This window comes from Amblyomma maculatum, chromosome 1 (assembly GCF_055883805.1).
Source record: "Amblyomma maculatum isolate TAMU_Amacu chromosome 1, ASM5588380v1, whole genome shotgun sequence".
Classification (NCBI taxonomy): domain Eukaryota; kingdom Metazoa; phylum Arthropoda; class Arachnida; order Ixodida; family Ixodidae; genus Amblyomma; species Amblyomma maculatum.
The window spans coordinates 188,517,329-188,661,507 of NC_139344.1; the positions used below are offsets into that span (position 1 = coordinate 188,517,329).

At 44.8% G+C, this 144,179-nt stretch overlaps 4 protein-coding genes and 1 long non-coding RNA gene across 8 annotated transcripts; 3 read left to right on the forward strand and 2 right to left on the reverse strand.

Annotated features, from left to right (window-relative positions):
- Positions 1 to 8,347: 8,347 nt before the first annotated feature.
- On the forward strand, positions 8,348 to 13,365 carry LOC146205178 (uncharacterized). Its single transcript, XM_084589860.1, has 2 exons — positions 8,348 to 8,925; positions 9,496 to 13,365. Exons 1-2 carry the CDS (start codon positions 8,805 to 8,807, stop codon positions 9,702 to 9,704), a joined length of 330 nt encoding a protein of 109 aa, XP_084445986.1. The 5' UTR covers positions 8,348 to 8,804; the 3' UTR covers positions 9,705 to 13,365.
- An 11,623-nt stretch (positions 13,366 to 24,988) lies between these two features.
- LOC146205179 (uncharacterized) lies at positions 24,989 to 25,403 on the reverse strand. Its single transcript, XR_014707993.1, has 2 exons — positions 25,190 to 25,403; positions 24,989 to 25,108 (listed from the first exon to the last, which is right to left on the reverse strand). It is a non-coding gene; the product is annotated as an uncharacterized LOC146205179 (long non-coding RNA).
- Positions 25,404 to 36,778: 11,375 nt separating this feature from the next.
- Positions 36,779 to 77,071, reverse strand: LOC146205180 (queuosine 5'-phosphate N-glycosylase/hydrolase-like). 4 transcript variants are annotated; one of them, XM_084589864.1, is made up of 8 exons: positions 76,644 to 77,071; positions 65,006 to 65,233; positions 63,571 to 63,720; positions 57,179 to 57,302; positions 52,166 to 52,351; positions 50,225 to 50,292; positions 48,648 to 48,727; positions 37,535 to 37,674 (listed from the first exon to the last, which is right to left on the reverse strand). In XM_084589864.1, the coding sequence occupies exons 1-8, from the start codon at positions 76,740 to 76,742 to the stop codon at positions 37,671 to 37,673; spliced, it is 939 nt and encodes a 312-aa protein (XP_084445990.1). In that variant the 5' UTR covers positions 76,743 to 77,071; the 3' UTR covers positions 37,535 to 37,670. The 4 variants fall into 4 exon arrangements, with proteins under 4 accessions (XP_084445989.1, XP_084445990.1, XP_084445991.1 ...); XM_084589863.1 differs by lacking the exon at positions 48,648 to 48,727 and having other exon boundaries at positions 36,779 to 37,674; positions 76,644 to 77,067; XM_084589865.1 differs by lacking the exon at positions 37,535 to 37,674 and having other exon boundaries at positions 48,660 to 48,796; positions 76,644 to 77,069.
- A 78-nt stretch (positions 77,072 to 77,149) lies between these two features.
- On the forward strand, positions 77,150 to 82,441 carry LOC146205181 (uncharacterized). Its single transcript, XM_084589869.1, has 2 exons — positions 77,150 to 78,373; positions 78,949 to 82,441. The coding sequence occupies exons 1-2, from the start codon at positions 78,253 to 78,255 to the stop codon at positions 79,155 to 79,157; spliced, it is 330 nt and encodes a 109-aa protein (XP_084445995.1). The 5' UTR covers positions 77,150 to 78,252; the 3' UTR covers positions 79,158 to 82,441.
- A 2,715-nt stretch (positions 82,442 to 85,156) lies between these two features.
- LOC146205182 (uncharacterized) lies at positions 85,157 to 88,037 on the forward strand. Its single transcript, XM_084589868.1, has one exon. It carries the CDS (start codon positions 85,468 to 85,470, stop codon positions 86,275 to 86,277), a length of 810 nt encoding a protein of 269 aa, XP_084445994.1. The 5' UTR covers positions 85,157 to 85,467; the 3' UTR covers positions 86,278 to 88,037.
- The last annotated feature ends 56,142 nt before the right edge of the window (positions 88,038 to 144,179 follow it).

Sequence of the window (144,179 nt, forward strand, 5' to 3'; positions counted from 1 at the left end):
AGGTTTGAAGAACTTTATAAACTTATTTATCTCTAATAACAAATCAAGTTCAGCTTGGCCAAAACTGCGCCGCATTTCAAGAGTTTGATATCTTTGATTGTCTTATGCGAAAGCGTTTGACTGCGTAGATAACAGCAGATTGTGGCAAGCTCTGCAAGAGTCTTACTGATTGGTTTCCGATTGAGAAAGGAGTGCGGCAAGGCTGCATACTGTCGCCCTGCCTATTTAACCTATATGCAGAGTGCATCATGAGGAAGGCCGGTCTGGACGAGTCTTCAGCTGGAGTGAAGATTGCTGGAAAACGTTTCAACAACCTTAGATATGCGGATGATACCACTTTAATGGCAGAAAGTGAAGTGGAACTCAAGAGACTTCTGATGCGCGTACAAGAAGAGAGTGAGAAGTTTGGGCTTAAACTGAACATTAAAAAGACAAAGATCATGGCGTCTTGCCCTATCAAGTCCTGGAGCATCAATGGACAAGAAGTGGAAGCTGTGACCGATTTTCTGTTCTTGGGCTCCAAGATTACCTCGGAAGGAGACTGCAGCCATGAAATTAGGAGACGCCTGCTTCTGGGAAAGAGAGCAATGGTTAGCCTTGACCGCCTAGAGCAGAGACATTAGTCTGCCAACCAAGATCCGTATAACCCGTGCTATGGTCTTTCCAGTTGTGATGTATGGATGCGAGAGTTGGACTGTGAAAAAGGCTGACCGCCGAAGAATTGACGCGTTTGAATTGTGGTGCTGGCGAAGACTCTTAAGAGTTCCATGGACTGCCAGAAGATCAAATCAGTCGATATTGTCGACCATAAACCCTGACTGCTCATTGGAGGGTCAAATTCTAAAGTTAAAGCTCAGCTACTTTGGTCATCTGATGAGAAGAGAGGAGTCGCTGGAGAAAGATTTGATGTTGGGAAAGGTTGAGGGTCGCCGGAGAAGGGGTAGGCAGCAAACACGTTGGTTAGATGGCATCCTCGAGGCAGTGCAGATGAAGTTATGTGATGTTAGGAAGACAGTGAGAGACCGGAAAGCGTGGCGTGACATGGTCCATAGGGTCACGAAGAGTCGGACACGTCTGAACGACTGAACTGAACTGATCTGGAAAGTAGCGAAACTCTCCTCCCTTTGGCTGCTTTCCTCCTCAATTCTCCTCTGATTTCACTCTTCCACCGGCGGGAGCGCTGCGCACGGCACGCTGAACCTGCCTGCGCTCGAGGGGCGCCGCGGAAGGGTCAATGGTAGTGAATGGCGGGGGCTTGTTGTGCTGCTTTTTAAAGCGTTAATTTAAATCTGCTTTGCACAGGTAAATATATAATCAATTTGAAAATGCTATGTCTGGTTTTAGCGGCACATATTGCTCGCAACAACAAAGAAGGAAGAAGAAGACACGCACAAAACGGCAAAAAATGTTTGCACTCAGCATCGCGCTCGGGTACTCTGAAGCATCAAGAACGGGAAATAAACTGAGCAGGCAATTATGGTGTCATCTGTGTTGGGTGACAGATAGATGACCCTGAATGAGGGTCAATGCCCCCTTCAGAAATCTTCAGCATCTTTGCGCGTGAGCGGCAAACCGGCGAATTCTGACATCGATCGCTTCTGGCTAACCTATAAGCAAAAGCGTCGATTGTTTTATGCCTTCATTTTCAAATCGCATCTGTAAGAAAACGATGAAGCAATGTTCCTACGGCTGCTAATCAGAGGCAGTGTAGGTGCAAAAAGTGGCTTATTTCTTCGCAAAATTAATTGATCAGCAAAGTGACTCAGGCAAAATAGCGTCTTATTTTATTGGCACAATAGTGGTTTGCTTTAAAGGTCGTAAGATGTGGCGCATACTAAAAAACACAGTTCCAAATACAAAAGAAATGTAGCGATAAACACTGTTGCACATTGGAACGTAGCATCTTTGATTCTACTGACACAGCGCTGGTCGCTTTGAAAAGGGTCGTAAGACATGGCGCAGGCACAGTAATTCAAAGAACACATTTCCAAATAAAAATAAATGCACAGAAAATCACTGTTAGACAATTGGAAGATGCTGAGAACCATTAACAAAATGAAAAGATATGAAAACAAAGCGCAAGCAAATAACTTTCGTACGAACATTTTTCACACACGCTGCAATCCAATTTTAATTTCGATGATAATAAACTTCTGATATGCACGAGAATATCTTCAAAAGATGCAAGCAGTTACCAGAAATTTTGAAGTATTTACAGATTCATTCAGGCGACAGACAAAATAATAATTGTATACAGATTTTCAAACCACAACTTTTACAAATGTTTCAAATTAATAAAAAATGAAATTACGAATGCATACTGTCACCGAATCTGAGCTGCAGCGACCCGCATGCCTAAGTTTTTGCTACCGCATTTACTGCTAGTCACTGGAGATAATTTGGAGGCTTCATCTCGGACAAGGATCTGGATCCCTACTTTCGCGAAAACACTCACAATCTCTTTTACAACATCGTGGCAGGCTGGGAAGCAAGATACCAATGAAATGCTATCCCTTATCCGGGCCTGCAGTTGTGCAGTGCTGATTGAAGTTTTGAGGAGAGCCTCTCTGTTACTGCGGAAAAAGTTATCAACAATTTTTACAGTTTTGATGACGCTGGTGATGGGTTCGTCAGTGACATGTGAGACTGAAAAATTCAACTCAATTAACCTTGCAGTTGCCGTTTTGGTAATCAGCGAAGCGCGGCAGTCGTTCTGTTCGACTGTTCTACGTTCTGTTTCTGTTCTACTTGAACACTGAAACGCGCAGCAGCGCGGCATCGCGCGCACGAAACTGCACGCGCGCAAGCCACAGGAGCGGCACGAGGCAGTTTAATGGCGGCAGTGAGAAAATAAAAAACAAGCAAAACAAGATTTTGCGTGCGCTGATGACGTATGGTGACGTGTTGGCAACGTGTGAATGAGAGCCAATGGCCCCTTCAGAAATCTTCTGCATCTTTGCGCGTGAGCGGCAAACCGGCGAATTGTAACATCGATCGCTTCTGGCTAACCTATAAGCAAAAGCGTCGATTGTTGTATGCTTTCATTTTCAAATCACATCTGTAAGAAAACGATGAAGCAGTGTTCCTACAGCTGCTAATCAGAGGCAGTGTAGTTGAAAAAAGTGGCTTTTATTTCTTCGCAAAATCAATTGATCAGCAAAGTGACTCAGGCAAAATAGGGTCTTATTTTATTGTCACAATACTGGTTTGCTTTAAAGGTCGTAAGATGTGGCGCATACAAAATACACAGTTCCAAATACAGAAGAAATGTAGCGATAAACACTGTTGCACATTGGAACCAAGTAGCATCTTTGATTTTACTGACACAGCACTGGTCGTTTTGAAAAGGGTCCTAAGACTGGCGCAGGCACATTAATTGAAAACACACATTTTCAAATAAAAATAAATGCACAGAAAAACACTGTTAGACAATTGGAAGATGCTGAGAAACCTTAACGAAATGAAAAGATATGAAAACGAAGTGCAAGCAAATAACTTTCGTACGAACATTTTTCACACACGCTGCAATCCAATTTTAATTTCGATGATAATAAACTTCTGATATGCACGAGAATATCTTCAAAAGATGCAAGCAGTTACCAGAAATTTTGAAGTATTTACAGATTCATTCAGGCGACAGGCAAAATATTAATTGTATGCAGATTTTCAAACCACAACTTTCACAAAAATGGTTCAAAATAATAAAACATGAAATTACGAACGCATACTGTCACCGAATCTGAGCTGCAGCGACCCGCATGCCTACGCTTTTGCTACCGCATTTACTACTAGTCACTGGAGATATTTTGGAGGCTTCATCTCGGACAAAAATCTGGATCCGTACTTTCACGAAAACACTCACAATCTCTTTTATAACATCGTGGCAGGCTGGGAAGCAAGATACCAATGAAATGCTATCTTTTATCAGGGCCTGCAGTTGTGCAGTGCTGATTGAATTTTTGAGGAGACCCTCTCTGTTACTGCGGAAAAAGTTCTCAGCAATTTTTACAGTTTCGATTACGGCTGGCGATGGGTTCGTCAGTGACATGTGAGACTGTGAAAAGTTCTTCAACTCAATTAACCTTGCCGGTGCCGTGTTGGTAATCAGCGAAGCGCGGCAGTCGTTCTGTTCTACTATTCTATGTTCTGTTTCTGTTCTACTTGAACACTGAAACGCGCAGCAGCACGGCATCGCGTGCACGAAACTGCACGCGCTCAAGCCACAGGAACGGTACGACGAGGCAGTTTAATGGCGGCAGCGAGAAAATAAAAAACAAGCAAAACAAGATTTTGCGCGCGCTGATGACGTATGGTGACGTGTATGTTACGTCAGGGGGGCCGGCAGCCAACGACAAACCAGAAAACCCGCCCTCACTCTCTCTTTGCAGAGGGGAGCGTAGAGGAGCGAGGAGGAAAGTGCCGGGAGAGGGAAACGGCGGCAAAGATCTTACAATTTCGCTACTTTCCAGAGATAGAGGGGTTTGACAAAGCGCAAGTTACAAACAGCCACGGAAACGGGAGAAGAACGAGAAGTACGGCTTGCCAAGCGACGTGCACAGTATGCAGCTAGACGGCAGCGTTCGACAACCGATGCCGAGGTGAAGGATGAAGCTCCGAGTACTTCTACTCGGTTCGAGCGGCGAAATGCTACCAAACGGAAAATGCGTGCTGAAGAAACTCCTGAACAGCGGGAACAGCGCCTTGTAAAGGAGCGTGCTTACCGGAAGAAGCAAAGTGAGAAACGAAAGGAGCAGCGCGCAGAACAAATGCTAGTATGCTTCGCATCCTAGGCTTAACCATAAGCTAAGCCAGACCCATTTTTTTGGTTCGAAGTATGTACCATTATATTTCTGCCCATTTTCTAGGTTCTAATTCGACGCGGGGTCGCATGAATGATTCCTTAATTGATATGCAGCTCTGCGGTTTACGACAAACGCGAGTAATACAATATTTCCTTAAAGCACTCCTGTGAGCAGTGCGTAAAAAGCATCCGAAGGAGTGCAAGATGACTATGTGAGCCTTCACAGCTGCCAACATGTGCAAAGTTTCAGGTACTGTCGCGCTGAAAAAAAAAAAAAAAGAAAACGACCACAGTCACGTTCGCGAACTCCGCTGTTTGAATTGTTTCTCCCCGTTCTTTTTTCTGGTTGATAGCAAAAACACGCTAATGTCCTGATTTATTGCATTACGGACAATTGTAGAAGGCTTTTGCTGCAACCCAAATGTAAACATTATGCAAGAAATTTAAACAGCGGAACCCGTAGGCACGCCTTTGCTCACATTTCATTTTATTGCCATTACACGTGCGTGTCGTGCATTACAGGACAATTTGAAGGTAGCATGCTATAGGGCGATTCCATGTAAGTTCAAACAAAGGATGGTCGGCCGACCTTATAAAATGATTTTAAAATTTGATATATTGTTGCCCAATGACTAGAAAGACGATATATGCAATTGGTTTTGCTGCCAAATTTTTGTTTTTCGGGGCATAGGAAGTTAATAATAACGAAGGAGTGGAGTGCCGCGCTTATGTTCTCTTTTGTTTTTGACAACTTTGGTTATTCATTACATCGATTACAGAAATTATAATAAAGTTAGGTAGCTGAAAATGGTCTCACTAAAAATATGCATGCTTTTGTTTGCATTCAGATAATTTTTTTTTTTTTGGGGGGGGGGGGGGGAAGTGTAGATTTTTTTATATACATGAACAATAAAGGAGAGGTTGGTGCCACATAGCGGTTTCGGCTACTCCTTTCCACCAAATTTATAAGAAACACCTAGTTTGTTTTTATGAAATTTCTTAATATATAATAATTGGTTTTCACAGGAAAGGAAAGGCGTAGTATCTGTCACAAATTTTCTCTGGACACCTGACCCGCGCCTTTAAGGAATTGGGAGGAGTGTGGGAGTGAAAGCGGAAAGAGAGAAAAAGGTGCCGCAGTGGAGGGCTAAGGAGTAATTTCGACCACCCGGGAGCACTGTAACCCGGGTATCTTTACGTTCACTGACACCGCACAGCACACGGACGCCCTTCTTTTCGCCTCCATCGAAAAGCAGCCGCCGGCGGTCGTTATCGAAACAGGGTGCTCCGGCACAGTAGTCGGGCACCACCGCGGGCACCGCGGCGGGGCGAAATCGGCACAGGAAATGAAAATTTGCCTATTTTGCAGGCCTTTGTCTCAAAAAATGTTTTTGATAGAGCGGCAATGCTTCCACACTATGTTCTCAGCATATTTATCTATCAAACTGCGAAAGCAGCTATTTATATAACGTTTCAATATACAGACGTACGATCGCGCTAATTTTAAGAAAACAGCTAACAATGAAAATTTCTGAAGACAAATAATTTTTCTTATATTTCTTAAACTTTGTCCACCTATTCTCCTTTGCTTCAGCTTTCAAGTTCATTGAAAATATATAGCACAATTTTGTTGCGCTAGTAATTACAGCCACTCCGATAACGCCCTTTCGCAAGTCTCAGCACACGATGCAGGATTCAAGATTCTACGACATTTGTGAATCGCACACTGTTTTTCAACTGTGGCATAATATTGAATTTTGTCATTTATGTCTTGGCGTTGCAAATTAGCTGACAGACACCGTAGTAAATGATTCGGAAATTTGTACGCGTGGTGTTCCTGATGCGCTTGTGGCATCGGGCAGCACAGAGATGTTTTTCGAGTCTTATACCTTCACCAAAACACGGATTTCGCAAAAATACGATAAAGCTCAATGAGCAAGCAACGTATTCCAAATATTATTAGTGAAATGTAGAATTTGTGAAGGTCATGGAGAAGTGTCTCATTAAAACAGAATGTTTCTTGGCTGCAAACGTTTATTTTAATCATTCGACGGCGCACATTACCTTCATTCCTGTGCACAGTTTCTTTGTTTCTTTCATGCAGTCCTATGCATGCCTGCATGAAGTGTGAACCACAGATCGAACGCGCGGCAAAAGCCCCAATCTGACCGTGTGGATGCCGTCGTCTGAGATAGACACGCGCATCCGGTTACAGATAGCTTTGCTTTTTTTGTGTTCGATAGTACACTTTGCCACTGGAGCGCCACGTTCATTCTGATACCATCTGGCGCAGCGCAGTTTCTCGTGTGGCAATGGTTGTCGCGCCCGCGAGTTTGAAGCGGGCGCTCAAACCTCTCCGACAGCGCTTTGATCTTGCTTCCTTCACCGCCATGTAATCAGCGTGTGGTTGCGATGCAAACAAGAGGCGGATAGAATAGCGAATCTTCATTTCACATGCGCTGAACAGCTACCCAAGAGGCATTGCACCGGCGGCATTATGTCATGGAGCTTCTCTTTAATTGGCCAGGCGTGGCAACAATCCGGTAGAAGCGCGCCCGGTGCGTGCTCCGGAGCGGCGAGCGCAGCGTGTCGTCTGCTCGAGCAGACGACGCGTCTCTGTTTGCTCGGAAATAGAGTTATTTGTTTAGTCAGCGTTACGAAAGGTTATATCTGCTCAGAAGTTGGGGTGTAAATATCGCAAAATAAATATCTAAGGGTTGGGGCCTTTTAATGCTGATTTAAGTGCGAAATTATCAGCGCGCGCGCCAGTGCTTCATAGGCACGCCAGCAGAACCAGCGTAGAGGATGGCCCCAGAACACGTGCTGCCCCTAGCGGCTGCCCTCTCTTCCGGTCACACAAACCCGGTGCTGGGGCCCGATCCTCGATATTCGCCTTCCCCTGGCGGCGCCATATTGTCTTTCTGATTGGCTCTGAAAAGAGTCACGTGCTTCAAACTTGTGGCGCGAAACCATCAGTTGAGGCAAGCACTTTTAGCGGTTACGTCAAAATGACGTAGCCGTGAAAATTGATTTCAACCGGAGCTATCCTTGTTGCCTGGATGACAAATACGAATGATTTTGGAGTGGAAGCAAAGTTACTGATGGTGGTTTGGAGAACACTTACGCTCGATTAACCAATGTGATGAAAATAATGGCATACTGGGAAGGAGCGGATGCTCAAATTTGATTGGCTGGAGCTATGTCACGTGAAACACGTGATACGCAGCCATATTTAGATTACGTCAAATTGACGCGTCATGACGTAACTGATGTGCCGCCATTACCGAAAATGCTGACGTTTGGCCGCCATAATTTCGCCGAGTGGCGAGGTGCCCGAATTATGCTAATGAGACTATGGCGACAGGCAAGCTGATTTATGCAGCCGTTAGCCTAACGTAGTTTCTTAGCTTGTTATTAAAAGTAAAAGGATAACTTTATATACACCTTGCATGGCTTTTAAACGCAATGGAAAGGCAAATTATGAGCGCGTATGAAATAAAGGACGCTTGAGACAATCTGTAATAAGGGCAGAAGCTTGCGGCCGCGTGACGGCGCTAACTGCTTTCTTATTTCAAACCCTTTCTTCCCATGGTAAGAAATCATTGGTCTGTGCGGTTATGATAACCCAGCAATGGCGGCGGCCATGGAGGGAGGCATGAAGGGAGGTACGCTTTCATTATAGTGAACTAGAATATATATTCTAGTTCACTATAGCTTACATGGAGGAAAGAAAGAACTTGTACGCTTATGAGTGGTCTTCGTGCCGTTCGTCGTCTGCAAGTAGTGATCGAGGATTTGCTGCAGCACAGCAATGCTGTCAAATTGTCTTGAAAGATAGCTCGTCAGTACAGTCAGATCAGTCATCTGACGAGGAGTGTAGTGTGGCGGCTTTGCAAGCTCCGAGGCGAGAATTGTCCTGCGCTCGGAATGTTGAACTGTTGAGCTACTGGTGCTTCGGGTGTGATCGCCAGTGGTGAACGCCTCTGATGTTGGATGGCACGAAATGTATTCGTTCGACCGAGCGACAAGCTCCCGGAATGTGTCGGGCTTCTCGATGGGTGTCGACCAGCAAGGCAACGCAATCAATCTGCTGGAAATGGTGCAGCACGTCGAGCATCACAGAGGTAAGTGCAATAAGAAAACCTGTAAAGGTGACTGTTCATACAGCGTCATTCGCATTCAAGTTTTACGCAGGCGGGAAATGACTGAAGATTAAAGGAATACTCACAGGACGCATGCGGCGAATCCGATATTTTTAATCAGCACTTTGCGTTGCTTTTAGCTGCATATTTCTACGACGCATTATAATTTTCTTCAACTTCTCTACACTGCACGAACTTAAAAAAAAAAAAAAAAAAAAAAAACTGAGTGTGCTTGTAGTTGTCAAGATTTCTTGGTTAATGGTTTCGACGACCGAGAAAGGAAAAACAAGTGAAATCGCCTGATATAAGTCGTTCCTTTAATTGCAAAAAAAGAAAGAAAAAGTTAGCCACAATACAATTTCCGCCACCAAGCCGTCTTTACCTGTTACGGAAATGGTTCACTTAGGTTTAGGTTTTGCACTGACCATTTCTTGCATTCATAGATTACACTTTACCGCAGCCTAGCTTGTAGCTTTGATGATTTTGAATGTTCCTGTGCCATGCGTGTTTGATATTTTATTTGCATATAATTTAGGCACTAAACATTTGCAGGTGATCGTGTGGACCTTGTGCAGCCGTTGCAGCACTTCCAATCCGAGTCATCATGTGGTCGAGAAGTCCTGGGGCCATATTCAACATCATTAACCTCTCTGCTAGGCTTGTATAATCTGGGAGGCCACGCCTTGTCCCTGGACGGCCACATCAGATGTGAAGTGCTATGCAGATGGACAGCTCTTTTTGAAGATCGTTACAGCTTGTAGTGTGTGCAGATCACATGACATTGACGCCACCTGCAAATGGTAATCGCAGCAGGAACATCAACAAGTACAAGGAAGAGGACGTGCAACATTTATATTAACTCGGACAGGAACAACTTGATCACCTGCACTTGAGATTTTCACTCGCTGTCATGATTTTGATATATGCCACAAGTGATCAATGTGCACATTCTTACTGCTTCATGTTCGATAGCATACTGCTGAAAAGCCGTCCAAGTCTTAATTTTTTCTGTGGTTTTGAGATATAACCATCTCTTTGGTGTACATTTTGTTGATAGCATGTGCAAGAACCAAGTTCAGCTTTGGGGTGGCGCAGTGGTTACGGCGCTCGACTATTGTTCCCAAAGACGCGGGATCGAATCCCGGCCTCGGCGGCAGCTTTTCGATGGAGGTGAAAAGCAAGGCGCCCATGTGCTGTGCGATGTTAGTGCACATTAGTGCGATGTTAGAACCCCAGGTGGTCGAAATTTCCGGAGCCCTCCACTACGACGTCTCTCATAGTCTGAGTCGCTTTGGGACGTTAAACCCCACAAACCAAACCAAACCTTTCCTTGGTGCTATAATTTTTTGTCTACCATCTGCAGACATACTGAGTGTATTCTACAAGTGCTGTGGCCCTTGCTGAGAGCTGTCATTCTTTGTTGTATACTTTGCTTTTTTGTGTTCTGCTTAAACTCAGTGTGCATTTTATTAAGTGCTTCATGTCAATGAAACACAGGAAGGTACAAAAACGTTCTCCTTCTACCTCCAGAAGTGCCATTCTGAGTAGGACATGCGGGCAGCAACAGTTCACAATTCACTTTGGTGTTTGTGGCAAGCAGGCAGCCTGCGATGTACTACTTCAGTGAGAATATTTGACATACGTGCACCCTGGTGGATGTGTCTGCAGTCGTTTACCATAGCAGAGTCCATTTCGTTACACCTATCTTGTGTGCTACTAGGGTGAAATGTGAGGTGCCCACTGTGTTTTTCCACAAACTGCAGAGTGAAGCGAGCTGTGCTTCTTTGTATTTGGTTGCCTTTATGCTTGTTTTCTATTGCTTCCTTCATATGCTGAATGTAGATGAACAGCAATCAACTAGTTTTCCCAAGGATAATTTGTGCATCTATTTGGTGGTCATTGTCTTTCATTGTTGTATGCACGGAAAATGAGGCCCCCGCCAACTTGTCAACCCATTTTGGCAATTTTAGATTCCACTTTTGCAAAATTTGCCAGTTTCATTTTGCACTGCAATTACTGATGCTTTGTAGTGATGTTAATCAAGATCCCAGATAACCTGTTTAACCTCTGCATCATTTGTGTGGCTCGGCGATCAATGAACATTTTTGTATTCTTCAGTTTTTTCACAAAGGCAACTATTGACTTCTCTGTTTTGTAACTAGGTGATATTGATGTGCATGTGCACCCACTGGCAAAAGTTCTTGAAGGTGGCTTCGCAGGGGAAAGAATGCATTCATTTGTGTACGGGATAAATTGCTTGACATTTCATGTTTCACTATATAACTCATAGTCACAGTAATGATGCACAAGCGCAGGAGTGAAATAAAAACTTTTTGATAAGATTGTCCTTCATAAATTTTTGACTGCAGCTCTACAAAATGCTTTGCTCCTTTTGTGCATTGCTACATATCTTGTTCCATAAAATACCTCCCTCCATGATAGCGTTGTGTGTAGTCCTTCCATACCTCTATTATGAGGCTGCTATCTGGGCCATTTGCTTCTTGACACATTCTTGCTGCTGCCACATGCCCTCCGGCACTCACATATGTTAAAAGAGGGTTGGTAAAGCTCACATATTCATGCTCTAAGCCACTGGAGACTGGCTTCATCACTTGAGATGTTTATCGAATGATTGCAGCTGTGTATAACTGCTTCATTACTTTTTTTCTGTTAGTTGCTTTTGTAGCCTTCATTGTTCTTTGTGAGCTTTAAATTGAGAATTTTAAGGAAGGGGCACAAATTTTATGCCAATCACTTTCATTTCATTTATGTAGAAGCACTTTCAAGGAAACTTGTGTTTCATCATCACTTTTCAACATTTTGTACCATTGTGCTAGTACTGAGTTGTATAACTTTTTGCTCTCATAAGTGACAGCTGCGCTAGTTTCACTTACACCTATCCTATTGTCGCATGTGTTTTCTATGTTATCTAGTATCCCTATGCTTTCCTATTATATCAGCTTCAGCAATCCTCTCTGCATTTAACCCTCAGAATGTGTTGCATATTTTGCACGTCTGCTATGTGTACAGCCTAAATTGAACACCACAATATATTCTTAAGATTGCATTCAAAAGATAACTTCCTGAAGGTACAATCCTATTGAACACAGTAGACGTCATACTATCCATAAGTGAGCCATTCTTTTTCATGATGTATTGAAGAATTTGTGAACAAAGCGATTTCATTTTATCTTGACCACATTCATCTGTTGTTTCTGTGGTACAGCCTCTGCCACAGCTGCATCTATAACTCGGCTGTTGACACTGTGGTCAAATGTCTTGCGAGCCAGCAGAGCCTAATGTAGCGTAGATGTTCAGCTATTGGCTTCTTGCTTTTTTTTTTTTTGATGCAGCAACGTTAAAGCCTTTCTTCTGCACAAAACGCGACGTTGTGAGTGGAAAATCTTGGGCACATTTCAGACAGGTGACATGGCCGAGTACTCAGTGTGATGTCTCTGGCTTCACCTTTGAGATGAATGTGTGAGGTGATAAACCTTGCAGGATCTTTGGGTAATAAGACAGGCAACCCTTAGGCCATGGAAACGCATCCGTACAGCTTGGTTAGAGTGGGCTTTATAGGTATCTAGACAAGTGGTCTTCCACATAATTGGATAACTTACAGGTATATGCTACTGATATGTATCATAGAATAAATACTAGATGTTAGCAGTAGCAAAGTCGATTCACACGAATGAGAGTCTGCAGACAGGAGCCATAAAAGCTGTTGTGTCATAGCGGTAAATGCTGAGCTTGCGTGTCCCCACAATTGTTTTTAGAGCATGAAGTTTTCAAGTGCTGTGCTGGTTTGCCTGATAGCCGTCACATTGAGTGACTTGCTGAAATAATGCTTAAGGCTTGTCTTCCTGAGACAAACATTTCTCCTTTTTGGTAGACTGCATAAAGGGAACATTCTAGGTGTGGCAGGCATTTATGCACAGATAAAATCATTCTTACACACACTATAACTACCTTTGCCCTGTCCATAACAGAATCAGGGAATACTTGCTCTGTCCCAGGTGCCGACTACCATTTAAATGACGAGTTCCATAATCTTTGATACTGGTAATACTGCGGAACGCATAGCATCCCTTGACTGTAGTTGCAGCCTAGTGGTTTGAGCATTTGGGGACCAATCCTCAGTGGTGTTGGGTACTCATTGGTAAAACAGTGGGTGCTTGCTTTGCTGGTGCTGGGGTTATCTTGGGCCAAACACTTGGAGAATGGGTTTTTGACCCTATCTTGTGTTCCCTTGCTTTGTATAACTAATTTCTCTTCTTTGGTCTCCAAGGCCGTGCCACCTTTCAGATATGGCGATGAGCTGTACAACAATACTGTAATTACTTGAATGTGTGACAGCCTTTCATTTTAGGCTGTGTATTGTAGAGTGTGCAGTGCTGTAAATAAATTTTGTATTGTTTTGTATATTGTAATTTTCAGTTTTCTTATAAGCAAGGCTTCATGTCAGGTGCATGTAAAAAAAAATGCCAAAAAGTACCGAAAGCAAATGATACACCAATTGTTAGTCAACGACGAGCTGTTTAAAGCTACAGGGAATGTGTTACGTGAGTAGCAGGTCTCTTAAAGTGTGCATGTTTTGCCAAAATAAAGGACAGAAGCTATACTGCAACCTGTTGGAAGAACCATGCATACAAGACGCACTAGCTGCAAATCATACGCTCATTTAAATCACGTTTAGTTTTCCAATGATATGCAATCAGAATGTCGAAAAAGTAAATTTCATGCTTTATTCCCATATTTATGCCCGTATTCAGGTGAGGTTCATTTGAGCATGTTTTTGAGTCAGAGTGTAGAGAGTGGATGTTAGACAGTTGCGCGTTGGACATTATGCATTGCTGGAAGAGCACACAGGGGATGGCACAGCCAATACAAATCATACAGTATTATCACCTGGCATTAATGAACCTTTGCCAAAAAATCCAGAACACCACCCTGATGTGCTGCAGGCCACATTGCTGCAGGCCTTGCAATTCATGCCTCTTTTTGTCGAATATTGTTCCTGTGCATGCTTCTGTTTTTCTTTTTTGTTGCTGTTACTTTTTACTTACGGTGTCTTTAAAGTCACGCTTGCTTTCCCCTTTGGCTCCCTTGCTTCACTCAGAGACAGGTTCGGGCTTTGTGTATATAGCATGTGCACTGGTTAATGTGTGCATGAATGCTACATTCAATTGACAATTGCTTCAAGAAAATGGTTTCCGTACTGCATCTAGCTCATTGTAATTAGGCATCATATATCATATTCACTCTTCATGTCTGTTCCTTCACTTCCTGATCGTCAAATAGTATATGTGAAGGCATATCTCTAGCCGACCTCATCACCCTTCTCTCCTCTGAGGAATCATGCTGCACTGAAAGAAAGTGCCGGATGCTATTGCAAGTGCAAAACTGGTAAACAGTAGCAAAGGAACTAGGCTGTACCTGACAAATTTTGTTTCTCTTGTGACATTGTGGTGTGATGTGCACCTGCATCAGACGAGCAGTGTTGCTACTTTTATAAAATGTTTTTATGCAACATACTCAGAAACCAAGCAGAATAATACCGACAGCTTTTTTTTTTTTATTATTATTATTTTAACGAGGCATCTGCCACAACAGAGTGACACACTCTGCATGCGGTGAAATGTGCATACAGCGTGCTGTGTCTAATTCAGGGCACATTAAATGCCATCAGCGTGAAAGCTAACCTGTTGCTGCCAGTGGGCATCTGGATACACTTTTCATTGCATTTTCATTGCTGCCAGAAAATCTTATCTGCTTATTTTTGCGGCTGCGTGAAAACGTCCCCGCCGCGATGGCTCAGTAATGATTATAGACGCTCGGCTCTCTGACCCGCAATATGTGCGTAGCCCAGCTACGACGATCGCATTTCGATGGAATTAACACGCTAAAGGTGGTCCGATGTCAGCGCATGCTAAGATCGCCAGATATATGGCCTAGTCGAGCTCTCCACTATGCGTGTTTTCACTACGCCGCTCCAGTCGGGCCGATATCCGCACGCTACGCCACAAAAGCCGACACGTATACCCGGCCGTAGCAGACTTGCTAACATGATGGAAACGGTGGGCTGCCGCAGGCAGTTTCCAACGACAGTGATACCCTGAGAAGGCCAGCGTTGTCGTCGGATAGGTGCGTCTCTTCTCTAGAGGCAACTGCAGCCCGAAAATCTGTTGGGCGCTTCCAATTCTCAGTATTCGTAAACAAATTCTTTAATCCTGATACTCGCCGATTTCTCTGCGCGACTAAGTCCATAAATGAAACACGGACAGCTAGCAACATGCAGGCATCTCAAGTGAGGCATCGCTCACACTTGACGACCGGCTGTTTGTGGGGTTTGCGTCGAGTACCGCCGTTCGCTCAGCCTAGCTGCTGGTGGACGTCCGACAGCGTGTGTACTATGATGCACTGTGGTCGCAACTACCGTTACTATAATAGTACAGTACAGCCGCAATGTATACGTAAGTATCTCACTATCTCCTCAGCCTTGCCCTGCCGCGCGACGCGTGTATGCAGCGTAAACACTGTTTGCACCGACCCTTCAGCTTCTTGGCATCGCAGCGTTGGCATTTTTGTAATCGGCGCCAAGTAGCAGACGACGGCGTTATTTTTTGTAACTTTTTTCCTTGTTTTTTAAATTTCGTCATCAATTTCTGTTTATACGCGTTTTAGCGCCGCCCCAATATTTACGTCACGTGTACGTCACAACATGGCCGAAAAGGCGAATATCGAGGATCGGGACAAGCGTTTAGGGGTAGATCGGCTGGAAACGCTGATTGGTCCAATCATATATGACGTCACAAACTACGTCATGGGTCACGTGATATTTTATGATGTCATGTCCGGATGTAGGGCGCACGTGTTTTCCCTAGACTGTCCCTGGATTCCCCATGCTTTTCAGATCCGGGCTCGGCAGCATGGCCGACGGTGACACGGTGTCGGCGGCGCGCCGCAAGCAAACGGCAGCTGCTTAGTCGATGGCCGTCGGCGGAGAGGCACGAGGCCTAGCTTGCATGCAGTGCGGACACTGTGGAAACGGCAGCGACGTCAAATAACATATGCACGCTTCGAGCCGCGAAGAGGTTTCCGAACCAGCTTGTCGCACCACACGAATTGCCGGGGAAATCACAGTTTAACTGCTTTTCCTTTATCTAGATCTGTGTGAGACCTTTCGGCGACAAAAACAATCGAGGTTCGCCAACGCAGTGTGACCTGTTCGTAGGCTGGCCGGGCGAATTTTCCAGTGACAACTGCACACCATGTTTGCGGTGATTCCGCTCTTCTGCACATTTCGTATATTTGCAACACGTTTCCTTGCAAAATAGCTTTCTCGGTGCGATGTCTTTCAGGCGCGCAGGCTGTCGGCAACGGTCGTCCGTCCCGTTGCCACGCGTCCCGATATAAATCGGTCTTTTTCTAAGCGAAATAGTTTATTATGAATTGTTTTAACCAGAAATGCGCTCGGTGACCGCTCTTATTGGCTAAAAAGGGCCTAATTTCCTCACTCCAAACTAATGCGCCGGCGAATGCAAATGATGCGGGCCGGCAACACCGCGGCGCCGGCGCTATTATAAGCACATCCTAGCTGCAATAACTAGCTAGTCGATGACTGTAGGGGGCAAAAAAAAAGAAAAAGCTTTGAGGACAAAGGGAATAGAGATGCGTACTAGGTCATTCGACTCTATAAATTTTTTAGGTCAGAATTGTGGTGCTGGGAGTGATATGTTGATTAGGAAAAAAAAAAAAACTAAATAAGCTGTAGTATTAAAGGATGACCTCTCACTGTTTTGGTTACCCTGTTGTTAAAAACAATTAGGCGCCTAATGAATACCCTATTTTCATTTGGGCTATGATTATTATAAAACTATGTAAGTCATTTCACATTGATCAGGGCTTGTTTTAGATTAAGTTTAATAAAGGAAATCCCCATCTTGCACTTGGAGCATAATGCCTTCATACCTCAAATAAAGTTGATGGAGCATATCATAAAGTCGCAATTATTACAACCGGATTTCAGATCATTCAGCCTCAGGATTTCAGGCCAACAAGAAGAAATGTTGTACTACATTGTTACTAAGGAGGTCATGTTATATATGGGTAACTATAGGAGCATTATAAGATGTGTTTTTTTAAGTAGTACAGAACTGTGCGTAGCCTTTAGAAAACATGAAAATATTGCAGCGTATATATCACATGAAGAGTAATGGCATTGTATGTTTTCTAAGTGTCAGCATATGTTTGCTGTCAAATTGAGATCCATGTGATGCATGCATCTTTTAATGACTTAGTGCTTGTTCTAATGCAACGCATGGACCATTTCAGCTTGTCATGCCTTCGCATGTCTAATATGTAATAAGCAGCATCTTAGGTCTTCTGCATTTCTTTCACAGCAACAAGTTTTGCATCCGTCATATGTGTCAATTGTGATTTTTAACTGGACCTGTAGCCTGAAACAGACTGCTGACTGCCATCACAAATTTGTTTGTTATATATTCAAACGCTGCATTTATTTTTGTTCATAAAAACATTGAAATGCTTTAATAACTTTCATTGCCTTGAGTAAATGTTTGTCATTCGTTACATTGATTGCTTGCAGTCCAGAAATTCTTTACATTCTTATTTGGCTATACCTTACACTTATAAACACATTTAAAGTTATATATGTGCTACACTATTTTTCCTTCCATTTAGTATCTCTTTCACACAACCTCAGAGTTTAAAGACAATTATTTATCAAACAGCACTTGTGAATATATCTAAGTGGGCACTTTTTTAATTGCACAATGATGACATAATGCAATGAAGAATAAGTTAATGTGGTCCACCACTTCAGTTTGCAAAAAACTTATGAAAGAGAAAGGTAGCATGCACTATAGCCAATTTTTAACAAAATTTTCTGGGCATATGCCACCTTTTATGCATCTAATATGTCAACAGCAAAAAAAAAAAAAAAAAACCCTTTCTTATACATTACTAAGGTGCAAAGATGAGTAAAACAAGTATTTGCTGAATTTCGGGCTGTCCAGACATTGTGGGATTGCTTTTCAGGATATAAAAAGGCATTTTTTTAGCATAAAGGAGGGGTTAGAAACCTTGCGGGCCCTATAGGGGTGTGAGGACTGCACTGGGTGCAGTGCTCAGGAAAGTGTGGCTGGGAATGGGAGGGGGGGGGGGGAGAGGGTGGTAATGCAAAGAGTGCAGTTAGAGAAATATATGCAAGGCAATTCACATGCTGCAATACTGTGGGCCTTAAGTTCTTTTCCTCAAGAGAATGCTTTCTCTCTTTTGTTGCTGTAAGAGAAGGTTATTGTTAAAATGAGAGATACACGTCAGTCCATCATGAAATCAAACCTGACGACCCCCACTATCACTCCGCTGCTGAAGACCACTTTGAGACTAAATGTATTCTGTTAGCAAGGCATCACTGCTCATTGGTACCTTTTTTATTTGCAAGGAGGCTACGGTAGTCCGTGCCATTGCTTTTTTATGTTGCTTGCACCTATAGCATGCAGTACCTGAAGTAGTAAATGCTGCACAATTTCATTTGCAGACAAAGCACCTATACCTTGACAAAGTAGTGGCAAAGATGGATGATTTAAAGCTCTTTCTCAAAGATGATGTGTGGCCACAGTGTGCAAGGCTATTGAGCAGAAATTCATAAAATCAAATGAGCTCAGAATATCAGTAGACAGGCACCAGAAGTTCAAAAAGAGTATGGTAGGAGAATGTGTCTGAGGTTCAGGGTTTTCATTGCAGGAAGAAAATAAAAGGGGCGATGCTTGACTGCACTGGTAGATTTTATGCCGAGCTCTGCATTAAATCAAAAGCGATTTTAGAAGCCGCAGAACATATCTGGTCCTGAAGTGAAGAGATTTCTTTATTCTACTGAGGGACCTCTCAAGCCTTAAAGTATGTATTCCGAAGCTTACATCCTTCTACAACAAGCTGTCTGATAGAACACATTTCATCAAAATGCCTTGGCTGAGGAGACACCTCAAATTAAAGTGGCAAGCATTGGACTCGAAGAGGCCAACGGTTGGGCAGCATTGGAGTTCCCCAGATTGAGATTTTCTAGAGCCTCTCCCAGCCTGCAACTATTCCTAATATATGAGTGTCTGTTGTATCCTGTGAGAGGAGGAGGTTGTGTCCTGTGAGGAAGAGGACCTATGATGGGTCAGTGGACGCTTTCAGATCTGGCATTATCATCTCTCGTAGGTGAGCTGGCAAAAAACATTGATTTTGACAAATCGAGTAGCAGCTTTGAAGCCTTAAAGACCGGAAAATGAAAATGTTGGCATGTCGGTTTTTTTTTTTTTTTGCTTTATGCTCTTTAGATCAATACCAGCTTTCAAAACAAGATTTATAATATCTGAAATTAGTTGCTCAAAGCAAGATGACTTCAGTGTTTCCCACTTTTTGTACACAAGCGATTTCTATAATTGATCGAGGGGTATGCTTATTTCATTTGTGCGGCAGGATTAATTATGCACTTGTCCCTCTGCAAAATTTGTCTTTTACAGCGCAGTTGTTGAAGGCCTCAATTATGACTGCTTGTTTGTTTTTGTAACTTCAGTTCTCTTCTGTGTGTTCGAGTTGTCCTTTCACTATTAGCATGCTTACTTCTCAAATGACATTTCTACGCCCATATTTGCATGTGAACGCTCAGTCTAACATTCTAGCTGGTTCGTATTTACTTTATTCTTTGTCACTGTGGCCGATGTAATTGCAGTTGTCTTGTGCATGTTCAAAGCTTTCAACAGTCCTTATGGAGAGTTTGTGGAAGCATAAAAAATATGAACTACAATACAGCACATTGGCCAGTTCTCAAGGCTTTTGCTGGCACTGCGCTATGCCTGATGTAAACGAAATTGTTCACAATGGCACCGTGTTATAATCCTGGTCGCATCTGCCAGTTTGCCACTTTTTAGTTACTGTACGTGTTACCAAGTATTTCTACATGCCCAAAGTTTGCAATTCTTGTGGTTTTTATATGCCCTTTTATTTGAGTGGTCCCAATCTAGAAATTCATCTGTCAAAAACCTCTACTTAATTCTTCACAAATGCACCTTTCTTAAGAAAAGAAAAAATATGACATATGCCCCTCGTAATATAGCTATTATCAGTTGTGGGGTATGCTTGTTGCGTTGAAGTCTTAAGAAATGAAGGAAAAAAAATGCCTCGGCTTGCACAATGTTGTGCGATACAAAAAACGAACTTCCCCAATCGAAGAAAGCCTTGACGACAAAGTAGTTGATGGTATTGCGCTCAGGTGTGTTCATGAAGAAGGGGGGGGGGGGGGGGGCGGTTGCCCCGCATTATTGCACCGTATGTCGCAGACCTACGCCATTGGGGGTTAGAAATGGAGTGCTTTCATGGGATACAGAGGAACGAATACAACCGGTCATGGAGACTGCAAACATGCGCCTTATCTGCACTTGTGCCCTCGTTTTTGTGTTCTTTCGGAGTTGTAAACCATCAACAGGTAGCAAGGCTCGCATGCAACGGGTACCTTATACGCATGAATGTTGATCCCAGTTGAATTCCAGTTAGGGATCCATTGTTATCCAACTGGTATGAACTGGAAGTTTGTTCCTTAAACCATTTACATCAGTTAGGATTTTTGCCTGGGTTGTTTCAAAGTAATGTAGAAATGTTGTTAGTGTTGTTCAAGTTACTGCCTATGAAGCAACACAATTTTACAAAAAAAACAATGGTTGTGAGCCACCTCATGCATTTATTTTTCCGTTTTGAAAATGTTTCAAGCTACAATACTTGCCATGTCACTTTGCGTAAAAGAAGCTCTAGCTTTTTACAGGAATGGTTTTAGAGTGTGCTAAAGAAAGAAAGTGTAAAGAAAGATGGAATAGTGACATGTGGCCTGTTTTATGCATAATGTTTGTGTGCCGCACATGAAGTGAAAAGATATCTCTGTTGGTTAACGGCTTTGCACGCAGTGGATTAGTCATGCAGTGTTGCATGACAGACCACTGAAGGCCCAATACATCCTACAAAAGACTAAAAACGAGGAAACATGACAATGAAGTTGAAGGCCCATGATCTGCCAGGAAACAATGGGGTGGCTCTGAGAAGGACTTTTATATTGGCAGTAGTAAGGATGGCAGTCCTCTGCTTTGTGGCTCTTCACTTCGCAGTGACAACACTGGTGTATACTGCACTAACACCTACTGTAGTTTTGCCCATGCTGTCAGTTATTCTGAGAGCTGCGGCGGTGAGCATCAGCCAGTGCTCTAAGTTTCAAGTGTTCATTTGTAAAAGATGTGTTCTAGATCCTGCTAAAGAGTCTTGTATTATCCAATTGAGTTTCCAGAATTTACACTTTCTCTAGAAGCCCTCATTCCATTTAGGCATCTTTTCATTCTTTCCAATTAGAATTTTTAGTCCTAATTGAATTTCCATAATCAAATGTCTTCCAGTTTCCAGATGACCTCCCAGCTGGAATAAGTACTTAGTCCCAACTGCATAGTTTTAACTCTCTATAAAGAAGCCATTTATTTTTATTATGGGCTGCTAAGTTATGGTCATCTTACGGATTAGAATTGATATTCCTAATGAACATCCAAACTGAATGGACAATTGTTATGCATGGTGAAACTGGAATTCAAACTACATTTCAATGATGCATTGTGTGTGCGCTGGCTAAGATGTTAAAGGAAGCTGGTGCATTTTGCTCCCTAGTAAAAATACACCCAAACATATTAGATTTCAATAGGCTTTGCAGTTAAAAATTTTGCAACTAATTTCAATGTCCAATCTGGAGTCAATGATTTCAATTCGAGCATATTAGATAGTCTCGAGAGCTAAATTAAATGTTTCAGAGAGCAACTCATGCACTTAGGTCCTGGACCCATTTACAAAGGAGTAGCTGCAGAGTAGGATAAAAAAATTTACACATTATTTAAAAAAAAGTGCAAGAATTAGACCCTATGTCTAGAAGATCTATTAATGCGAAAGTATTACTTCGCTATGTTTATTTATTGTAAGTACCTACAGCGCCCATGAGGCATTATTGTAGGGGGGATACAACTACATACAATAACACATGCAAAGAAGATATAAGGAAACTTGTTAGCAAGGTAACACAACACACTGATAGAACACTAAATGAATTCTCAAGTAGTATAAGTGATAACATAAAATACATTAACACAGCGCTGGCAAACGCACAGATTTCACAGATTTCTGTCCGCAGACCACGTCCGCAGAACGTGTCTGCAAAATCATGTCCGCAGCAGTTGTGAGTAATTGAGAAGTGGTGGAGGTTAATGAGTGGTGTCAATCGACGGAGGGTGATGTAATGTTGCAGTAGCATCCGTTCTTTTGCATTGCTCCAATGCAGATTCTGCAGTGCTCTTTAACTTTGCAACATTTCTGATTTTACAACCCTAAAAAGTGTATTCATAGCTGTTTTCACAATTTCAGCAATACCTGTTTAAGTTCATTCAGTGAGACCATTAGATTGTGTTTTATTGATTGCAGGTTGCACCAAGTGTGAAAGTGCGGGAGAAACCAGAGGTTGGAGTTTTGAGTTAAAAACGGAGTGGCTCTAAATTGCAGCAGTGCCATCGAGCAAAGAAAGCTTTTATTGTCCCGCCAAGAAAAATAGGAAACATGCAACAAGTGGCATTCATAGTTAAAAATAATTATACTGTATTCTGCACGGAGGTGTCATGTCGTAAACCGGCAGTCAATATCTGTTATGTAAGAAACACACATTTAATTTACTGAGAATTATCATTTTATTGATATATGCTCTTGTGGTGCTTGCCCACATAAAACTGCAATACCTTATCTGTGGGGACTTGCATAATTAAAGGCAAGGACAGTACCACATCAAGGTAAAGCTCACTCATTGAAGAAATCTTTTTTTTTTTTTTGCAGTGTTGTTTATATGAATTTCCTATCTCAAATGAAAAAAAATCACACAAGACTTATGCGAGTTTCTACAAGGTCAATATTTTTATTATAGATCGGTAGCCATCTCTTACATCATTTTCTTATTTCATACTCAAAATAAAATAGTTTTTCTGTGTTTATTTCTTCATGAAATTGGACCAGGCAAACGATTTTTCAAGTAAATAATTTCAATGTAAAACAGTCTCATTGAGATCAAAGCCAGTAATAAACACACTATTATCAGCATACATGATGAGCTGAGCACTGTTGTCAATATGAATTATGTCATTTATGTACAAATTCAGCAAAAGTGTGCCTAATACTCTTCATTGAGGTACTAAACAAAATATATAAAGGATGATTTGTTACTGTTCATCTGATTCCTTGAATGGGACTTGATTCAATTATTTTCAATACCTTTGCGAGTGCTGGTAATTAAAAAAAATATCTCTACGAACGTGTGCTCCATGCTCTAGCAGATTTCATAGAGTTCCCCGATAGAATATTGAGCTTTTATATTAGCATTGCATGACATGTTAATTGGATGTGAAGCATGTTTGATGTTCACAAATGCATGCCATTTCCATAATTTCGACTCCCTTAATTGTACGAAATGTTGGCACAGAGCTGAACTGTTGCCATTGAATTGGACTCCAAATTGTTGACTGGGGGCCAATATCCAGTTGGAAATGGTCATTTCCGATTTTGATTTGGCCTCAACTGTTTTGTTAAACTTGGAACAAAGCCATACTGCCGCGGTGCAATCCATCGCTGCGTACGTGGTTCGGCTAGAGCAGCTCTTTAGACACAGTGACAGACACAGAGACCATTTTTATTTAAGAAACAGCCAACAAAAGTGAACTGAAAACATGGCAATTGCTCACCCCATACATGGTTACTATACAAAGGCACACTGCACTTGAACCTTGTCTAGGACGCCTAGCGCGTAGGATGCTTTCGTGAAAAAAAAAAAAAAAAAAAAAAAAAAACGGCGTTGTACATGGCATCGAATCCAGGTGCGTACACTTCTGCCTTTTCCCGTGCTCTCGAGTTAAGTGATCCTTGGATGGCGACTATAACCTTCGAAATGTGATGCATTTATAAAAAAAAAAACACACAGCGGCACAAAGCCGCGGTGTATATTGTAGCCTATCGCGAGGCCTAGTTTGTCGTCTCTGCAGCACTGGAGAGAACGACGCTGGCCAAGTGCTAGCTGCAGCAGCTGTGGAATGCACGAGGTAAGTGAGAATTAAGCAGTACAGTACTTTATGAAGCAATATTCAAGACGATTATGCAGTTGTTATATAAAATGTCGATACTTCCATTAACATCGCTGAACAAAGCCGCAGAATACTCTAGCTGTTAAGCCTGTTGTGTGGGCTTAGTTAGCGTTCGTCGCGGCAGTAGAGTGACGCTTGCCACGTGTTCTGCAGCTGCTGCACGAAGACTCGGAAGAATGCGTGAGGGAAGCAGGTAATAAGCACTGTAGCACTTTATTAAATCAAATTTGACACGATTAAGCATGCGTGTATTTACGTATAGCCTGGTAAAGAGGCCTAGCGCGCAAGTTATTTTGGTGGCCGCGACGATTGATACGAAGCCACGTGCAACGTAGAGAGGGAAGAGGAGTACGGGAGGTGCAGGTCTGCGGTCTGCCAAGAAACATTGGGGCGGCCCTGAAAAGGGCCGTTTGGATGCGCAGCGACGTGACGGCGTGGCGAACACAACGCCCTGCACTCGTCCGTGGCCCTTTGCCGTGCACCGTCAACAGCGGTGCACTACGTCGTACACAGTGCCATGGTTATATGCTGCCCTGGATGCTGTCGCGATGCTTCTACTGTAGACATTTACGAGGGTTGCGGCGATGATCTTGGAGAGCTGATCGATGCCGCGATCCCTGACATGGGCTGCTGCGTACAAAGAAAATCCTCGGTCTCTTCGCAGCATACAGGAAACGGTGCTGTAAAAGAGTAGAAAAAGTTGCATTATGAACATAGCGATTTGATGAATGCGCAACATATTACAAAACCTTCGACAAAGAAATCTGCGTTGTTGTACCTCAATCAGGGTTGAGAATGCTCACGGCAGACGTGCGCCTCAGCATAGCAGTCAGGCAGCGCTATAGTTGTCGACGGCGGATGTTTTCGTGGAGGTCTCCATAGCCGTGGCCGATTTTTTTTTTTTTTTTTTTTTTGAACACGAGGAGCGTCCATGCCACGAGCTGCTGCTGCACGAGGTCCTGGAAGCACGTGGGGAGAGGCAAGCGACACAGTACTTATAAATAAGCAAAATGAGAGAATTCTGCGCAATTTATACTTACCTTGACGGTGCTTGCGATCTCCCGCAGGTCGTCGCCATTATCAACGTCATTCCGCCCAACGTACAGCACGGATCGGCGTGCCGAAAGCGCGTTGACGTAAACGCGCAGGCCCGCCATCGTCGAGCACCTCGGTGACCGAACGCGCCGGTGTCATGCAGCAGCGAGATCCACGAACCGAATGCCGGAATCGCGCGCGTTGCCAGAGCGGGGGCTCCTAGCGATTCCCTAGAGCGTCTAGGGACGAAAAAAAACAAGCAAACCCAGTTTTTGACTACGTCACGTCCGGTTAAGCATTCAGCCCGACGCAAAAAACGTCACGCCAGGCCGCGGCGTGTCCACCAATCAGCGTTTCCAGCCGATCTACCCCTAAACGCTTCTGGATCGGGCCCCTGTTTATCGAACGTGCTAGCCACGGCCGGTCTCGAGGGAGAGAGCGCTTCTCTTCTCTTACGGCCTCTCCAATGGGGTCTGTTTCCACCGCCCGCCGCGCCTCGGTGGGGTCGCCACCGCCCCACTGCTGCTCCTCCGCTAGAGCCGTTCACGCGCAAGGGAAACGCGCGCTCGCTTTTAGCTTCGCCAGCGTCAATTGCAACCGGCAAGTCCTGACATTTCGCCCCTTATGGTTTATACAAAGTCCGTCATCAACATCGAAAATTTATCGTGTACGAGGAATAAAATACAGTCAACAATCCGCTCACGCGCGCGCTCCTTCGTCAGTGCGGCCGTGCACGGTCGAATGAAGCTTCGGGTACACTTCAACATTTTTACTCCTAAGTTTTGCACAAAAATAAATTTACCAGGCTATGCAATCTGCCTTTGAATGTTTTAAGCAGGTGCAGCGCGACCTGACGTGAGTGCATGGTGAACTGTTGGGTGGAGATTCTGTCAACCGCTACCGTCTTCGTTTAGATCAGAAGAGGCGCCGGCAAAAATTCATGGCGCGTCTCAGATTCACAGTAAAGAACAAAAATGTACTCAGTAAAAATTTCACTTGTCTAGTGGGGTGGGTTGTTCTAGCTTCGTTCAAAACATATCAGTCGGTTGAAAGACCGAAGATGTATATGTAGTCTCGCGACTACTTTTTATCAAGGAAATGGGCATAAACAGTTAAGCAGAATCAAAAAGAGCGGCAAACAATAAAAAAATTGTCCTTCAAAGTTAGATATTGCACTATATATTCATCAATTCATCAAAATGCGACCTGCGTCTAGAAAATTCAGGCTCAAAATCTTCCTGCACGGCTTGTGCACATAAGGAGTTGGCCTCTCGGTCTTCTCTGTCACTTTCCTGGCATAATTAATTGGGAAGAAGAATTCTGAGAAATTTTTCAAATATCAAAGAAGCGGACCTAATAACATAGCTGTTGTCAATTCCTTTCGGGCAACTCAGTGTTGAGTTCTGAAATGCTGACTGAATCAGGATCTTAAGTACTTCGAGAACATTTGTGTGTAGTAAATAGGTGCACGGCAGCTTTTTCGAAAAAAAAAAAAAAGCTTGTCCAATAGGGCAACAAGCTCCGGTTTCGGATAATGCAGTCCACTAGAACATTGTCCTCGTAGAAGAGTGTACTACATGGGGCTGCTTCTTTCGCTAGTTTCAAGAAGAATAGCGCAAGCGTCACACCCGAAGTTGATTAACTAAACGATATATCCAGCGACGTAAGGTGAACCGGAATATGTGATGGTGGGAAATGGGATGGTAGGAGATGCTATCACTTCCTTCAGTGCCTTGATTTTGCTCTCAGATGAAACGTCCGTCTTGACAATATATAGTCATGTGCCGCTAGCTGTAACGGCCCTCGCATCTAGCATATGTCATTCCCTTCCGCACATTAACCTTACTTTCCAGAAGAGAGCCTCAATGGGTCGCTATATAAGGCTTGAAATGAGTCTTCAGTGAGAGTGTCCTTTAACGCTTTAGAAGTTTCTTGCATACTTTCGATATAGCAGGTGAACTCATTTATAAGTCACTGCATCGAGTATCACCTTCATCATTTATTGGCCTTTTTTTACCACTTCGAGCACAAGTGGTGTCATGAACATCAAACCAGTTTTTGTTTTCATAATAAGCATAATATCATGTAAAAATTTCATTAAAACAATGTTTATTTGCAAAATTAAAATAATGTTTATAATACCACACATTGACTAATATATGAATTGTAATAACATTTAAAACTCAACCCCACAACGTTTACGTTGACTGTTATACTAATACTTTATATCATGCAAGCATTTTGCAATTTACATTACATTTTTATGAAATTATTTTCATCTTCGCTGCTACATGAATGGTTTCGCATCTAGCGCTGAAAGACGGTTTTGCTGTTGCAGACGAGTTGCTGTCATGTTAGCCTTGAAGAAGCTTCGATGTGATCACTGCTCATTCAGTCTTCTTTTTGTTCCTATTCTTGTACAGGCTTTGGGAAAATTCGGATTAAAATGGACAAAAGTAGCTACCGTGCCGCAATGTATGCCATGCTTGTCGAACGTTTGCTGAACGACAATGTTTTTTATATCCGTTCACGTGTGGTACGTTGACGACATGCCGCTGCAGCATCTACCTTCTGTGCACTTTAATTTCGGTGCTGCACTCACCACGAAACTCGCGAGCGACAGCGCGAAACCAGGCAAAAGCCACCCGCCGCCGCTGAAGCAGACGCGGAGCGAACAGTGAGCAGGTCGCGCCCCTTGCGGTGACGGAGAGCGTAACTCAAGGAGAAAAGTTCCCATTGTTCCCGCGGCGATTGAGAAGGGCCATATGGAAGGGCGTAAGAAAGAGCGCGCGTTGACGTCATTGGTCGCGTCATTGGTCACGTGAAAAGCGGAGGCTCCACCCCTAGACCGATTTGGTGTGAATGTAGCGTCACCCCGTGCTTTCTTCCGCCGTTATCATTTCTACCAAGACTGCTTCTATGCTTCCAGTGCTAACATCGTGCTCTAAGGTTGCTATGTTTCTCTTGACCTGCGTGGCCACCCTGCATTTTTCTCCCAGATTGCTGCAAGAACTTTGGCATCCGGTCAATTTGACTTGATTACCTAGGTGCTGCTGCAGTAGTGCCCTTTTGCGTCGGTACCCCCGGCAATTCCATTGCCATATGGTAGCGTTCTCTTTCTTATTTCGGTTCTTGTCCATTGTTGGAGTATATCGGGTCTTGAATATTTGGGAGCGGGGTTTTAAAAAATTCCTATGCAAAATCTACTACCCCATTCGAGCTGAAATTACGTTCACAAAGTAGCAAAATATGGTCTATGTTATCTGATAAGTGATTCAACATCGGTACTTGCCTAGATTTTCCGGAATCGACGGAATATTGCTCTCGGCGGCGTGCACAAATTTCGCAGAAGCGAGTCGTGAAGCTGCGGTGACATGGTGCGCCATCTGTCGAGCGGCGAGGTAACCGCCATCTCCGGCAAGGCCATTGGTGCCGTTGGCGCGCTTGCTTCGAAGGTGCAGATCGTCTGCTCGTTTAAAGTAATGCCACAAGGAAGAGTCACCGCTTCTTTTACTAAAAACAGTAGTGGAAATGCTACATCAGCAGCATTAGAAACAAAAAATAAATATTAACTCGTCGCTTGCTCTTCCGCTACGATTCCGGTGCCGTCTGCTTTTGACTGTTGGTCTGTTCTGACGACTCTTGCTCTGTTCTGATCCCGAGTAAAGATCGAAATTTTTTGTGTGTTCGCCCTATAATGCATTGTGTGCTGCAGTGATATGCGTTCATTTTCAGCGATAGAAAAGGCGGCAGCTGTGTCATGGCTTGTTGAATCCGGGTCAGTTCACTGCGTGCGCACGAAATTCAAGGTAAAATTTCGCCGTCGTCCTCCTTGTGAAAGGTCACTGCTAAGATGGAAGAAAATGTTCGAAGAAAGAGGCTGTCTTAAAAAGAAAGAAAGAAGCGATAAAGGGGGAACACATCGCAGTATTGCTGATGCCCTTGAGGGTGCATTTTCGTCGGACCCTCAGATGTCCTGTACGCGAGCTGCGCTGTTGTTCGGAGTGAGCCCGTCAACGGTAAGTCGCGCGATGAAACGCAAGGGCTTCTATCCGTACAAGATGCAAACTCTACAAGCGCTCTCAGAAGACGACAGAGACCGTCGGCTTCAATTCTGCCACTCGGAACAACGAAGGATAACTCAAGACCGGGGACATCTGAACTTTTTATTATTCACTGATGAATCCATTTTTCACCTGGATGGAAAAATCAACAAACAGAACACTCGGTTTTGGGCAAAAGACAATCCTCGTTTTTATTCCACAAACGACAAGACCCCACATATCATGGTTTGGTGTGGATTGTGGCGCGAGGGGCTCGTTGGGCCTTTTTATTTTGAGGACAACGTGACTGCCGAATCATATTTGAAAATGCTGCAGCAGAAGATTCTGCCAGAGTTGGAAGCAACACATATGCAGAAGGAGATCTGCATATTTCAGCAGGACGGAGCTCCTGCTCATTACGCCAGAAGTGTCCGCAACTGGCTGGATGCAACATTTCCAAACATGTGGATGGGTCGAGGCTCGTCCAACATGCCATGGCCGCCCCGTTCACCTGATCTAACTCCATGCGATTTTTTTTTATGGGGCTATCTAAAAAGCCGCGTGTACCGCCGAGGCCGACTTCACAGTTGTTCAGAGCTGAAGCAGCAAATTGAGGCTGCTTGTGCAGACATCACGGAGCGCATGAGGGCATCTGTCTTCAAAGAATATGAAGAAAGATTGCAAAGATGTATTGACGCCGCCGGAGGACATTTTGAGGTATAAATCACAGCAAGCACTTCGACGTGAACGCCTGAGTACTGTTCGATGTAAGTGCATGTTACAGTCTCGGGTGTTTTCACTACGATCTCTTTCATATCCCATGAGCAGCTTGCGGACGTTGAACCACAGAAAATGATCAACCAGATTGGACCAGATATTGACGGCACCGGAATCGTAGCGGAAGAGCAAGCGACGAGTTAATATTTATTTTTGTTTCTAATGCTGCTGATGTAGCATTTCCACTACTGTTTTTAGTAAGAGAAGCGGTGACTCTTCCTTGTGGTATTACTTTAAACGAGCAGACGATCTGCACCTTCGAAGCAAGCGCGCCAACGGCACCAATGGCCTTGCCGGAGATGGCGGTTACCTCGCCGCTCGACAGATGGCGCACCATGTCACCGCAGCTTCACGACTCGCTTCTGCGAAATTTGTGCACGCCGCCGAGAGCAATATTCCGTCGATTCCAGAAAATCTAGGCAAGTACCGATGTTGAATCACTTATCAGATAACATAGACCATATTTTGCTACTTTGTGAACGTAATTTCAGCTCGAATGGGGTAGTAGATTTTGCATAGGAATTTTTTAAAACCCAGCCCCCAAATATTCAAAACCCTGTACTATTTGTTCTAGTTTCGTCATCCTATCAGCGATGCTGCTTAGCGCCACAAGGATTTGGTCTATCGATCCCTTTATGTCGCCCAAGGCGTTAAACCTGTTATTAATTTCTTGCACTTGTGCATCTATTCGTCCCTCTAGCACGGGAAACTCGAGGCTTTATTTCGAGTATTTTGTCAATGGCAGGTATTTGTTAGCGCTGTGAAAGCTAGGAAATTTTGCAAAGTAGGCTATTTGCTCTAGTTCAGGAGCACCTTCTCGCTTGGGCAAGTAAGACTATGTGCTACAGCTGTTTTCGCATGATGACTGTGTAGAAGCGCGCGGTCATTCCAAGACTTCAAAATGTTTGCAAAGTGTTGTTTGGCTTCCGTCAGTACATCGTGATATGATGTTATAAGTACTGAACAATTTTTCCGTCAGGCATTTCTGCTACATGCAAGTTTCTAGAAGGCCAATGCTTATACCAATTATCTGTCGATGTTTGGTCTCTCTGTCTGAATATAGTCAGCGTGAGCAGATTTATACATTGTTATGTAATAAATTGTTGATATAACTCCCAATAACAAAACATGTTTTCACCAGCGGAGCGATCAGCATGAGCATGCAGAAATTGCGGCGAAATACTAAGCAATTTGTTAAAATAAAATTTCCTGTTTGCGTAGACCTACTACATAGTGCAGTGGTGTTTATTTTTGTCCTGTTTAAAAAGAGGCAGTTACATACGGTTACAGAGATAAAAATTAACAGCATTTTTCTATACTCCGAGTCATGTGAAAATATTCACTTCAGGACAACACAAGCATATTGCCCAGTTATTTTTCATCTTTTATTGAAAGCTGACAGCTGAGATAAATGGCATAAAACCAAATTGTTGCTATGCAACAAGGCAGTTTCATAATGACCAGGTGCTGTTAAACATGCATGTGAAAATAAATGAATATATACATCTATATAGGTTACTTGTGATATGCAATATCATAGCAAGGTTGCATATGTAGGTATTGTGTGTGTGTGTGTGTGTGTAAAACCTTTATTGGGAGGAAGCTTGAGGTAGCCGGAGCAACCTCACGCAAACACTAGGTGGGCTCCTCATTACAGGAGCCCATTGGCGACCGCTGCGGCTAGGGCTCGGTGAACCAGGGCCATCTGGCTTGCCAGATCGGAGCAGCCGAGCAGGGCTGCCTCCCAGTCCTCCCGGGTGGGGTTGGGTTTGGGGGTGAGGTTCGGGGTTGACTGACATGCCCACACCATATGGAAGATGTCCGAAGACTTCTCCGCACAGTGCGGACACTTTCCTGTACAGGCAGGATCAAAGTGTTTTAAAACTGCCGGGCACAGCAGCGTTTTGGTGTAAAGGCGGAGGAGTGTGCGTTCCTCCACCTTTGTAAGACCCTTACAAGGCTTAGGATAAATTGCATGGCCGAATTGAAATAATTCAATAATTTCTCGAAAAGTGAGAGCCGGATTGGGTTTGAGATCCGTATCATAAGGGTCTGAAGGCGTTGCCCGGAGAGTGAGCGCGCGGGCGGCGGCGTCGGCCGTTTCATTGCCTTCGAGGCCCATGTGAGCTGGAGCCCATACAATCGTTCGAGATGCGGGGGCCCCGAGGTAGTCACTGTTTTGAAGGATGCGGTGCGCAAAGAGAGGAATGTACCCCTGTTTAATATTTCTGCAGGCCCCTCTCGAGTCGGTGTGGCCTTCAGAAGGAAAACAAGGTGCTGGTGGCCATTGGCGCTCAAGAAGTGCAAAATTCTTCAAACTAGGCAGAGATTGGCCTAGCTAGCTGCTTCAACGTCCGTAAGGGTCAGAAGTATGGAGTTGTAGTAAATCCTGAAACCAACTTGCATCAAGCTTCTGTGTGTGATGAAAAAGCCGAAGCAAGATTTCTTTGCACCATGCATTTTCTTACAACTTGCTATACTCTCCCACAGGTCTATTGAAGCTCATTTCTGTAGGCTGTACATACTAGACATTTTGTCACAGTTAACTATTCCTCACTCGCAGCCCTGCTTTGAGGTCATTAACTACATGGTGTAAAACATGTGCTGCAAAAGTTTTGCTAGAGAAAGGTAATATTAGATGTTATTACTCAGATTACGAGAGAAGCTTCCCATTTACATCCAATGAACTTCCCTCTTTCATGGTTGTATAATAAAGACTAGTTGCTTTCACAGCTGCTATTTTATTTTTTGCCCTTGTGCCTGACCGTTTCTCTTGGTGCCCATAGCAAAGCTGTGCTGCAAGTGTCGAGATCTTGCTTTCACTTGAAGTTTCCATTATGAAGACCCACAAGACAAGTTCACTTTATGCCTGGCTTTTCGTACTTGACTCCTTTGCCTTGAACACATTGCATGTAGTGCAGAAGTTACATTCCCACATTCAGCATGTATGCATTAACAGCCTATGTGCCTTCTTGAAACATCTGTATGTACACAATCTAGTTTTTCTGTTCAACCAGACCCAGAGCACAAAGTAAACAACAGCAAAATAGTAATAGGCTCCCCAGCTTTGGAAGCAACAATGGTTTCAAGAGATGCCATTAAAACAAAGCTTTTGATTTAGTACTTCTGTTTTTTGGCCGACATAATGCAGCAATCAGCATTGGGAAGTCAAGCATAAAAATTTAAAACATGGAGAGCTTCCATAGTTGTGTGTGAATGGCGTAAAATGTCCCACATAGTATGCTTAGTTAATTTTGTTTGAGTGGGGTTTTCTCGCATGCACTGCAGTCTCGGCAAGTGGATATGTCTCTCTGCCAGAACAGCTATGTCACTAGCCCATCCAGGCCCTCAACATGCATTAGTAGAGGTTTTTGGCCGTTTAGTCTTGGCTGCATACATGTTGGGGTATAATGCATGCATACAGAATGAATACAGCAGTGCTAAAAATGCAACTTATACGTCATGCAGTTGCATTTTCGTAATGCAACTCGTAAAATTCAAATGCTTGAGAAAGACTATTTATTTCATGATTCTCCTAACGTTTTCATTGAATGACAGTATAATGTTAACCATGATACAGTTCTCTAGCATTCCACCTCCTAAAGTTTTTAGAAAAAAAGAAAACTAGCACATACATGTAAACAAAATCAGGCTGTCAAGAGCGTGTAGCTTAACATAGCGAAGATTGTGCACCCTTTTAAGGTTTCGAAGCACTGGTAAGTAAATCTAGCTCTTCTGAGGACTAGCACAACACGCTGTTAGAATCACATGTCACAATTTTAGCTAAGCAACTAAAACACTGTGTACCACCCATGCTTGCAGGCAGCAACAGTATACTGCAAGGCAAGGAACCTCTAGCTGCTCTGACTCTCTGAAGCAGTGCAGCGTTATATAACACGAGATTTCAATTTTTTAAAGGCTGCAGAAAAGTGCGGAAAGTCCTCCTGTGATTTGCATGCTTTAACCTCTGCCGTCGCAGCTACAACTCGCGCGGCAATCTGCTCATACGTAATGCTAAACTGCGGCTGCTGGCAGTCTATTTATCAGACTTTTGCTAGCACAACACCTCTACAAAATGTTTGTTTTAGTACATTTTAGAGATATATGTAGCATATATGTAGCGACTGCATGAAAACAGCAATGACATACGAACTTTGGCTGAATTAATGATGCATGCTAAACTTCACTGCGAACACACAATACCATGCTGAAATATGGTTGCACTTCCAACAACTTTTCAGCCTTTTTCTTCAAATGCGAAATGTTAAACACGGTCATAATATGTGCGCAGATCATTATGACCTTTTATAAGACTTCATTCGCGCTTATAAAACACGAGAGCCGAAGTTTCAAGCACAACATAGCAGACGTGAGTCTCACCGATCGACCCGGAAGTCTGAATACCCAGCATACTTTGCAGCTCGTTCAGATTGGACACCACAGAGTTTTGAACCGCTTCCCCTGACTTCCTTTTTGTACAGCCTTTATCAAAAGTGTAGAGCCCAGGGATCTACCTTTGAGCTATGTAGTGGCACTGATTTAGCGTTAGTGGAGGTTCTTCCCATTGGAGAGGGTAGGACAAAAATACCTTCTTACCACCAAGAGTTACGGAACACTGGAGATGCGTTAGAAGCCGCACGAAGCAGCTTAGAAGCGGGCCCCCTAGGCTCTACACTTTTGACAAAGACTATACACGTGGCTTTTGCATAAGCATGGCCCGTATGGCCACCTTTATGTATGAGCACACTACTTGAACCTCTATAAGCCTCAATCACAACTCACGAAGCTCTTCTATCGCTCGTTTCCTCATGCCAAATTCGCATCCAGGATGGTCTGGTACTGCACCTCTTGCATGAACAATCACTTTATGCATGTGTTTATGTATAGCCTCTTCAGGCGGTGCGTCCGCATATGTGGATGCGACCCGAATTTTCGTTACATCTTTGCACGGAGGGTGAATTTCAGCCTTTGAACTTGGAGCCCATAACATTTGGACCCGCCCTGTCAAGTATGTGATGCCATCCCTTGCAGCTACAGCAAAATGTGGAAACTGTAAGATGGATGTCGCAACAATTTACAATGAGACAAGTGAGTAACTCTTATTTTCGCATGCCTCTTTTTAAACAGATGCCTAATAATGCTATTTACTGTAGTGAATGTGTCAATAAGAGAATGCAGAAGTTGAATGCCAGATTTCATTATCTTATACATAGAAAAGGTGCTTTAGCGGACTTTCAGAGTTTAGCACCCACAAATGTGGACACGGTGTCTTAATGCCGAAATTGTCAAAGTGGCGCATTCAGTCCACGGCACTTCGTTATTTTGTGCAAAAACGGTACGTAATACGCTGATTGCATGCAGGTGTCCCAATCTTAAAATGTCAAGGTATTCTCAGAGGAAAACATTTATTCTTGCCTAATGATTAGTTAGAAAATGTAGAAAATGTTGCAATGTTTTCATTCATGTAGCAGCTTTGAGGCACCATGTCCACATATGCGGGCGCGAATAAAATATTTTGAAATATAAGCATTTTTGCACAATCTTTTATATTTGAATTTTGCTTGGCCTTGTGCATTGTGCAAAAAAATTTTTCTTTCAAAAAATTTTATTGCCATCTGACTGAAATAGACAAGAATGTACCACTTTTGGAAAAGTTTGACAAAAGTTCGTAGGTCAACACGTCTATAATCGCAGTGCAGTTGAAAGCATATTTTGGTGAAATTATGGTTAACCATTCTTTTTCCAGACGACCTTGCGAGTGATATCAGAATTGCTCCTCAACGTCTTTTTTTGCAAACAGTTAGTGGCAGGAACCACTGCACAGTCATACAGCCAACATTAGCCAAAGAATTCATCCAACGGTAGTACCACCCTGTGCTCTTCAAAAATGAAAAAAAGAAGCAAGCTGTTTTCAGTTGATTGTTCTGACTTGATCAAAGTCTAATACTCCAACCAGGCCCTGCACATTCAACACATTCACTCAATTTTAGCACACCGAACAGTGTTTTGAATAAAGAAAAAATGCCAAATATTACCACTAGTTTTAAGAAAACATCTTAGACCAATTTTCTTCCAAAAATGAGTATGAATGCTCAATAGTCATTAAACATAAGGTTATCTAAAGCGCTCTGAAACCCATTAAACATAGGGTTATCTACAGTGCTCTGCAAGAACTGTTCTTAAATATTCTCCCGCCTCAATCGGAGGCACCTTTGCGGTGAAACCGTGCAGAAAGCTTATGCGGTGTTGACCCTTTTGTTGTGTAGTAAGTCTTACAGTGGTGCTTACTTGGTTTGGCCGTGCATGATGAGAAACCAGAGTCTTCTGTGACGAGACTGAAGGAGCGGAAGACACAAACGCCAATTTTCTGGCGAAGGGCAATGGTGGAGCCATCTAGCATCATTACAAAAGCATGCCACGCTTGCTAGGTGCTTTAGAACCATGGAGCTTTCCTCTAGCGATGCCAGATGGTGCCACAGGTGCCTTTTCTCAGAATCTCAGCGTTGGAATCTTTTGCTCCTCAATCTCGCCACGGACGATCCTCATTTTTCATCATGCGCGGCAAAACCAGGCAAACACCATGGTCAACCTTATTACGCAACAAAAGGGTCAACAACGCACAAGCTTTGTGAGCAATTTCAGTGCAAGTGAGCCCCCAGTTGATGAGGGAGAATTTTTCAAAATGGTTCCGATAAATTTGCAGAACAATGCATGTTCACCGAAGGCTGGAAATCAATGAAGATGTGAAATGATCTAGAAACTTCATAACAGGTATATCATATAGAAGTAAAAAATTTTATTACCAAGTGACAGAAAATGTGTTAACAACATTCAGCAGCTCTGTATTTAGGTATCGCTGCAGAAACAGGCAACAATTTTCATAAGAAGCATGCTTTTGTGCTTTGCACAGTTATGTTCAGGATACATTGCACTCGACCCATCTAGACTGCAAGGCACTTATAACCAATTCAGTTTCCTTGGAATTAAGACAATTACATATGCATAATTGAAAGATTATTTGCAAAAACATAGTCATTTCAAATCTGAAATACATGCAAGGATGGAATTTTGGCCTCTTCGCCACCATGAATATGTGCAGCACAAAGTTAGCTTCAAGGAACTTCACAAGAACACCTTGTCCTAAATATTTTAAAGAGAAAATTTCAATGTACATGTAAATATGGTGAAGCTGCCAAATATTTCATGGTGCTCAAATGAGGTTTATATTAATTTGCATAATAGAGAGGAAATGACTATGTGAAACTGGCCTACATGACCATCATTATGCCCTCATAGTGATGAAATTATATAATGGCAAGAAATAATTTGAGCTTCTCTGCATGCCTCCAGAATAAACAGGACATGGGGAACTCACCAGTACTATGTTACTAGTATAGCTGTAGAGCAAACAAATATTCAACTAAATTTAACTAAATGTTGTACGATACCAAAAGAGACACTACAAGAAGTATGGTTGGCACATCAATGTTGCACATAGTTGATCTGCACCCTCTCATTCAGTAGTAAATGCAGCGAACGCGGTGGAAAGGGACATGCTTGTCAACATCATCTGAATGTCGTCTGCGGTAGTCCCAAAGGCAATAGTCTACTAGCACAGAATTGATTTCCCCAGAAGACAGCTTTCGTTCCTTCAGCTTTTCTCGGATCAGCTGCAAAAAACAACAATCACAGAGAATTGATTTCCAAACTTAATATACAAGCTATCAAAGGCACAATAAATTCTATACCTCTACAATGACAACGAATGCCCTTCCAGTGCAGTTATTGCAACAAAAGCAAGATCAAGGAGGCCTCTGAAAAGCTATGGCATGGCTGTCATTGCCCAATGTTGTAGTGGTGGTACATCCGTCATAACCGAAAAACCCATAACATCATTCCTGAGCATGGACGTGACTCAGGTGTGCGATCTGTTTAATGAGCATGATGGCCAATAGGAAGTGAGGTCTCTATAAGAGGTCACAGGTAGGTGTTTCATTCATTCCTATGCACAAGAAGAGAGCAAAAAGCTAAATAATTTTTCTGAAAAAAGGATACAGTTTTGATGCATGTACGACTTAGAAAGCACATGCAAATTGAAATTCGGCATAAGAAACACGAACAGCAATGAACTTTTGCAACAGTCAGATATTTAATAAAACCAGAATTCTAACCAGTGACAATCACCAAGTGAACTTGCTGTTGCCACCACTGAGTTGTTCTATAGAGTACCTTATGAATATAAAACAGCCCTAATAAATGGTTTTCACGTTTGATACACTGCCATCACCACTTCGAGACAATATGGCCCATCATCATAATGTTCATTAGAGTTCTCTCACTGCCCCTTTTTGCAGGCAGTGAAGTAACACATGATGAAAATGCTTTATCTGTTTACACACTAACACCTTCAAAATAATCCTCTGCATAGCAATAAAATGCTCCCAGCATTCTTGCCACTGCTGAAATGTGTAAGTGAAGGCTTCTTTTTGAAGCCCATTAAGCATTTTCTGCAATTTGTGCTAAATTACCGTAGTGGTGTTAAAGTGGCCACCTTTGAGCTGAATCTTCATTTTTGGGAAGAGGATAAGGTCTGCTGGAGCTAAACCTAGAGGTGGCACCACCGATGCTTTGATAGTGTGGGTTGGCAGCCAGCGGCGCTTGCAGAAACGCACACGGCATAGGTCTGCTTCCAAGTTTACGGCGGGTTTGTCTGCGAAGGAAACGTGCCTTCTGCAATTCATTAGTGATTTACTGTTTAGAGTGTTCCAATATTTTAAAAATATAAAGAATTTGGCCCATGCTCGGAAAAGGAGTGCAGATTTTAGAAAAACAAGGCACGCAACCAGGTCCTTTAGATTTACTGGCATCGGTTTGCACACTTTTTGCTTTGTATCGCACTCATGGGCCTGGTATTTTTGTCATCATCATCATCAACCCAACTATATCCACTGCAGGGCGAAGGCCTCTCCCATAATTAACCCGGTCCTGTGCTAGCTACATCCACTTAACCAACTTCTTAACCTCATCCACCCACCTAACTTTCTGCCGCCTCCTGCTGTGTGCTGCCCTTTCCTTCTCTTGGAATCCAGTTTGTTACCAAAGCGACCATCTGTTATCCCCTCTTCACACTACATGTCCTACCCATGCCCATTTCTTCTTCTTGATTTCCACTAGAATGTAAGCAACTTGAGTTATTTCTCTGACCCACTCTGCACACTTTCTATTTCCTATCTTTTGTTGTGTGCCACTTGCCTAATGGCAGCTTCGTGTTTCTTATCACCTTTTCAACAGTGTGCACATGTCTTATACGAGTGTCAGACAGGCATATTTAGTGTCAAGCCCACGCAGATTCAAGATTCGTGCTCTGACCTCCAGTACTTTTGAATGAATTGCGACACAGCCTGGTTCATTATACCTTACTTGACTCTAGGATTAAGCTGGTCAACTGGAGCACTGACAGCTTCCTGCCCAGCAGGTTGCAGTTGACATAGTGCACATCAACTCTGGCTAAGCAACCAGGCATAACAGTGAGTTTACACCGACACTCTACACGAAATCTCGCCGCACACGAAAACTGACTGTTACGTGTACAGCGCTGAGTGGATTGAGTTTGCCGAGCTTACAACGAGGCAAATGATTCTTGCGGCCAATGTCAGAGAATCTGATAGAGTAGTAGTGCGCTAATGACTAATTTTCTGAAACCGAGGAATATAAGAGATTTCTGATGCTTGAAATATTGGTAAATTAGTAGTATAATGATTTTTTATTTTACAAAGCCAATAAATTTCCCTGTGTGAGAGAAGTTTTACATACTTGACAAAACTTGGGACTACCAGAGGTTAATTTTCAATAACGTTAAAGTGCAAACTATGAATCAGTCGCTGCGAAGACATCGTAAAAAACTGTGCATGACGCTGTCATGTTATGGCAAGGAATTTTGACAGTCTGAAGATTTCTTTATCACTATAATTATTGAGCAGATACTCAATCTTACGCGAAGCAAAATATTAGGGTTAAAACAGGTGCCGGATATAAAACTCTCCCGAAGGAAATGGAGTTCAACTTATCATGCGACTATAAAGATGTATTTATTTCTGAACTAATAGTTAAGCCTGTATGAAGCCATTTTACATCCCTTGTCAGAAGCATCGACTTTGCTCGGTAGACAGCATTAACACTTGGACAAAAAGGGATTATAATGGGCTACCAGATAAGTACATTGATCTAGGTGTATTATGTAATTAGTGCAACAATTATGTGCTAGAAAGATATGTTTTTGAAATGTTCGAGCGTTTCATAAAGCAAAATTTGCTCACTGCCCTGTTATGGATGTGTAAAAGCCTTCATTAGCAAAAAAAAAAAAGCATATGGGGTGTAACGTGCTGAAGCGGCATCGGCTATGATGGATGATGTATTGGCGGGCTTCGGTGTCATTGCCCACTTAGGGTTGTTTAATGTGCAGTCAAATCCCATATCAAAGGAGCGCCTTGCGAAAAGGCCACAACTGAACCCCCCCCCCCCTCCCGTTCTCGAACTCAGCAGCTGAGCGACCTACCATTGAAGCACCGCGATGAAGGTTTAAAAAAAAAAAAAAAGGGCAGAGTGGCTTATTCAAACTGCATTCTGCTATACAGCAGTCTGCGGTCACATGCTTCAGTAGCTGTGGTATTCCAAACAGAAATGGGAATGTATATGATTTCTGAGCGCTTGCATTATTTTGTATTGACGGCAGTGACCTGTTTTGGTTTGACATGGTGCCTAATGACAGCATCAGCTCATTCTGCACGTAAAAGGATCTCAAGCGCCGAAGACCAACTGATGATGCCCTTATCCAGTATGACATAATCGATACAGACAAGTATTTTTCTTTAATGGGGCATGGGATGATAACCTGTTCACATTTCTTTTGTAAGAGGCAGACAGGTAAGCAAAAGAGCACCGGAACCAGGAAACAAACAAAAAACCCACTTGTACATGCTACACGCACACAAGTAATCACTGCTTGCTGGCACACTATGTGAACACGCATCCACACTGCGTAGGGTTCACCGCTACACCGCAAGGTGGCGACTCTGCTCGATCTCCAGGCCAATAGCAACAGTTGCACAGCTCCCGGTGCACATAGGATGATGCCTTTTGACAAACTAAATGACAAAGGTAATCCAGCTTCTAGTGACTGTGCGTGCTAAGGTGCCTCGATGCGCCCTCCGCTCTCCGCTTAGGGCGAGGACAACCGCGTCGTCTGCTAGGGCGATCACCATTTTCTTGCATCCGTTGGTTTCAAGGCGCGCGTTTGCTGCGTGTCGCGCCTAGATAGAGGAGGCCCCCTACCAGTGGTAGCTTGAATTGAACTTTGCCTTTGATGATCATTCCTTTCATAGTTTAGATGAAAAGAGTAAAAATTCGGTGATGTATTCACTATTTCAAGACGATTAGCGAAAGTGTAGCGGTTATCTTTGTTTTGCGATATGTGATCACGGCGGCCAACTGTTCGCCGTCGTTGTCATACCAGCGCCGTCAACTTTCTATCATAGCGATTATGTGTGGATATAGCGGAAAGTGGAGTACGCGAAACGAACAGCTGCATATTCAAGCGCGAATGCATAGCATGCTTACGTTTATTTACACTATTATGCAATGATGGCAAACTGTGTCACGTATACACTATGAAGTCAAAACAAAGACTCAAGCGCACGCAAGAACAAATATTTATTATCTTGATGCACAAATAGGCTGCATTCTGTCTCTAGGTGGCTTTCGCTTCTTTGGAGCAACTGGAAGCAGAAAGATATACAAACCAATGATTAAATTGAGCTCAAAGCAAAGGGTTAAAACAGGTATAATGAAAATATGGAAAATCAAGGCAAAGAACAGAGCGAAAATACGGCATGACCAATGTCTCAGCAATATTTTTTTTCCCCACAAAATAATCTAAGCGTAGAGGCCAAAAGGTGCACATGAATACTTAATTTGTTCCCCGCTCCCTTTATAAACTACAATGTCGTCTTGGTTAATTTCATTTGTATTAATTAAAGAAGGCGGCCGATTCTGCCTTTCAAGTGGTAATGGGTTAAGTGAGTGTTTGAGATGAATGTTGTTGTGTTAGCCGATCGACAGTAGAATTGAATGAGGAGAATGCTTCTGATAAGAGCATGACAAGCAGAATTGATATATACACACGTACACATAACCTGTTAAAGGCAAAATAAGTGACTTATGCCGGGCCTGAGGCTCAAATGCCACAGAAATGTTTTCGGGCGACCCCCACATTTTTGGTAACGAATGTATGCAATTAGGCAGTGAATCAAATGGGAAATACCTTCCCCTGAATGGGAAATCCGTTGGTACAGCATTTTGCTTCAGTTTATTTCATCAGTCTGCCTTATTTTGTTCAAAACAGGATTCATCAAAGTGAGCCTGTACGAAAAAATTTTGTTGCTATTATAAGTGCATTATTCCCTGAAAAATAAGATTAAATTACGATAAATCAAGAAACTCACACAAACGCACACTGACATGCATATGGGCTGAACTCTGCACACACGCACGAAATAAAGATGTACTTCACATTTATTTATTCTTTTCATTTCTATGTGCTACTTCCGTGACATAGGATAGGCGATAAAAAATGTCTCGAATAGCATAGTTTTTGCGAAGAACAAAAGTACAAAATATCTCAATGCGACTCAACGTAGAGAAACAAAGCCTAATGCATCGCATGCCATTCTGCGCTCCACGGGTCACAATTTTTCATGCTGCCAGATGCGCCTTTCAAAATTAAGCGGGCTGTGAGGCTTTTGGTGAAGTAGGCGCGATAACTCCTGTTTCAGCTTCGTGGCTGAGAAAGATCGTAATATTTTTACCAGCCTCATCCTTAATTTGTAATGCTAAGTGTATTAATGAAGGTGTAAATGCATTGAACGATCCATATCGCTCTCGAGCTCTAAGAGATTACGTCCGTTAACAGCGATTAAATATCAAAAGGCTGCAAAAGCATGATATGGCGCCTCCGACAGGTACATAAAATGGTATGTCTGGTAATCAGAAACAGTCGCATAGACAAGCTATACATAAGCCCGAAAATGAATTTAGCACTGCAGAGAAGTGGAGTACTTACGCTGTACATGCAAGAGTAGTTCGTCGGCTGCCAGTTGTCCTGCTTCACTTTCACAGTCCATAGAAGAGGTCGTTTTTGGGCTCGCAAAAGAAAGCATTCTCTGGTAATTTTTAGCACTGATAGTGCACTGGGGAATGCACCACCCAGCAATTCTGCAGAGACTATGTGAAGAATACCGCTTTCCGTGTCTAGCTTGGGCATCCGGGGGACGGCTGGAGCGGAATCTAAGAAAATGGCGGTGACGCCTCCCGATAACCGGTTTTGGCGGCGACGACCCCTTCTAAGAGTGGCGCCACCCTCAGCGGAGAGCAGGCGCGCATCGAGGCACCCTAGTGCGTGCTAAAGTCCCTTGATAATTTGAAAGTAGCGACACTCTCCTCCGCGCCGCGCTTTCCTCCTCGATTCTCCTAGCACGGCGGCGGCGAGCGCTGCGCACGACACGCTTTTTCTCCTTGACGCCCGCCGGCCGGCCGCAGCAGTGAGTGAAGCGCGAGCTTTTGGGCCAGGTCTGCGCTCCAGGAGTGCACACAGTTTTTAAAAAATTGCGAAAAAAGCATTGAAAATGCCGAAAGTAAAGTTCATGAATTGATTGGTTTCTTCTTAGAACTGTTTGAATGGGGAATACTGATAAACAAAGCTTCCCGGCGAGTTCTGTGCTACAGACACTTTTTAATTCTTATGATAAGGTTTTACATTGTGCACTTAATCTAGTACTGCCTCTGACTTTGTGTTTTTTTTTTTTAGAGCGTGAAATCTGTCACCGCGGTAAAACTTCGGAAAACGATCCAGGCTGGTGCTTTGAACTTCAAGATCAGAGAAGGTCAAAGCAGGACTTAGTCTACATCGCTACTGTCAAGCTATCTCTCTAAGCATAGTATATGCCACGTGATCAACCATGAGATTGGGTTATTGGTTAATTGTACATGTATTTTGATCAATTACTGGGCCAAATTAATTGATATTTAGTTAATTGCAATTAAAATCTAAATTTTAGCTGCAACATCGAACCGTATACCATTGGAAAGCTTAGGCCAAGTGTTATGGCACTGTGCTAGTTAGCGATCCACGATAACCTGCGTTAATTAGTTAATTTTGTATAAAACCAAATTTTGAGCTGTTCCTTGCTGCTTCGAGGCAAGGAACAGGTTTGTCACGGCAGTCTTGATATGATGCTGATGGAGGAATTAAATAATTTTATGAGTACGCGGCCCCTCACTGACTTCGCGTGTGGTTAAAAGACAGCAGGGTACACTGGGAGAAGTGGTGGGCCCTATTGCCGACACACTGAAGTTCTGAGGCAAGCATGCTGTGATCTCATGCGCTATGTAAAAGAGCTTGATTTCATTGAACGCAACAATCAAATAAAAAAATTACAAGGTGCACATAGGTCTTCAACGTGCGAAAATGAGAAAGCATATAACTGCCAATTCATTAACTACAGTACAACCTCGTTAATTCGAAGTCATCGGGACCGCAAGAAATCTTCGAATTAAGCGGGTTTTCGAATTAACCGAACACACCAAGAAATAAGACTTAGGCAAAAAAATTCGTTGCAGGAACGTGTTACCTTTATTCGGCATATTTTGAATTACTACTGAAAGTAATCAGAGATGCTGGTTTGCCGCGTCTGGTAGTTTGCGGCTCCTAAGGTCATGCTCTCGAGTTGGTCAAATAGACGAAACATCTCTGAACTTCCACCGCGGCACTCAACAAAACTGCGGATAACGTTCAGTGATCCGATAACTTCACCAAGAGCAGGTGCTCGGGGAGGCTCATCGGTGTCGTCGTCGCTATCGTCGCTGTCATCGCGCATGTTCGTACCAGCAGTGATCTCACTCTCCAAGTCAGAGTAGCCAGTCTGCTCTTCACTCTCAATGTTGATATACTCGGCGAAGCCGACTGCGTTGGACTCATCCTCTGCGCAGAGCGCATTGATGCGGTCGCAATACTCTGCTCCTTCTTCGTCAAGAGTAGTAGTACATGGGTGGTCTGCATCGGCATCAACAGTGCTTTCACTGGAAAAACCAGCGTGTTCAAAACACCGCCTGATCAATGTGGGCTCCACTTGTTTCCAAGCGTACACCATGAGGCATATGGCTCCGAGGAGGTCGATGGAGTACTCCTTGCCATTGTCGTAGCAAAGGAGCATGCGCTTGAGCAGGTGGTACCGATAAATCTTCCTAGTGTGGTGAATGACGCCTTGGTCCATCGGCTGTGAGATCGAAGTGGTGTTCGGAGGTAAAAATACCATCCTGATGGCCTGGAGATGTGGGATGCCGCCATGTGCCGGGCAGTTGTCGACGACAAATAAGACATTCCTGCCCGTGGCCGCGAACTTGCGGTCAAGTTGCCGCACATACTCTTCAAATATTGCACCTGTCATCCAGGCTACTGCAGAATAGGTCTTGCCGTAAGCCTCTAGTATTTTTGACTTGTTGCTCAATATTGTGGACAACGTCGAGAGGGGCACGCCATGCCTTTTGGCTAACTCGGTCTTCGAACAAGCGCTCTTGCCTGCTTTCTGGATCAAGCAGAACTTCTGCTGCAGCGTTAAAGTCTTGTACTTTGGCATTTCTGCACTGCTACGGTCACAAAGCTAGCACTTCTGCACAGTCCCGCCCAAAAAAACGGCACAGTAGCCGACCCCTAACCACAGCGCACAACACAAAGAAATGGCGCAGGCGAGACCGGCGCGGCGGTGGTGATGGCGTACTTGCAGCGTCGGAGGCACGGGGGAAGAGTGGGCGAAGCACACCAAGGGATGGAGTGGGGGCGAGGTCACGTGATAAAAACCGGTATGCCCGCCGTGTTGCAGTGAAGCACGTCTTCTCCTCTGCAGGCGCGTGTTTCGGCGGTGCGCGAGGCGCACTGTGGACCGATTTTTGTGCAGAGAGTGCTCCGGCTGGGGCGCTTCGCCTATAAATCATCACCATTACTATGTGGCTTTGCCTCGCGGCTCCGTAGGGCCGTCGTTTCGCCGGGTTTGCGGCGAAACATGGATCAGGCATTGCCGCACAGCAGTCCAAATTTACATCGGAAAATACGGGACCGCAGAAAACCTTCGAATTATCCGGGATTTCGAATTAACCGAGTTCGAATTATCGAGGTTGTACTGTATCGCTATCCTATCACTATATCTACTAATGCCAGAGACCTATCGTAACTGTCACTATCCGCAACGAACACTATCACCTCACTATCCGGGCCTATTACTATCATTTACTATTATTATCCGTAACAGTCACCATCATTACCTATCACTATTCATAACCATCACTATTTAATCTGATGCCGTCCCATGACCCATTGATATACTTCAATTTTCATTGACTTACGTTGTCAGTCATATCTCTATTATCTCATAATATCTGACGAGACAACTATACATTGACTTTTAATTCTTACACTTTCTTGTTTTCTCATAAATGGAGGTGGGAAAAGAGCAAGCCACAGAAATAACTGACTACTATCAGCGCGAGGTTCATGTCTCTGTCGAGGAATTCCTTTACTTCAGGACAGGTCGGTGAGAGAAAATTGATGGAACTGCGTTTGGCCTGTTTTTTTTTTTCGAGTTCGTGTATTATTGGCGGCTCAAACTGGTCTTCAGTGAAATGTAGCTAGAACATAGAGCGATGAGTTAATCACTCAGGCTAGGTGAAAAAAAAATCTTCTTGCATACAAATGAAATGAGTAATATGTTGCAGTGTTAAGAATTGTTGCTCGCAAAATGTTCCCCTATTTTTACATCATAACTATAATTATTATTGATTGTTTAAGTTTCGTAAATACAGAAAATTGATGCAATGATTCCGGCTGATTTGACATCGATGGGATACCTTTTCTCGCAATAAATGAATACGCAGAATCGCAGTTTTAGAGCTCCAGCTTTCAAAGCGAAGGTAACCTGCCAACGCCTAGTAGTCATGGTCAAAGTGAAGCGTGTGTGATCATATGAACACCTCCTGCACGTTGGCCGTATCCCTGATAAAACGAATGCATATGTTTTAACCCACGCGTGCGTCGAAGCATGGCAAGACACATTCAAGAATTGAAAAAAAACAAAAACAAAAAATGCCGTACGACATAACTAGTGCAGATTACCCGCAATACCTCGGGTTTACTTGCCAGGGCCAGCATTCATTGCTCCCGAGTAACCGACGCACACTACAAGTACAAGCTGGAAAGGCTAGCTCCTCTACAAGCCCGAATTTTGATTTTTAGTGAAGGAGGCCAGGGATCCTAGCATAATCGCGACAAATGCAATCGAGAGACTGTAATTTTCTAGTCATCTCTGACAGCAAAAAGCAGATTATAGCGCCCTATTTCTGACTGTACAGAAGTCGAAGCGTGTTAAATGATGGAGCCTCGCAGAATATGCAGCATGCTGCAGAGGACAACCTTATTTTTATACAATGAACATGCTGCCGCCACAAAAATATTGAGGAGCAAGCAGGAATAAAAAACGCAGCGTCAGGTGACGCGTTATTACGGGGAGTGAGAAAGGCACCCGATGTCGCAAACAACTCTGTTCTTTCTAGGAATAAACGTCTTTCGACTAATCTTGTGAATCCATTGACTCGTGCGCAAGCCGTCACGCTTGCCTTGCGATATCATGAATACCGCATAACCATCTTCAGGCCGCTTGCTGCAGTTGTACGCGCAACAGCACAGCATTGAGCTTGCACGCTGCAATAAAACCACAGCGCGCAATATTCGCTCGCCGAGACTAGGAGAAAAATGGCGCGAAGGAAAAAGAAAACACAAGGAAAACGCCGGACGCGCGTTGGTTTCCAAGGGCAATGGCAGGGAGACCAATCGTCGCTCAGGAAATCGGGCGGAGAGCCGGCCTTCAGCGAAGGGGCGCGCAAGGGGCGAGGTGGAGGAGAGGAGGTAGCGCGGCGGCGGCAAAGTTCAATCGTTGGCGTAACTTTCAAAGTATCAAGGGGCTTTAGTGCGTGCAGCCCTATGCTGCCCTCTGTTGGTGTGTTACAAAACTTCACCTCAAAATGCTTTGATGCTACCTCGAATCAGGGGTGCTCACAACACACTATCACTTAGGTTACAAAGAAAAACAGGAAAGCAACATAAATTGAGCAGCAGCAGAAATAAGAATCAAGGAGAACACAAGTAATCTGCATTCAAATAAATGTTTGCAATGCTTTCCTCAGATTCACGTCACTTGACAACACAGCCTACACCAGCAGCAGTGTACTCCACCCATGAGCACAGTATCTCTGTGTGTCATCATAGAAGAATGAGGAAACCTTTTGAAGGCAACACTGGCAGAGCCAGAAGCGTAATGGCCTTGGTTGTCCAGTAAGTGAGGCAAAACAGAAACTGACCTTCCTCTTTAATGGCACGCAGAAAATAGGACACCAATGGTGGAGTTATGTCATTGGTGGGGATGAATTATCGAAAAGCGATGTGCTCATAATAAAGGAAACATTTCAAGCTTTCATCTTAACGTAACACTTTTCCATTCCACCATTTACTAAAAAATGTTATAGACCAGGAGACGAAACTTACTGAACACCTCTCCACACCTCATACAGGGTCTTCATAATACGAGTGCTTCTCCATGGCCGTATGGTGCATGTGCAAATTTTCTGTCAATATATAACCTGAAGCCATCACCAATGGTATTTCGGGCTCTAATGATGCTACAGTAATGGCATCTGAAATGCATCATTTCATCTACAAGATTCTCCAAGTGGTACTGTTAAAATCTTCAATGCACAGTCCCCCTACCCACACACAATTCAACTAAAAAGTTCAGCCTTCAAATATAGACTGAACGCAAACTGGCAAACAATGCTGCCGACACAAAAACTTACAAGACGCTTAACTATCCTCAACAGTTGAAGCGAAAGCACTGCCGCATGGAAAGTATGCACTGCTGCTAAGTAATGGCCTTATTTGTTCACTAATTAGCAGTGTTAATTATTATTTATCAATCGTAAGATTAAGAGTACAGTTAAGTAGTAGAGATAAGTAGTAGTACTACTTAGAGGGACTGCTTAGTAATGCTGATTAGTGGTCTTAACTTTATCAATGTATGGCAGCTGTCCACTCTACAGTAGGTATGAGATGGTCATATAAGACCTCTAAACTATTGCACTAAACAAACACTTTTCACTCCTCAGCGGTGTATAAGTAGCGTGCTCCGGTTTGTGAACAAAAGGATAGCAGTTCGATTCTGCTTGACACTTTCTTTTTCCTCAGAGTGAAAGTGCTTTTCTAAAGGCACTTCATAATGCTGTTTGGCAGCAGTTGCAACCCCATGGATGATGACAAAACCTCGCAGAACCCCTTGCCTGAGCACCTGCGAACTCAGCCATGTCACTTAAGACACCTCGTCGACCAATCAACGCTCGCCACAATTGCCAGCTGCCAGAGCACCTGCCAACATGGCCACGAAATCCCCAAATTGGCAGAGAGGCTGGTGATGTTACAAGGTCATGCGACTTAGACCAACCAACCACAAATTTTTGGGATAGACACAGGATGCTTTTCAATAAATCAGGAATAGTTCTGGCAGATGCAGTATGCTATTGTGTTTTTCTTGGAATGTGGACTCTAATACATATCACATTAACAACATCAAATGGTTAGAAGCAGTGCATGATCGTTGCCGAGATGCACAAGTAGCCACAATCGCCACTATACATGCACTATTTGGTGTTTACAACTGCCCAGTCCTGCACCATTTTGCCATTTTTTTTGCTTTCTCTACTTCCCTCAACCCTGTAAGTGCCTTCCCTATCTCAAAAACCCACACTGCCTTCTCGCTACATTCACAGTAACTTTCTCTTTGCACTTGTACTATACCACACGCTTTACTCAAAGTTCATTGAAAAGCTGGCTTCTTGTGGCAGCTTTTGAGACTGGCGTGGGTCACTTTAGCTACACTAAAAGCTCATGAAAAAACAAATCACATTCACGGTTCTGAATACAACACAAAGTTAATTTTGAACAATTTGTCTCCCGCAAAATCTCGTGAATTTCTCGTTTTCAGTCTGCGAAAATTAAAATTTTCCACTGCACAAAGTTCGAGGCTTTATCAATAAAAGCTAAAAGGATAAAAGGAAAAAAATACAGCTTACCTCACAAGCATGAATTGTTGCCCCACGGATCTCTATTTCTTCTGTGCTTCCATTTTGCAAAATATTTCCTGCAGGAAATTACGTCATACACTATTATGCTTCCTTATCTAATAGCAATGTCTAGCCTACCACCTTTTGAAGGGGAACAATAAGTCTGGCCATACTGCAACAAGGGTGCTCCAAGGTTGCAAATATGTTAAGAACGAAACTTGGGCAAGTGAGAAAATATGTGAAAGCGGATGATATACTATGACACCCCTCAAAAATTCGCCTTACTGCACTCAATGAAAACAATTCATTGCTGGCAATGACTAGTTCTCAACTTTGTTTCGCATGTTGACTAGCTGACCTGTGTGAAGCTGTCATGCACAACTTCAAAAGCATAAACCAAGCAAAGGCTCTTAAGGTTGTTTTCACGAACCTTGAATGGTCTTCTGCTCTTGTCATTCCATTTCACTTACCATTTGCTCTTAAATGATAAATGCCTGCGCAATTGGCAGGCAAAGCAGTTTAGTTTTTGCGCACTTTTCTGATTTGCTGATCATTCAGATGGTTACATTTAATGCAATGACGTAACAGTGCCCACGCTGCATGTGGGTGTAGATAAGGTAAGACCACTTCATTAGTGATTTTGTTTTCAGCATTAACAACACTTTCATTTTTTCATAAAAAAAAAAAATGCTGGTAAAGTTGCAAAGTTACCAAAGGGTGATCTATCAGCCAAGTTATATTGTTGCATACAACATTATTTCACATTAGTGTCCTTTCGAGATGCCTTAAAACAAACATTTTCTTGTTTCTTTTCCACTTTCATCAAAGAGTGCAAAGAAATGTTAAGAATCTCCAATGGTATCAAGGACGATACAAATTAATCAAACAGAGTGTGTGTGTTACAGCACAATATGTCTTTATGTATAAACCCATTACTGAGCTTTAGCATTTATGTAGGCACTGCACTTTTTCCTCTCACTATTATTGAACACGAAATTAAGATTGCTGTTAAAATAGACAGACCTGCAGTAGTGAAATCAAAGCGCAAAGGTACATTAAATGTTTTCTTAGTCAACTCTACTCAATTAGCATTTCTGAATTTCAGCCTTTAATCTCTGTACATTTCATGCATAAAAATTTCAATTGTACTCCCAAGTTTTTCACCATTTTCACAGCCATCAAAACAAGCAGACCTTCTCTGATTGAGGCACTTTTTATGGAAGAAGCCTTCACACCTTTATAAATCATACTAGAACTGTGAAGTAACTGAGGGACAAACAGATACAAGAGGACTCACTCTGGTGCTCAAATATAGGGTACTGTTGTGTCAATAATGAGGGAGGCTTCAACTCTTGTGATGAGTTTGGGATACTGCTGCTCATTTACATGGGCTCCCCAGCAAGAACTTGAACTTTCAGAACTAGTGTGTATCTAGAGATCTCAAGATTAAATTTTATGTATGCTTTTAACCCATTCACTGCACTGTGGGTCATTGATGGGCCATGTCACATGTCAAATAAAGCCGTGGGAGGGCTCAGCAAGTTTTAGAGCATCTGCCAAAAGCACACATGCAAAGTCACTACTGCCACTTGTTGGCAGCGCGAAGAAGCTGCTTTCACCAGTGGCTCCCTGATGGGTCATGCTGCACTAAAAAAAAATTTAAGGATTGCTCACCAATGAGCCTCAATGTACAGAGGTTAGGACTCCAAAAATTGCTGCAGCAGTAAATACGTTAGCACACTGTTATCAAACTTTGACCCTTCACTCTTGTAAATATTCATCGTAGGAACTTCAGTTCATGTACCAATAGTGAGGGTGACTGCCCTTTCGTCACAGGAAATGGGTTCAAGGCTCAAGCAAAATGGTAAAATACAATACGTGCAAGCTATGCTTCAAGCACATTCTCAATAGTACTTTATTGAAAGGGGTCTAAGTAATCATTAAATTCACCTTTAGCGAGCAAGGTCATCAGACGTGGAGAGTAACATAAAGCTCCAAAGTAGGCAAGCACTTGAGGCACACGGTAGTCTGCAAATGCTGTAATCGTGTCTATGTCCTTGAATTCACCCAAGCCTTGGCCATTAAAGCAGCTCCAGAGATCAGCAACAAGAATCTGAGCCCGTTTGTAGAATGACACTGTATAATTTGAAAAAGAAAAAAATATATATATGCACGCTTCATCAGCAAATACATAAAGTTAAAAAAAGTTACAAGGCCACTTGAGAAATACAAAAAAAAATAAATGAAATAAACATAGCACTGCATCAACTGTAGCAAAACATATATATAAATAAAATGGCATGTCTATTAAACATAAAACACCCTCCAAGGACAGCAAATGCTCAAGATGTCAACAAACCATTTCTTGAAAATTCAGTAATGTTTAAATGGTTTTACAATACAAGTATAACAATGCATAATGGTCATGTTGTCCCCTTTTAACACATCTTTCGTGCAGTTACCTTCATTATGCAGTTTTAGATTTAATGACTGACTGAAGTTCTGCTACTTCACTACAGCAAACAAACAAGAGAGGTAATATTCTATGAATATGCACTTTTATGGTGCAGTCTGAAGCCTCTTTATGCAGAAATCAAGGTCACATATTCAGCTTGTATTCTCATTATAATGGTCCAAAGCTGTAAAAAGGCTATGAGAGATGTCATAGCATAGGGTACTAGAGAAATTTTGACAGCCTGGATTTTTTTTTTCATGATCACCGATGTTACACAGTACATGGGCATTTCTTCTCCACTTTGCCTCGACTAAATGCTGAGATTTGACCCGCTATTCAAAGGCCCAGTAGACCAAACACTACAGCCACTAAGCCATCCCTGTGATCCCAGACAACAGTATTAAACAGCCTTCAAAATACCCTATCCACCTTCACGTCATCCATGCACATTCAGTCATTACAAACTGATTTTGCATAAGAGCTGGAAGAGTGCATTAATTTAATAACATATTCTTCAGTGTCACCTTAGAAGCTTCTTCAGCTAAATCTATAAATGAGCCACTATGAAGACAGCACACACCACAGAGATAGCCCAGACTGCTCTATAGAAAGCAAGAGAATTTATGGTGCACGTTTAGAAACAATGTGAATCAGAGAGGCCACAATGACAACAGCAGAGAAAAATGACTTGCTGTAAGCGATGTAGTACATGATGTACCAAAATATGAATCTCTCTTATTAATCTATTTTGTGTACAGCAACCATGTTGCAGTTGGGAATGGAAGAGCAAATAATATCTTGAATGAAATATTAACTAGAATTTATGGTCTTGGTGCCCACAACCACAACAAACCCTTTTTGCATGCAGTATTCTAGAGCAATCGTAACTTCAGACCAGCCATTTCCTTGAGTCTTTCGCTCTGTGCAGACAACTTGGTGCACTGTGCTACACTAACAGTAAGAGTGGCCAAAAAATGTCATTTTTGTAGCTGTTCATAAGTTATATTTAGACTGTGCATGAAACTTCAAACAACACTGACATTCTACACTACTTGTTTTGCCTAAACAACACTAAAGGCAACTACTATTGACAAGACGAGATACCATGAAAAAGTTAGGCACTGCCTGTGCATGTAGTCATACACATACTAAGCACATTTTAAATACAAAAACTACACCTGCTCTGGCAAAGGCCAGGCTCTGTGTCACATGTCTTAGTTTAGTTTTGTGTTCATCTTTCACATGAAGTAGCTTCACAGTATACTCATTCGTGTAGACATTAAAGAAGGCAGAGCTTCAGTAATTCCAAAAGCATGGCTTGAATTCTCCACTACAGTATCCCATTTACCTCTCGGCATTTCAATTAAGCATTTAAACTATCCCTGGCACCCTTATAATATGTGCCAGGGAAGTCTGATATTCTAAACAGCAACAACACTGCTAGTGGTGACTTCCCACACCATCATAAGAAACCAAAACACAACAAGAAAAAAGCCAACTGGCTTCTTCAAATGTTATTTACTCTTCTATTCACTGATCACCTCCAGAATGCACTGTCACCAAGTGCTCATTACCATGCACTTTCCACTTACATTTTACCTGAAATGGCAGCACCAAAATTTCTCACACATACGAAAGGTTCCTTGGCTTACTATGCAGGCTTTGGCATGAATATTTAATGGCATGCCTACTGCGTATATTAAACAATTCAATACTTTGAGAGGAGCAGTGCACCACATAGCCCTCTTTTAAAACTGCTTAGAAAAACACTGCTACAACCAAAACTTCCAAGAACATGTAAAAATGAATATTAGTAATATGTACTATTACCCCTCCCAAACTTTGAGACAGAGTCCATAAAGAGTATGAAATCCCACATTGTGAATACACACACAAAAGTTGTTAAATAAAATGTTTGACCAAACATGAACTATATCTATATTAGTCAATCTTTTAACCACCAAACCCAAGATGTAAAGCCTGTACTCATCACGGGAGATCATACTAATATCCCCAATGATAAATCATACTAGACCAGCCCAACGTTGCACAGCTCCCTCTGAAAAAGACGACTTATGGTCGTCAATTGTGTTGGTTGCAATTTTCAACACTAAGGATGGCTGTTCTTTATTAAATACATTTTTGTGTTTTAAGCCTAAAAACAGTCATTTCAGGCTTTACATAGCACCCAGCTTCATGATATCACACATAAAGTCTTAATACTAATAATGAAACCTGGTTTGTGTTAGGATGAAGCAAAGTCTATGCACTTTGCGGTGTGTTACAGCATAGTGTATCAAATAAACACAGTTCATTTCAGTACATTATAGTCCAGTACTATGGCATGCACTGAGGGGACACCTGCCTCAAGAGCACCTATTTTCTTCTCTAAAGTTTTCAGTTAATGGTTAATTCTAACCAGAAACTAATGAAGTAATCTATTTTCAGAATCAGGATTACATAGAGAAAATTATGACAAAAAGTTTGGCAACTCTAGCATGTTTCTTTGGAATAAATTTCGGGGTTAAAAGGATTACTTTGTAAAAATTTAAAAAAGTAAGGAATTCTCAACAATTGCTGCTTGTCCCGAATTAACATTTTTCAAGCAAACCATTGCAAGCCTGTGAGAAGTTGCAGTGAAAAAGTTGTAAAGCACACAGAAAAACAGCTACTTGTCTGATTTCTATACAGAGAGCATTTTTTTTTTTACACTTCCTCTACACATTCAACCTACTAGGCATAATGCCCGAGGTACCAAGATCACGGACACTTGTGCATGTTGAAAGCAATCACATTTGTGCCATCGACTTGGGCACACCACAGCAGAGATCATTATTAAATGCAAGCCACCATGACCAGGATTTTAAAACTGGAGCACTCTGCTATAGGCATTCTGATTTTCATGTGCACTGTTCAGAGTGTCGTTTGTGTTTTTTTTTTTTTGGGGGGGGGGGGGGGGGGGGGTGAGGGGTCTAGGTTAGCCTTACAAGTGATGACATTCGGGTTTCATGTGAAAATTTCTATAAATCTTACAGAAAAGAAGATATCAAACTCTTTTAAAGATGAAGATTTTAGGGAAAAGGAAAATGGCACCTCAAGTTACATGAAAATTAAACCAGTTAAAATTCGTAATGACACTTTTTCCAGGTTTTACTTGTGAAATAAAGACCACAAGAGTGAAGCTTTAATAGCTGCAGCTTATAGAATTATGAGAGCAGAAAACTAGCAACACTTGTCTTTAATATCAAGCTGCAGCCAGCCAAGACATTTGCTTGACTTTTATTCTAAACAATCAATCAAAAATATTCATAAATTTCCAGCAGCTAAAACATTAAAAGTACTTCAGCACCCGGTAACCACTAATACTAGTTTTATTTTGGCTAAATGTACCACTCATTATTAAAACATTGGTTCCATCTGCACAATACATAAAAGGCACACACTAAGTCACCCAGCTAAGGTCACCAAGCCTTGAAAAGAGATTGAGTGTCCTAATCCTGTGGAAAACCTGTAACTGACAGCTGTTGAGAGCAGCGTGGCCTAGTCTGCATCATTTATTTCATAAAATTTATGTCCGTTATAATACTATAGGCTAGTCCAGCTCATTCTTTTTTTACAAATGTGTTCAAATGTTACCTAAATATTACAATGTTCCAGCACTTCACAGAAATCAAGACAGAGATGCATTAATTCTGGCTCCACTTACTACATCATAGTATGTATTTCATGGTAAACTGCCTCATCAAAGGAGTAGACAACACAGCATTCGCATATGGACATTTACATTCTCATCATGCCCGAGAGAAAAAAATTGGAGGGACACTCAAACTCTGCTTTAAGAGTAGGCACGATACCACCTATAACACCGCCTTTTTCATTTCATGATATATCTTTTTGTTTAAGATGGTTCTTGGGGGAAAGGAAGGCACAGTATCTGTCTCACTTTTCGGTAGACATCTGCACTTATGATTACCAGCATGCAATCGGAGACGCATATGTCACCAGTTCAAATCCCTATCGCAAACTAGCCTAAACTAGCAGATGGGTAAATGGAAAGTGAAATGGCACGACACCATCACCCTGAATGCTGCACAAAAAAGAGTTAGTCGCAGTTAAGTAAGAAATCACACAAGTTTAATCGAGTTAGATTCTGTGGGTCTGCAAGAATTTCTTTTCTTTGCTTCCTGCTGATATTCATGTCACTAAAGCAACAACGCTAACGCTGGCTTTTCTGCAACACAGCGTAAAAGTGTGAAATAGTAGGGCAAGAATTAATCTGCATTATTTTAATAAACTGGCCAAACAGCAAATTCCTGGCTGACAGCCATGCCCTTTAAATGTTCTGACCCTAACCTGTAAATATCCACTGTTCTCCATGACATTACCAATGATTTATGCCAAGCTAAATGGATTGATGATAAGATGAAGTGAGAAAATTAAAGCGCTTAAAGCTAGGCTAGGCTTTAAGGTGGCTAGCAAAATGTTTTCAAATAAAAGGAAAGACTAACCTTTCACACCACCAAATGTTGCTTCATCTTGAAATGAGGTGAAGTTTTGCACAACCTTCTTCATCAGATCTTGGCAACATTTATTGCACTCCCGAATGCAGTTAGCAAATGAACCATTGTACATCTGGATTCATGAGTGGGAGAAAAGAAGAACTGATGCATCACAGGGTGCAGAGAGAATCTTCTCTGGAGAAAGTTTTGTATGAAGTAAAAAAAAAAAAAAAAATCTAACTAATGTGCTGACAAAAAAAAAAAGTAGTGTGCTGCCTAACTGTACACAAGGTTACTTAACCTCAGCAAGTCTATTTGCTTTCCAGATAACTTGCAGGTGGCAGAGGGTGCAAGATGAAGGCTGGTTAAGTAGTGAGGCAGTCAGAAATTAAGCAAGTTAGGCAAACCACCTATGCGCTGAAGAAAAGCAGAGAAATATTAAAAATATTAAACATTAAAACACAATAAAATGCATTTCTTTCAATAATGGCAGCAATCATATTAAAAGTATGAGTGATGACACAAGATACAGCCAGTCAAACAGGCAAAACAGAAGCAGATTAGACAGCAGGTGGCAAGAAACAGCAGCACATCAAGTATATAATTGCCGCTCTTGAGAAGTACACCCAACTTTGTTCTCTTTTAATTTTTACTGTAGCCTGTGGATGCCTCCCAACGTAAAGTGCAAAATATCAATTACCACTGTATCTAAGCAATGTTTTGAGCCCTGTCTGCTTTGAGTCAGTTTTATAGTCAGTGCACTTGTTCAAGTGCAATATCACGCACCATGCTTGCTTGTGCAGAATAACAGGTATGAGCTCTTCTCTTTGTCAGCAATAACCATGAAATAGTTCAGACTAAAAAGACAGAGAAAGAAAACCAACAAAACCAGCTACATATCTTTACTACCAGGTTAGCAAGGTCGCTACAGAGAAACTAGAAATTAGGCCCTTAAAATTGTTCCACGCCTCTGTCTTACTATAAGTCTCTTGAAATATACCCTTTTTTTTAACTGTTCACAGATAGTTATTTTAAACCCTATGAGAGATATGTCAACTGCGGTCTATGCAGGTTTATTGTGCAGAAAGGAGGACATTATGTGCATGATAGAGGTCAGTAATAAATCAATTGACTAAAATGAAGTAATTAACTTTGTATTTTATATTTCAGGGGCCGACATTATACTAAGAAAATGAAGGCTGTCAATATAACAGCACAGTCCAGTTTTAGAATTCCCTTTATCGGCATTGCAGTCAGAAATACTATCTGCATCCGGCTGTGAATATATCAACATCAACACAAGGTCATTGTGGTTTGTGGCAGCGAACTGGACGGCTGATGTCATCAATTCTACCACTTTCCTGTCCTCAACGCCACCATGCGTCCAAGGAACGTCGGCCCCACCCACCGCGGATATAAAAGCCAGCGGTTTCAACGACTTCTTCATGGGCAGAGAAGAGCAGCTGCATTGCAGACGCCTGAAAATTCTTTCTGCTTATTTGCTGTACAGGTTGGTAATGGTACTTCCTTACAGGCTAAACATACCAGCAACGTTTGTACGCTGCTCTTCCCTTGGCCACTTGTGTTAGCTTCAACAATCTGCGAATGCATGCATGTTGTGAAGCTTTTATTGTTAGCAGGCGACACTGAGTTAAATCCTGGCCCTGAACTAGGTGAAGCTAACCCTAATGCTGATGTTATTGCTGCTATTGTGGCGCTATCAGCAAAATCAGATGCCCGCCATGCTGAGCTGATGGATACCTTAACCCAGCTCAAGGCTAACCAACTTGAATTAGAGCAAAAAGTGTGTGATCTCACTTCCAGGCTTATGGCTGTTGAATCCCACGTACAGACGGAAGGCGAATACTCCCACGGACTTACTGATGATATATCCGATGCTGTTCATGCTGAGTCTGCTGCAATAAATTCACGGTTAGACGATCTTGAGGACCAATCTCGTCGAGACGACCTGATCTTTTACGGTGTCCCGGACAAGGGCTCAGAAACCTAGGCTGAGTCCGAAGAACACATTTGAAAAATTATTTCTGAGACATTAGCCTTATCTTTTCCTGATGAGTGCATCCATCGTGCTCACAGACTGGGCTTGTAAATATTGGAGGGATGTTGACCTATCGTTGTGAAATTCGGTTCCCCCAAATTAGAAGACAAGATTTTATTGCAGCGCTCTAAATTCAAAGGTTCTAAGATAGTGATTAGTGAAGACTTTTCTCGCGCCGCACGCCAGTCTCGCAAAAAGTTTGCCGAATTCGGGAAGGCTTCAGGACAGAAGTATTTATTGCGAGCAAACTGATTGTGCATAGACAAAAAATGCTATGTCTATTATTAATCGACCGATCGTGTTTGTGAAGTAGATCTTGCCGACAGTCGTTCTAGCGCTAACAGAGGCCAATCTTCTGTTTCAAATTTCATGGACAATACCATAAGTGTTTCATACGCTCCTAGCTCATCGCAATAGCTATTTACACGCCCGGTCGCAAAGCCAGTTTCCCTTCTTTTTTCGAATGTACGTAGTGTCCGTAACATATGTGACGATCTGTCTTCAGTTATCGACACGTGTTCAGCCGACATTGTTATCTTAACCGAAACTTGGCTTTCAAGTGATATTGCGGACGATGAAATCTTCGAATGTGAAAGTGTTTTCGAATTTTTTCGCTGTGACCGCAACTTGCGTACTGGTGGCGGGGTACTGATTGCTGTGCGTGATGGTCTGAGATCTTGTCTTTTAGATATCGCTTCACAGTTAGAGATTGTGTGTGCATGTGTCACCCTCGGATATCGCGATTTTATTTTTTGCGTGTGTTATCGCCCACCCATTTCATCCATGACATTTTGTTCTGATCTACATGACGTATTAAACGAGTTACGTGTGCAGTTTCCTTCCAGTCCACTCTTTCTTCTTGGCGATTTTAATTATCAAGCAATTATTTGGCATGACTCTCTTCCTACATCAGATTGTTGATCTGAGTGCTCTCTCTTCATAAACCTTTGCCTGGATTTTAACTTTAAACATCTTGATCTCCAGCCTACGCGATTTACACAGCAGTCTTCTAACACCCTTGACCTCATTCTCATTACCACACCTGATCTGGTTTACTGTTTAAGATGCATGACTGGTCTAAGTGATCATTGCCTAATTTATTTCGAACTACGAACTTCTGTTCCCACTATGAAAAGGCGAAAAGTTATTTCTGACTACAAAAACACAGGCTTTGACTATAAATCGTGAACTAATGAATTTCGTCGCTAACTACATTCCAAGTTTTCACACCCGCAGTGTTAAAGACAACTGGGATTTGTACAAAGAAAAAGTGAAATTTTTAATTAATAAATTCGTCCCTCAGAAACGCATTACATCCAACTCTCATGCCCCATGGTTTAATGCGTGCTTGCGACGCTCACTGAACAAGAAGAAAAGGTTATTTCGGCGGACCAAGGCAGCACAAACAGCTGAACGTTGGCAAGCCTACGCTGCCGCTAATACTGATTACAAGAAAGTTGCATCTGAAACAACAAAGCAATTTTACCAGCACACCCTCCTATCTCTTCTGAAAGAAAATCCCGAGAAATTTTAGAATGTGGTCAGCGGGAATAAGTTGAATATAGTAGGTCTTTCCGATGATAGTAACACACCAATACCCGAGAGTGAATGCTGCGAAGTGATGAACAAACATTTTGCTTCATGTTTCTCGTCTACATCTCTGAACTGTTTACCTGATCTTTGTACATCTGACTTTTTACCTATGGATCCGATAACCATTGATTCTGGTGGTGTATCATGTTTAATTGAAAGACAGAAGGTTTCAGCTTCCTCGGGTGTGGATGCAATAACATCGAAGTTTTTGAAAGGTACTGCTACATGCTCATCTTTGATTCTTTGTGAAATATTTATGCAGTCATTGCAGAGTTGTTCCATGCCCAATGATTGGAAGGTGGTTCCTTTACATAAATCAGGTAACACTGTTTCAGCACTAAACTATAGGCCCATTTCACTAACCAGCGTACCCTGCAGACTTCTTGAGCACATAATTTACTCTCACCTTGTTTCTTCCTCGAATCTAACAACTTTTTTAGTTCAAACCAACATGGCTTCCGAAGACTTTTCTCGTGTGAAACGCAACGCCTCTCTTTCATTAATGATCTTTTTCGAGCTCTGGATGCTAACTTTGTTGTGGACTGTATTTTTTTGGATTTTGCTAAGGCTTTTGACTCTGTTTCGCATGACTTGCTACTAATTAAGCTCAGTGCTCTGAATATTGACAATCGGGTATTGAGCAGGAATAAATGTTTTCTTTCTAACCGAAGCCAATATGTCACAATCAATGGTTATGACTCACCTCTAATTTCTGTAACTTCTGGAGTACCTCAAGGTTCTATGTTAGGTCCTCTCTTGTTTCTCATTTATATTAATGATCTTCCTAACAATGTTTCTTCCCACATTAAACTTTTTGCAGATGACTGTGTTCTTTACCATATCATTACTAATCCCCTTATGAAGCATGTTTGCAGTCAGACTTGGATACAATTTCTTCATGGTGCAGCGACTGGCTTATGAAGCTTAACACTACTAAATGCAAATACATGCGTGTTTCTAACCGAACTCATGATAACACCACTCGCTATTTTCTTAATTCCACTCCATTATCACTTGTTTCATCGTACAAATATCTCGGCGTTCATATAACACATAATCTCTCTTGGAAAATGCACCTCAACTATATCTAACCAGGCTAACCGCACACCAGGCTTCTTACGCCACCATTTCACAGCTGCAGACAGTTCCGTTAAGCTTCATTTGTATAGGACGTTAATAAGACCCAAACTAGAATATGCATGCTCTATTTGGGATCCTAATCAAGTAACTTTAATTAACAGTTTAGAGTCCGTTCAGAACCGTGCCGCCCGCTTTATTGTTTCTCATTTTTCACAAACTGCAAGTGTATCTGCAATAAAATCAATCCTTGGTCTTCCTGTGCTTTCTCTGCGTCAAATATTTTCGCTTATGTCTTTTTCACCGAATTTATTATACTAATCCTATTCTCAAAGATCAGTTAATTCCTTCTTATATATCCTCACGCATTGATCACAGCCTTAAGGTAGGGATCCCGCACTGCCGAACCACACTTTGTTTAAATTCATTTATTCCTCAAACTGCGAATGACTGGAACCACCTCTCTGCCTTCATCACTGCCATCACCGATGCCGAAAATTTTAAGAAGACTACGGCCGATTTTGTATGCCCCTCTTCTCTGTAATGCCTCCGGGCCTTGAGAGTATTGAAAATAAATAAATAACTTAATGTCAAAATACAATTTTTTAGCTTGTAAAGCTGGCTTCCGGCAGTGCACATTTTTAAAATGCCGTCGCTTTGCCTATTTTATAACGTAGAAGCAGTTAACACGATTTCCATGACAATACCATGCGCAGTGAGGCCGTTTTAAAACCTGCAGAGCAGGAAGCCAGCTTGGCGAGCTAAAATGTGTGCATTTTTGGCGCTAAATATTTTAAACTGCATTGCAGATAAAGGAAATTTCAAAACTGAACTCGGCTATTATGCTGATGGCTTTCATTTTCTTAATACAATGTTGGCCCCTGAAATAAAAATTAAAGATTATTTCATAATTTAGTTAATTGCTTAATTACTAAGGTTACTAAGGTCTATCACATATTGTGTTTGCCAAAAGTAACCAGGCAGCATGTTTTGCTTCTCACTGGTATTATAAAGCCAATAAATATTCCCAGAGGATCACAACTCGTTAAGAAGTGAGGACAGGCACTAGCCTTTAGTTTTCACAAATTTAAAGCTTTAGCTGTAGTATGAATTTATTACCGCACAGCCGAGAAACAGGTCCCACAGACTGGTTACTTTTGGTAAAGACTGTACATAATGTCTGCCTTGCTGTACAATCCACCTGCACAGACCACAGAGACTTATCTCTCACAGGGTTTAATAACGATCTGCACACAGTTAAAAAAAAAAAAAAAAACACCCGGTATATGCAAACTCCACAGTGGTTATCCAGACGAGAATTACAAACTGTCAAAACTGTCCAAGTGCCTCACTCTGTCATTTGGTCTTCTAACAAACTGCAGGAGACTAATACAGCTTTAAGAGCAGGTTGCCTATTTTCTTTCTAAAACTATAACACTGTTGGTTCAGTGACATCTGGTTGCCTCAGCACCATTGTAAAATACTAGCATATGTGCGAAACAAAGCCATAATAGAAAACTAGAGCAAAACAGCAACATAATTATGGTTTGAATAGTTTACTCAGGGGAAGTAAAACACCCCAAATATAGAAAAACTATTAATAAGAAAGAGCATAACACCAATGTGCCCTTTATAAAATTCTACATAAGCAAAAACATCTGAAAACACCCACACTAGACAATACGTGGCCCCACTCTTGCAGAACTCTCTGTCTTTCTTCAAGCAGGGGGATGGCTGCACTCGTGTCCGACCGAAATATATGCTGCACTTGCTGTAGGGAAATACTGCGACAAAAATCAGCACTCAGGAGGGGCACACCTTCCTGGAACAAGAAAATGAATTATGAAACGGCAAGAATTACGTTAAGTAGGGTGCTTCAAGAGTGTATAGCCCGAGTTCACACTGATTTTAGGTTTATGGGGTTAAAGGGTTAAACGTTCTGAACTGACTCAGGCTATAAAGAACACCATGGCCCAGGGGGGCTTCAGATAAGTTTCATCAATTGAGGTTCTTTAAGATGCACTGATATCGCATAACACAAGACATCATATTCGGTCTGGATCTCGTCGGCTCAGTAGTTGAGCATCACGGTGGAGGACAGTGATGTCAGATAAGATTTGGCTGGGTTGGTTTATGGGGTTCAACGTCACAAAGGGACTTGGGCTATGAGAGATGCCATAGTGAAGAACTGCAGAAATTTTGACCATCTTGGGTTCTTTAACGTGCAGTGACATCACACAGCACACAGGCGCCTAACTTTTTGCCTCCATCAAAAAGCGGCTGCCATGGCCGGGATTTGCCACATCCTTGGGCACAGCAGTCGAGGGCTTTAACCTTTAGCCACTGCACCACTGCGGCAGGGCCCAGATAAAATTGTTTTGATACTTGTCCTAATGTACTACCATCAACAAATAACACACAGACAAGGCAACTGAAACAGCAAAACGAGATCATCTTAGCTGAGAGAAGCTCAGTACTAATTCAGGTTAATTTCACTTTAAAGTGTGAAGACTGTTCCTTTTTAAGTGTTAATAAACCGCACTTCTACATCCCCTACAGCGGCTAAAATTGTGTTCTGTGTTCGAATTTCTCTTACTAATGTTTCATTTGTTGCTGACAGACATCCCTGAGCCCAGGTACAATTTATTTATTTGTTTAGATGTGAATTTTGCAAGGGAAGCCCTTTAATAAATGTGCATTTGCAACTGCCACTAAGATCTGTACAGAATAATGTGGCAAGCATCATCGTTAAAGTCTCCCAACGAATGTGGCAATGCGTTCACCATCCCCGTCACAACATCACCTTTCCCACTTGAAACCTTCGCAGGTTCAGCGGAAGACTCTCCAGCAGTGCTTCTAAACAATCTTTCACAAAATATGACTGCGCAGTACGACAAAAATGATGCAAAATGTGACTGCTCCCTATATTTAATTGACTCTCAATTATCATACAAATTAGGCGCAAAAAGAAATAGTTATTACGACTCTGCTCACACTGCGCCAGTGAAACCTTGGGTAATGTCTACCTGGTCCTGCTGAAAGCATTCTACAACTCTTTCTTTGGTAATGGCAATGAATCTGAATACTGCTTGAAATAATGAACTTACATCCAAAGCACGGGCCACAACAGCACACAGTGAGTAGTAGCCAGTATGCAAGCCACCCTTCCAGGACACTGCGAACCGCTCTGCATCGTCTTCTGTCCAGAAGTTGAAGTTCAAAGTATCTACAAGAAAAACCCACTGAGCTGCAGAATCATCTGCAACTTTTGGATGCAAAGGATGGTCTCGCCAGGCATGTGTCCCTACAAGCCCATTGGCATAGCAATCCAGCACCTGCAATAAACCCATCCCATAAATGTCTATAGAATTTAAAGCCAGTCAGTAAACTTACATTTATGGGGAAAAAAATTCAAAAAGAAGTGTCTGAAAGAGAGGTCAATGAAAACATCAATACCCTGTAAACACTATTCAATACAGTTTCAGCATACCCGAGATATTAGAGGATGCCACTTCACAATTATCCTCAACCAAGGAAGTTTGAAATTTCATAGAACATCAAGTACCTTCAATCAAAGTTTGAATATCAGTGTCTCCATGCATTTTCCCCTCCTAATAAAACATTTTGCATACTCAAAGGATAGCGTTTCTTTTCAGGCCTCAGCCACTTGGCTCCGCACCATGCTACCGAAACACATAGGAATTTCCTGCAGGGGGAAATTGGTTATGTGCTGGCATAACATGCACGACTGTTTGCTGCCCCAGTAGCTGCGTGACATATGAAGGAAACTAAACATTAGCCATTTATTAACTGTCATATGCAGGCATGTGACGTGAAGGAGAGTGACAGTTTGAAAAACTCGCTGAAAGGGCTTGCCAACTTTGCCAAGATGACAACACAATCTAGTGAATGATCAAGAGTATTTACTATGTTCGAAAGGTGTTTTAGGACCACTTTAAAGGGATTGAACACAGGCCAAAATGTGTCATGAGAGTATGACGGAAGTAGAATGATTGTGCTATGCTCATCAACGCGACGTACCACACCGCCGGCTTCTGGACTGGCGCCTGCTCATCGAGAGTTTCCCATGACCCTGGATCGCAGAATGCCTGGCTGGCGCGGATTTCAAGTTGCCGACACAACGCCACCCTTAAGACGACTCCGGATGTCCGCGCGTCGTCAAGGCGAGCAGCAATATTCCCGACCGCAGGTTCGGAGATCATCTGCGGTGTGTGGATGTGTGTGTGTGCGGGCTAGGCTCTTGTGTAAAGGAGCAGCGGATGCTACGAAGCTCATTCCCACAGGACTCGGGCTGTCTGGCGCGGGCGCACATGACGGCCGTGGATTCGAACACTATGGAATGTGCACACGTGAATTTGTGCATAGAGCACTACAGGTGTGAGGAGGAACTAGGCTGGAGCCTATTGGCCCCGCCCAGAAAGTTTACTTCATCCTTATTGGCTTAGCGTTGTGATCTTTGTTTAGTGAGGCTAATTAATGAGGTTTCAGGGGGAGATTTCTGGGGAGAAGAGACGAGTTGCAATAAACATGCTGTAACCTCGTTCAACTCCGAGTAGTTCTCCAAGGCGCCCAGCAGGCACACCTCAATAGACTGCCGGTCAGCGCATCCGAGCACGGCGGGTGAGAGGAGAACCCTTTTAAGGCGAGCAGTTGAGCAGACCGTCGCCTCTCTGGACGAGCACGAAGGGTGACAACTTGAACAGCGGCTTCGAAACTAAACTGATTGTCTCATATTGTCTAGACTGAGCCCACTAATATCCAAGAAATGATAATTTATGATTTTATATTGGCATTGAAAACCATATAGAATAAACCGTATTGCTGTCTCACAGTGAAACCTCGCCGTTATAGTTGTAGCCCACCATGTGACCACATTTGATAAAATATCACCAATTGGGCAATTTTCTTAAGGGAAACTTTGAGCTTCTTTTGGGACATTTTGAGTTATAAACACTGCACATTCCTTACATTTTTTTTTTGCTTTTTTTCCCCTCTCTCTTCAGTGCAAGAAAATGTTTTTCAACACACCAAGTAAAATAACTTTAAAAGAGCAAAAATCTGGAAACCGAAACCAAAATTAGGCTCTGACCAACCTATGATGTTTTGGCTATAGCCAAAAAATTTGTCGTGCGCATGTTGATTAGCTAAATTGGTGACTGTAAGCAATTACTGGGTTTACTATTTGTTTTAAGTGACCAAAAGCAAGCTAGAAATTTTGTCCTGCGAAAAAAGGTTAAGCAAATATAGACAGCCGTGCATCCAATCACGTCAGCAAAACATAAGACCACTATGAAATTTGATACTAATCACCAGAAAAATGAAGAAAATGTATCTTAAGTGTTTCAGTAAAATCAGAGGTGGTAGGAAAAGCATGTGAGCTGCCCTTACATGCAGGGTTCTTTTTTAAATTCATGACTTTCGTCATGTTTTATTATATATTATGCTTGTTCATTCTTTATTAATAGAATGTGCCACGGTGTTTTGAATTATTTGGGTAAAGCGGTAAACACTGCCCAATAAACTTTTGTCAGAGAGGCAGAAGTCCCTGTGTTGCAACAGCCTTGCGAGCAGGAATAGAAATGGCTGCTACTCGGTACTAAAAATGTCTAATTATTGTCTAGCGGATGAGATTTACATAACATTTACCTATGTGCAATCACCACTGCACTCATTGATTATGGTTTCCAGCACTGGGTTGCATAAAAGCAGGCAGCATACTGAGAAAAAGTTTTGACAAAAATCTTCTACACCACTTCTAACAAAACTGTAGCGAAATGAGAGCTAAGCTTTCCATTTCACACACACAAAAAAACTGGATGCTTAAAACGCAGTATTCGGTCCTTTTAAGGACAGACCACATGCCCTTAGTCTCAACAATGGTAGATATTGTGGAAGAAGGCTAGGTCAAGACGGCGAGGTCGTGGCGGCAAGGACAGCGAAGCCTTGTCTAGCGTTTTAATCCGGTCACCAACCCAGGCACGCGCCGGAGCCGGCGCCGCGGGACGATGATGATGGTATGTACAAATGAAAGATGATGATGATGGCATGTACAAATGAAAGAAGGTCCACAGAAGGCTCACACAATCTGCCCGGGGGGTCGGAAGTGGCCAGCCTGGCCGCTCCTAACTAACCGATGTACCGCGGCGCACAAACGAATTCAAGCGAGAGACATGAACAATTTCAGTTCCACGGTGGCGTCGATCGGCTGGGGGATCAACAGGTGTGACTTTGTAGTTAACTGGAGAAGTTTGGCTGATGATCTTGTAGGGACCAAGGTAGCGGTGGTGGAATTTGTCACTAAGGCCAGGGGTGCGCAGTGGAGTATAAAGCAGTACTTCGTCACCGGGACGATAAGAGACCACGCGATGCGTAGAATCGTAGCGGCTCTTGCGGTCTTCCTGGCACGCTGCTGTGTTGAGGCGGGCAAGATGACGGCATCTGGCCACACGAGATAAGAACTGGGTAGGTACCGATGTGGAGTAGTCAGGCGTAGAGAAGAAGGAAGCGTCGAGAATTGTAGTGGGAGGGCGGCCATAAACGAGGAAAAATGGAGAATAACCGGTAGTCCGTTGTACTGCTGTGTTATGGCGAAAGTGACGAATGGTAGAATAGTGTCCCAATTTCGATGATCCGGTGTGATATACATGGAGATCATATCCGATAAGGTGCAGTGAAATCGCTCAGTCAACCCGTTAGTCTGGGGATGGTAGCTTGAGGTTGTCTTATGAAGGGTGGATGACGCGTAAAGAACTTCGACAACGACTGTCGATAAGAAGAGCACCCGAGGAGTGCCATGACGCAATACAATTGATTGCAAAAAAAAATTTGCTACTTCTTGAGCGGAACCGGTCGGTACAGGTGCTGTCTCAGCATAGCGTGTAAGGTGGTCGACAGCTGTTATAATCCAATGGTTACCCCCATCGGAGAGAGGTAGGGGACCATATAAATCGATGCCGACTACGTCGAATGGCGTGGCGGGACAGGGAACAGGTTGTAGAAGGCCAGCGGGTGAAGAAGTCGGCCGTTTGCGACGTTGGCATAGAGGGCAGGATGCGACGTATTTGGCAACGCTGGAAGATAGGCCAGGCCAAAAGAATCGTTTTTTCACGCGGTCGTAGGTTTTGTCAACACCAAGGTGACCTGCAGTAGCGTCATCGTGGAGAGCCGCCAGTATACGTTGACGAAGCACACGCGACACGACTGGTATCCAGCGAGTTCCATCAGGGCAATACACGAAGCGGAGTAGGATGCCATCTTCGAGCTTGAAATTGCGAAGTTGTCGGCGAAGCCGAGCATTGGGTGGGTCCGAAGCGCCAATAAGGCGGTCGATGATGGGACGGCAGTAGGCATCGGCTAATTGCTGTGAGCGGAGAGCGTGTTTGTTCTCTGAGTCGTCAAATGAAACTGTTGTGATATACGTCGGGGAAAGAGATGGTCGGCTGTGGTCATAGGTGGAAATGCATTGGGAAGAAAAACAGCAAGCCAATTCCGAAAGTGGACAGCGAGAAAGAGCGTCGGCGTCTTGGTGTTGGCGACCCGATTTATAAATGACGTCAAAATTGTATTCTTGTAGGCGTAGAATCGAACGGCCAAGTCGGCCTGTCAAATTTTTGAGCGAAGACAACCAGCAAAGAGCATGGTGATTGGTCACAACTGTGAAGTGCCGACCGTATAGGTAAGGGCGAAACTTTTGGACAGCCCAGACGACGGCAAGGCACTCCTGTTCGGTAATAGTGTAGTTTTTCTCAGCTGGAGTCATAGTCCGACTGGCGAAGGCAATCACTTTCTCACGCGAAGTTGCATCGCGCTGCAGAAGTACAGCGCCAAGACCGATACCACTGGCATCAGTGTGCAGGATGGTTGGAGTGCTGTCACTGAAGTGGCCAAGAACAGGGTCTGATGTGAGGGCGTGCTTCAGGTTATTAAAAGCAGCTTCGCACTGTTCAGTCCACACGAAAGGGCTGCGTGCTTTAAGTAGTTGATGAAGTGGAGCAGCAATACTTGCAAAATGCTTTATAAAACGCCGGAAATAAGACGCCAGGCCGAGAAAACTGCGCAATTCTGTAGTCCGTTGTGGACGAGCAAATTTCAAGACCGCGATGATTTTTTCAGGGTCTGGACGAATGCCGTCATGGCTGACTAGATGTCCCAATATTTTAATTTCCTTCTGTGCAAAGTGGCACTTCTTGGTGTTGAGCTGAAGGCCCGCTGAAGTGAGACACGTGAGGACCTCATTCAGGCGCGTGAGATGGTCGTTAAAAGTTGACGAAAAGATGACAATGTCATCCAAGTAACATAAACAGGTTCTCCATTTTAGGCCACGAAGCACAGTATCGATCATCCTTTCAAATGTCGCTGGTGCGTTACAAAGTCCGAAAGGCATAACATTAAATTCGTAAAGGCCATCGGGAGTTGCGAAAGCAGTTTTTTCTTTATCGTCCTCGTGCATAGGTATTTGCCAATAACCTGAGCGGAGGTCCAAAGTCGAGAAATATTTGGCGCCTTGGAGAGAGCCAAGGGCGTCATCAATTCTTGGCATTGGGTATACATCTTTGCGGGTAATTTTGTTGAGTGCGCGGTAATCAACACAAAAGCGTACCGAGGCGTCCTTTTCTTTAACTAACACTACTGGGGAGGACCATGGACTTGTCGAGGGACGAATAATATTGCGATGGAGCATGTCATTTACATTTTCTTCAATTACCTTTCGTTCAGAGAGGGAAACCCGATAAGGCCGTCGGCGAACGATAGAGTTACCTTCAGTAATGATGCGATGGTGCGCAACACTAGTCCGTCCCAGTGGTGGGGAAGTGGCATCAAAAATGGCTTGGTGTTGTCGAAGCAATGTCAGCAGTTCTTGGCGTTGGTTCGGGGTGAGGTTAGGATTAATAGTCTTTGTGAGAACAGAAAGAGAGACGTCTGTCGAAACACGGTGCTGAGGCTGAGGGGCGGTGAGCACCATCAAGGACAAAGGTTGAACATCCACCTTGCAGGGGAGAGAAGTTCCTTTTCGGAGCACGAGGGATTCACGTGAAGTGTTAGTGGCCGCTACTGTCACTGAGCCGTTGCAGAACCTCACAAGACTAGACGGGAAGGCGATACCGCGTTCAAGATGGCGATAAGATGGTGCGATGAGTACGTCCCCGTCAGCGATGTGGTCAGAAACAACGGTAAGCAGTTTTTCGCACTGAGGAGGCAGAACAGTATCAGCGGCGGCAACGAGGGGATGATGTCGTTCAGAAACTTCAGATGAAAAATCGCTGTCTGTCATATGGATAACACGGTCGCCACAAGAAATTAACGCCGAAGCGGTTGACAAAAAATCCCATCCAAAAATCATCAGATGCGCACATGGAGAGAGCACAGCAAACTGCACATGATGGCGGACGCCGTCAATAACAACTCGTACGGTGCACTTTGCTAAAGGGCGCAAAGGGACGTCATTGGCTCCACGGAGTTCAGGCACAGTAGCACAAATCAGCGTGAATGACAAAAATTGCAGCCCCTGTATCAATCAATGCTTCGACCGGTAATCCTTCAGCGAAAACAGAAATCACATTATACGGGCGATCTGGAGGACTTTTGGTAAGTTCGCAGACTGCAGTTTGACCTCCGGAAACTGCAACGCTTAGTTTTCCGGATGGCAGACAGGGAGAGTTGTTGCGGGTCGGAGAGGGGAAACTGAGCGGCGATATGGGGATAGGGACCGACGTCGGGATGCATGGGTTCCACGAGGCTCAGACGAGGATTCTGAAGGTGGGGATGATCTTCGAGGTGGGCTGGAAATAGGAGGTCGTCACTGATAATATGAGGGTACGTCACTTTCGAAGGCGTCATAACCACGCCGCTCGTTCTGAATACGGCGACGGCAGAAGCGGGATATATGTCCTCGTATTCCACAGTAGTAGCACACTGGGCGAGAGGGGCGCCAGGGTGCGTAATAGGGTGGCGTAGGCTGAGCTGTCGTCACGGCGTTGATGTGGTTGTAGGGTGATGCCAGTTGGGGCGGCGGAACAAAAGGAGGGGGTGATGCTGCGACGTGCGCGTAAGTCGATGCTTGGCGGGGTGCAGGAGGGTCGGACGGCATAGGTCGCGTGATTGTTGCCAGCTCATCTTTAATGATGTTGCGTAGACCGGCGTCATTAGAAGGTACGGAAGAATGATCGCACCCGTGTCGACAGACAGGTTTGAGGGCTTGGAGCTCCTCCCGGATGATGGCTCGAATCAGTGCCCGTAGATCCAGGTCAGCATAGGTCGGGCCAGTAGCAATGCCGGGCTGCAATCGGGAGGACTGCAGCTGGTCGATGCGTTGGCAGGTCGCAATAATGGCGTCAACAGTAGAAGGATTCTGGGCAATCAGGGTATTATAAGCCACAGAATTAATTCCTTTTAAGATGTGGTGTACGCGTTCAGGTTCCGGCATGGTGGGACTAACACGCCGGCAGAGTGCAAGTATGGCCTCTATGTAAGACGCGTACTACTCATCGGGACCTTGGAGGCGAGAGGCGAGCTTGTTCTTCGCGACCTCAGTGCGAACTGCTGGGTCGGCGAAATATTGGCGGAACTGCTGCTTGAATGTTGTCCAGTTAGTGGTGTGGGGTTTGCGGTTAATAAATCAGGTTCTGGCGACCTCAATGAGGTAGAAAGAAATGTTCAGAAATTTTAGAGCGTCGTCCCACCGGTTGTAGTTACTGCAGCGTTCATAGGTGTCCAGCCAGTCATCGACGTCTTCGTCGCGACGACCAGCGAACAGCGGCGGGTCGCGTTGTCGTGCGGGCACTGCCGGAGGGGGTGGTGCAGCCGAGGTAGAGGGTCCTGCCGATTCGTGGGTGCTCTCGGTAGACATAACGATGGTGGCAGGCGGTAAACAGCGACCGGAACGTAGCTCCAGCGAGAGGCAGGGCACAAAACAGCAAGGGGATCAATTCTCACCTCCACCACTTGTGGAAGAAGGCTAGGTCAAGACGGCGAGGTCGTGGCGGCAAGGACAGCGAAGCCTTGTCTAGCGTTTTAATCCGGTCACCAACCCAGGCACGCGCCGGAGCCGGCGCCGCGGGACGATGATGATGGTATGTACAAATGAAAGAAGATGATGATGGCATGTACAAATGAAAGAAGGTCCACAGAAGGCTCACAATATATAGGTGAGGAATTGCAATTTCTATTGACAACCAAACAAAAAAAAAAAATGCAAAAGCTGTTAGCTCAAATTCACTTTCCACACAATTAACAAGCTAAATAAACTTGCGGAGAAGAAACAAACAGGCAACAAGGATGCCAAAGGGACTAGAACAAAAAGCTTTCTTAAATGCAGGTTTCAATGTAAATGATATGAAAGTTCAATTTAGGATTTGTTTACTATGAGAATTCTCTTCCTATTGCCCTTTGGAAAAAGATTAATTATGAACCCCACTATTATGCAAAGTGTGCTTGAAAAACAATTTCACTCTGCTGCTGAGCAGAATACCTTTCTTCGGGGGTTATTTTCTCTAATGAAGCAGCCATATTTTGATGAAGGCAAAATACAAAAATGCCTGTTTACAAGGTTTTCGCACACAATATTGAAATCAACCCAAAGTAATCCACTGCATTATATGCAATTATCCAGCAAGTTCCATTAGCACGTAAAAAAGACTGGCATGAATTCTAAATGAGTTTTAATCTGTGGTTGAGAGATATTCGCAAAAATTTTCTCCCAGTTTTTTTCAAAATCATTTGCTTCTCAAAGTTTTCAACACTCCTATTACATTTCACATATAGAGATCGCCATTTTCAAGTTTCTCATTTATGGAACCCAAGGATGTAGATATGGCACTATATTAGAGCAAAAGCTCTAATATTCCATGTCCAAGCCAGAATTTTGCCCAAGAATCAATGACCTTGAAACCAGACCACGGTCAAACAAAGCACGCTTGCCAAGACTGACAATGTATGTAAATGTAAACTGATTTATAGGAAAGGAGAGGAGCAGTATCTGTCACACATCTCGGCAGACACCTAAAGCACCTCATAAGAGAAGGAAGGAAGGTGGGATTGAAAGTAGAGAGAGGTGCTGTAGTGGAGGGTTCCAAAATAATTTCAACCATCTGGGGATCTTTAGCGTGAACTCCCATCATACAGCACACAGACACCTCTGTGTTTAAGCTCCATATAAACACACCACCGCGGCTGGGTTCAAACCAAGGTACTCCGGTTTGGTAACCAAGCATCTTAACCACCGAGCCACCTGAGCCATTATAACTAGGTTTCACTAGGGCTGACTCTGCCATTTCTTTTTTAGTGAAATTATGACACACTAAGGTTATGCACGAATATGTTCCATATTTTAGATCTTAGTTATTCACTTCAGAAAAAACTATTACGCATTTGTGTGAAAAATAAGTCATATTTTTTGCTCATTACTTTAATAAGCAATCCAGAAATGACAGGTTGCTCGAAGAAACTATTCACTAAACAAATGCTTCCACTCTTTTCTTTTTTTTTTTCTCATCTGTTATGGTTTATGGGGTTTTGCGTCTCAAAGTGACTCAGGCTACGAGAGATGACGTAGTAGGGCTATGGAAATTTCAACCGCTTAGGGTACTTTCATGCACACTGAGTAGTACACAGTAGCGTCGAGTTTAGTTTGTGCACCCAAGGGTGTTACAACAAAGGAACGTATGCATCATCAACAGAAGTTTTGGCCTACAGAAGTGTTGGCCATGGTCACCATTTCATCCAAAAAATTTCAGACAGTTTGACACCATCTAGTGACAAATGTTAAAAGCACATCATAGGCAATGCAAAAGGAGGCTGGTTTTTGCTGACTTGCACAGCAAAGAGTGTACAAAATATAATAAAACAATGCCAGCACTCTTAAAGGAATAGGGAACACTGTGCACTTAAAAAAACCAGTGACATTTTCCTAAGATGTGGTCACGTGGGTTACTACAGTGATAGTGTCTCGCAGCAAGAGGCGACATTAGTCGCTTTCGTGACTTTCAATGCCAAATTAAAATTACAAACCCTCGTTTCTTAGATATAGTAGCGCATAATTTATACCATATGTGGCAAGTTCTTTTCATTCCCATCACAATCCCTTTACATATTTTGGTCAGTGTTCTGTCCCTTTGAAGGAGGTTCAAAACTATTAAAAATTAACTGAAAAAACTAATTAGTATAAGTAAGGACACCAGCTAGTTTCAATAGAGTGGGTTCAACTATATGCACTCGTAAGCTACATCCTCCTGAAGGTGCATTTCCTGGGAATGTATATATCAAGGTCAACCTTGTTTTCAAATACATTTTTGGTGTGCAAAAGTCAGGTGGCAACAAGTTTTGCTTGAAAATAAAGTGCCCTACTCATTAGGATGCCACTATTTTTACACACCCACATCACATAAGGCTGACACATGCAACACTGAAAGCCATGAGCTCTCACGAAAGCCATGACCACAAAAAATAATTAAGATTTTTTGTAGAGTATCAAGACGACATTCTTGATACTAACTTAATTCTTTTGTTTTGACTGCATGCCAAAGAAACCTTGCAATATTTGTGTTGGTTTCAAGCACCTTGCATCAATACTGCAAATGTTAAATCACCATGCACAAGTGGCATGCAGCAAATTTTTTGTTACAAAAGCGCATTCTCAAGCTTGCACACCAGGTTTCCATCCACTTCTGCATCCCCAGTGCATACTTATCCACATACAACATGCACTGTGCAAGTGGGAAGATAAGTTATGCACATTATACCCAAGTGAACATGAAGAACAGGACTATTAGGAGGAAGTAGTAGTACATAATGACGGAGGTAGCTTCAAGTGAATATGGGGCCTTCTATAGGCATTTGCTGCAAATGCATTTCTTTGACAGTTGCCTCAAGTATTTCCCATGTGTATGTGCAAATTTTTTTGAACTTCTTGGAATAAAAAAGCACCAGAACAATCAGACAATCTCAACAATGCATGCACATGTGTGTGCTCTCCCTCCTGCCCCTTCTTCCCATTGCTTAATAGGGCAGGAAAAAACAAGAGAAAGGGCACTACCCTCCTATGTCACCATGTGTGCTCCATATTTTCAGTTACAGTAGGGCTGCAGGAGATATACACCAAATGATATGCCTGCCCATAAGTGTGCTAATGCAACTTACTTTACAAATATTTGCATAATGTAGGTTGCCAAGAAACAATAATTAAGAATTGCAAACACAATATGTTATTTGCAAATCAGCAATGCATAGTGTACATATTAGCACTGCATAAAGAGGCTCTAGCAAGAAAGTAACTGCAACAACACACTATAACCTTCCTGCTCGTGAGTGCGCGCATCTGACGAAGTCTTCATGCATTGTCTAACAGTACTACTCCTGCAGCGATTACTTTTAGCAGTATCGAACTTTCTGATGTTCAGGCCCCAAAGGGCATGCATATTAGGTTTCTTCCATAATTGGTTTCCTTCGTTACCTAATACCTGATTAGGTGCACAGTACGACCTAGCTGACGACAAGTGCAAATCTGCGGGTTCTTCAGGCGGCTGCACAACCGCTGTGAGGCTCCGAAAGGCACCCACAGCATGTGTGCCAGCCCGCGAGCGCTGGGGCGCGCACTCGTGCACTGAGCGAATTCAGGTTTTGCCCCAAACGAAAACATATATCAAGTCATGCATAACGTGTGCGGCAACATTAAATTGGCGCTACTTCCATTTTATTGCTCGCTAAATTAGGCAATGATATCACACTCACGGCATTCGAAGCCTTGCTGATGCCATTGAGATCAATGGTTACATCCCTAGCGTTCTTGACGATGAAGTCAGCTGAGTCCTTTGGACTTAGCATGTTCATTCCTCGAAAACAATGCGAAATTGAGTGTAACAAAAATTAAAATGGCGGCCACTTGCTCGCTTTCGAAGCACGTGCAAGGTGTGCGAAGAACACTGTCACTGTCACCGCGGCGCTGACTGACGATCCTTCGTCACCTACGTTTCGAACAAGGACTCTCGCTGCTTTACTTCATTTAAACCGGCAACAATCTTTCTCGTGCCGTTTGAATCCCAGCACCACACACCGTAGCGGCCGTAGTAGAGAGAACAAAAAAATAAACATCAGCTGACGACGAATGAGCCACTGCATTGGTTGCACCCGATGCACGTGACGGGCACTCCACGTGACTGAGCCGCAGCCAAGTTGACAGGATGATTTAAAAATGGCGGCGCGCAACCGGGGCCCGATCCTCGATATTCGCCTTCCCCTGGCGGCGCCATATTGTCTTTCTGATTGGCTCTGAAAAGAGTCACGTGCTTCAAACTTGTGGCGCGAAACCATCAGTTGAGGCAAGCACTTTTAGCGGTTACGTCAAAATGACGTAGCCGTGAAAATTGATTTCAACCGGAGCTATCCTTGTTGCCTGGATGACAAATACGAATGATTTTGGAGTGGAAGCAAAGTTACTGATGGTGGTTTGGAGAACACTTACGCTCGATTAACCAATGTGATGAAAATAATGGCATACTGGGAAGGAGCGGATGCTCAAATTTGATTGGCTGGAGCTATGTCACGTGAAACACGTGATACGCAGGCATATTTAGATTACGTCAAATTGACGCGTCATGACGTAACTGATGTGCCGCCATTACCGAAAATGCTGACGTTTGGCCGCCATAATTTCGCCGAGTGGCGAGGTGCCCGAATTATGCTAATGAGACTATGGCGACAGGCAAGCTGATTTATGCAGCCGTTAGCCTACCGTAGTTTCTTAGCTTGTTATTAAAAGTAAAAGGATAACTTTATATACACCTTGCATGGCTTTTAAACGCAATAGAAAGGCAAATAATGAGCGCGTATGAAATAAAGGACGCTTGAGACAATCTGTAATGGGGGCAGAAGCTTGCGGCCGCGTGACGGCGCTAACTGCTTTCTTATTTCAAACCCTTTCTTCCTATGGTAAGAAATCATTGGTCTGTGCGGTTATGATAACCCAGCAATGGCGGCGGCCATGGAGGGAGGCATGAAGGGAGGTACGCTTTCATTATAGTGAACTAGAATATATATTCTAGTTCACTATAGCTTACATGGAGGAAAGAAAGAACTTGTACGCTTATGAGTGGTCTTCGTGCCGTTCGTCGTCTGCAAGTAGTGATCGAGGATTTGCTGCAGCACAGCAATGCTGTCAAATTGTCTTGAAAGATAGCTCGTCAGTACAGTCAGATCAATCATCTGACGAGGAGTGTAGTGTGGCGGCTTTGCAAGCTCCGAGGCGAGAATTGTCCTGCGCTCGGAATGTTGAACTGTTGAGCTACTGGTGCTTCGGGTGTGATCGCCAGTGGTGAACGCCTCTGATGTTGGATGGCACGAAATGTATTCGTTCGGCCGAGCGACAAGCTCCCGGAATGTGTCGGGCTTCTCGATGGGTGTCGACCAGCAGGGCAACGCAGTCAATCTGCTGGAAATGGTGCAGCACGTCGAGCATCACAGAGGTAAGTGCAATAAGAAAACCTGTAAAGGTGACTGTTCATACAGCGTCATTCGCATTCAAGTTGTACGCAGGCGGGAAATGACTGAAGATTAAAGGAATACTCACAGGACGCATGCGGCGAATCCGATATTTTTAATCAGCACTTTGCGTTGCTTTTAGCTGCATATTTCTACGACGCATTATAATTTTCTTCAACTTCTCTACACTGCACGAACTTAAAAAAAAAAAAAAAAAAAAAAAAAAAGCTGAGTGTGCTTGTAGTTGTCAAGATTTCTTGGTTAATGGTTTCGACGACCGAGGAAGGAAAAACAAGTGAAATCGCCTGATATAAGTCGTTCCCTTAATTGCAAAAAAAAGAAAGAAAAAGTTAGCCACAATACAATTTCCGCCACCAAGCCGTCTTTACCTGTTACGGAAATGGTTCACTTAGGTTTAGGTTTTGCACTGACCATTTCTAGCATTCATAGATTACACTTTACCGCAGCCTAGCTTGTAGCTTTGATGATTTTGAATGTTCCTGTGCCATGCGTGTTTGATATTTTATTTGCATATAATTTAGGCACTAAACATTTGCAGGTGATCGTGTGGACCTTGTGCAGCCGTTGCAGCACTTCCAATCCGAGTCATCATGTGGTCGAGAAGTCCTGGGGCCATATTCAACATCATTAACCTCTCTGCTAGGCTTGTATAATCTGGGAGGCCACGCCTTGTCCCTGGACGGCCACATCAGATGTGAAGTGCTATGCAGATGGACAGCTCTTTTTGAAGATCGTTACAGCTTGTAGTGTGTGCAGATCACATGACATTGACGCCACCTGCAAATGGTAATCGCAGCAGGAACATCAACAAGTACAAGGAAGAGGACGTGCAACATTTATATTAACTCGGACAGGAACAACTTGATCACCTGCACTTGAGATTTTCACTCGCTGTCATGATTTTGATATATGCCACAAGTGATCAATGTGCACATTCTTACTGCTTCATGTTCGATAGCATACTGCTGAAAAGCCGTCCAAGTCTTAATTTTTTCTGTGGTTTTGAGATATAACCATCTCTTTGGTGTACATTTTGTTGATAGCATGTGCAAGAACCAAGTTCAGCTTTGGGGTGGCGCAGTGGTTACGGCGCTCGACTATTGTTCCCAAAGACGCGGGATCGAATCCCGGCCTCGGCGGCCGCTTTTCGATGGAGGTGAAAAGCAAGGCGCCCATGTGCTGTGCGATGTTAGTGCACATTAGTGCGATGTTAGAACCCCAGGTGGTCGAAATTTCCGGAGCCCTCCACTACGACGTCTCTCATAGTCTGAGTCGCTTTGGGACGTTAAACCCCACAAACCAAACCAAACCTTTCCTTGGTGCTATAATTTTTTGTCTACCATCTGTAGACATACTGAGTGTATTCTACAAGTGCTGTGGCCCTTGCTGAGAGCTGTCATTCTTTGTTGTATACTTTGCTTTTTTGTGTTCTGCTTAAACTCAGTGTGCATTTTATTAAGTGCTTCATGTCAATGAAACACAGGAAGGTACAAAAACGTTCTCCTTCTACCTCCAGAAGTGCCATTCTGAGTAGGACATGCGGGCAGCAACAGTTCACAATTCACTTTGGTGTTTGTGGCAAGCAGGCAGCCTGCGATGTACTACTTCAGTGAGAATATTTGACATACGTGCACCCTGGTGGATGTGTCTGCAGTCGTTTACCATAGCAGAGTCCATTTCGTTACACCTATCTTGTGTGCTACTAGGGTGAAATGTGAGGTGCCCACTGTGTTTTTCCACAAACTGCAGAGTGAAGCGAGCTGTGCTTCTTTGTATTTGGTTGCCTTTATGCTTGTTTTCTATTGCTTCCTTCATATGCTGAATGTAGATGAACAGCAATCAACTAGTTTTCCCAAGGATAATTTGTGCATCTATTTGGTGGTCATTGTCTTTCATTGTTGTATGCACGGAAAATGAGGCCCCCGCCAACTTGTCAACCCATTTTGGCAATTTTAGATTCCACTTTTGCAAAATTTGCCAGTTTCATTTTGCACTGCAATTACTGATGCTTTGTAGTGATGTTAATCAAGATCCCAGATAACCTGTTTAACCTCTGCATCATTTGTGTGGCTCGGCGATCAATGAACATTTTTGTATTCTTCAGTTTTTTCACAAAGGCAACTATTGACTTCTCTGTTTTGTAACTAGGTGATATTGATGTGCATGTGCACCCACTGGCAAAAGTTCTTGAAGGTGGCTTCGCAGGGGAAAGAATGCATTCATTTGTGTACGGGATAAATTGCTTGACATTTCATGTTTCACTATATAACTCATAGTCACAATAATGATGCACAAGCGCAGGAGTGAAATAAAAACTTTTTGATAAGATTGTCCTTCATAAATTTTTGACTGCAGCTCTACAAAATGCTTTGCTCCTTTTGTGCATTGCTACATATCTTGTTCCATAAAATACCTCCCTCCATGATAGCGTTGTGTGTAGTCCTTCCATACCTCTATTATGAGGCTGCTATCTGGGCCATTTGCTTCTTGACACATTCTTGCTGCTGCCACATGCCCTCCGGCACTCACATATGTTAAAAGAGGGTTGGTAAAGCTCACATATTCATGCTCTAAGCCACTGGAGACTGGCTTCATCACTCGAGATGTTTATCGAATGATTGCAGCTGTGTATAACTGCTTCATTACTTTTTTTCTGTTAGTTGCTTTTGTAGCCTTCATTGTTCTTTGTGAGCTTTAAATTGAGAATTTTAAGGAAGGGGCACAAATTTTATGCCAATCACTTTCATTTCATTTATATAGAAGCACTTTCAAGGAAACTTGTGTTTCATCATCACTTTTCAACATTTTGTACCATTGTGCTAGTACTGAGTTGTATAACTTTTTGCTCTCATAAGTGACAGCTGCGCTAGTTTCACTTACACCTATCCTATTGTCGCATGTGTTTTCTATGTTATCTAGTATCCCTATGCTTTCCTATTATATCAGCTTCAGCAATCCTCTCTGCATTTAACCCTCAGAATGTGCTGCATATTTTGCACGTCTGCTATGTGTACAGCCTAAATTGAACACCACAATATATTCTTAAGATTGCATTCAAAAGATAACTTCCTGAAGGTACAATCCTATTGAACACAGTAGACGTCATACTATCCATAAGTGAGCCATTCTTTTTCATGATGTATTGAAGAATTTGTGAACAAAGCGATTTCATTTTATCTTGACCACATTCATCTGTTGTTTCTGTGGTACAGCCTCTGCCACAGCTGCATCTATAACTCGGCTGTTGACACTGTGGTCAAATGTCTTGCGAGCCAGCAGAGCCTAATGTAGCGTTGATGTTCAGCTATTGGCTTCTTGCTTTTTTTTTTTTTGATGCAGCAACGTTAAAGCCTCTTTTCTGCACAAAACGCGACGTTGTGAGTGGAAAATCTTGGGCACATTTCAGACAGGTGACATGGCCGAGTACTCAGTGTGATGTCTCTGGCTTCACCTTTGAGATGAATGTGTGAGGTGATAAACCTTGCAGGATCTTTGGGTAATAAGACAGGCAACCCTTAGGGCATGGAAACGCATCCGTACAGCTTGGTTAGAGTGGGCTTTATAGGTATCTAGACAAGTGCTCTTCCACATAATTGGATAACTTACAGGTATATGCTACTGATATGTATCATAGAATAAATACTAGATGTTAGCAGTAGCAAAGTCGATTCACACGAATGAGAGTCTGCAGACAGGAGCCATAAAAGCTGTTGTGTCATAGCGGTAAATGCTGAGCTTGCGTGTCCCCACAATTGTTTTTAGAGCATGAAGTTTTCAAGTGCTGTGCTGGTTTTCCTGATAGCCGTCACACTGAGTGACTTGCTGAAATAATGCTTAAGGCTTGTCTTCCTGAGCCAAACATTTCTCCTTTTTGGTAGACTGCATAAAGGGAACATTCTAGGTGTGGCAGGCATTTATGCACAGATAAAATCATTCTTACACACACTATAACTACCTTTGCCCTGTCCATAACAGAATCAGGGAATACTTGCTCTGTCCCAGGTGCCGACTACCATTTAAATGACGTTGAGTTCCATAATCTTCGATACTGGTAATACTGCGGAACGCATAGCATCCCTTGACTGTAGTTGCAGCCTAGTGGTTTGAGCATTTGGGGACCAATCCTCAGTGGTGTTGGGTACTCTTTGGTAAAACAGTGGGTGCTTGCTTTGCTGGTGCTGGGGTTATCTTGGGCCAAACACTTGGAGAATGGGTTTTTGACCCTATCTTGTGTTCCCTTGCTTTGTATAGCTAATTTCTCTTCTTTGGTCTCCAAGGCCGTGCCACCTTTCAGATATGGCGATGAGCTGTACAAGTACAACAATACTGTAATTACTTGAATGCGTGACAGCCTTTCATTTTTTAGGCTGTGTATTGTAGAGTGTGTAGTGCTGTAAATAAATTTTGTATTGTTTTGTATATTGTAATTTTCAGTTTTCTTATAAGCAAGGCTTCATGTCAGGTGCATGTAAAAAAAAATGCCAAAAAGTACCGAAAGCAAATGATACACCAATTGTTAGTCAACGACGAGCTGTTTAAAGCTACAGGGAATGTGTTACGTGAGTAGCAGGTCTCTTAAAGTGTGCATGTTTTACCAAAATAAAGGACAGAAGCTATACTGCAACCTGTTGGAAGAACCATGCATACAAGACGCACTAGCTGCAAATCATACGCTCATTTAAATCACGTTTAGTTTTCCAATGATATGCAATCAGAATGTCGAAAAAGTAAATTTCATGCTTTATTCCCATATTTATGCCCGTATTCAGGTGAGGTTCATTTGAGCATGTTTTTGAGTCAGAGTGTAGAGAGTGGATGTTAGACAGTTGCACGTTGGACATTATGCATTGCTGGAAGAGCACACAGGGGATGGCACAGCCAATACAAATCATACAGTATTATCACCTGGCATTAATGAACCTTTGCCAAAAAATCCAGAACACCACCCTGATGTGCTGCAGGCCACATTGCTGCAGGCCTTGCAATTCATGCCTCTTTTTGTCGAATATTGTTCCTGTGCATGCTTCTGTTTTTCTTTTTTGTTGCTGTTACTTTTTACTTACGGTGTCTTTAAAGTCACGCTTGCTTTCCCCTTTGGCTCCCTTGCTTCACTCAGAGACAGGTTCGGGCTTTGTGTATATAGCATGTGCACTGGTTAATGTGTGCATGAATGCTACATTCAATTGACAATTGCTTCAAGAAAATGGTTTCCGTACTGCATCTAGCTCATTGTAATTAGGCATCATATATCATATTCACTCTTCATGTCTGTTCCTTCACTTCCTGATCGTCAAATAGTATATGTGAAGGCATATCTCTAGCCGACCTCATCACCCTTCTCTCCTCTGAGGAATCATGCTGCACTGAAAGAAAGTGCCGGATGCTATTGCAAGTGCAAAACTGGTAAACAGTAGCAAAGGAACTAGGCTGTACCTGACAAATTTTGTTTCTCTTGTGACATTGTGGTGTGATGTGCACCTGCATCAGACGAGCAGTGTTGCTACTTTTATAAAATGTTTTTATGCAACATGCTCAGAAACCAAGCAGAATAATACCGACAGCTTTTTTTTTTATTATTATTATTTTAACGAGGCATCTGCCACAACAGAGTGACACACTCTGCATGCGGTGAAATGTGCATACAGCGTGCTATGTCTAATTCAGGGCACATTAAATGCCATCAGCGTGAAAGCTAACCTGTTGCTGCCAGTGGGCATCTGGATACACTTTTCATTGCATTTTCATTGCTGCCAGAAAATCTTATCTGCTTATTTTTGCGGCTGCGTGAAAACGTCCCCGCCTCGATGGCTCAGTAATGATTATAGACGCTCGGCTCTCTGACCCGCAATATGTGCGTAGCCCAGCTACGACGATCGCATTTCGATGGAATTAACACGCTAAAGGTGGTCCGATGTCAGCGCATGCTAAGATCGCCAGATATATGGCCTAATCGAGCTCTCCACTATGCGTGTTTTCACTACGCCGCTCCAGTCGGGCCGATATCTGCACGCTACGCCACAGAAGCCGACACGTATACCCGGCCGTAGCAGACTTGCTAACATGATGGAAACGGTGGGCAGCCGCAGGCAGTTTCCAACGACAGTGATACCCTGAGAAGGCCAGCGTTGTCGTCGGATAGGTGCGTCTCTTCTCTAGAGGCAACTGCAGCCCGAAAATCTGTTGGGCGCTTCCAATTCTCAGTCGTAAACAAATTCTTTAATCCTGATACTCGCCGATTTCTCTGCGCGACTAAGTCCATAAATGAAACACGGACAGCTAGCAACATGCAGGCATCTCAAGTGAGGCATCGCTCACACTTGACGACCGGCTGTTCGTGGGGTTTGCGTCGAGTACCGCCGTTCGCTCAGCCTAGCTGCTGGTGGACGTCCGACAGCGTGTGTACTATGATGCACTGTGGTCGCAACTACCGTTACTATAATAGTACAGTACAGCCGCAATGTATACGTAAGTATCTCACTATCTCCTCAGCCTTGCCCTGCCGCGCGACGCGTGTATGCAGCGTAAACACTGTTCGCACCGACCCTTCAGCTTCTTGGCATCGCAGCGTTGGCATTTTTGTAATCGGCGCCAAGTAGCAGACGACGGCGTTGTTTTTTGTAACTTTTTTCCTTGTTTTTTAAATTTCGTCATCAATTTCTGTTTATACGCGTTTTAGCGCCGCCCCAATATTTACGTCACGTGTACGTCACAACATGGCCGAAAAGGCGAATATCGAGGATCGGGCCCCCGGCGAGGCGGCGAGGGGAACCACAACAATCCTTGCGCAACCACCGGTGCACGGCGGCAAAGGGCAAGCGTCACGTGACGGCGACGTACAATAACCCGTGAGGGGGTGAATGTCCGGCGGTCACCTGTAAACAGTTGCCCCGCGGTCCGCCGGGCGGCCCACGATACCGCGGCGGTGGCGGCTGCTGCGACCCGAGCCCGGAGCGAGCAGCCAGGTCAGTGGCCGTGATGCTGTCGCGCAGGTGTTCCTACGTGGCGCGCTGGCTTGCCCCGCTACCGCCACGATGACCCCGTTCGCTGCCGGCTAACCATGGCGCTCAACTTCTCGGGCGACGACTACGGCAGCTTCAAAGGCCGCCTGGGCCGCGGCTGCTCGTGGACGCGCGAGGAGACCCTGCTCCTACTCGACCTCTACGAAAAGGAGCGGCTCACCGACGAGCGCGCCGACTTCCCGCCGCACAATACGCCCAAATACCAGAAGGTGCACCAGGCCATCTCGGGCTTCCTAGGTGCTCACGGCTACAGCAGGACGCCCATGCAAGTGCGCGAGCGGCTCAAACGGCTTAAGCGGGACTTCCGAGAGAACCGCCACGGCGAGTTCACCGACCGCGTCGGCACAATCCTGGCCAAGCGGGCCGCGCTAGGCGCGCCAGCGTCTCCTCCTAACGGGTCTATAGCCTCTACCGTCGCCGGCCCGCAAAGCTCGCCCGAGCACTCCCTCGAAGCGTGCTGCCCCGCCGTGCTGGTTAAGACAGAGCTAGGCACGCCCGAGCAGGCGCAGCAAAACATTACGCCGCGCAAACCCAGGGCCGACTGGCAGTCTACTCGAGCGCCCGAACCCAGCGGCAAGGTGGAGAGGCAGCGGCCCGCCGTTCCGGAGGAGCAGGTCGCTGAGCGACCGGCAGCATCGAGCAACGGCGGCCCGCGCGCTCGTAAGAGCCTCCAGCAGCGGGTCGTGCGCCTCTTGGGTCAGCTGCTAGCAGAAAGCCGGCGACAGACGCAAGCGGCAGAGGCCTTCCAGCAGCAGCTTCTCTACCAGATGCACCTCATCTCCTGCTCCCTCCAGGTCTTAGCTGCAGGCAGCCCCCAGGGCCCGCTCAAGCGCGACGACTCCAGCTGACCCTGTTCTCCGTCCACTATGGCAAGCCCAGGACTACCACTACGGGCCAGTGGCCACCACTAACTGCGTACAGGGTTTCCAGCTCAGGCTAGCTGCCACCCTTAAACACAAGTGTACGGAACTGCCTTTAGTGACGACAAGCGCCTTTCTGCCGACAGAACACTAACTGGACACATTTGGTAAGGCCGTGCACTGCAAGGCAAGATGTGAGCAATGAGGGTAGTGTGCAGAACGTTGCATGTAACTGGCACGCTGTGTTCTGTCCTCCATACTTGCATCCCTTGTAGTGCATGAGTTGCACTCCCACAAACCTTTTGAGTGGTATTTCAGTTGACACACATGCATATACCTCATAGTTTTTTTTAATGCAGCATTGCTTTGTAACTGCATTTGATGTTTACTGTGAGGCTAAGCTTGAGCCGTTACCAAGACCTTAAGGTGAAGTTGTTGCTGTTCTGTGAATTATTATGAATATCTATTTTTCCATCTGCGATTGTATGGAAGCAGAAACCACTTCTGTGAAACTCTTGGGAGATGCAATGCCTTCTGTGGATAACAGCGCTTGAAGAGAATGTTATTTATGGTCAGATGGTTGGCAAGACTAATATTAGTATATGTCTACATATATACATTATATTTATTGAGGGGCAATAATAAGAAATGCAGTTTGTATTCATAAATCTGTGGTGTATTTTTAATGCTATTTCTTGAACCAAAGGAATAATTGCAGTGCAATTGGAGAAATAAAGCAAGTTTTTACATCTGTGGTACTTGTTATTAGTAAATGATTACCAAAGCTCATACCATCGGTATTATTGAATGAATTAGGTTGCATAGCTAAAAACACTTTCAAACGTGTAACAGGTTGAACAAAGCTTACTGGAGGTGGCTGGTTCCCCCTTGCAGGGCTCTGCTTAAGGTCTTGAACATGTGGTACCGTCACTCTGCCCAGGCTTTCTTTTCGGGTTTGTACATACAACTTCATTGTGAACAGTGCCGTTTACCAAAACTGTAAGGACCTGTAGCATTACAACACATTTTTCTAAGGGTTCTGTAGTCATTCAGACTGGCCTGCTGAAGTGGCACTTGAGCTGTAACACAAAGTAAGCACCGCTTACTTGGTGGTTTGGAGAAGCTCGATGCCATACTTTTGCTTCCTACATAGTGAGAAGTGTATTAGTCGATGTTCCAGTCAGGCCCTTCACTTCTTGCTAACTACCACTGTTGCAACCAACTTGACTGTGTGCTCATGTAAACTTGCAAACAGCTGTCGTCCTTAAAGGGGCCCAACGTGGGTGTTAGTGTGCAAGTGTACCTGTATTATGCTTTCTGTTCAGTATTCTGCCAGGCCAGATTCAAAATGTGAACATGCACTGTTACTCCAGTGTGTCAAACATAAATGTGTAACCCTTGCTGTGGTGGCTTAATGGCTGCAGCATTCAGCTGCTAAGCCCAAGGACATGAGATTGAATTCCAGCTACCATGGCCTCATTTTGAAAGAGGCGAAATGCAAGCATAGCTATTCCCTTTGTAATGTCAGTGCATGCCGAAGAGGTCTAAACCGGAGCTTACCAAAAGGACATGTCTGGTCACCCATGCGCAGGTTTGGCATGCTTAGCCCCACATATAACAATATGTGACCAGTCTGGGAGTACATGCTTAACAAGAGCTTTTTGTACATTTTGCTCAATATGGTACCTAATAACGACTACTGCCAAACTTTAGCCTATGGCATAGTGGCACTAGTGGTGTTCAACAACAGTTTGAAGAGATTTTGCTTAATGTGGGGGAAAGGGGGGGGGGGGATACCAGGATCTACAATGCAGGGGTTTTGTTTATTTAATCAGCCTCCTGTTAGCATGGCTGAACAGCATTGTCTTTTGCTAATCATAAAAATGGCAGCATTGCATATTACTAGAGTCAAACACCTGCAAAGTCACTCCTCCAACATTTTCAGTGAAAGGTTGAAACATTTTAATGTGAAAGCTTTAATATTAAGGCTATGTTGGTGAGGCCAGAATGTGGATGCAAAGCTATGACGGTTCAGGTGTTCACAGAGAGAGGGTGAGATACTGTGCCTTTCCTTTACATGTAAACAAATTGCAAAACCGTAATTAGGCTGTGTAAAAATAATCAGTGTAATAATTACTACTAATTGTGATAGAATAGTAATAATTGACCATGATAAGTGAAGTGGTAAGTAATAAAACAAAAATAACAAAATAAACATCAAAATAAAAATAAAGAGTGGAATAAAACATATTAAAGAAGAAAAAGTAAAAAGTTCCATAAATGTTGTGGCAGTATGAGTGCTTTCACATTCTCCCAATGCAGTTTCTGCAGTGACCTTTAAATTTTTTTCAAACATAATCCAAGTAAAAGCCAGAATTAGAGAACTATCAATTAGCTCAATCCTGTTGATGGGCAAAAAGGCCATCTTCTGTTATAGCCTGGCTAACTTCTTGCAAGCAGTAGCCAATTTTTTCAGGTGCCATTTATCACTTCAGTCTAAAGCAAATATTTCGTGGACTAAAAAACATATTCAGGCGTCGAAAAAGCTAATTCGATAGTTTTCCTACAAAAAAGAGCAATGGTGAATTTCTTGCACACAAAATTTTTGTACAAACTGTTGAAATGGTTCAAACATTCTAAACACCAGGGTTAAAGAAATTAACACCATGGGGCCCGTTACACTCGTAGTGTTTCAAATGTGCTCATGATGCCAGAAATCCAGAAAAAAAATATTAATGTAAATCTGTTTGCAAGAATATGGAAAAGACATTGCTACCAAGCTCACTTCTTTCTGAAATATATTTTGTTGCACTTGCTAGTTGGCATAAAAGAAGTGCTTCGTTTCAAAAGGTGGAGAATGATATATTCACCTGAAACAAATGAATTAGTACTAGTTACACACTCTGAAAAAAAGCTTCTAGTATGCAAAGTATGCAGTTGAGTACAAAGCGCCTTATGGTGTTTTGGGATGCCAAGGGCAGTTTTGCAAATTAGCTTTTCTTTTACCAGAAACTGGGGTCTACTCTACACCACTCCTGCTGCTCATTATGCACATTTAAACGCTGCCATAGATAAGGAAAGCATTGCTGTTTCATTTTGTCTACTCGAAGTTGACATCATGTGCAGCACTGTTACAAATATACTGAAGGACAAGGCTGTAGTTTCACTCACCTGCGGTCTGCTTAGCTGAACTTGATCACACTGGCTCAGCTAGTTAACAGTATGAACTACCGGTTAGGCCAGTGTGGTCAAAATACCATGCGAGATATTAGTGTCTCATGCACTACAGATCACTTTGCTTCAAGTTGCTAATAATTTTTTTTTTTTTTTTTGTGAAGTTAAAATGGCTTTCTGAGGGGCATCAACTGTTTATGTTATGTTTTTGCACTGTTTTCCTGGAAACAAAGTTGAACCACAGCAGAATGCAAGAGATTGTATTTTCATAAATTCATCAGCAATGGGATTTAACCTGTCACATTATGCAACTAAAGGGACGTTCCATAATTTTGCATGTTGCACTTTTGCAACTTTTTCCTGGATTGAAAGCTACGAACGTGGTTGCTCATATTCAGAGAAAATCTAGTGAAGGCAAACGTAGGAAGTCAGCTGAACCTACAGCTGACTCTCTATGTCTGTTATAAGTTACGCTGTGTTATCATCTGTAATTAATTGACTAACCACGGGCAGAGCTGTGACGGTATTCATGTTCAAGTTGGATGCCCCCAAGCTTGGTCTACCTGTAATTTAATTTTACTTTGAAGTGCTTGACAGAATCCGTACATGCTGTATTAGCTAGCTGCTGATGTGCTTTTGGATGAACGCTTATCAACAGTTTGGACCACTTGAGTTACTTATCACAAGTTGCTATAAATGATTTAAAGTAGTCCAGATTATTGATTTATCATTTTCTTATTGCTATTCCACAGCATAATGGAATCACCATATACGTTTGCTTTGGCAAGAAAGTACTTGAGATTTCTTCTGGAGTCTTTCGAAATGTGCTCAAATTTTTAACAATATATTCAGCAGCACTCACCAGTACTTTTCCACCACATACTCTTGGCACCTTATCAAGGTGATTATGGATTCAAAGGCACACGCGCTACTATGAGCCCAGGTGAATTCCCACTTTTATTGTTGGTTGATAGCAAGCATTTTCCTTTTTGTAGGCATCAGTGGTGTGCAATATTTCATCTCATGGCCTGCAACTTCTTTATGGCGATGTTGGTTGTTATGGTTTGGGTTTTATTTGGTCTGCATGATCAAGGTAGGATCACAGGCCCATTTTACCAAGCACAGAAGCCAAGCATCATGCCTAGGGAAAAGTTTTAGCCACAGGAAAACAGATAAGTACTCAGTGGCACCAGGGATCAGTCCTTGCATCTCTTAAAAAATAGGTGGAAGCCGAAGCTATGTGCTAGGCCACCACTGACGTTAACTGCCAGCAATGTCCCCTGCTGCCAGTGACACCTCGATCTCCAGCCAGTTTCATGTACCCAGTAAAACATAGCAGATATATGAGTGAGAGTTATCTGCTGACCTAAAAAAGGAATTTTCCCTATGGAGAGCAGAGGTTCACAGGAAGTCATCTTCCAGGTAACTGAATATTAAAAACCTATACATTTGCTGGTATGAAACTGTCTGCCATATGAATGTCTTTCCACCATGGAATGTAGCCCAGCATAAGTACAGTTAAGGCGACCCACTACAAACATTTTGCAGAAATACTACAGAAGAATATATAATTATGAAACTTTGCTTTTGCATTTAAAACAAACTTATGATTTACTAAGCAATAACATTTAACCTCTGAGCTCTAGTTAATAATTCATAAAGCTGTGTTGGTTACTTAGTTCGAGAATCAGTGATACAGTGCTAAAATGTCCAAGAGCGATCTGCAAGAGCAAAAATCATCTGTGAAATGCCCTGGAAAGAAATGCTTAGATTCTACAATACAGATTGTGCATCTTAGACAATTTTCCCCTCATCCACTGGCTCGTTTGCAGTAAAACTGTGCATGTAGCTTGCATACTGCGGTAACCTTTGTTTTGTAGCAAGTTTTGCAACGCTACTTACCTGGTTTGGCAGCACAGTATTCAAACTCGTAAATGTCTGCACCGAGACTGAGGAACCTAAAAGCTGCCAACGCCGGGTATGGCCTGGTTGCTACCAAAGAGTAATAGTGGTGCCACCTCCAGAGAAAAGCATATTCCAAGTCCTTACACACCTTGCTATGATCATCTCGGTCTTTGCATTGGTGGCACTTAATTGGTTCCTCGATTTCAGTGCAGACGATTACCGACTTGCATTGCTTGCATCACATCCACAGACGAAATCAAGTAAGCAATGCCGTTTATAGCTTACTGCAAGACAAAAGCGACCGCAATGTGCGAGTACCAACTGAGCGAAAACGTTAGTATTTAAAACGTGAATGGCACTTGCACCTGCAAATGCACTTCCATCAAAATGTAGCTTTTTTTTAAGCCAGCGAAGGCAAAGCATACACGCACTATGGAGCACACATGGCATCTTCCAATCGTAGATAGGGAGAAGTCGCCGAACCAAGGCCACAGACAGCATAGTCTCCATGTGGTCTCTACCAGTGTGACCAAAGATACAGGTCGTGGACCAGACGACCGCGCCGTGAATGCCGTAGGGCCGCAACATGGGCAGCTGCCACCGCAGTGGCCGTAGATTTTACCAAAAACAAGGCCATTTACTTTAGCGCTGAGCAATTACAAAACGCCGTCGGATATACCTTAGAGGACTATAGACACCAAATTTTGGTGGCATTTTTCTTCTTGTAAACGATGCGTAAGTCATTCTTGTATATCGATCCGCGCGCAGTTTTCGGCCGCAGCCGCTAAATAATTTATAATTGGATCTTCTTTTCTCACCAGTTTCGGTTCCGACAGCCGAGAGATGGATGTCACAATCATGTCTTGATGGGCGGCATGAAAAAAACAGCAATATAATCGCTCATTCTTCACTTGTAGTGATTCCTGTTCTTGAGGCAGGCTGGCTTTATCATTGAAGTGAATTCAAATAGACAGCAATGATTCCAAACCATATCGCTGTATTTTCATCCCTCGCGTGACCTTGGTTAGTTGGTTGCACAACTTTTAATTCCATCGGAAATGAGCGTCCTCTTCCCCGCCCCCGGCATGTGTGCCGGAGAAGACAGGGAGTCGTGCCGTCGTGCGCCCGCGGATTAGAGGCTGGCAGGTAGCCCTTGGCTTGTTGCGGCCTCTTCCACCAGATGGACGGTGCGGTGACGTGGTGATCCGTCTACAGTAATGTCCTATAGCATCATTACAAATGATAAAACACGAACTGAAAAATTCGGTGTCTATAGACCAGCCGTGTTTACAAACAAAAGGGGGCCGCAGCTGATTGGGGGTGAAAAGTAGGGTTAGCGCCCATAGGAATATATGGAACCGAAAGATATCAAAGCAGTTTTCTCTTTTCACTGGGCATCTATGATGTCGTCATTCGACACAGAGCAACCATGAACATCCTAGAACAGATAGCGAAAATATAAAATCTCATTACCGAGGCGAAGTATTTTTAAAATACCGCGAAACATGTGGGGGTGCGAGTTGGGAGGGCAATCCGTAGAAATACATGTAAACACAACTTACCGGAACGTTTTTCTCATTTCGCAGAGCATCAGAAGGTGGCCGGTCGTTAAACGTTGACCAGCGCTTTTAGGAAGTGTGTGACAAAGTATGGTGCGTAATTACGAAGGCAGTCTACTTTTAAAACTCCCCGAATAACCTGTGTTATGAATCGATCCAGACACTGTTAAAATGTAGTGAATCACGTAGTTTTGTTTACAGTCTGATATGCTGCCGCATGGAGTAAATTAGCTTGATAATACTGTTGCTCCAGTGATACGTCCTAGACAGAATTACATTAAAAAGCAGTTGTCGAACGTCATACAACAATATGGACCGTACGAGATTCGCGCATTGCAGCAGACGGCAGTGCAGTTGCATGGTGGTGATGCTGAAAACGTTTATGGAATCTTGAGCCTTATTGATTGTTTTGATGGATCGGCTCGATATCGCGTAGGGTGGCCGGGAGCTTGTGGCTCTCAGCGACTCTTCGAGCCCAGGCCACCAGCTCCTTTTGTGCAGCTGGGTCCGAGCTGGACACCGCGAGCTCCCATCGGTCTATGTCTGTTAGTTTCAAATTGCGGGGTGGCTGGAGCTCAGAGCATGTAGATCTACATCCTCGAGGATGTGATGAAAGTCTGCTTTGGGTGCCCCGCAGAGGGGCATACAGGGGAGAAAAGGCCAGGGTGGATATGGGCAAGGTGTACTGGAGATAGGAAGGTACGGGCCTGAAGCTGGCGCCAGGGCACCTGCTCGAGTTTAGATAGTGATTGGTGTGGGGGCGGATACTGCAGAGTCGTTGCTCCCTGTAGTGGAGAGTAATTTCGTTATAGGTAACCAGGCGTTCGCGTGCACTGCCTGGGGTAGCTGGCCCTGCTCGGTTGACGTGCGCTCGAGCAACACCACCTGTTGCCCGCATGAGCAGGTACCCATAGGAGTTCAATTGATCTGGTCAGGGATTGAATAGAATTGGGAATTTCGAAAGCAGGCGTGTGAATCCTGCCTCGTGCGAAATTGCGGATTGCTGTTTTTGAGTCACTAAAGATTAGTCTGGCAGTGGTTGAGGAGATTGCCAATGTAATTGCAGCTTCTTCTGCCTCTAACGAGGATGCAGATTTAACCGAACTAGAAACTATAGGGTGACGTGTGTTGGAAACCACGCTCAAGGCATAGGCTTGATGAGTAGCATATTCTGCAGCATCCACATAGACTGCACTGGTATCAGCGTGGTATTGTTTGTGCAGCGCCGCGGTTCGATATCCCAATCGTATTCTTCTTGTTATTTCCTTTTCGTGGTCCGGATCCTTTCCATCCGTGGTCCGGAACCATGTGGTCCTTACCACATGGTTCTGCGCAAGGATGCGACACCGGTAGTCCAGCCGGTGCGACGGGTGCCCTTGGCGTTGCTCGAGCCCCTGCGAGAAGAGCTGGATCGGATGGAGCGGGCTGGCATCGTGGCCAAAGTCAGCGAACTCACTAATTGGGTGAGTCCGTTTGTTGCAGCAAGAAAAAATGATGGGAAACTGCGCATATCTATTGACCCCAGGCTAATTATAACGAGTGCCTAAAGCGAGAACATTATCAAATGCCTAAACGAGATGACATTGAGGCTGAGCTTGCCGGGGCCGCCTTTTTCTCTCGCATCGACGCACATTCGGGGTTCCACCAAATCCCCTTAGATGAAGCTACATCAAAGGTATGCACAATCGGAACACCCTTTGGGCGCTATACCGTTTCTTGCGACTTCCCTTCGGCATTGCTTCGGCGCCTGAGGTTTTCCAGAGAACTATGAATGAAATGTTCGACCAGGCTCCAGGGGTCCGAATCTACGTGCTCCGCACAGCCTTGCAACTGGCCAAAAAGGCCGGCCTGACGCTCAATGCGGCGAAATGCAAATTCGGTGTCACAGATATTGACTTTTTGGGTGACGTCATAAACAAATACGAAATAAGACCTAACCCCGCACTGACCGCACCATTAGGTGAAATGCCTCAGCCAAAAGACAAAGCCGGCGTTCACAGAATGCTTGGGGTAGTAACTACTTCGGGGAATATATACCGCATCAAGCGGAAAGGACGACGCTTCTACGAAGCCTCATTAAAAAAGACGCCCTTTTTGAATGGTCTGAAAACCACTGTAAAGAATGGCAAGCTGTCTGTGACGCGCTGAGCGGTCCGCCTTTGCTAGCCATTTTCGATCCTGCTAAAGAGACCAAGGTCGTTGCTGATGCTTCGGTTCTGCCCTTCTTCAGAACTATGGTGGTAGTTGGCGGCCGGTCGCCTATGCATCACGCACAATGACGGAGGCAGAACAAAGATACGCGCAAATCGAGAAAGAAGCAATGGCCATTACTTTCGGCTGTGAAAATTTTTTTAATTTCGTTTACGGCCGCAAGTTCGCCATCGAAACAGACCACAGACCGTTGATAGCAATTGCTTCGAAAGCCATTGGTGACATGCCACCAAGCCTGCAACGATTTTTCCTGCGCTTGCTAAGATACGATTACGTTCTTCACTTTGTTCCAGGCAAACAGCTGTTCCTGGCCGATATGACGTTCATGCAGTGAGCGTGACTTCAGAGCTGCAAGCAAGAAAATGTTTGTCTGCAAGTCTGGGTCAGAGGCTGTCGCTTCTGCCAGTCGATCAGTGTTGCGGCAACTAAGGAATGGAGAAGAAATTGAAGGCTGGATGAAGCCTTTTGGTCATGAGTTATCAGAAGTTAAGAGTATTATTATGAAGGGGACAAAGGTCTTCATTCCGAAGAATTTGAGAGCTGAAATACTGGGTCGCATTCATGAAGGTCACCTAGGCATAAATAAGTGCAAAGCGAGAGCCCGTCGCTTGGTATTCTGGCCGAGACTGAATACGGACATTGAAACCATGGTGAAAACCTGTTCTGTTTGTCAAAAATACGCATACAAGCAAGAAACCGAACCAGTGGTGCTTAGGCCGATCCCAGACCATGCCTGGTACAGGGTGGGTGTTGACATCTTTATGTACGGCGGAAACTCCTACCTGTGCGTGTTCGATGCGTTTTCAAACTTCCCTGAAGTCGAAAAGCTTACCGACACAACGACATGCACTGTCATTGCTAAGCTTAGCTCAATTTTTGCACGGTATGGAATTCCGTTGGAAGTCTGCACCGACAACGGTCCTCAGTTTTCATCACATGAATTTGCTTTGTTCACCTGTAGATAAGACTTCAAGCATGTGACGTCCAGTCCGCGATTCCCACGGCCCAATGGTCTCGCCGAGAAGGGAGTCCAAATTGTCAAAAGAATAATGAAGACTGGCGAACTCAGCGAGAACTTCTGGTCGGGCCTTCTCGGTTATCGCTCGACTCCACTAGCCGAAGGCCGGTCCCCTGGAAAGCTTCTTCAAGGCAGAAAGTTACGCACTCGGCTACCAGACTTCGTGTCATGCTCCAGTCAACAGAAGTCCCGGCGCCATCCACGCCAGCAAAGGCCTTCCAAAGGGAAAAATCTGCCCGAACTCAAAAAAGATCAGAAGTGCAAGATGTCGGGCTAGTTGTAAGTAAAAAGATGCAGTTGTAAGAGTACGAGGGAATGCATGGGATTGCAAGGCTCGAGTCATGGGCTGGTGGCACCAAGGTCGTATCGCGTCCTTAGAGAGGACAACTGTCGTGTTTGCGCGTCGTCGATGTAGAAAGGACGTACGCGCTACTGTTAAACTGTTAACTTCGTTTATTCACTAGATAAGAGGGTGCGACCAGCGTCGGCCGAGGCGCGTAGGCTGAACTGCCGGGCGAAGAACGGAGGCCGGAGATGGGAATGGGGCTTGTTTTCCAGAACTAGAGGAGAGTGAGGGAGCCAGCCCGCCGTGGGGGGCGTCCCGCTGAGCGCAGGCAGGCGGCGAGTCCTCCCGGCGAAGCGCGAAGAGGGGTGCAGGCCTGTTCATTAGCGCGCACTGCTCCAGTCACAACAGAACAGACGAGCACAGCACTTGGAACACAACAACAACAAAGTGCTTCGACGCAACCGACATCTTCTAGCCACACGTGAGCCATTCAGAAGCGACTTAACGAAAAATTACTCTGGCAGCGAAGACATTTCCCAGGAAAACGTGGAAGCGTCGCAGTCTACAACACAGCCCACGCAATTTGTGCCAAGGCGATCCACCCGACAAAAGAGACAGCCCAATCGTCTTCACTACGACCAGAATTTCCAACAAGTGTCGCGTATTGTGCTCTCAGACTTTTAAAGATTACACCGAGGAAGATGTATTGTATCAGTCGCGCATGCGCTCTGGCCGTTATCATGCAGCCGCTTGTAGGTTATATATACCAGCAAGCAATCTGGAATAAAGGCTCTTGTTTCTTCCACGCTGCATGTTCACTGTTGGACGCCGGAACAGTGTGCATTCTTCATTTCACATTTTTGTGAACCACAGCAGGAATGGAAATCAAATGCAGTGTCAATCATAGCTCAAAATAAACATATTTGCAGATGTAAGGTCATAAAAATTAACATGTCATGGTAAATGTTATGCATGGACAGCCGTCGATGTAAGCTCAGCTGGTAACAGTGCCGGACGCGATATCTGAAGGTCGGGATTTCGGTTTCTATTATAGACGAACTGAATCTTACTCAAACCACAGGGACATACTCGCTCTCTTTTATTACTAAATAAGCAAATCTCACTCACAATACATATTTCTGGTTACTTGTACTCGGTGCATTTTTCCAATAGGTTGCACAAACTGCTCTATGCATGAGAATACCTCCAAGCAACGGATTGGCAAGAAAGCATGAAACCAATATATAAATCCTGATACTAACATCATGCGTGCCAGTAGGCATGGCTTAAAAATATTGCGGTGGCAATAAATTTGTGTGCATGAAAATATTTAGAAGAAAATGAAACATCGGATGCCAAATATTGCGATAACCGGCAAATACGGTTGGATTGGCACTATAGAACAGCCAGCCAATTAATAGGAATATATAATTATCGGTTTGAAACTGGATGACCAGCATCGTTGGTATGCTAGATTTTTCAATGGCTAAATATATGTCCTACATCTGTTTTTAGCCCGGCTAGAAGGCTAGCCTTTGTCAAGCCATCGCAGGCTTTTCGCTAGCACCCTGCAGCATCACGAGTACTGTGTAATCAGTGTTGATGCTAAATAAAATTATTTATATATTTGTATTTGTATTTATATATTAGCTCGGGTAGCGCTTGTGTCGGAGGCCAGTAAAGTTACGACATTTGTGCCATTTTTTTCGATGCTGAGCCGGTGCTGATCTAATGCCGGTGTGCTACTTTGGGATAATGTCTCCAAGGGTCCGGTTAAAGTAATGAAGCATTTCGTTTGTCGGCGGATGGTATAGAAGACGTCCTACTGTGAACAACATGGCACTCCTGAAAAAGGGCTTCCACGGCATCTGACAAAAACACGCGACCACGATCACTGAGCAATTCTTGGGACGCACCATGACGCAGGGTGATGTACTCAAGAATGAAACCGCCGACGTCACGGGTGGTGGCAGCTGGTAAAGCAGCAGTTTCCGCATTTCGGGCAAGATGATCGATGGCAACAACGACCAACTGATTTCCTGCAGAAGAGCAGGGAAGAAGCCCATAAAGGTCGATTCCAACACGTACGAAAGGTCGAGCTCGACACGGTAGAGGTTGCAAAGGAGCTGGAGGGCGTGGTGATGGAGTCTTGCGGCGCTTATGGCGATACAGAGGACGTGATGGCGATACAAAGTGATATATGCCTCGCCAGTAGTAGCGATGACGCGGGCTAATAAATGTTTTCAGCAATACAGCATGGGCGCGCTGGGGATCATCGTGATAGCTGGCGCAAATGACTGAGCGGAGATGTCGAGAAATTACGAGCAGCCATTTTTGGCCATCGGGGAGGTAGTTTCTGTAGTAAAGGAGGTTGTCAAGGATAGCAATGTGATGTGCTTGACGTCGGAGTGCTGGTTAGCCAGAACGTCCATGATTGAAACAATCCGCTGTTCACACGCCATACCCATGGTTTCAAGGGAAGGAGTGAGGCCAACGAGAGAGGGTTGTTGTATCGCGAGGCGCCTGTGCAAAGGGCGCGGAAGAAAGGACACACCGGGCGGAGAGCCCCAAGCTCAAGAACGGTGAACACAACAAAGAGCGCGTTTATTTTCAGTAGCGAGCTTATATAACCTACGGCACATAGTTATTAGCACACTCAGTGAGTTACATAGGCTGCCAACATGCAACGTGAAAAAGCTAAACACTCGCATCATCCCCTTCGCAAAACAATGCCAGGTAGAAGTTCTGAAAACGTGAAGGAATCCATCGGTTCCTTGTAGACGGCACTCTTGACCTCAATATCCAGGATCTGTCGCTTGCAGGGAATTGAAATTATCTATGTGGAGATCTCGCAGGCTTCGAAGAGGCTTTCAGAAACGGTTGGGAGCTGGCTTCATCACTCGGTTCTGGATCCTCCGCAGCAGGCAGGAGGCTGGACTTGATCTGTAACTCTTCTAGAACAGACACTAGCTTAGATGCGTTCCAAGTCTTTTCATCCTCCACACGGAACGTGTTCGGTCCCAGCTGCTTTAGCACCCGCAAAGACTTCGAATAGGACAGTCGCCCTTCCTGAATTTGCTGGAGTGCGAAATCGCACGTAGGTTCCCTCCCGGAACTTCGGAGCCTTCGCCGCTCGCCTTTCCTCCGTATAAGCCTTCACATATGTCTGCCTTGCTTGAACACGGGCACGTAGCTGGCGCATAGCCAAAGCGGGCTCTTCAATGAACTCCTTGAACGGCATGCCTACAATGTCAAGACGAGTCCTGGGCTGGCGGCGATGCATGGGGTAACACAGCCGGGGATTCGCCTGTAGTAGCGTGCGGGGTCGCCCGGTGCACAGCCAAATACTCCACGACAGTCGACTGGACACATCGGCCCTCCAAAGTAGAAAGTTGAATGAAGTCACTTCATTCAACTTTCAAGCTTCTGTTAAACGTTTCCACTAAGCCATTGGCTTGCGGGTGATACACCGATGATATACTGTGCCTGATGCCCCTCTCCTTTAGGAAATTTTCGAACACTTGGGATTTAAACTGCGGTCCATAGTCGGAGACGAGTTCTTCAGGGTAGCCTTCACGGCTGAAGACATTACATATAAAGTTTATGACACTTTCAGATGTCACTGTATTGTCGAAGTAGACTTCATGCCATTTAGAATGATAGTCTATGAGAGTGATTATGAACTTCGGGCTGGCTTGCTGCAAGTTGAGGGGACCTACAATGTCAATAGCCAGCAATTCTTCCACGGCAGCTCCGGGAACAGTGTGACAGGCTGCAGTGGTGCATTAGCAGCCTTTGCAGACTTGTCAGCAGCTTGACAAACATGGCACTTCTCAAAGCATGTTCCACCTCTCGGTCAATTCTGGGCCGGAGCGTACCCCTTGAATGTGCAGTTGGAGATTCTGTATAGCATCAAGTCCCAGAAGCGAAGCACCATGCTCTACGACATGAAAAAGAACGGATATTCGAACCTGCTTGTAGGCTACGTTCGCCAGAAAGCAACCCTTTACTGCAATTCGTTGCTTCGAGTAGTCCACCAGTCTAACTTTCGCGTCCGCAAGTGGACAGCCTAAGAAATGTTCTCGAAAACTTACCTCCCTCAGAAGGGAGACCGACGACCCAGTGTCGATGTAGAGGCTCAGGGTAGTATTGTTAACATCAAAGTCGATGTAGATACCTTTCCCTCGCACACCGTCAGGACTGAAGTTGAGAACGGAAACTGCATTCGCCGCTTCAGACGTGTCCTTGCTTCCCCAGTTGTCCAGAGACTCGCACTAGCCTTTTGATAGGCCGATGCAAAGTGTCCGACTATGCCGCGACTTCGGCATTTCACCTTCTTGGCTCGACATTTTCTTGCATTCGCACGATGATCGGTAGACCCGCAACGATAGCGTGCCGTAAAGCCATTAGCAGTCCCATGTGCAGGCTTGTAAGCTACTCTGCACGACCGAATCAGCTGACAGCTCCTTGAGTTCGTGACGCTTTTGTTTAATGTGCTTTCCAAGCTCCACTGCGCGACTCATTGTAAGGCTTGTTCCCTCGAAAAACAGGCGTTCACGCATTTGTTGCGATGCAACCCCTCCAAGTAGCTGGTCTCTTACGGCTTTCTCCGCTTGCGCACCGAAGTCGCAGCTTGCGGCGAGCTCGCGCAGTGTAGCGGCATACGCTTCGAAGGGCTCATACGGGACGCTGTCCGAAAGCGGTGTTGCTCCATCAGCTCGTTGGCGCTTGTAGAAATTGCAAGCGCCTCGTGGAAAACATCGGTGTCAGGCTCGGTCTTGACGTTTATGTTGATGAGCTCCGACTCGATTCGTGGCGCCAAACTGTAATATATATTCGCTGCCCCTCCAAGCCCAGTGGATAGCCTTTCTGTGTAGCTGCTTGAGGTCCTCCGCACCGATGGCCTCTAAGTAATTCAGGAACGCAGCCTTCCACTCTTTCCACGGCACAGATGCAGGACCGGGCGTAGCAAGAAATGGAGGCGGCGGCGAGTTGCAATTGAAGAAGGCAGCCATAGTTTACCGGCGTGGAGTGAGGCGCAGGCAGGCGTCAACAGAGCGGGTCAGCGATCTGCGAGGCCTAACTTGCCGGTGTGGTGTCGCGAACGATGAAGGCTTCTGTCGGAGACGGGCAATTAGAGCTCGCATCCTTGAAGTACACGATGCGTCGGGGGAGGCTGGTAGGCGTGCGCCATGGACAATACAGTTTTACCTCGTCGCCATTTATGTTGTATCGCGAGGCACCTGTACAAAGGGCGCGGAAGAAAGGACACACCGGGCGGAGAGCCCCAAGCTCAAGTAACGGTGAACACAAGAAAAAGCGCGTTTATTTTTATAGTAGCGATGTTATATAACCTACGGCACATGGTTTAGAGCTGTGCACGGGCTCGGGCCGGCCCGGTCCGCTGGCCGTGCTCGGGTCCCTCGGAAGCCCTATCCCTCGGGCTCGGGCCGGGTCCGGGCCAGGACATATTTGTCTAGGCGGGCCGGGCAGGACCGCACACCCCGATGACGAGCACGTGCAACTTTTGCGAAACCGCGAATACGGCCATAGTGCGATAAGCGTCTAAACGCAAAACATTTTCCCGCGTCCGAGAGCTTCCGAGTTCTTTCCTGCGGCGTCGACTAGCCTTTAATCCCCACCTTCACTATGCAAACGGATCTTTGGTAGCCGCCACTGATCGAGCAGAAGGGCTGCTTGTGGGCTATTTAGTTTCGAGTTTGGCATCTCCGCTTGAGTAACACCGGCGCTGAAACTTACCGGTTCGAGATTTGCGCCACGTTGTCGCCTATCAAGAGTCTCTGTTGTGACTTACTCCTGCCTCGACATGGCCCCATTTGAAGCTGGACATAGCATCAAAGTATCTATGGTGCAAGAGTTTCCTTTTCTTGTTGCGAAAAGTTCACGTGAACGGCACACACTGAGCCGGGTGAGCTCAAATAGTTGGCCACAAAATCATGCTATGGTGATTATGCCGCTGCCCCGCTGAGGTGGTGCAGTGGTAAGACGCCCGGCTACTGTCCGGAGTTCCCGGGTTCGAACCCGACCTCGGCGGCTGCGTCTCGATGGAGGCGAAATGAAGAGGCGTCCGTGTGCTGTGCGATGTCAGTGCACGTTAAAGATTCCCAGGTGGTCCAAATTACTCCGTAGCCCTCCACTACGGCTCCTCTTTCTCTCTATCCACTTTCACTCCCACCTTCATCCCTTCCCTTTACGGCGCGGTTCAGGTGTCCACAGCTACAAGTGTGACAGATACTGCGCCTGTAAAACCAATTATTATTATTATTATTATTATTATGTCCCTTATTGAGTTGTAGAACTACCGCGCTTTTGGAGAAGCAAACAAGTTGCTTGCCGAAAACTTGCTTTCCTATCAAATAACATGTTGGGCATTCCAGCCACAAGTTATAGCACCCAAAGAAACTTCAGTGCTACCGGATTAATTATCCAGGAACACTGAAAATGCCTCAATTCAATGCATAACTTTTTTTTGCACAATAAGTTAATTGTATGTATGAGCTGTGCCTCTATATATTCAGCAATTTTGTCATTCCAAACATTAGAACTTCAAGATCTTGGATCACTTAGCATCCTGACCGAAATTATTTCCTTCTGTATCATCGCTTCAACTGCAATTACAGTATGACGGGCTGGACCGGGCCGGGCCCGGGTCTTAAGTCTGGGCACCGGGCTGGGCCGGGCCGGGTTCAGACCCTTTCAGAGTCAGGCCGGACCGCGCTCGGGTTTGTTGCGTAGGGTCCGGGACGAGCTCGGGCTCAAACTTTCGGCCCGCGCACACCTATAACATGGCTATTAGCACACTCAGTGAGTTACATAGGTTGCCAACATGCAACGTGAAAAAGCTAAATACTGAAACACCACAAGGGTGGTTCATGAGCAAAGGACACAGCGGAGCGAGAAAGAGCATCTGCATCAGAGTGCTTACGACCACAGCGGTAAAAGCCCTGAATGGCGTAATCTTCTAAACGGAGAGCCCTGCTAGCGAAACCACTGGAATGATCTTTGAGAGACGAAAGCCAGCAGAAAGCATGTTGATCGGCGATAACATCGAATGGCCGTTCGTATAAGAAAGGCCGAAATTTAATGATGGCTCAAACAAGTGCCCAACTTCCTTTTGTGCGACTGTATGCAGTCAGTCTGATTTGGTCAGTGCGCGACTTCCGTAAGCAACGACGTACTCACAGAAACCTGTGGAAACGTGTGGAGTTCTGTAGGAGCGCAGGGATAAAATGATTCAGTATCGGAGAGGAGGTGAGAAGTCGACGGAATGTAGCGAAAGCTTCATCGTACGCAGGTTGACAAGCCAGGCAGACAATAAGTCAGGGTTCCCAGCAAGAAGCCGTGGGAAGGAGCAATACTTTCGGCAAATTTTTGACGAAGCGGCCGAAGTAGGAGCAAAGCCCTATAACGCTGCGTAGTTCTTTGAGCTGGGCCTGAGAAATTCCGCCACTGCACGTAACTTAGCAGGGTCCGGTAGGACACCGTCCTTGGACACGACCTGGCCTAGAATATATGGTTAATTGTCAAGCACCAAACCGACACTTCTTTAGATTTAGCTGCACACCTGCGTCGCTCAGACATCGACGAATACTGTCGAGGGTGAGATGGAAAGTCCTTCGAGAAGATGAAAATATAGTCTAAGTCGCAGAGGCCTACCTGCCATTTCAGCCCCCGATGATACTGTTCATCGTGCGCTCAAAACTGGCTGAAGCGTTGCACAAACCGACATGACATTAAATTCATATACAGGCCGTCTGGTGTTACGAATGAGATTTCCTAGTGGTTGGCTATTGGCACCTGCCAATAGCCAGACTGAAGGTCCAGCGAATAAAAGTATTCAGCTCTCTGCAGACAGTCACGGGCGTCAACGATGTGAGGTAGAGGGTAAACGTGCTTTCTAGCAATTTTGTTGAGCCGGCCGTATAGTCAACGCAGAATCGAATGGAGCCGTCTTTTTTCTTGGCAAGCACAAGTGGAGGGCTGGATCACTCCACGCTCGAGCATGCCACTCACTTGGTCATCGATGATGTGGCGTTCAGTGGCTGAAACTCGGCAGGGGCGCTGGAATAGGGGCCCAAGGGTCGGATGTCGATATGGTTGCAAACCACTCTGCTTTGCTTTCGAAATGATATACTTTTGACCACTAATATATATATATATATTGTGAGCACTGTGTGGCGCTTCTTCTTCCACACGGCTGAACGTGCTGCAGCCACCGTAGTGCTGCTTCATCTTCATCCTGCTCCCTCTTGTAGATACCCATCGTCATCGCGGAGTGTGTTTGGCTGCAGTGTGCGACCAAGGCTTCAGGTCTGCAATAAAGCCTGATTCCCCAAGTCCGACCTTCGCGTTACCTTACACGTGGTGGAGGTGCGCCTTGATTTCCCCGCTGCTTCGTCACCTGCATCCACCTGGAGCTTCGTTCTGGCCGCCGTTTGACCCCGACCACCATCGTCATGACTCAAGAGGGCCACTCCGCTACTTCGGCTTCTACCAACTCGACTCCAGCTCCCCTTGCCACTTGGACTGTCAGCAGCCGTCAGCGCGACCCGCAAATGTTCGCCGGTCTCCGAGGCGACGACGCTGATGACTGGCTCGACAGCTACGACCGGGTCAGTGCTTTCAACCGGTGGGACGATTCGCTTAAACTAATTAATGTGTCCTTTTATTTGACGGATGTGGCCAAAACGTGGTTCCTAAATCATGAATCGACGATTCCTGACTGGGCTACCTTTAAACAAAAGTTACGCCAGATTTTCTGCGCTCCTACTGTTCGCACGGAGTCCGCCAAGAAGAAGCTAGAAGCCCGACTTCAGCGGTCCAATGAGACCTATACCTCTTATATCGAAGATGTTCTAGCACTTTGTCGGCGCATAAATGACACCATGCCAGAGGCCGAGCGGGTTCGGCACGTCCTTAAAGGTATTGGGCCACTCGCCTATAACGCCCTGGCCGTGCAGAACCCTACCACAATTGACGCCATCATATCGACCTGTCAACGCCTTGACGAACTACAGTCAATACGCCTGCAGCCTGATCCCACTTCATTTGGTTTCACTGCCGAAGCTGACCTCCGTGCTCTTATTCGCGGATTAATTCGTGAAGAGCTCTCGGCTCAAGGTAATTTGTGCCGCCCTGCATCTGAGCCACATCCTTCAAGTGCCGGCCTGCGTAGCATTGTCAAAGAAGAGCTGGCCTCAATGACCTATTGCCCGCCAACATCGGTCGCTCCTACCATCTGTCAGGCGCCAACGTACGCCCAGGTCACATCCTTGCCGCCTGCAGTTGGAGCGCCTACGCCACCGGCGCCTACCACTGCTCATGTCGCTGCATTGGCACCACCTGCCGCGGCGCCGACATACTACCCTAACTGGCGCCCAGCCCGCCCTGTTTGTTATTACTGCGGGTACCGAGGCCATATTTCCCGCTTCTGTCGTCGCAGGCTCCAGAATGAACGCCGCGGCTACGAATCATTTGAAGCAGACTACCCTCCTCGCTTTTCCGGCTCTAACCACCGTTCATTCCCTGATTATCCCCGACGTTCATCACCCCCGCCAGAAAGCCCCGCTCCGCCTGCTGGTTACAGGCCTTCAAGACGCCGTTCTACTTCGCCTTTTCGCCGCTCAACCTCGCCTCTCCGTCAAGCTTCTCTGACGACCCCCCGCTTGTCGGAAAACTGACCACTGCAGTTTTAGGAGGGAAAACTGCACTCTTCGACCATCCCAAAAATCCTCCGGAACGTCCCTGGAATATTATTTTAGTGCGGGTTGAAGGTTTGTCTGTTGAGGCTTTGGTTGACACGGGCGCCGCTGTTTCTGTGATACACACTGACTTGTGCTCCCGCTTGCGAAAAGTGAAAACGCCTTATGATGGACCTGAACTCCGTGGAGCTAATGGTGCAATAATTCGGCCTTCTGCTAAGTGTACTGTGCGAGTTTTTGTTGATGGTGTCCGCCACCATGTACAATTTGCCGTGATGTCACCCTGCGCTCACCCAATTATTTTAGGCTGGGATTTTCTGTCTGCCGCATCAGCCAGCATTTCGTGTCGCGACAGGGTCATTTACATGACCGAGAGCGATCCGTCTTCTGAACCTCCCGAGCCCCGTTATCGCCTACTTGCCGCTACTGACTCAGTGTTGCCCCCTGGATGCGAACAACTTGTTGCGCTTACTGCTACTGACATTGATAACGGAGATGTGCTAATCGTGCCTTCTGATCGCCATCTGACCCGTGGAATCGCGCTACCACCAAGTCTTGTTCGGTTTGAGCATGGCACAGCGCTTGTCGCTGCTTCGAACACTTCGCCAGAGCCCATTGTGCTGACTAAAGGGACATGTTTTCCTTGTGCCCTGGACATTCACCCGGTGTCCCTCACCACCCTTACCGCCCCCTCTTCCTCACCAGCAGCTTCTTCTGATGCTTCTCTCTGTGTTCTCTTTGGCACCATCAATCCCGACCTTCCTGCGACTCACCGCCAAGCTTTGCAGGAATTACTTCGAAAACACCAAGCCTCCTTTGATGTCACTTCTCCGACCTTGGGCCGAACGTCTTCTGCACAGCACCGCATTATTACAGAAGGTACTTCTATTGTTAGCCGCCGCCCTTATCGTGTTTCCTTATCAGAACGTAAAATCATAGAAGATAATGTGAATGATATGCTCCGACGAGACATTATTCGGCCATCAGCTAGCCCCTGGTCATCTCCGGTCGTCTTGGTCAAAAAAAAGGATGGCTCCGTGCGTTTTTGCGTTGATTACCGCGCACTTAACAAAGTCACTCGCAAAGACGTTTACCCTATGCCACGAATTGACGACTCCCTCGACTGTCTTCAGGGCGCCGAATATTTCTCCACTTTGGATTTGCGTTCCGGTTACTGGCAGATACCGATGCACGAAGCCGACAAAGAAAAAACCGCATTCGCTACTCCCGATGGGCTTTACGAATTCAATGTCATGCCTTTTGGACTTTGTAATGCCCCCGCTACGTTTGAGCGCATGATTGACACTGTTCTTAGAGGACTTAAGTGGAAAACATGCTTGTGCTACCTGGACGACATAGTTATCTTCTCTGCGACTTTTTCTGATCATTTATGCCGCCTTGATCAAGTATTAACGTGCCTAGCATCCGCCGGTCTCCAGCTGAACACAAAAAAGTGTAATTTCGCCAAGAAATTGTCCGCACGAGGTAATCGCTGGATCGTCACCGCCGTCGACCACCTAACACGCTACGCTGAGACCGCTGCCCTGCCTAATGGCTCAGCACATGAGGTCGCGACCTTCTTTTTGGAATCGCTCGTACTGCGTCATGGGGCCCCTCAAGTGCTTCTCAGCGATCGTGGTCGGACATTTCTGTCGACGATTGTAGCCGAAGTTATTGAGGCCTCAACCACACATCACAAATTGACCTCCAGCTATCACCCGCAGACCAATGGGTTGACTGAGCGGTTCCACCGCACGCTTTCTGACATGTTGTCTATGTACGTCGACCAGGACCACCGAAACTGGGACGTAATACTTCCTTTTGTTACGTTCGCCTACAATACGGCTGTACAGCGGACCACAGGTTACACCCCGTTTTTCCTCGTTTACGGCCGTTCTCCTGCTACCTTTCTTGACGCCTCTTTCCTTTCTACACATGCCAGTTCCTCGCCCTCTCTTCCTGACCAGTTCCTTTCCCGAGTGGCCAAATCTCGCCGGCTTGCTCGCGTCAACACGGAAGCCAGCCAGGAAGACCGCAAATGCCGCTATGATGCAACCCATCGCCAAGTTTCGTTCCGTCCCGGCGACGAGGTGTTACTTTGGACCCCATTACGCACTCCTGGTCTTTCTGACAAGTTACAGCACCGTTACATTGGTCCTTACACAGTTCTTGCAAAAACCTCCCCGGTCAACTATCGCGTCTCTCCTCTTCACCCTCCTCCGGACAGTCGTTACCGTGGCACTGAAGTTGTCCACGTTTCACGTATGAAACCTTTTATTCGGCGCAATCCTGCGGACTAACTGCGGCCAGGCTGGCCGCTTCAACTGCGCGGGCGAAATAGTGTGAGCACTGTGTGGCGCTTCTTCTTCCACACGGCTGAACGTGCTGCAGCCACCGTAGTGCTGCTTCATCTTCATCCTGCTCCCTCTTGTAGATACCCATCGTCATCGCGGAGTGTGTTTGGCTGCAGTGTGCGACCAAGGCTTCAGGTCTGCAATAAAGCCTGATTCCCCAAGTCCGACCTTCGCGTTACCTTACAATATATATATATATATATATATATATATATATATATATATATATATATATATATATATATATATATATATATATATATATATATATATATATATATATATATATCAAGGGGAAATGAGGGTGCTCGTTATAGTAGCGTAAGAGGGTTCTAGCACAGCTTTCGCCCTCACTCGTGATCACGTTCTACGTGACGCTGGCGGTAACAAAGGACGTCCCACGTCCGCCGCTATGGCTGAGGGTGGCGCTGGTGAACACTCTCAAGGTTCGTATACAGACAACATAAATACCCAAGAAAGTAGCAGCGGGGACAGCGGCCGATGTAGCTCAGTTGGAAGAGCACCGGACGCGTTATTCGGAGGTCGTGGGTTCGGATCCCACCATCGGCACGTTGTTTTTTCTTCTACTTTGTCTAATTATCTTTCCCCTAAACAGATTACATTACTAATTTCTGTGATTATCCAAGTAAACATTAAAAAAAAAAGACATAAAGTACCATCCCCAACGCTTTCCTTTGCCTCGCCGACTGTTGGCTTCTTTCCTTGATATATATATATATATATATATATATATATATATATATATATATATATATATATATATATATATATATATATATATATATATAAGTGAAAAATTGCTTCATAATGTTTCCAAGTTTATTTGGAGTCGACGTTTCGGCAGGAGCCCTGCCTTTCTCAAGTCTCGAGAAAGGCAGGGCTCCTGCCGAAACGTCGATTCCAAATAAACTTGGAAACAGTATGAAGCAATTTTTCACTTGTATGTAACCTCTAGCAACCAAGTACGTCTATTTACTTATGCTATATATATATATATATATATATATATATATATATATATATATATATATATATATATATATATATATATATATATATATATATATATATATATATATATATATATATATATATATATATATATATATATATATATTAGTGGACGGCGCACATATGTGCGCTGTCAGCTATCAAATACTTGAATATTTCAAAGAGGCATTTTCCATGCAGCGTGGATGAGAAGAGAGAGAAGATACATTGCCTTACTAGATGGCCAGTAGGTCAAGGCTGTTAGCGACCTCGTAGGCGCGCTTGAGGATCCGGTCTTGTATGCACGGGTCCGAGCTGGCAGCAGGGTCTCCCAGTCATCTGGATGCAGGATTTCTCCTAATTCTGGAGGTGGGGGGGGGGGGTCCTCCTTGCATCCCCAGAGTATATGGTTGAGGGTAGCTCTCTCATTGCACAGTGTGCAGTCAGCAGAAAATTGGCTGGGGAAAATATGTGAGAGAACTATCGGGTTTGGAAAGGAGTTTATTTGGAGTCTCCTCCAGGTAATTTCATGTTCTTTGCTAAGACGCTTGTGCGGGGGCGGAAACTTCCTTCGTTCAAGGCGGAAGTGGTGGGTTAAATCGTGAAATGATATAAGGTTATCCTTGGCTGTCCCCAGAGCGGAGGTGGTCACCGCCCGGCCGACTAAACCTCGGGCTGTGAGCCGCCTCGTTTCCGGGTTGCCAGAATGTGCCGGTACCGAAATCAATTCAATGTCCCTATCTGGGAAGGGATTCTTAATAAGAATATTTAGAGTAGATTGTGCAATTCTTTCTTGGGCGAAATTGTGTATGGCAGTCTTGGAGTCGCTGATGATTATATCCGCCTCTGAATTTGTAATGGCTAAAGCGATGGCTGCCTAGCTCCTCAGCCATTGCGGATGTATCATCCGCGCCATCTGTGTGGTGATGTGGGCCGCGCAAAGTTCCTCGAGTGTGTTGTGAATGCCGAGTTGAAGAAATTTTTCTGTAGATGGGGGTGTAGTGAGGAAGCCCTAGTGCCGCTTTGAATGCTTGTCTGATGATGCACTCCAGCTTGGTCTTCTCTGCGGCATAGAGCTGTAGGTAGGGCACTGAGTAGGTGAAGCGACTAAGAACAAATGCCTGCACTAATCTGCACAGGCCTTTCTCTCTCATGCCCCTTCTCCTGTTGGCAGTTCATTTAATCAGACGGATTGTCTGATGGGTAGTGGCAGAAAGCCTGTTAATCGTCTCCGCATTCTTGCCATTACTCTGGATGAATAGGCCCAACACCCTCAGTGTTTGGACTTCTGGTATGGGTTGTCCGTTAACCTTAACAGTAATGGGTATGGAATCGTAATGTGCCCGCCTACCTCTCCCCTTACCTCGAATGACGAGGAGTTCAGATTTAGGCTGCGAGCAAGTGAGTCCTGTTTGTGCGGCGTAATTTTCTACCTGGTCAACTGCCAATTGCAGAGTTTCCTCGATCTCGCCCTCGTTACCTTTATTGGTCCAGAGGGTGATATCATCAGCATAGAAGGTGTGGCGCAAATTTTGATTTTCGGCTAGTATACCCGGGAGGCGGATGAGTGCCAAATTGAGCTATGGTGAGAGGACCGAGCCTTGCTGTGTACCTTGTGTTCCTAACGTTATTGGGGCGGATGTTATGTTTCCTAGTGTTATGACGGCTGTGCGTTTATACAAAAATGATATAATTGTATGTTCTGATGCCTGGAATAATACTACTTAGATTTTCAAGGGTGATTCTGTGTGAGATGTTGTCAAAGGCCTTGTTTAAGTCAAGGTCCAGGACGGCTCTGGTATGTTTGTTTCTGTCCCTGTCGATTATATCCCTTTTGAGACGAATCATAACATCCTGGGTAGATAAGTTTGCCCTGAAACCAATCATTGTGTCCAGGAGGAGACCCTTGTCCTCAACGTAGTTCTGGAGCCTAGTAAGGATAATATGCTCAAATAGTTTTCCCAGGCAAGAGGTCAGGGAGATGGGCCTCAAATTTTCTAGCGTTATTTTTTTGCCATGTTTAGGTATGAAAGTAATTTTGGCATCTTTCCAGCTTTGTGGGAGGGTGCCTGATTGCCAATGATGGTTGAGGAATTCCGTTAGGGCGAGGATCGATTTAGGGTCCAGATTTCGGGGAACTTTATTGGTTATTCCGTCCGTTCCTAGAACATCCGGGTTACCTAGCACTCTCACTCATCGATATTCGTGCGACGAACCATCACGTGATATCGCTTTTCGATTCGAAGCGTGCAACGTACTGCAAAGCCGAATGAGGTGTTTAGAGCACGCCATACTGACGGGGGAATCGCTATATGACGTCTTGACCGCGACGAAAATTTAAAAGAAAGCTCAAGCTTCACCCTAAGACAAATTCAGGGAAGCACTACGAACTGCCCAAATAAATTAGCGCCTGTCTAGCACGGCCGCCGGCAGGAGAATACTCGACAGGCTAGGCATTGAGGGCGAGCGCCTACAAGATTTCCCTCAAGCTACCCCAAGCAACATCCGAAGGAGGATCCCCATCATCGAAGGAGAAGCGCGAGCTGAGAGCCTGTGCACATGACCCTGATTCGGCTGCAAGATGTCCTCTACGTCGACGCCGCTGAAGACTGGAGATCCCTACTATGTATTCTGTATGCGGAGTTACACACCCCGTCAGTCAACCAGCCAGACTGGTTATGGCGGAGACAGTTTCCACCTCCAGACCGAGGAGGCCACCATCGCTGCGGCCATCGCCTTTACTATAACGCTACTACGGTGCGACCCGAAGTTGGCGATCAGCAAGTGCGCTAAAGGTAGTCCTAGGTCTCTGATCCCTCCGCACAGATCCTCGCAGATATGAGAGAATCTCATCTCTTGAGAGATATCGAACTGATTTGAACCCCAGCTCACGCCAGGAATCCGGGAAACGAAGTTGTCCACCGATAAAAACGCTCGAGAATTAGCAGGCCGGGTGGTGACGCAAGGTCAGGAACTGGAACCCTTCGGTGAGCCACTCATATCCTACCACGAACTTACTGCACTTTACAAAACAAACAATGAGAAGAACACTCCCGCTACCCCATAAAACAGTGACGAGACACCGGGTCGTACGGAGGCGGACCTCCCCAACTCAAACTACATATCAAAGTTCATAAATAAGGATATGGATCCCTTCTGCTGCTTTTGTGGCGAAAAAGACAACTTCGACCATGTGATCTGAGCGTGCAAAGTTTATAAGCCTCCCTCAGAACTCGCTCTAAAGAAGCTTGGGACATAGCTAAGAACCAGCAATGAGGCCGGCGTCGCCTAAAGGGTATCCTGCGGCACGCCTTGCCTCAGTCCTTTCTCAGCAGTTTTATCCGCCTCAGAGAAGACGCGGTAGCACTTTCAACACCCATTTTCATTCCGCGAATACTTTTATATTTTTGTTGCTTTGGAGGGAAAGGAAAGAGCAGCATATGTCTCACTTCTGTGTGGACACCTACACTAGACGGCATACAATTGGAGGTACGTTGTCGGTTCGAATTCCAACTTGACTAGCGGACGGATGCTAAGTAGTATGACATCACCCTGAATGATTTTCAAGGAACGGTCACAATTTTGGTACGAAATCGTGCCTAATTTTTCCGACACATTTCCGACTCGTCCTTGAAACCTTCTCACACGGGTACAGTGATGGCTTTTTACATAAAGATATAAATTAATTCAACTTGTGCATACGAGTTAACATGATCCGTATATATATAGTGCATCACTGACTAGCATTTCACAGCACCACCCGGTTATGTGGCTTGTATGTGTGATATAAAAAAGAACTGAACAAGGGTAAATAGGGTGCGCCTCAGGTCGCAGATGAGCCAACGTTTCGACAAGTGGACTTGTCTTCGTCTGGGCATAGCGATCATCACTGGCAGGGGTTTAAATACGCTTTTTTTTCCGAAGAAGAAAAGCTGGGGAGGGGAAGTGGGTGTGAAAGAGTGGGGAGGAGAGGATGGGTGAGAAGAAAGTGGGTCATGAAGTGAAAAAAAAAAAATAAAATAATCTTCAGTATGTACTTATCAGCCATGGAACCAGGGATTCTGTAGCCTGCAAAAGAAGTAAAAGCGGCAATACCAGGAAAAACTACAATGCCGGTTAGGTGTTTAGTCACCACTAAAGATGGTTTGGTGCAGATACACCTCACAAAGGGAGGCTACACAAAGGGCCCTAATAAGGCATATATCTAGGGGGACAATTCTTAAAAGGAGGGGGTAGGGGGGGAGTACATAGTCACAGGACAATAACCGCATAGTGAAAAATAATAATAATCTTAAGTATGTATTTCAACCTGGAATCAGAGATCATGTGGCCTATAAAAGAAGTAAAAGAGGCAGTACCAGGAAAAAAAATAAAAGAAAGAAAATCACAGTACCGGGTAGATGATTAGTCACCACTTAGGCCGGTTTGGTGCAGATACACCTTACAAAGGGAGGGTTTGCGAAGGGCCCTGATAAGCCATATATCTAAGGGGGACAATTCTTAAAACTTTCTGCAAAGGGGGGAAATGCAAAGTCACAGGATAATAAGCGCACAGGGAACCGCAACTGACATGAGAAAAAAGAAAAAAAAAATAATAATAAAAAAATGTTTGAGGACAAATTCAAGCAACAAATGATAAGGAGGAAATGTGTTTAGAGGAACCTGTAGGGTTATGCTATTGCGGAAGGGAATAGGGTGTACATGCGTTGTGAATAAACTGTACAATTAAGGCTATGTGAGATTGTTTTCCCGAATAGTTATGATGGAGAGGGAATATACCTAAGGGATTCTAACGTACCCTTAGATATATTTATTCCTGCTGGTTCCAATGTTCTAAATTTATGAATTAGATACGCCTCTCTATATTTTCTGTCCCTTGCAGATTTAAAGCCTGACTGGAGAATATATAATTTAATTTCTTCGAACTTATGGTCTTTCTGATTGAAATGCTGGGAAACTGCTTTCGGGAGGGTTTTGCCTACGTCTGCCCGATGGCCATTAAGCCGTAAGGAGCATTCTAGAAGGTAGATAACGTTTGAAGATGTGCAGTTAAAGCCTGATTTTATGTGAAAAGTGAAATCGCTTGCATTGCTTTTAACCGTGGTGTCTTTTTGTATATGACTGCACGTCTTACACCTAGGTCGAGAGCAAGGTTGTGGTTGTGTTGGATGCTTGTTGTCGAGTTTAGAATGTACTAGAATATCTCTGAGGTTCGCGTTACGTTTGTATGTTACCCTTGGTGCCTCCGGAAATATTTTCTTGAGGCGTTCATTACACGTTAGCATGGAATGGTATTTCCGCAGAATATTGTTTATGTTTGGAAGGGCATTGCAGTATTTAGTTACAAAAGAAGGCTGTCGTTCGGTGTTGGCCTTTGGTCGTTTCGTGAGCACATCGTTGCGGTTTAAAGTGCTTGCTTTTTCGAGGGCAATATTAAGGGAGTTACCGGGATAGTTTATCTGGGTTAGTGTTGCTTTCAATGAATGTAGTTCGTTTAGGTAGTCACTATCATCGCTACATATTCTTCTAAGCCGTGTCGCCTGTCCTACAAATATTCCTTGCTTACAATGTCTCGGATGATGACTCGTAAAATCTAAGTATTGTTGCTTATCCTTTGGCTTTCTGTACAAAGAAGTTTTAAGTTTTCCTTTTTCCACTGACACCGTGGTGTCGAGAAAGTCGACTTTTAATTGCGACGACTGACAAGTGAATTTAATGCTAGTGTGATGATTATTAAGATGCGAGACGAACGACTGAAGTGATTCTGACGTCATATCATGAAAATATCATCAATATAGCAAAGGTATATAAGTGGTTTTTCCGGGAATGAATTGTAACATCAAAAAAAAAAAAAAGACAGTGTAGCAAAAATGACATAATAATCACTTGGAGCATACCTGAATGGGGTTCTACTATTGAAAAAAATAAAATAAATCAGACAAGTAGCTCCCAGGGTTTATTGCAGGAGAGCATAACACTGCAGTTGCTTAACATTTGCCACCAGGGTGAACTTCTACTGCTATGCTAGGTGTGAAAAAAAATATATATAATTTGTAAGACCACTCTATTGCCCGTCTGCTTTTTCTTCCTCCCAACAGTATATGCAGGCATTTCTCTAACTTGCTGAGAGCAGTGATGAAAAGCAAATGATCTTACGCCCAACACATATCTTCTTTCAACATCCTCCCGAAATATGCATCACCGCAAATGCAATAAGTTCTCCGCTTCCATTTTGTACTGAACACTTGAAAATCCATTGATACCATTTGGTATCACCGAGCATGTGGCCTATATCAGCCTCTGGAGTGCGCTCAGAGCTCTGGACAAACCAGAAACTATTCGCTGTGACGTGAAAACATCGTTTTCTAGTCATATATGCCCAATGTCGCACGGAATGTGTAGCAAGTGTGCAAAAATGGAAATAGACAAAGAGGCGAAGTACAGTCTGGGAAGTGATCATAAACGCATTAGCCTGCAGTTTGACGCGCTACTTAAAACAGAAAGGCAGAGAAGACAAGAAGGGAACGAGAAATTAAGTTACTACGAACAAATAGCGCTGCAGCTGGCATTGAGGAAGCATTAGACAAATGCCTCATCATAACAAGCGGGATTATAACTATCTGGAATGAATAAAGGAAGCTACGAAGCTGGTGGAATAAGGAAATTAGGGTGAAAAAAAGGGTGTAACAGAACAACAATAGAAAAGAAGGGATTGGTAGGTATGTTGATAAACTGATAACAAATTGACAAAGGATAAAATCATCTTGCAAAGAACATATCTGGGTATCAAGAACAATTACCGGCAATAGGACATAGATAGAGGTAGTTTCTTAGAGACAGTGGACAAATGCAGGCATGAAAACAAGAATCTCGTTAAGCGTCTTAGAGAACGATATAAACCAATTTGGAGACAGCGCGCTTGGTGCGGTTTCCAGTTGAACTGTGCGAGAATATAGGCACGTGCGCGCTATGAACAGCCCGGTGCAGCTATAAACGTTGCGTGCAGTTGTCCTCTGCCAGGCTGTTCCGGACCCCGCTCCAGCTTCTTTTCAGCACTGTTATCGCCATCATTTTTGTGTTTGTTTTCTCAACGTGGCCATCAAGTTATAAATAAAGGGTCAAGAGCACTCGCGCGGGATGCGATGTACACCCGCTGATGCGCGTAAGAAAATTTATTTTTTCTAATGGTTTACTTAGCACTTTACTGCCGCAAAAAGGTATCTGTCACTGCTGATTGGATCTTGCAAAGAATAGCGCCGACGCCTTGCCAAAGTCTTACCATGTCTGTCTCAAGAGCCAAAACGAAAGAAAAGCAAGGTCTTCGCTCGCACTGGTGGTATTAAAAGAACTTTTAGACGGGCTACATGGTTTTCAGCTTCAGACGGCATTTTTAGCGAAAAAAAAAAAAAAAAAACACACACACGCACAAGAGAGAATACTAAAAATGCCGTTTGAAGGTGGTGGTAGATGAAAGGCGTTGCCCAATGTGAGAAGCGATAGCAACGACGTCCGATGGATTATTTCGCTTATCAATTCGCACCTACAGGAAAGGAAGTGACAGCGTATTTCTCTCAGCGACATGCGCAAAGCGGAAGTGATAACGGACAAAAAAGCAGGTGGGCTTGTGTCCGGCTCCTGTTCATTGCGCGTGTATTCTTCCCGATTACGCCACCGTACGTGCTCCGTCATACGGCACTTGTCGATTGCTCTCGTCCGGGGCTCCACTGATCACTGGGTGGCTGACGTTCACGATGGAACTAGATGGCGAGAGAAAATAGGGTAACCAAACACAGTACAGTGTAATAGAGAACAGCTTTCTCAACTGGAAAAAGGCGAAAACAAATATTCCTAATTCCCATCTGCAAGGCTAGACGGAAATCCTATCAAGCTAAACAATTAAACATTGTTAAATGATTAGAAATAGTCATACCAAATAAACAAATTCCGGACAGCTGGCGACAGAGCAAAATGAATTTGGTTTATAATGGCAAAATGATATATGATGCATGCAAAATCGTTCAGACCGGTTAGGATAAGATGTTATACATACAGGCTGGCAATGCAGGCGGTGAAACTGAAAGCGCGCAGTCATGGGTAGAAATACGATAGGAATTGCTAGGGTGGAAAACAGACCTCTGTATTTGACCAAATCGCGGCGCTGTAGTGGTCACGGCGCTCGAGTGCTGAACCAACACCACCTAGACTACTACAAGGCCTGTGCAAGCTTATGTGACGTCATCGTAGTGAGATCATACTGAAAGTCGGCTTCACCCTACGCGGTTTCGTGTTTTTTTTATTCGACGCTGCTCGGGAGCTACCTCTTGAAATTTTAGTGCTAGCGATGAAGAGGGTTATACTTGTGTTACCTGTGTTATCTAATATTGCCAGTCGTTTGAAGTGCATGAGAAGTTTGACACAATTCACCTGGCATTTATTTCAATGGCAGAAATGAAGTTGTGAGGAAATTTTCACCTTCATTCAGAGTTACTTGAATAAACATTAAGACAGGCACAAAATTCATATGAGAGCACGTTTATTGTTAGATGGATAGATAAAGATAAGAATGGTAGACAGAGATATTACTCAGAACGGTGACCTTGACGACACTCGGTGTAGCTTGTCGTGAATACGAGGTCGCTTTCACGGAAGTGCTGGTCACAAGGCTGTAACGTAAATATATATATAAAAAAAAAGCTGCTTAAGCTGGGAGCAGCGATTGCCATGAGTATATTAACGCAGCGAGCAGCTAACTCGGCTTTAAATCAGTCATTTACTACGGCAACTACGATCATGTGGCCACTAGCGAAATAAAATTGTTTCCATAAGAAAATAATTTAGGTTCCAAAACAATTTTGTTCCGCACTCAAAACAGGGCGAATGCTACTCGAGTATTAGTAGCCGCGCTGTTCAAATTGTGTGCTCGATATGGGCACGCCTACGTTTTAATACACTGTGCTAAATGAAATAATGGTGAATAGCAGCACGAGTATTAGGAAGCAAATAAGAACGCTTTATTACCACAGTGCACTTCATCGGTTATAAGTTCTTCCATGGCACAGCCTTTGTCCACGCTGCATTTTGAGCCGAGTCCGACGGAAACTTGCGCTTTGGATCCATTGGCATAGTTATAGCGAGTTTAGCGTACAACACCCAGACATTGTAGATACCTTGCTCGCAAGCGCCTATGCAGCACGGATTAGGAACACAGCAAACACAGGCTGAAAACACGCACATTCAGGCCGAGTCGTTCCAGATCGCCTTGCTTGCGTACGCTTGCGCTCTATCCCCACATCTCACTGTCGTGACGTAGGACTAGTGGAAAGGGGGACTTGCGCTGGCCTTTTCTTAGTCTAGGTGGTGTTGGCTGAACCCAATGATGTGGGATCGAATCCCGTCTGCAGCGGCCGCTTTTCGACGGCGGCGAAAAGCAAGGGGCCCGTGTGCTGTGCGATATCATTAAACGTTAAAAAACTCCAGGGGGTCAAAATTTCCGAAGTCCTCCACTACGGCCTCTCTCATAGTGTGAGCCGCTTTGAGACACCCCATAAACCGAATTAAACCAGACCCCTGTATTTAGCCTTTCTGGACATAATAAAGCCTCCGGTAGTGTGACAGGGAATAAAAGATGGCATAGGTCATGACTCATGAGATGATTGATTTCCTACAGGGAATATACCGCGATAATTAAGTACACAGAAGCGCAACCGCCGATCAAGTCCGGTCGTGACAGAAATTACATGAGAGGGGATAAGAAGTACAGAAACTGTCGAGATATGCAAAGGGTTAAAACAAGGCTGCTCTCTATCATCACTGCTGCTCATGTTTCATACGATAAATATGGAAAGAAGGCTACAAAAAAGTAATCTGGGTTTTGATAGATTAGGCGGAAAGGCCGCAGAGTAGCAGCTCTCCCGTTTAGTGTATGCGGACGATATTGTACTGTTAGCAGACGGCTAGGAAAGTTTTCAAACTACAGTTACTTCTTGCGGAGACCAGTCCCCCTTAAACCCTGTTCGGGACAGCGTTACAGAGATAATTGCGTATTTCGTTATTTCATCGGTCGTCTGGGAGCACTAAAATTTTTGCCCTATCACGTGGTTTTTCGTATTTCGCGTCCTTTTTTCGAATAGCAATAAATAATAAAAAAAAAACAACATCTAATTCGTAGCTTGATGGAAACAACGTAGCTGGCCGTTTTTCGAGTCGATCTACAACTTTTGCATGGACGCTTTCTTCCGCAAACCGATAGATGAAAAGTTAAATTTTTTAAAATAATCATTAACGTAAGTGAACGAAAAATATATCGTATACTAACACAGCCGACTCTGAACAGCGCATGGTATTTTGGAAAATCTTGGTTACATTTAGCTGGGAATTAAACCCTTTATATATATATGGCTCATGATGATTTCAAATGAAACTCAACTGGAATTTGTTCCTTAAATCAGTTGGGCATGCATAAGGACACATATATTTGCTTTATAAATCCTCTAGAACAAACGGTCACTCCGCGATGAGAGAAAAACCATTCATTGCTTTAGCGTTTTGTGTTTAGCTTGCGGCATGCGTGCTGCTGCTGCGATGGGCCGCGCGAGCCCTTCGAGTTCTGAGAAGGGGCGTGGTTGATTGCCGTTCGAAGATGCAAGGTATGGAAGATGCGCAGCATAAAAAGCCCAATAGATTGCGCCCTGTTGGATGCGAAAGTGGCATCTCAGCCGCCGTCGGACATCGAAATGCCATCTAGCGACAGCATCAGGGAGTGGGAGTCTGGGGCCGCTTTTCATCGATTAGTATATGCTAACTTGGTCGTTGGCTCGATGCATGGCGATCCTTGCCTTCCCACGCGATAGTATAGTAGCCCCGAGCGTGGCGTCCCTTCTTTCATTGCGTGGCTGATAAGACGTGGGAGTTTGTCAAGTCACTCCTAGTGTGTATACACGAGGGACTCGTGTTTGAGAAGAGGACGCAGTATTGGCGAATGCTAGAAACTAATCCACAGGAGCAGTTGTGGCGATCTGCTTGCTTCCGCACACGCCGAGATTACCGAAAAAGAAAAAATGACGGCGGTCAAGTTTGTTACACGAACGAAAGCTCCGTTAAGCATGCTTTTGCATTGTTCAGTAAGGTTGAATTTGGGGGACGCTCAAGCTTTTAAGAGTAGACGCAAATGTAAATTGACAGGTAGGAAGGAAAAGGCGCAGTACTTGCCACATATCTCCGTGGACCCTTGAACCACGCTGTAAGAGAAGGGAGGCATGTCGGAGTGAAAGAAGAAGAAGAAAAAAAAAGAGGTGTCTTATTAGTGGGCTCCGGAGTAATTTCGACCACCATGGTGATCTTTATCGTGCACTGACATCGCACAGCACACAGATGGATTTGCGTTTCGCCGCCATCGGAACGCGGCGCCGCGGTCGGGTTCGAACCCGGGTACTCCGGTTCAGTAACCACTGAGCCACCGCGGGGAGTGACGGCCTTGTCGAAGAAGTCTGTATCCAACCAGCAACGTGTCGCACGGACGAGCGGCCGAAGAAGCTTAGCGCTCTTCGACCGACGTCCACTGCGATCATCGAACGAACAACCGCCATAACTGGTCACACCTTTGCTTTTAATTAAACTAACACCTTCAGTTGTGGATATAAGTGTTACACTCAGTTGTGAAGAGGTGAGTCTAGAAGGTTGTATGTGCTGTATTGCGGAGCTAAAGTTACCGCCATTGCTGGTCTTTACAAACTTTGAAGTTGTGAACCGGGTGGGCCTGTATGCTCGTACAGAGTTGCTTAATGTTACATTTAGGTTGCAGACATGTTAGATTTATGTTGTTGAAATGTTTGCAGAAAGGTTATTCTAACGTTTATTTCTAACATTACCAAAGAGGGGAAAAACAACGTTAATTAAGAACATGAAAAGTTAGGAGGACGTTTAAGCTTTGCCTTAAAAGAGATGTGCCTTTTAACAGAGCCTTTTCATTCCACGAATTTTTGGCATTGTGAGACTGGCACAAAGTTTAGCAGGGTGTTAAACGTTTCTAGTTGGTTTGGTATTTGGGGAAAAGAATGCGCAATATCTGCCTCACTTCTCGGTATACACCTACAGTCAACGGCATGCAATTAGAGGTACAGCATGGTCCTTTGTTAAAGGGAACACGGGGCTGCAGCGCTTTGCAAAGTTCTCCGGCGGGAGCCACAGACAAACAATGGCACAAGGGGCATGCGCAGTAACCACCGCTGACTGCTTTGAGGTTGAGGTTGTTGCTGATTAGCCTTTCGGGTTCAGCCGGCAATTGCTCAAATCAGTTACACATAATCACACGTAATAAATAATAGTCACTACTTCTGTCACTATAAGGATTCCAAATCCGAGTCCTGCAGGAAAGTTAAAAGAAGGGGTGAAACCTCCTTTTTGCAAGACCGGTTTGCACGGGTGTCTTGAAATGAACTGTGCGGAACTCCTGTTTTCTTGAGGGAAGCGAACAATAAATTCCTTTCCGCGCGGTACTCTGAACAATTTCTATATCCCCGCACGCAGCACATGCACAGCCCGTGCAAACGCGATGTAGCAAAGTGGTTTGGGATTTTTTTTAGTCCTTTGGTCACGCATGGCTTGTAGGGTGAACTCCAAAAGGAATTGAAATGCGTGTGAACTGTTTCTCTTAAGAGCATTTTGGTGTCTTGAACTCTTCTTGATGGGTGTTCCGAGAGCGTTCTATGGGGTAGGCTGTCCTCCACCTCGTTGCCTATGACACCTATATGTGAGAGCCCCCATTAAAAACGTAATGAAAAGTCTGTGCTCTGCAGTCTCTTATCTGATTGCTCTCCTCCAGCATGCACACGGTGCTGTCTATTGCCGCCAGTTGTCGGTGGCAGCGCTTTGTGGAGTGTGTATAGGCCATGCGATCGCACGTTCCCTTTAACAATGGACCATACTGTTCACATCTCATCGTTTCGAGACCCTATCGCAGATAGCCTCCGACTTGACTAACGGATGAATGCCAAATGGGGAGCGAAATAGTATGCCACCACGCTTAAAACTGCGCAAAGAACGCGTTTGCGACAAAATTAATACGAAATCACGTGCGTATTTTTTCCGGCACATTTTTCTCAGAAGAACTGATGATTGGGCATGTTGGTGGCGATCCATATCGTATTAAAACCAGCGCTTGCGAACACAGACAGAGGATGAGACGAAACAAACAGAAGAACAAACAGAATTTTGGGTTAGGGCTACGCCCTTTCGACCGAACGAGCTGTATACGCTATCGCGCAATAGCGTTCGACCAAAACAAAACATTACTGCGATGTTTCTTCGCTACCTGGAATGAGCTTCGCCAGCTTTGCGTGTCGCCCTGAACCCCTCAATTTCGTTTGTCCTTGTCTGCTAAACAAAATTCTTTCTGTGGAAGGCACGCGGTAATTCACACCGTTTCCAAATTAACTGATTCGTTAAGGATCCTGGACGCGACCGAATAAGAGCTCCGTGGGAGTTATTTCTCCTTCATGGATCACTGCCTTGTCGTGGCGGAGGGGCTTGCGAAACTCGATGAAGTCGTGAGCTTTGCTGTGTAGGGCCACCCAAGATAGACAGGTCACGGCAGAGAGTTCTGACAAAATGTGATTCACTGGAGAAGGTAATGGCAACCCACTCCAGTATTTCCTGCCAAGAAAACCCTATGACCAGTCACAATAGCATTAATGATATGGCGCCGGAAGATGAGCCCCCCAGGTTGGAAGGCGTCCCACATGTTACTGGGGATGAACAAAGGGCGATTCCTAGTAGCTCCAGGACGAATGAAGCGGCTGGGCTAAAGCCAAAAGGACGCTCAGTTGTGGATGTGTCGGGAAGCGACCGGAAAATCCGATGTTGCAAGATTTATCACATAGCAACATGAAATGTAAGATCTATGACGCAAGGTAAACTGGATGTCGTCAAGCGAGAAATGGACAGACATTGATATCTTGGGTATCAGCGAGCTCAAGTGGACCGGAATGGGAGAATTTAATTCCGGCGACCATTATGTCTTTTACTGTGGGCACGAATCCAGGAGAAGGAACGGGGTCGCTCTCATAGTAAACAGAAGAACGGGCAAAGCAGTGCTAGGGTACAACCCTAAAAACGACCGAATGATTTCACTTCGGATCCAAGGTCACCCTTTCAACATAACAGTTATCCAAGTCTATGCACCGACCACTACTGCTGAATAAGCTGACGTTGAGAGATTTTATGCTGACCTGCAATGACTTTTAGACCGCACTCCATCATCACACGTCCTTTTTCTCATAGGAGACTGGAATGCTAAGGTGGGGAGTGAAGAAATATCTGGAATTACAGGCAAGTTCGGTCTTGGTGAGCCAAATGAAGCTGGGCAGAGGCTAGTAGAGTTGCTACTAAGGTAGTTCCAAAGCAAACGAAATGCCCCTCGTAACCAACTCCGCAGCCGAAGCAGCGCGCGCTCTTGCCGCCACCGTTCGCCGCTGCGTGTACCCCTCCCCCCTCGGAGAATCATGGTCTCCGGTTAGTGCGCTCCTGACGCCACTGTTCGCAGCTGCGTGCACGCTGGAGCGAAGCCTCTGCAGAAGGGTCAAGAGCTGCGTCCGATGGGTAGAAGGAAGAGCGTCGTCGACGGCGGCCCGGAAGAAGGGGTCTGGCAAGGGATCAGGCGCCTAATCGGAATGCAGAGCGTTGGTGAAGGGACTGCAGGATCGTGCGGAAGCATCCAGATCAGAAAGTATAGGTGGGCAGGCTCAATGGAACCAGAAGACTCGCCACGTTGTATAGGGTAAGCGGGCACGGAGGCGGTTTGCATAGATAAACATCTTCGTAAGATCTCTGAACATTTAGAACAGCAGACGACAGCAACAGGTGTTTCCGGCGTACAAAGGAAGGAGAAGGCATGAATAAAACGGTTACAGCTGACATCGAAGTACACGAGAGAGGCTCAAGCGTGGCAGCTTCCGGTAGTACGTCTTCGACGACGGTGAGCTGCTGAGGGCACACGGGATGGCTGTCGCTGGGCAATTCTTCGCACAGTACAGAAAATTCCATTTCAGCGCGGGCGCAATCGATCACGACGTTATTTTTTGACAAAAATCCACCCGAGAATCACATCGTGGGAACAAGACGACAAGTCTAAGAATTATCTACTGTACAAAATACCTTCAGTAACGAGCCGCGCTGTGCATGCTGCCAAAGGCGTGATCTTTTCTTCACTAGCAGTACGGAGGGACAAACCATGGAACTGATGTCGTCACTTTGCATAAACGTCGACAGAGTCGCTCGTGAATCACTGACACGGCAACGCCAGCATTTTTGTCGACAGAGCCATGTAGCCCAGAAAAAAGGCGGGCCAATGGAAAGCGAACCCGCCGTGCACCTAACCTGCAAAGTGTACGTGACTCGCTTTTTTTCCGTGCTGCTGCTCTAAAGTAATATAAAATTCACCAAAGCTACCATGCTGCAAAGATTGTAATTATGTGCACATTAGAAAAATGGTCTTCAAGAATAGAGTATTATCAGTTTTTCTCATAAAGTAGAAATGAAATAATATAATTAAGAATTGGATTGAATAGCACTGCACCTCGCAACAACAACAACAAAAAAAAAATACAGGAAAGAGAAAAAGAGGCTTGTGCTGTCCTATGAAATTTCCAGATATAACGAATTTATTCCGCTTTAAGCAATCATCAACACTGCCAACAAACAAGAAACGACTTTACATGCATTGAGAAGGCTTTGAATATAGCATAAGTAAATATGTAACTAAATTCAGCAGATACTAAACCTTAAGGGGAAATCATAAGCACTTCTATAGAATGACAACATGCGTTCAGTTATATATTTTTACATCTTTACTTCACATAGTGCACTACGTCTTAGTACCTGATGTTTATAAAGTACTTAGGATTGTTTTTACGAGGATTCGAGAAATATTGAAGATATGGTAATTTTTTAAATTCGAGTCAAAGTTGTCTTTCTTTAATAATTTTGAATGTTGGCCGATTTAAACATATTATGGTGAAAGAATAAACATGTCTACAGTTTCCAATTTTTGCAGAAATTGAGAATTAGCCCTGGATAATATAGAGAAAATATTTCAGCTGCAACACTATTAAGTCGTGCCAGAATGTAGGGCTGAATATTGACAATTTTCAAAAACAACCCTCAGTTTTATACTTTTAAAACTTTAAATAATATAATGCATACTTTTTTTAGGCCGTAATATTTATGATGTAATGAGGAATGTTGAGAGGGATTTTCATAAAGATCATTTTTTTTTATTGGAATCAAAGTTGCGCCTTTTTTGCTGTTTTTAAATCTTGGGCGACTTTGATGCGCTGTGAAGAAGGAGCCTTAGCCAGCCTTGCTAAGAACAAAGCTAGCGGAATTGATGGCATTCCAGCTGAGTTGCTTCAAAACCTCAACCATGACGCTGTTAACATTCTGCATACATTATGTCAGAAGATTTGGACAACGCTGCAGTGGCCACAGGATTGGAGGAGGTCAGTTTACATCCCCATTCCAAAGAAAGGCAGTGCCAAAGATTGTTCCAACTACCGCACGATCGCGCTTATTTCGCATGCTAGCAAGGTGATGTTGAAAATCCTCCAAGGTAGGCTGCAGCAGTATGTGGATCGGGAGCTTCCGGACGTGCAAACTGGGTTTCGCAAGGGCAGAGGAACTAGAGACCAAATTGCCAACCTTCGCTGGATCATGGAAAAAGCAAGAGAGTTCCAGAAACCCATCTACTTCTGCTTTATTGATTATGCGAAAGCGTTTGACTGCGTAGATCACAACAGATTGTGGCAAGCTCTCCAAGAGATGGGAGTTCCAATTCACCTCATCTGTCTCCTCAGGAACCTGTATGAAGGGCAAGAGGCCACAGTCAGAACTGGGCATGGTCTTACTGATTGGTTTCCGATCGAGAAAGGAGTGAGGCAAGGCTGCATACTGTCGCCCTGCCTATTTAACCTATATGCAGGGTTCATCATGAGGAAGGCCGGTCTGGACGAGTCTTCAGCTGGAGTGAAGATTGCTGGAAAACCTTAGATATGCGGATGATACCACTTTAATGGCAGAAAGTGAAGTGGAACTCAAGAGACTTCTGATGCGCGTACAAGACGAGAGTGAGAAGCTTGGGCTTAAACTGAACATTACAAAGACAAAGATCATGGCGTCTTGCCCTATCAAGTCCTGGAGCATCAATGGACAAGAAGTGGAAGCTGTGACAGATTTTCTGTTCTTGGGCTCCAAGATTACCTCGGAAGGAGACTGCAGCCATGAAATTAGGAGAAGCCTGCTTCTGGGAAAGAGAGCAATGGTTAGCCTTGACCGCCTAGTAAAGAGCAGCGACATTAGTCTGCCAACCAAGATCCGTATAACTCGTGCTATGGTCTTTCCAGTTGTGATGTATGGATGCGAGAGTTGGATTGTGAAAAAGGCTGACCGCCGAAGAATTGACGCGTTTGAATTGTGGTGCTGGCGACGACTCTTGAGAGTTCCTTGGACTGCCAGAAGATCAAATCAGTCGATATTGTCGACCATAAACCCTGACTGCTCATTGGAGGGTCAAATTCTAAAGTTAAAGCTCAGCTACTTTGGTCATCTGATGAGAAGAGAGGAGTCGCTGGAGAAAGATTTGATGTTGGGAAAGGTTGAGGGTCGCCGAAGAAGGGGTAGGCAGCGAACGCGATGGTTAGATGGCATCCTCGAGGCACTGCAGATGAAGTTATGTGATGTTAGGAAGATAGTGAGAGACCGGAAAGCGTGGCGTGACATGGTCCATAGGGTCACGAAGAGTCGGACACGACTGAACTGAACTGAAGAACACATTTAGCAGTCTAGAGCTCCCAATTTTGCCTAAAATTAAGGAAATTATCTCAATAATAAACGGGAAAAGGCTTAATGCTAAAAACATAACACATCATGCCCATTTTAAAGGTTAAAAATGGACTTTTTTTGTAACGCGTTGCTTCTGATGCTACGATGAAGATCAATTGGAGGCCATCCACCGGAAAGTCATCAAGCGTGCTCTCGACCTTCCGGTCAGCAAGCCCAACCAGAGACTTCTGACTCTGGGCGTGGTGAACACCTTCCGGGAGCTACGAGAAGCCCACTTACTAAGCCAATACACACGTCTTACACAGACCGCGTCCGGTCGCCGCCTCTTGGACCGACTACACATCAAACACGATTACCACATTGAGGAAAGGGAGAGAGTGCCAGAACTCTGGAGATGCGCCCTCCGTGTCCGACCCCTTCCCCGCAACATGTCCAAAGAAGACCATAACGGTCGTCGCCAGGCGCGCGCGGAAGCGTTGGAGCGACACTATGGTCACCAGCAACACGTGTATTATGTAGATGCTGCCGGCCCTTACCACGGGGGGTGGTATACGGCTGCAGTCGTACACAACACAAACACGGTTAACGGGCTAACTTTCAAAGCCTACAGCACAACTCACGCGGAGGAGATTGCTATCGCTCTGGCTCTCAGTATTCCCAATTCGAAACACATCATCACCGACTCGCGAGGGGCCTGTCGGAATTATAGGCTGGGATGGGCTCCCCCGCTTGCCCGGCGTATACTGCAATCTAGCTGCCGATACATAGACCCAACTCCGCATAACCTCATTTGGGCACCCGGTCACCAGGGACTCAAGGGAAACGAACAGGCCGATCAGGCCGTCCGCACACTCTCTCCCCGGGCTATCTCCCTGTCCTTTGAAGCCTACTCCCAATCAGACAATCTGGCGCTTACATTCAAAGACATCACCGATTACTACAAGGAGGAGCACAGGCACTACCCGGCCCTTTGTAAGGGACTGGATCGCGCTGACGAGCGCCTCCTCATCGAAATGTTTACCAATACTGTACTGTGCTCGGCGGTGCTTAAACATTTCAACCCGTCATTTGATGGTGCGTGCCAGTACTGTGGGGAGGTGGCTGACACCTTCCACATGGTCTGGGCGTGCCAGTCAAACCCATCCATTCCCCCCAACCCCAATCCAACTGGAGAGGACTGGGAGGCGGCCCTGCTCGACTGTCAAGACCTCAAGGCTCAAAAGGCCTTGGTTCAACAGACGCGGCGGCGTTGCTTGCCAATCCACCTAGTATTGTGGGGGGAAGAGACCGATACGTCTCTAACCCATACAACTCTCTGTAACCCTTTATTTGTTATTTATAAATGTTTTATTCACCACCGCCGGCTGGCTGGCGCGGGCGAAGCCATCGCAGGCATATCGGCCTGCCGCTTTAACGGGGCCGAGGAGACAAGGCCGCAGCTGATTTCGTTCACTTAAACCACAACTGAGAATACCACAATCGTGCCACGTGAATAGGCTACACGTGTTTATTTGTATTTCGCGAGCTTTCTTCTGAGCCTGGAAAAAAAAACGTAAACGTGACGCTTTATCACAATTACTGGAAGGGGGGTTTCTGAAGGCGCTCTCCAAATTTCCCAATCAAATTTTTGGTCCAAATTCAATATTTATATTTTAGAAAAAAATAACAATTAGCTAATTAGGCAATTTCAAAACAAAAATTGCCTGTGGTGAGCAAGGCGGCTGGCAGTTGTATGCACTTGGTTTCCCTGACCTACCTCAAATATATTTTTTAACCCTTGGTTGGAAAACGACTGGGTATAGAGCTTAGCAGCCGGTATTTTCGGCCAGATGTAGGCCCAAATGGTTTCCGATTACGATGTTTAAAAGTTGTTGAAAGACTTTCAACCAAAGATCAGCAAAAGGTAAGGAATTAGTCGGCACCCAATGCTTGACGGCCAGACATGGCCCAAAGTAGGGCCATAGTTGGCTGCCCGCGAGGTGGGCCAAATACTTTGAGCCAATAACATATCGGCAAATGGTAAGGAATCAGTCGGGCACCCAATGCTTGGCAGCTAAACACGGCCGAAAGTAGGGCTGTGCATGGTTGGCTGTCACCGACATTGGCCAAGTATATATCATGTATGTTATGAAGGCCCCACCTTCTAAAGCACGGGTGAGCGAGTCGTGGTCTCGCCCGACGAGTGAGAACTCTGGCCTGTCTAAAACACCTGCTTATTCCGCCGCCAAAATCCCCATGGCTCGCTTACGCAATCTTTATCACCGCTCACGCACCGATCGCGCGCCGCCCCCGCGATTAACAGCTCGCTCATGCGCAATCGAGCATTCCCCATGACAGATGGGAAAGAGTGCGCGTAGTTTGAAATGCTATAAAGGGCCGCGGGGGCCCCAAAGTTTTTAGCGGATGCATTTGCATAATATTCGAACAAAGGCGACAGAGAGAAGTTTCAAGTAAAAAATCATTAGCAACATGAGCATGCCCTCTTTTATTTTCCATTTTTTCCGTCGCAAGCTTAAACATATGATTGAAATGTTTTCTCGACGTGCGAGGGTCGCAGTGCTGGCTCTGAAATGAGCGCCTCATGTGGGGGATATATCAGCTCGCTCAAAGTTCCTGTTAGGTGTGTGCGTGGCGCAGTCGTGTCTTGTGTCGTAGCGTTTCTTTGGAGCATTGTTTCTTTTACGATTGACATGATGGTCCTGGTCGCTTGGAAATGCTTGTGATAATTATATTCACTACCTACCAGAAATCTATTCTGTGCAATATATGTTGTCTTGAAACGTCGCTGTATTTGTTTCAGCCTTGGAGAATATTCTGAGGGTCACCGCTGTTTTTTACGAACAACGTGTGTGTTTTGTTGGCAACGTTACTGACTTACGTTTGAAGCTATTCAGGCAATGCTTAGCGTTGCTAGGGTCGGCATTGTCTCCAAGGCCGGCCTCTGATCTTGACCCAACCTCGGTCCCACGTTGATAACCATACTGGGGCCTAGAACAACTAGGCTGTTTGTCGACGTCGGGCCTACATAAAGCTAACATAGTACCTACTAGGTCGGTCGGTCTAAGGCCAATAACCAAAGAAGACCTCATCCCGACCATGTTGGCCGAGCTTGGACCAAAGTCGGCCATGCTGTAAGTCGACGTTGTGCCAACGTAGGGCCACGGTCAATTTTTCATTTGAGATGCTTGCATTCATGACGAACTTAGACAATTTTCCTCATCGCCGCTGTTCACTCTTAGGAACATCCGCACGTGGTTGCTCCTGCTCCAATTTCCGCCATTTTCTTGGCACCTGGGACGTAGCCAGGAAAAACACAAAGAACAGCAATCCACTTCAGGTGCCTGACCTTGGAGGACATGTAGTCGATGCTCAGAAAGTGCAAAAGCTAGCTCAGATATATATGGTACTGAATGACTTCTCATTGGGAACGAAATCTTTTCTGGATATGGTTTTAAGTCACGCCCGATGCAGAGCTGAAAACTGAAGAAAACTTAGACCAAGCTCTTTTATGGAGCTAGATTTGCAGCAGAAGCAGCATGGCATATATGTTTCTGAAAAAGGCGGCAAATTACACGCGGAATCTCAAGCCAGATAAAAATAAACAATCTGCCTCAAGTCAGTATGTAAACAATGTGATAACGTGCATGAAAACATGCCAGTAGCACGGCCTTCAGCAGCAACACTTCCAAGGAGCAGACAGGAGAAGCCGCCCGGGCACCACCATCGCGGGAAACTTTACAATGTAAACGTGACGCGCGTGCAAAGACCCCGAATAACTTGGCTGCTCACATCAGGCTGTAGACAGCGTGCTTCGATCATCAATGAAGTTTTCACCTACATCTCTTGAGGCAATAATAGAGTAGAACGTTGAGCTAGTTGGTCTAACATTTTTGGAAGGCAGCAGAGCAGGGAACAACACGGAAGAAGCACACACAGACACAAGGACAATGTTGCACTGACAACTATATTGATCTGAACCTGCACTTCTTGTTGTTGTTGTTTTCCTCTAATTTGATGGCACATACCCACACAGGGGGATCAGCCAACAATTGGAGTGCAGAGATATTAGATTTTGAGATGTACAACTACATCGCAAAAATAAATAGAAATAAATGCTAGGGAATAGAGAAGGAAATGTAAATATGAAAAACCAAAATAGAAAAGAGTAAATACTAACGCACGCAGTAGGAGAATACTAAGATTTATAAGTACAGATTAAAAATTCAAAGCATATTAGCAAGGCAGACTGCACTTCTCCCTTCACTTACCCTGCAGCTAACTTTATCTTTAACGTCCTGCCGGTAAGCGTAAAAAATCTAATTCCTTTTTTCAACAGTACCATTGAAGGCGTGCTAACACATTGGTCTCCCGAGCTCCTGATTGCACATGCTTCGAAAATTTCCCTTGGTAACCTGTCCTTATCCCTTCTCAAAACTCTCACATTGTGAAGGCCAGCTGGACATTCTTGGTCTTTGAAAATAAAGCAGTCTTTGCAGTGCACTGCGAGGTTTGTGTCCGACTGCTCCGATATTGCCGCAGCGTGCTCTCTAATTCTGTAATTAATGCATCTTTCTGTTTGTTCAATGTATTGCTATTGTATTGTATTGTATGCATTGTCTATCAGATCCCTTTGCATTGTGGGAAGCAATAGTCGCTAGCAGACGTTCCGGAGCTGGAGGCGGCCGCGGTAGGTATCGCCATGCAACTGCGCAGACGGGCATTCGACGTGTGTCTGGTTAGATTTAGGGCCGTTGTATAGGCTTGCCTGATTAGTGAATTTACTTTTTCTTCCTCCACCGTGGAAAGAAACAAATATGGAAGAGAGTACACCACTCGACTGCTCCTTATGGGGGTTCACAATGCCCTAGATGAGCTTAGCGAAGCCACTCGCACAGCATAAGTTGAACGCCTATCATCCACCACAACAGGGAGGCATATTCTCTTGTCCTTAGGCCTCAACCCTATAAGCTCCCTCAGACCCATGCACTCAACCCCGAGAGAAATTCAATCTCTTTTAACAATCCGTCCACTCCCGAAAAACGTCCACCCGGTCCATCACCTAGCTCGGCGGAAAGCGTAGCAGGGGGCGGCAGAAAGTTAGATGGGCGGATGAGATTAAGAAGTTCGCAGGGGTCGAGTGGATGCAGCTAGCACAGAACCGGGTTAAGTGGAGAAATATGGGAGAGGCCTTCGCCCTGCAGTGGGTATAATCAGGCTGATGATGATGATGATGTGGTAAGGGCGTGCTAGGCAGCCGACGCCATAAAAACCACACGGGAAATTCCCTAACCACTTGGTCAGTGCTGTTCATGTGCACAGTGTTCACACAACGCAGCAATAGGTCTAACGCCTTGCAGACAGCCCCAATATGGCCTGGTTGCCCTTTTTTTACAATAAAGAAGTCGAAGTATCCTCTTTGGTCGTTCACAACCACTTGGAGCGTAGCCACGCCGATGTGCTTTATAACGTCACCGGTGTATGAGCGGAGGACGGAGGGGCTTGCTCTTAAACCAGACTTCGCTTTGAGACTTTGAAAAACGGCAATAAATTCGCTTGCGAGCCTGTGTCTACTTTCAGAGACACTGCTTGGGAAGCCACTCGCGTGAATGACCCAATTAGCTCTGTTGCCTAAGTTGACGTCGAGTATTTCAAAGCCTTCCTGCTCGCCGCGTACTTCGCTTACTTGAGACATGTTTTTGCAACAGGCCGAAAAATGGTTAGCGTCACGGCACCGGAAGCATATTTTGCCGAACGCTGGGCATCTGCCGCGTTCGTGGAAGCGGTTGCACTTGGAGCATTTGAACTGCCGGCGTGTTTTTATCCGAGCAACTTCCTGCTCTCGTTGAGCCTCGTCCTGCTCTGAACATTCTGCACACTGTTCACAGGCTGAAAAGTTGCCTTGCTGGCGCGTTTCAATTCATGCTACTCGCTTCTCCGCTTGAGCCCATGTATTGTTTTGTTCGGCGCATACCTCTTCAGCCTTGCAAATTTTCTCCACCCTCAGTAAAGTAAGGTCCTTATCTTTCAGCATCGTTTCGCGCAATTTCGGATTATTTGTGCCAAAGACAACCTGGTCCCTGACCATGGAATCACTCAAGGTTCCAAAATTGCAGCTTCGTGCAAGTCTCTTCAAGTGCCGTGAAAAGCGTTCGAAGGGTTCGCCCTCAGCTCGCGCTCTTGAACGAAAGACATACCGCTCGTACACTTCGTTTTACTTCGTACACTTCGTTTTACTGCTCTTTGCAGTATTCCTCGAACTTCTTTGTAACAGTTTGATAATCTTCCTTGCTTTCGTTCTCCGAAAACAAAAAGTTGTTGAATACCTCAAGGGCATCTTTCCCGGCTATGGTGAGCAGCAGTGTGGTTTTGGCTCCTTCCGTCCGTGGTTCTTTCGTCGACTCCGTGGCCTGCAGGAACAGCTCGAACCGCTGCTTGAAGAGGCTCCAGTTCTTAGCGGTGCTACCGGACAACACCAGCGGTTGCGGTGACTTCACTAAATCCATCGTGCAGTGCACAGTGACACCGCTTCGATCAGCGCATTACTGCATACGTGAACGCCATCCTACCTCTGACACCATGTTCCAGCGTCCAACAACGAACACGCAGCGTGGAAGCAACAAGAAGAACAGCCTTTATTCCAGATTGCTTGCTGGTATATATAGCCTACAAGCGGCTGCACGATAACGGCAAGAGCGCATGCGCGACTGATACAATACACACAGATGAATAGGTCTGCCATAGCAATTCGCCATACTACTGAACCGCCACCAAAAGTTTGGCATGGAATAAGATTGTGCCAGTGGCGTTCACGCTGCATTGCTGTGGTCACTGCACTGTATCATCTGCTTACTGTATCTTACATACCTTTTGACAAATGTGTATGATACAATGACGGAATGCACTGTAAACTGTGTACGCCCATTTGATCCAGTGTGCCTCTTTTCGAAGTGATACCGTTCTGACCACTGATATTTGCGCTGTCAGCAAAAAATACACCAATATTTAAGAGATACGTTTTCCGTGCAACATTCAGGCTACCTTGCATTCATCGATATGCGTTCGACGAATCAGCACGCAACACTGTTTGTCGAATCAAAGCGTGCAACATACTGGAGGCTATGGTACTGAAATGAGGTGTTTAGAGCACGACATGCTGGCGGAAGGATCGCGGGCTTCTTGACCACGACGAAAAAAGTGCTGCCACTACCTTTGCAGGTGATCTACTGAAGAACGTTATAACATTTTTTTTTTTTTTGGCAGCATACTTCTCCTCCGTTTCGGCATCTCGGCCGAAATCTCGATGCCCTGATAGCCATAGAAGCCAACGAGGCATCCTATACCTCAGCTGAGAGTTACGATGGATGGATGGATGGATGGATGGATGGATGGATGGATGGATGGATGGATGGATGGATGGATGGATGGATGGATGGATGGATGGATGGATGGATGGATGGATGGATGGATGGATGGATGGATGGATGGATGGATGGATGGATGGGTGGACGGACGGACGGACGGACGGACGGACGGACGGACGGACGGATGGACGGATGGATGGATGGATGGATGGATGGATGGATGGATGGATGGATGGATGGATGGACGGACGGACGGACAGGAACGGACAGGGACGGACAGGGACGGACGGACGGACGGGGATGGACGGACGGAGCGTCCCCTTTGAAACGAGGCGGTGATAGTCATCACCATGCTCAACCTTTCTTTTTTATGTTTTTATAAACTTAGATAATTCATCAACTTTAACAACTTTCCTTTTAGTCCCGGGTTAGCTTTAAATTCATGTGCTTAATTTTGATTTAGCTTCCATGCGTCCCTTCCCTGCTATTTATCCACCAATCTCCAAAATGTATCTTGCTTACCTCTACCGCCGATTCGTTTACGCTTCCTTTGTTATCACTAAGCCCCAGGGCCTCGGCTAGAGTGACTATGTCCGCATCAACATCTGGATGGATACTGCCACACTCCAGTATGAGATGTTCAATTGTTTCTGGGCATCTACCGCACATAGCACAAGTTTCATCTTCTTGGTTAAACTTCCTTCTGTAGCTTCGGATTCTAAGACATCCTGATCTAGCTTCAAACAGAAGGCCGCTGCCTCTTGAGTTGTTATAGAAGGTTCTCTTCTTTATCCGATTTTTCCCATTTTCTATATATGTCTAGGGCAGGCTTCTTTTTCATTTATATATTCCAGTTTTTATCCTCTGCATTCTTTACCTGACATTTAATGTTCTTTATTTCTCCGTTCTATACTGATTAGTTTTTTTGTCCTTTTCCACCACTGTGAGTCAATGCCATTTCGGTATAAGTATTTAAATACCTTAGTTACCCACCTATTGTCCATTTTCCTGAGGAGTTCTTCAATATTTTGCTCCGAGTCTCTCGTGCCTCGAAAGACGCCCAGCCCATGTCTCCCTGTACTGCTCTATTTGTAGTTTTGCTGGGCTCCAAGTGCTAACCTTCTCGCAGATCTTTGATTTATTTCTAATCACGACTGTACCTCTGGCCTTAAGCAAAAAACCGCGTTCGCGAAGGAATCCCTTGTACCATTGTTCCTTTCCAAATAATCTCTAAGTACTTCATATCTTTTGTACCCTCATAATGCTTGCTGCTTCATTATTGCGGCATCCCTTCGCCCTGGTGGCCTGTTCATGTTTTCCATGTATACCTGTCCTTCGTTTATCCATACCCCGAGGTACTTATATTCTGCCAGTCTAGGTATCTCCCTTCCTTGTACTATCAGCCTTTTATCATTGAAATCATTGATTATCATCAGACCCGACTTAAGTGCACGCTGAAGGTAAAACCGACTGCATCTCCGTGTTCACATATGTTAACCAATGCTTGTAAACCTGTCTAGCTATTGGCTAATAGAACAATGTCGTCCGCGTGCATTAATCCTGGAAGCGTTTGTTGTACGTCCGTTCCACCTAGCTTACACAAAAGATTAAAACCAAGGTTGCTTTCTTGCAGACTCTGTTCTTCATATAAGTCGATCATGAACAACAGCGGTGATAGTGGACATTCTTGCATTAGTCCTTTGCATACCTCGACAGCAGACGTACTCCTTAATTCCCCCCATGCAATCTGAACTTTATTATCTCTGTATATTTCCTTTAGTAATCAAATTATTTCTTTACCGATGCCTTCGGATTTGAGAATTTTCCACAGAAGTTCCCTCAGCTCTAACTCCAATGCCACCTGTCGTGAAGATTACAAACTTTTCGTCAACCGCCTTCGTTATATTCGGTGACCTTAATTCATTATATCCGAATTTCACTCCTAGGCTTCAAATTCGGGTGCCAACGTGTTCAGCACGAATCGACTAAGTGGCCTCCCTTTGCGACCACTGGTTCGGCCTCCACGGCCCTCCCCAGGTCGCCCCAGGGTTTTGAGTACTAAGGCTGCCGGTGTGAGCCCCTCGCATATATTGCGTCTCAACTCGACTAGTAATTCTCTGCTTCATATTGTGCCAAATAGTTTACCTTATCCCGAACTCTGCGCCAAACAGGTGGGCCACAATTTTGACAGCAATAGTGGCTGTAAATGGCGCAAATTCGGTACCCGTCCGGGTTGCATATATATAGCGGACGACAGCATAGGGAGTAACTGCTGGCCGTGTGCCCGCAAGGGGGAACCTGTGGTAACGTCACACTTTGATCGATATGGTGGGGCGCCACCTGGTGGCTTTGATTTGTGGTCACGAGGTGTAATGACGTCAAAAATATGGTGGTGAACCACTTTAGCTTACATGGTATTGGTGATCACGTCACTGCATCCGGTTGACCTGGTGGCCACTTGGGAATGACGTCATACCTATGGTGGACACACCTTGGTCACCACCATAGCTCACATGAGGGTGGTCATGTGGTTGCAATGACGTAGCACTAGACTACAATGCTACGGCTCTACGGCAGTTGATCACATACTCGGCCGCCATCTTGAATCTAGGACGGACACGAAATGTACAAACGTAAGTAGTAAGAGCTTAACGTTTAAAATAAGCAGATATAGAGCTGCAGCGCCCATATGAATGGCAGTCCTTGAGTTGGGTTTTCACATTACCGCACATGTGGATAAGCTGGTGCGAATCAAGGGACACCAGGTCGGTCTAGCGTGATTCCGTTCTCTCAACGGTTGGGTCTAAAGCCCCTCAAGTTGATTGAGGGGCTTTAGTTGGGTCCTCTGAGCAGCGTCACCTGGTGACAGATAGCGGAAATACTGTAAAAATGAATAAGAGCGCATTTAAAGCCTGCCTACTCGTTGCCTCAGTGGCGCAGTCGATTAGCATTACTTACCTAAGCACTTAGCGAATAAAATATATGTTTGAATCCTGTGTATGGGACTCTTTTTTTTCTGAGCTTGGTTTTTAAATTGCAACAATAAAATCAGCTACGAATATCTTTCCTGGGGGGTGTTCCCCTTAGGTTGCATCATGTGATGTTTTTATTTCTTAATAGCCACAAAACCAACCGTGAACACAGCCACGAGACAACAGCATGACAACGCTAACACTATTTATTTATTTTCAACGTAATCATTTCCTGTCTTTAGTGAGGTAGGTAGGTAGGTAGCAACTTTAATGATTCAAAAAAGAACCAAGTGAGGGGGGTTAAAGGGAAGTGAGGGAGCAGGACGACGATGGGCCCTCAGGCCGCTCTAGATGGCCGGGCACTTTTGAGCTTCGGCGACCCCTCGGGCCCAGCTCACTGTCAGAAGCTGTACCTCCGGCAGCGAGCTGCGCAGAGCAGCCTCCCATCGCTCCTGATGTCTTGGCCCTTGCCACGGGGGCTTGGGTTTGTTCGGGCAGTTCAGGAAGACGGGAGTAAAGTCGGCTCTGGTGCTAGGACACAAGTGGCAGTGAGGAGAGGTTTCGCCACGGTTTATAATAGAGAGAAGGAAAGGGGTCATGACTGTGGCCGTCTGAAGTCTGCGCCAGAAAGCCTGGTCGCTTTTGGGAAGAGATTTATGCGGAGGAGGGTACAACAGGCGGGAATTTCTATAAAATACGGTGAGGTCGTGGTAGTTAAGAAGTCGATCTCTGGCACTGCGAGACGAAGGCACCAGGTCGCTCTCAGCCCGGTTGACGAGTGCTCGGGCTTGGGAGTGAGCGGCCGTGTTGCCGGGTGTTCGCTGTGCGCAGGGACCCAGAGGAGGGTGATGAGGTGATTCGGTGGAGGGGATGATGCTAGAATGTTTGCGGCCGGGGAGTGGATTTTGCGATGGGCATAATTACTACTTGCTGTTTTGGAGTCTAAGAAGATATACTCAGCAGAGGAGTGTGTGATTGCTAGGGCAATTGCTGCTTCTTCAGCAGGGAATCCTGCAAATTTGGAATGGACGCACTGACTATCGTGTTGTGGAATCCATCCATGACGGCTAATGCGAAAGCTGGTCGGTTTGAATATTCGGCCGCGTCTACGTAAACTGCCGGAGCGCCAGGAGGGTAGTACTTGTGCAAAGCCTTGGCTCTAGCTTTCGTCTCCCACGATTATGCTCCGGGTGGGTATTTTTGGGAAGAGGCGGAATGTAAAGATTGTTGCTAACAGCGTTGGGAGGATTGCGCGTGGCCGAGGTATGACCGGGTAGGTTTATCCCAATTCGGCGCAGAAGAATTTGGCCGGTTTCGGTATGTGAGAGTCTGTGGTACTGACTAATGAGGTGAGCTTCTACCAGCTCTCCTAAGGTGTTGTGAACCCCTAGTTGAAGTAGTTTTTCAGTAGGCGTTGATTTAAGGAGGAGGAGAGCGCTTTTGTAAGCTGTGCGGATACGTCTGTTGAGTTGCTCGGTCTCCGTGGGTGTGAGGTAGAGGTAAGGGATGGAGTAGGTGATCCTGCATAGGCAAAATGCTTGAATGAGGCGACGTGTGTCTGCTTCCCTCATGCCGCGATGGCGATTGGCGATACGCTTAATTAGTGAGGCTGTATTCAAAATGGCAGCACGAATTAATTTTATGGTCTCAGCGTTGGAGCCGTTGTCAGAAATACTGAGACCTAAAATTTTGATTCTATTGACCCTGCGGATGGGGGTGTCGTTTAATGTGACTTGAATATTGGGGGGGTTTCGTTCGTTTAGGTCCATGACTATGAGCTCAGATTTAGCTGCCGAGCAGCTTAGACCAATGCTGCTTGCATGCGTAGCAACAGTGTCAGCGCCCAGCTGAAGTTTGGATTCTATTTCGCCATGGTTGCCGGTATTGACCCAGATGGTGATGTCATCCGCATACAAGGAGTGGTAGATGGAAGGAATTTAGAAATGGGGACAAAACTGCTCCCTGGGGCGTTCCCTTACTGCCTAGCGTGAAAGGGCAAGTTTTGCTGTGCCTAATTGTAGGCAGACGGGTGTATGTTACCTTTAGGTTGCGTTCAGACACACCTCTCGGTAACAATCGCAGCTTAGCCCGCTGAGAGGCAACCAGTGACGAGAAAAAAATTGCGGGACCCTACCGTTGAGGAGACGGAATTACGCGTCGGTCTAACGTCACACACACACACACACACACACACACACACACACACACACACACACACACACACACACACACACACACACACACACACACACACACACACACACACACACACACACACACACACACACACACACACACACACACACACACACACACACACACACACACACACACACACACACACACACACACACACACACACACACACACACACACACACACACACACACACACACACACACACACGCACGCACGCACGCACGCACGCATACACACACACACACACACACACACACACACACACACACACACGCACACACAGATCGTTTCAAAGGAGGGAGCAAACCTGGCGATGAGGAAAAGATGAGACCATACGACCATTCCAAATGCGTATGGCCACTACAATGCTCATGCCATAATCACCTTTAATTAGCGCGAATCTGGTTCATCATGTGCCCAATCCAGCTTTAGCCGCCCGCAACCACTAAAATGCAGCTCATAGCGGAAAAAAACTGCTAAAGTGCGGAAATGTAACGCGGCTGACATATTGACAAACGGCCAATGGATGGTGCCACCAGCGTAGTCGTGCGTTGTCTGCGCGCGCGGCCTCTTGTGTTTTTTTACCGTATATTTTTGCGTCTCCTCTGGCCTTCAACGAGGAACTACAGCGGTTTCTGACGACAGCAAGGTGAAACCTTTTTTTGATAAACTGTGGTTAATTTGCAGAAGTTTAAGCTAACCAAAGCCGGCTGGTGCCTTCAACTGCGCAGCTCGTGAAGAGGTGCGCCACGCACTCCTTGTGGGCAGGAGGCTCATCATCATCATCATCATAATCAGCCTGACTATACCCACTGCAGGGCGAAGGCCTCTCCCATATTTCTCCACTTAACCCGGTTCTGTGCTAGCTGCATCCACTTGACCCCTGCGAACTTCTTAATCTCATCCGCCCACCTAACTGTCTGCCGCCCCCTGCTACGCTTTCCTTCCCTTGGAATCCAGTTTGTTACCCTCAGCGACCATCGGTTATCCTCCCTTCGCACTACGTGTCCCGCCCATGCCCATTTCTTCTTCTTAATTTCCACTAGAATGTCGGTAACCTGAGTTATTTCTCTGACCCACTCTGCACGCTTCCTATCTCTTAATGTTACCCCTACCATTTTTCGTTCCATAGCCCTTGGGTTGTCCTCAACTTAAGTAGAACTCCCTTGGTTGGCCTCCACGTTTCAGCCCCATAGGTGAGTACAGGTAAGATGCAACTGTTGTATACTTTCCTCTTGAGCGATACCGGTAAGCTGCTAGTCGCTGCTGCGGTAGCGATACTGTAAGCTGCCAGGAGGCTATTCTGGCGCAGTTCGTGGCACTCCTGCAGTTTCTGATAATGGCAATGTCAGAACTTTGTTCTTGCTAAACTGCGCTGCAATTCAGGCTGTTTTGCTGAGCACGACGGCTAGCACAGTTGTGAAGGGCACGCCTATGTGCTGACGCCATGGCGCGAGCATGTAAGTATAGACCAACACCATGTTTACAAACAAAGGGGGCGCTCGCGGCTCCGCAGCCGACGGGGGGTGAAAAGTAGGGTTAGCGCCCATATGATTACATGAAACCGAAATATTTCAAAGCAGTTTTCTCATTTAAAGGGGCACCTATGATTTCGTTATTCGGTACAGAGCAACTATTGGCATCCTAGAACAGATCTTGAAAGTATGAAATATCATTACTGAGGCGAAGTATTTTTAAAATACCGCGAAACGTATGGGGGTGCGAGTTGGGTGGCGACCCAAACACATATGTAAACACAACTTTCCGCAACATTTTTCTCCTTTCGCAGAGCACCAGAAGTGGTGGCTGCTGGTTAAACGTTGATCAGCGCTTTGAAGAAGTGTGTGAAAAGGTATGATGCGTCATTGCGGAGGCAGTCTACTTTTAAAACACCCCGAATAATCTGTGTTGTGAATCTGGACACCCCCAAAGGGTCATGGCGAATCGCGCAGTTTTGTTTACAGTCTGATATGCTGCCGCATGGGGCAAATTAGCTTGATAATACTGTCGCTCAAGTGATACATCCTAGACAAATTTACATTTAAAAAGCAGTTATCAAACCCCATACGATATATGGACCGAATGAGAATCGCGCATTGCAGCAGACGACGGCGCAGCACCCACCGCGGCCACCTCCAGCTCGGGAGCGTCTGCTATAGCGCCGGTGGTGCAGGTTCGCCTGCAACTGTGCGCGGTCAGTTTATCGTGCTGTGAAAAGTACCGTAAATCGTCTGACTTGCAGTACTTGCAAGGGAATGTAGTGTGTGCTGCAGAATTGTCGGACTATGTGCAAAGCTTCTTTGAATCAGATAAACAGCGCTACAATGAAAAGCATCTACATTGACGGCGTTGTGCACCAGGACCCATTTGCTACGCCTGAAACACATTTGGAAATCCTCCGGACTGACGCGGGCGCTCTGCCACCATTCGGCATGACAATATAATTGTAGTGTATTTGATTTTTTCTCCAAGTCGGTTCACTGCAGATACCGTGCAAGCATACAAGTCCCTGGAGGCGTACAATTATTTTGAATCATGGTGGGTGCGCGCAAGCTCATGAACGGGCATATATATTAGTTAAATATTTTCTCGTTTATTTCCTTTTTCCCCGTGGTATCGCTATGGCTCTCGTATATCGTTCTGCGCTTTCTGTGTGGTTTCCTCCTCTCTCTCTTTTTTCTTTCCACACGGCGCAGACCACGCAGAGCGTGCACGGACGAAAGCCTGTCAAAATCTTCGCTTACGACTTGCTCACCGCATGCATGTATCGCGACGCAACTACACATTCATTCATTCATTCATTCATTCATTCATTCATTCATTCATTCATTCATTCATTCATTCATTCATTCATTCATTCATTCATTCATTCATTCATTTGAATACTTACCGCCTTACTTAGCCACGATCAATGTTTTGAGAACGCAATGACGTCGTTCCCGTTATTTTGCGTAAATTTCCTCTCAATTTACAAAATGAACCGTGTCTCGACGAATCATTACAGCCTTACGCGGCTCGTGCGGATAGCCAGTTCTTGCAATGTTTTTTTTTGTTTTTTTTTTTTTTTTTACTTAGCCATGCAACATGTTGTCGGGGCGTGGTACAAGATGTTCATCAAAGAAAGAAAGAAAAGCAGCCGCTTGGGCGACTCGCCTCCTAGACGGAGGGGGGGGGGGGGGGGGAGTTCGTCTGGAAACGCGCCGCACATATTCGAACGCGAAATGTTGTTGAATACGCATATTCATGGTCTTCTTTGCAAAGTCAGCTTCTTTTTAACCGTTCTGCAGCAATACATTTTTAACTCTGATTCTAGACAACGAGTAGTTTTAAATGAAGATTGCCTCCGCAACGACGTAGCACACTTTGTCACACATTTCTTCAAAGCGCTGGCCAACGTTTAACGACCGGCCGCCACTTCTGGTGCTCTGCGAAACGAGAAAAATGTTGCCGTAAGTTGTGTTGACATGTGTTTCTATGGGTCGCCCTCCCAACTCGCACCCCCATACGTTTCGCGGTGTTATAAAAATACTTCGCCTCGGTAATGAGATTTCATACTAACACGATCTGTTCTAGGATGTTCATGGTTGCTCTGTGTCGAATAATGACATCATGGATGCCTCGTGAAAAGAGAAAACTGCTTTGAAATCTTTCGGTTTCATGTAATTCTATGGGTGCTAAGCCTACTTTTCACCCCCAGTCGGCCCAGACTGGCGACAGAAGCGCCACCGCATCGTGCTTACGTCACAGATCGGTTCTGGTCTACAGAAAAGCCTCATCACGTGACGTCAGTGAAGATGAGGCGGCGCTGGCGACAGCACTGACTTTCGTGGTGTAGGCGAAAGTGGCAAAAGCCCGGGCCGTCTGCATTGGATGGGCGTCGCTTGGTGTGTTTTCAAGCATAATGTCCGATATTCCGGTAAGTAGTGGTGCGGTTGGTTGTGCCGCGAGCACAAGAAAATGGCACCTGTTTCCACAAGTTTGTTGCGGTCGGATAGAGAATGAAGCGAAGGGCAGTATAGACCCTTCGTCGACAGATTGCCTTCACGGCTAACATGCGTTAGACTATTCTTTGAAACTTGATCAGTTCGTTTCGGTACAGAAAAGTTGCAAAATCTGAGCCAAATTTTGGGTGAATTGCTACTTAGCTTCGAGCCTATGCCACAGTTTTTGTTCGTGGTGAGAAACCGAGTGCCGGCCTCACAACCTCTCGCAGAAGGTTAAGAGCCTTATATCCCGCCATATGTAGTAAACTAAACATTTTGACGTTATAAGGATGATATAGCGGA

Excerpts from the sequence above, each read along its gene's own strand:
- LOC146205178 (XM_084589860.1), top strand. The coding sequence starts at position 8,805 with ATGTATTCGTTCGACCGAGCGACAAGCTCCCGGAATGTGTCGGGCTTC. Across the intron at positions 8,926-9,495 it reads GCACGTCGAGCATCACAGAG|GTGATCGTGTGGACCTTGTG; the intron begins GTAAGTGCAATA and ends AAACATTTGCAG.
- LOC146205180 (XM_084589863.1), bottom strand. The coding sequence starts at position 76,742 with ATGAACATGCTAAGTCCAAAGGACTCAGCTGACTTCATCGTCAAGAAC. Across the intron at positions 57,303-63,570 it reads GGGGCCACGTATTGTCTAGT|ATGTACAATGGTTCATTTGC; the intron begins GTGGGTGTTTTC and ends TCATGAATCCAG. Across the intron at positions 37,675-50,224 it reads CAACAATTCATGCTTGTGAG|CTGATCCGAGAAAAGCTGAA; the intron begins GTAAGCTGTATT and ends TGTTTTTTGCAG.
- LOC146205181 (XM_084589869.1), top strand. The coding sequence starts at position 78,253 with ATGTATTCGTTCGGCCGAGCGACAAGCTCCCGGAATGTGTCGGGCTTC. Across the intron at positions 78,374-78,948 it reads GCACGTCGAGCATCACAGAG|GTGATCGTGTGGACCTTGTG; the intron begins GTAAGTGCAATA and ends AAACATTTGCAG.
- LOC146205182 (XM_084589868.1), top strand. The coding sequence starts at position 85,468 with ATGGCGCTCAACTTCTCGGGCGACGACTACGGCAGCTTCAAAGGCCGC.